Source organism: Saccopteryx bilineata, chromosome 3, assembly GCF_036850765.1.
Source record: "Saccopteryx bilineata isolate mSacBil1 chromosome 3, mSacBil1_pri_phased_curated, whole genome shotgun sequence".
NCBI lineage: Eukaryota > Metazoa > Chordata > Mammalia > Chiroptera > Emballonuridae > Saccopteryx > Saccopteryx bilineata.
This window is the reverse complement of record NC_089492.1, coordinates 294,829,821-294,972,411: the sequence shown is the minus strand read 5'-3', so window position 1 is coordinate 294,972,411 and position 142,591 is coordinate 294,829,821. Positions and strand designations below refer to the sequence as shown.

Sequence of the window (142,591 nt, the reverse complement as noted above, 5' to 3'; positions counted from 1 at the left end):
ATATTTAAAATAAAGAACAAGTAAATTTAAATCAACAAACTGACCAGTATTTCAATGGGAACTATGGGCCTGCTTTTGGCTAATGAGATGGTCATTGTCCGGTTCCATATTTGTCACTGCTAGCCGTAACAAGTGATATGACGCGCTTCGGGAGCTGTGATGCGTGCATCTTGCATCACCAGAAGTAGTACTGTACGTGAGCGACACCGCGCTTTGTGGCGCCACCACATATAGTACTCCAGGAGTACAGAATGCATCACTGACCACCAATGAAAGAGGTGCCCCTTCCGGAAGTGCAGCGGTGGGCGGGGGCGGATAAATGGCTTCAGGGGGCTGCATGCGCCCCGCAGGCTATAGTTTGGGGACCCCTGCTGTATGTGGTCAAAGGGTATATAACCAGCCTCTGAGATGTATTTGGCGTGCACGATTTGGATCTGCAATGCCCCGTGTTAGCCATATGTGGCCAGCATATTTAATAAATCTCCTCCTTTAATAAAACTCCTTAAAAATTCATCTGGACTTGGTGTCTCTACATAAACCCGCGGAAGTGAGGTACGGGTACCTTACAACATCTGTCCCTCTTTCTGACTTTCCCTCTGTCTCTGTCAAAAAGAAATGAAAACAAAGAAACAAATGTGTGTTGTTGAAGCCACTGGTCTGGTATTTGGAGATGGCAGAACCTCGCTCACGACTCTTCCATGCATCTCCCCCATACACCACCCACCCCCGCCTCCTTGCCGGAAGCCAAGTGAAATTTTCTCCATGTTGCCATATAACTGAAGAAGAGAATGGTTGCCGTGGATACAGCACAATGTGGTCAGGGTCCCAGAGACCCACGCATTGGCAAGCTGTAGAGTTTTTAAATGCTAGCCATCTGTGTTGCAAATTATTTCCTGGGACTGTATTTTTTTTTTCCACTACGATTTTTTTAGCTTTCTTCCCCTTCAATCATGTCCTCCATGAGGCTGTCCTCTGACCACCGTGCTCGAAGCAGGTCGGGTTTTTTTTTCAGACAGGTATTTAATTTTAAATTGTTTTGACATTGACGAGTGAATCCAGAAAAATCAGCTGCCCTATGATCTCAGAGGAGCCAGAGCATTCAAGTGCTTTTATTTATTTATTCACTTTATTTTCTTTTATTTTTATTAATTGAATTAGTTGGGACAATATTGGTTCACACAAGACAGGTATTTAATTTTCTTTCTTTCTTTCTTTTATATTTTTAGATTTTAATTATTCATTTTAGATAAGAGAGACAGAGAGAGAGAAAGAAAGAGAGAGAGAGAAGGGGGAGGAACAGGAAGCATCAACTCCCATAGGTGCCTTGACCAGGCAAGCCGGGGTTTCGAACCCGTGACCTCAGCGTTGTAGATTGATGCTTTATCCACTGCGCCACTGCAGGTAGGGCAAAGCAGATCTTTTTGTGTCATCTTTATTTCTGCTTCCTTTTACTGCCAAAAAAAAAAAGAAAAGTCTAATCTGAAACGCCATGGCTTTTCTACCCCAATAGGAAATGATCGATTTGAATTAATCAAATGTTTATTATATAAAATATCTCATTTTTTGTTGTTGTTATGTTTTGTTTCTCTTCTCATTTGAGATGATGGGCTTCAAGGGACAAATTATTTCAGGCACTGTTGTTACAAAAGAAAAATGCTGTCTACTCAATTAGGGCAAAAACGTTAAAATCTGAACAATGTCTTAAATGAAATCCACTATTATTATTATTATTATTGTTATTATTATTATTATTTTACAGGTATTATTTTGCACACGTTTTCTTTTTTTTTCATCCAGGATGTCACTCTATAATGTGGGGTGTTGTGCTTTGCCTGTGTGTCCCCAAAGCTCTGCAGTGTCCAATGCCTTAGTAGGAAGTCAACAGATACTTGTTGAAGAAAAATAGAATGAAGGAGTGAATTTTGCTTCTGAAAACTGGAGTCATAATATCTTTTATATTGTTTGGCTTGTTGTCTCTCCGTTCTTTTAAAGCTTAATTTATAATATGAACATGCCCCAGGCAGCTCACTGGGGGACCTTGTACGCAATAAACATTTGACCTCATTATGATTTTGTTGTTGTCGTTACTATTATTAAAGGCTGCCAGATTTAGCAAATAAAAATACAGAATGCTGGTTAAATTTTGATTTCAGCGAAACAACCAACAATGTTTTGTTTGCATTTTTCTTTCTAGTGCCAATGTGAATGCATATAGAACACAGAATTTCACTGGTATCAAAATTCATGTGAGAATTTTGTCAAAAGACCGGTCTCTGACATCACCAGGTGATGTTCTTTCCTTTATTTTAAAACAGTTCTTTTTGGATTTTCACATCTTTGTTTTCATTTAGTAGACAATGGTTTTCTTTTAGCACGGGAGCCCAAAGTAATTTGCATGCAAACAAAACCCAACCAAAGCAGCTGATTTAGCCTCTGCTTTTTCTGCTGCAGGCACAAAAACTTGTTTTAAATAGCTTTACACAACAATTTCAGAATGAAAGCTCACAGCGTAAGTATATCAAGCAATGATTTTTACAAAGTAATGACCTTGAAAAATGCATAACATGTTTTCAAAGAAGGTTTGACCTAAACAGCAACCCAATAATGAGAATGAGATAATTTTGTAATAAATTAATTTATAAATACCTGCTGGAAACCAAGGGTTCTTTTTTGAATCACAGTCACGTTTTCTAAGTATAAAGAAATTCCTTTCTCTTTCCCCAACCATGACAATTAATTCACAATGTAATGAGCCCATTAAAAACAAAATGAAACAAACCAAAGAATGCCTGCTCTGAATTAACTCTGAGTAATTGGGGGGGGGGGGCGGTAAGGGAATCTGAAAACTTGTGTTATATTTTCGCTTTTATATAATTTTTCACTATAGAGCAAACCTTATCGTATTCTGTATAGGCATTGAGCACAGTCATACAAGAAACCATCCCCACATTTTGGATAAACACAAAATGCGGATCATAGCATTTCCAAAACACAGAGACTCATGTTATATTTTACCAAAAATAGGAAATAGCCTCAGCAAAGCCAAAGAAGAGCTTTTTCAAGCCCCGAGCTATCCGAACAAAACCCTTTAGCCTCAGACTCACGAACGATGTGTGCTCATTTTACAAAGCATTCCCTGCAGAAGGCAAAAACGGTTTTAGTTTTGTTTTTTGCCTCAACGCAACACCCTATTTCCAAGTTTACATTTTCAAGCTGAAAGTTGACTAACTCCAACCACACATCTGGAAACAAAATCATGAGAATCGATGTCTTGCAGCTGGGAACACTTAGGAAAATATATTTGCTTGTGTTTAGTTGGAAGTGTTAAGATGAACAGGAACAGAAATGTGGGACGGGTCCAGACGTTGGTTACAGCCCCCAAGATGTGTCTTTTCTTTTCATCGTTATTCTCATTTTATTTTGTATAAATTGAATTTATTGGAGTGACGCTGGTTAACAAAATTATACCGGTTTCAGGTGCCCGATTCTACAACACGTCACTGTGCACTGTCCTCTGTGTTCAACCCCAAGTCAAGTCTCCATCACCATTTATTCCCCCAATCCCTTCCCTATGTTCTCTCCCTCTTTCTTTCTTTCTCTCAAGTCCCTTTTTGTCCTACTGAGGTCCTGGGGGAGGGGGGGTTTCTGCTTCTATGGGGCCTGAGGAAGGGGTGGGGAACCCTCTGGTACATCCTGAACAGGGAGATGGGCCCTCTGCTCACACCTGTCCTTCCCAGGTGAGTGTGCACTGGGGTGGGGGTGGGGAGGAAGTAGTGAAAGGGATAGCTCTGAGTCCCCTCTGACTCAGAATTTCCCCTCCTGTGAGCCTCAGAAATTCAGAGAGACCCCCCACCCCAGCCTGTCGAAGCCAGGACTCAGGGCTCTCAGGGCTTTCAGGGAAGCTCTCATTTCATTGATCCACTGATTCATTCATTCATTGGACTTATATTGACGGAGCTGGGTGGCCGTGGGGAGCACAGGGGGTGAACAATATGGGGGAACATCCCTAGCTTTTGTGGGGGTCTCAACTCCTGTCGAAGAGACAGCAAATCAGCAGAGAAACCAATAAGTAAACGACTCATTTCATTCACACACACACAAAAAAAATTTATTTTTCAATTAGAATTTACATTCAAGATGATTTTGTATTTGTTTCAAGAAGGATAGCATGGGAATGTAAAGAACAGTATAAACAAACAAAGAAAACTGAAATAAATTCATAGACACGACAGACAGACGCTGGCCATGTGGAAGGGAGGTTGCGGAGTGGGGGGTACAGAGGGGGTCGGGTGGAAAAGATGAATGGACCAAGAATTACAAATCAGCAGTTACAGATCAAATGCGGGGATGTCAAGTACAGCACAGGAAACAGAGTCAGTGACATTGTAATAACTATGGATGGTGCCACGAGGATGCTAAACTTACCAGGGGACCACTCTTTACTTTTTAATTATTTTTTATTTTTTATTTAATAAGAGAAGGGGAGACAAAGACAGACTCCCGCATGCACCCGACCAGGATCCACCTGGCATGCCTACCAGGGGTGATGCTCTGCCCATCTAGGGCGTCGCTCTGTTGCTCAGCAACTGAGTTCTTCCCAGAGCCTGAGGAGGAAACCATGGCACCGTCCTCAGCACCTAGGGCCAACTCGCTCCAATCAGCTATGGCTGCAGGAGGGGAAGAGATAGAGAGAGGAAGAAGAGAGGGAGGGGTGGAGAAGCAGATGGGCGCTTCTCCTGTGTGCCCTGGCTGGGAATCAAACACAGAACATCCACATGCAGGGCCGACACTCTACCACTGAGCCAATTGGCAAGGGTACCGTTCTATTCTCACTTCCCAGGGGTTAGAACGTTGACTGATGAAATTTTGAGAGAGACCAGGTGAGCCCCGAACAAGGGGCAGAGTGTGAGTTCTAACTATCTGCAGATACCCACACGCCCTTCCGCAGAAGGAAGCTCACAAAGGGGCCCATGGTGGAGGCGCGGCGGGCAGGCTCAGTCTGGGGTTCAAACCACCGTCCTGGCACAAGGGCTGGTTGCAGAAAAGGAATGGGTGGCTCCCAAGGTGTTTCCCATTCCGAGTGCCTCTGGACTGAGACAGTGACTTCAGATACAGGCCCAAGGTGTCCTCATGTCTCCTTGGCCCTGGGGAAGTTGTGGACTAAACTTAGGACTTGGATGGCTCCGGATCCAGCAGACTCAGTGCTGACTCGGGGCCAGGCAGCTGTCTGAGACCACAGGGAAGGGTTGGGGGGGTGCATGTTTCACACAGCTGTCAGGGGTGTTTCCTGGGACCCTGCATGGGAAGATGCTGGAGCGTGGAATCAGTGTGTCAAGAGCCTGAGATACCAGGTTGTATAGTTAAGTCTTCCCAGAGGGTAGATCTTAGGTAATCAGAGGGTGCTCTTGCTGTCTCCCCACAAATCAATAATCATCACAATAATAATGGGCGGGAAGGAAACGTAGGAAGGTACTAGATAAGTCTATGGCTTTGCTAGTGATGGTTTCACTTACACCCCCAAACTCACCAAGTCGTACACGTTAAGCACATCAAAATAGTGACATGTGACAGCTTGTCACATGTCAAAGCAAAGAAAGATGGGACACAGGTGACAGGTAGCAGTCCAACCTCCTGTCGCTTCTCCTCATCGGCCTCCTCCTCCAATCTGGCCTCACCCCTGGGAGCCTGTTTCCACCTCCAAAGCAGACAGATGCCAGGTGTCTCACCTGTCCGATTGTTGGAAAAGAAAATGGATTCTCTGTGTGTGTGTGAGGATGCTTGTCAGCGCCACAGACACACTTATTATTATAACATTGTGTCAGGACGTTCTTGGTACATCGTGTTTCCTTGAGCAGACACTCTCATGTTCTGAAGAGGGCCCCACACCTGGAGACAGTCCACACCCTTCCTCTCCTACCAGTCACCCTCCATTTTACTGCTGACCTCCCCCCCCATCTGCCCAAGTCCCACTGCAGCGAGGGGGTGGGGGGGGATTCAAACCTGACATTCTAAAGCATGGGACTCCTCCTCCTCCAGAGAGTCCTCCCAGCTGCCACCTGGCCCAAAGCAGGGGCCAGTGTCTCAGGTCACATGGATTCTGCTCTGTGCAGACTGAGGTGCTTTGTGATCAAATACCATTCTCTAAGACTTGAGGTCGCTGTGACCTAAGGATTTGGGTGTAAATGCTCCTCATTCTGGGCTTCCTCAGCATAATTCAGACCAGACCACCAGGTGCTGTCGTTGATGGTCTGCAGGAGCTCAAAGAGGACTGGTGAATTTTCAAGTACATCCTTTGGTAGAACTTAAATGACATACACTTAAAATTAAATGAATTCCATTATTAATGAAGTTTATGCTCAAATGTATCCTTTTTAAACTATTTCTGATCTCTCCTTTTTTTTAAAGGAAAATGTTTTATACCCCCAAAACTAAAAAAAAAACCTTCTTTTTTAAAGTTTGATTTCATGGATGTTTTACCTTGAAATACCTACAAATGATGAGAAGCAAGAAGCTTTGAGCCCCTGGCAAATTCTGTTGATTAGAGCGTTGTCCCGAAGCACAGAGGTTGCTGGTTCGCTCCCCAGTCAGAACACATGCAGGAACAGATTGATGTTCCTGTCTCTCTCTCTTGTTCTTTTCCTCCCTCTCTCCCAAATAAATAAAATAAACATTTTAAAAAAAGAAACATTGAATAATGAGTATTTTTTTTTGAGAAAGAGAAAGAGAAAGGGGGAGAGGGGGCAAGGAGAGAGAGAGAGAGAAAAGCTTCTAATTATTCCACTTAGTTGTGCGCCCATTGATTGCTCTCATATGTGCCCAGACCAAGACTTGAACCAGCAACCTTGGAGTCTTGCTAGCAGCCTTGGGATCAAGCCAGTAATTTTAGTGCTCTAAGATGATGCTCTAGCCTGACCAGGGGATGGCGCAGTGGATAGAGTGTCAGACTGGGATACAGAGGGCCCAGGTTCAAAGCCCCGAGGTCACCGGCTTGAGCGCAGGCTCATCTGGTTTGAGCAAGGCTCACCAGTTTGAGCCCAAGGTCTCTGGCTTGAGCAGGGGGTCACTGGGTCTGCTGTAGCCCCCAGTCAAGGCACATATGAGAAAACAATCAATGAACAACTAAGCAGCTGCAATGATAAAGCTCAATCAATATTTCTGATCAATCAGTGTTCTGAGAACATGAAATGCTGGTACTTACAAGATACGCAGAATTTCTACCCACGTCCACAGCGGGGGCCTGCCAGTGACTCATTTCCACATGCACAGCATACGCACATGAATCCATAATGAAAAAAGTCTCTCCATCCCTCTCCCCGCTTAGTCCTCCTCCCCAGGACTCCCACCTTCTCCTGAATGATGCAGAAGCTCGTGCTGTTACCATGGAAACCTGGAGACAGGGGCTAGAAATGGTACCAAGAGTCACAGAGAGAGGAATTTTCCAGGCTCTGCAGTCAGACTGTGGGTTCAAACAAACCTGGGACCTTCATCTACTTCTCAACTGACCTCAGGTCTGTCTCTCTCTCTCTCTCTCTCTCTCTCTCCATCTCTCTCTCTCTCTTCTGTCTAGCTTTCTGCCAAGCATGCATCTTAACTATCTATATGTATTTAACACATATCTACATCTTTCTATTCAACTTTATCAAAATAATCTCTCATCCAACTAATTTATCTATCTTGTGTTTATCAATATCTATGTATCATCTATTTAAGAATCACTTATCTTTCTCTATTATCTATCTGTCTATGTATGTATCTGCCTATCATCTGTCTATCATCTGTCTATTTATCTAACTATCTATCTATCTAATTATCCCCTCCCATATTTGTTAGGCAAAATGCCAACCCAGGATAATTCCAGCCTCCACGACCGAAGTTCCTCAATTATTTTTCCAATATTTTTTTTATTGTGCTAACATAAACAAAAAATAAAATTTACCCTCTTAGCCACTTAAAAATGTTTTTAGTTGTTGATTTTGGAGAGAGAATAAGGAGGGGAGAGATAGACAGAAACACTGAGCTGTTCTGTATGTGCTCTGACCCGGGATTGAATCTGCAACATTTGAGTATCAGAATGATGCTCTAACCAACCAGGCTATTGGGCCAGTGCTCCCCCTTAGCCAATTTTAAGTGTCTACTTCCGTGGTAATAAATACATTCACACATGGTTACACAACCATCACCAGCCTCATCTCCAGAACTTTTTCATCGTGTGAAACTGAAACTGTTCCCATTCAACAGGAACTCCCCCTCATCTAGCACCCACCATTGTACTCTGTTTCTCTGAATTTGGCTACTTTAGAGACCTCATATAAGTAGAATCATATAGTATGCCTTTTTTCTATGACTGGCTTATGTCACAGCATAAGGTCCTCAAGGTGTATCCATGTTGTATTATGTGTCAGAATTACCTTTTTTTGTGTTTGTGTGTGTGTGTGTGTAAGAGAGAGAGAGATTTAGAGAGAGCCAGAGAGGAAAGAAGAGATATGAGAAGTATCAACTCATAATAGTTGCTTGCATCACTTTAGTTGTTCATTGATTACTTTCTCATATGTGCCTTGACCTGGGGGTGGGGGGTCCTTCCTCTTCTCCCAGTCTCCTACTGAGGGTGAGACCCTGCTCTGCGCACAGAGGCAGGCTCCGATGTTGCCATGGAAACTGTGGCTGAAATGAGGGAGGAGAGAGGGCCCGGCACATAGTAGACCCTTCATATATGCTGATGTAATCACTGGACCTCAAAGAATGACCCCAAGAAATCTCAACCACTTGATATTATCAGAACTGAGAGAACGCACCCCAGTTTAAGGAGACAGAAATGTGTCAGGTCTTCTTCCTGAAACAGAAGTAAACCTCCTTTCTATTCATTAGAATTCAGTAGGTAGAAGTCCGATGACAGCTATCTCTTTTTTTTTTTGGACCAGGATTGTAAACAGGTGAGTTTCACAGGCACACACACCTCAGTGAATGGATATTCTTATTCTCACTTCCCTGCTGAGTAAACTCTGGCCCAGAGAGCTTTACGTAGACTGAGAGAGCCAGCCAGCCATGGGCAGGTGCTCAAAGGAGATTGTTCCAGGAAGAAGCACCAGCATGTGCAAAGGCCCCGGAGCAGGTCCATTTTGTTCTCTTCAGGGAGCAGGATCAGGAGTAGTAATAAAAGATGAGAGGGGTCCTGGCCGGTTGGCTAAGCGGTAGAGCTTCGGCCTAGCGTGCGGAGGACCAGGGTTCGATTCCCGGCCAGGGCACACAGGAGAAGCGCCCATCTGCTTCTCCACCCCTCCACCGCGCTTTCCTCTCTGTCTCTCTCTTCCCCTCCCGCAGCCAAGGCTCCATTGGAGCAAAGATGGCCCGGGCACTGGGGATGGCTCTGTGGCCTCTGCCTCAGGCGCTAGAGTGGCTCTGGTAGCAACATGGCGATGCCCAGGATGGGCAGAACATCACCCCCTGGTGGGCAGAGCATCGCCCCATGGTGGGCGTGCCCGGTGGATCCCGGTCGGGCGCATGCGGGAGTCTGTCTGTCTGTCTCTCCCTGTTTCCAGCTTCAGAAAAATGAAAAAAAATAATAATAAAAGATGAGAGGGAGTGTCCGCACACCTACAAAAAAATAAGATGCAAAGGGCAGAAGGGCAGGTCCCTCATGGCCAAGAGGCCAAAACTCACAGGTCCTGAGAAGGGGCCTCTATCACTTAGCATTTTCTCCAGTGACATGGCGCCACCTTCTGGACATGAGGAGAGCTTCTCACTGAGTCAGAGCTGCCCAAGCATTGGCCTCAGGCTCCCAGGTCTAGAACATCGGCTGTGTCAGGTGTGTGGTCAGGTTGCCACTCACAAGGGGGACTGTCCCCATGGACCCAGGGAGTGCCCAGGGTGGATGCCATGTGCATTTTGGGGACTGTCAGTTTGTCGCTTTGTACCTGCCTGCCTCAAATGGCTGCTCAGAAGAACCACCCGTCCGTCCAGACACCACGATGGACAGGACCCAAGAGTACGTGCAACCACACTGACCACTGGTGCTTAAAAGAAGGAGGTAGTGTCAAAACGGGCACTCCTATGTCCACAAAATGGGGTTTGTGGTTTCAAAGGGAACCGCTCTCTCCCCTGGTCAGAGGTCAATCCTCTGCCAGAGGCCTCCAAGCAGGGAGTTGAGTGCCTGGTGAGAGGCCCATTCAGGGGGGGCGGAGGCTCAGGACATTCCAGGGCCAAGGTCACATTCCACATCTGCTTCTCCTCAGACAACAGGAGATTGCAGCGAGAAGGGCCTCTGTCCAAATCCACATCCACCCTCCTCTCTGCTGTTCCCCCCGCCCCCCCCCCCCCCCCCCGTCCCAGCCTCCACCAACCCCTGCATGCACAAGGTGGGCCCCAGGACAAAGCACAACAACCCCCAGCTTTAAGCAGTTGAGCAAACCCCTGCTATTGGCATGGCATTTCCTTCAGCAAGCGGATCTGAAAGAAGGTATACCCCAGGGCATTGCAATGTGACAGGTGCTCCCAGGAGAGCCGAGGTTGTGTGTGGAGCCCAGGCACACGGGGTAGGAATCAGTCATGTCAGACCGCGAGAAGGAGAAGAAACAGCTGGCCCCAGGACATGTGGGGGGACACTGGCTGTCAGCAGCATCTAGGGGACCTCATCTGTCAAGTAGACAGCTGCGATGTAACGTGGGGAAATTTCAAGACAGACAGCACCGTGTTGCGGGCCATGTGCAGTTGTTCCCAAGATGCTGCTGAATTCCATGAAAACCCATTTACTGTATTTTTTACTCCATAAGTGCACTTCCCTCCCCACCAAAAAAAAAGTGGAGGGGAAAATGCCCGTGCGTCTTATGGAGCAAATATTCTTTTTTTTTTTCAGCTGCTGCGGGTTCCCAAACAACTAGAAGAGTTATTGGGACATTAAAGTCTCTTCTCATGTGTTAATAACGGTGCTCATGGTTGTTAACGCTGCTGTTGAGTTGACATGGTTGACATATTATTGTGGGATATTTTATTAAATATCTTAATGCACCATTTGGTTCAGAATATTTTTTTTCTTATTTTCCTCCTCATGGTCAGGGGCATCTTATGGAGCGAAAAATACAGTATTTCCTGGACCTCTGTTAGACTCTTAGATTCAGCAGTCTAGGGAAGATTCCGTGAGGGTGGCATGGGGCCGAGGTTTTTGTCTAACCAGTGGGCTGAGTCCCCAGATGCTAACTGCACCTCCTCAGGCACCACAGGCTTGTTTGTGTCTTCTATACAAATGTTCTTTTCCCCTCCGGACTGGAAAAAAAGCCTCCTGGGAGGTGTGGAATGGCAGCATCAGCGGTGGCAAAGAGGGTTCCGGTTTCTTCTACCGAGCACAGTCTAAGGGCCGCCAGAACCTCCACCTTTGGGCATCCCAGCCCTTCCCTTGAGTGCCAACGGGTGTGTGACTTGCTTCTCACGTGTTGAATAATGGCCAAAGTGACAAGATGTCACTCCCAAGATTATTTGACATCGTATTAGTGTATCTCACCAGCAGGTGTGCTCTAGGATCTTTTGTTTTGTTTTTGTTTTTATGACAGAGACAGAGAGAGGGACAGACAGATAGGAAGCGAGAGAGATGAGAAGCATCAATTCTTCGTTGTGGCACCTTAGCTGTTCATTGATTGCTTTCTCATCTGTGCCTTGACGGGGGGGGGGGGGGTGTTCCAGCAGACAAAGTAATCCCTTGCTCAAGCCAGCGACCTTGGGCTCAAGCTGGTGAGCCTTGCTCAAACCAGACGAGCCCGCGCTCAAGCCAGCGACCTTGGGGTCTCGAACCTGGGCCCTCCGCATCCCAGTCCAATGCTGTATCCACTGCGCCACCACCTGGTCAGGCCTATAGGGTCTTTGCTGGGTCACATACTCTGGCCATGTTGTGAGAGCTCAGATGGCGATGGACCGCAGCTGGCCTCTGTAAGGTGAGCATGGCAGCCAGCCACCAGCAAGCATGAAACTGAGCTGACGGCTCTCACAGCCACAGAAAAAGACAAATTCTGCGAGTAAGCAAGTGACCTTGGAGGTAGACCCTTTCTCGGTCCAGCCTCCGGTTGAGGACACAGCCCAGCGGCTGGCCTCCTGAACTGAGTGGATGAGACCCTGAGTAGAGAACGTGGCTCAGTCATGCCCGCACCCCTGGCCTGTGGGTGCGGCTACTGTTGGAAGCCCACTGAGTTTGTGGTTATGGTGACAACAGCAATTAAACACAGAAAGGTTCCCCGCAGGAAAACAAGGATGGGTGTTTTTTACAATCCGGGTTAAGAAGTCTCGTTTAAACAAGATCCATTGGACTGGAAATATCAGGGGCCACGCTTTGTAGTAAAATGTGTGACTGGCCCTGGTTGCGTAGCTCATTTGGTTAAAGCATTGCCCCCCAATACGCTAAGGTTGTGGGTTTGATCCCTCCCCTGGTCGGGGCACATACAATAGTCAATCAATTAGTGAAACAGCAAATTGATGTTTCTCTCTCTCTCCCTTTCTTATCCTTCCCCTCTCTCTCTCTAAAATCAATTTAAAAGGGGGAAAAAAAAACCTCCCTCATTGATTTATACCTTTTATTCATTTTGCAAGAAATCAGAGCAAGGAGCCTTTACGATGACTCATCACGTGCCTGGCACTGTCTTTAGCATCCGCAGACCCAACCGGTTTCCTTAGAAAATAAAAGGACCAATTTTTCAGCCTCTATTCTTTATTTTTATATAATGACAGCCAGTGTTGCCCATGGAAACAGGGATCAAGAGGGACTTGAACACCCACCCTGCAAGAAAGGGCAACTCTTGAATCCTGAGCCTATGGTGCCTTTTCTGAGACACCCACCTCCTTTGCCTGCTTTACCGTGTCCACATAGACTGAATTCCCAGTACGTGTTTGTCGTGAGGCTGGGAGGCGTGCTGTGTCACAGGCCGGACCGAGGTGCCCTGCTGCACACTCTTGGCTGGGGACAGTGTTCTGATGGCTTCGACTTGGGGGAAGGAAGGAACTTCAGCCTACAAAGCCCAGCCTTGCTTTGAACCTTTGCCTTTCACTGAAATCCATCAGACTGGGCTCTGTCTCCATGGCAACCCCCTCTCTCTCCCTCGACATCTTCCAGGTGGAACCCTGAAATGTGCCACCTCATCATCCACGTTGGCCAGGTAGGTCAGTGGGATGGAGCATCCTCCCGATACATCAAGGTGGCAGGTTTGATCCCCGATCAGGGCACATGCAAGAATCAATCAATGAATGTATAGACAAATAGAACAGCAAATCAATCTTTCTCTCTCTCTCCCTTTTTCTAAAAATTAATTAAAATATTATTTTAAAAATTAACTGCCAAACCCCAGCCTGTGGTGGAGCAGTGGATACAACGTCGACCTGGAACACCGAGGTCCCCAATTGGAGACCCTGGGCTTGCCCAGTCAAGGCACATATGGGAGTTAATGCTTCTTGCTTCCTCCCCTCTTACCCCAACTCTCTCTCCCTCTCTCTCTTTCTCTCTCTCTCTCTCTCTCAAATCAATAAGTAACTTTTTTTTTTTTTTTCTGGAGCCGGAAACGGGGAGGCAGTCAGACAGACTCCCGCATGCGCCCAACCAGGATCTACCCGGCATGCCCACCACGGGGCGATGCTCTGCCCATCTGTTGCATCCAGAGCCATTCTAGCGCCTGAGGCAGAGGCCACAGAGCCATCCTCAGCGCCCGGGCCAACTTTGCTCCAATGGAGCCTTGGCTGCGGGAGGGGAAGAGAGAGAGAGAGAGGAAGGAGAGGGGGAGGGGTGGAGAAGCAGATGGGCGCTTCTCCTGTGTGCCCTGGCCAAGAATCAAACCCAGGACTCCTGCATGCCAGGCCAATGCTCTATCACTGAGCCAACTGGCCAGGGCAATAACAATTTCTTTTAACTTGGCATAAAAAAATAAGCCCTGCCCTCAGCCAGCATGTTTAGTCGATATCAATAACGACGCTCACTTTGTCAATTATCGTTGTCTCACCACGATGCCGTACACCCCAAACGAATATAAAATAATGCTGAATTTTAGCAGTCATTGAAAAATAAAATTTTTTAAATGATACAAAAGAAAAATAAAACTGTTATTACATACCTACCTATATTTTGCTCCCTAATTGAACTTTGTTATTCTGTTTTCAGCACGCCAAGGTCTGTTAACAACAATAGCAAAAAAACCTAACCAAACAAAAAACATCAATAGTGTCATGAGATGACACAGAAAGGAACCATTTCTCTACCAGCTAATTTGCCTCTGGAAGGGGTCTCTCAGGAAATGAACAAATTTGAGGGACATGTCTCGAATTGGAATCTGACTTAATTTACTTACCTCTTGGCCAAAACATAGAGGTCTTTCTGTTGAAATAGTTCACTCCCCCTGCTTGCCTCTGCTCACTGCCGGAACTTTCTACAGCCCTCTGCATGACAGTTGGTGTTTGATCAGCCAATGCACAGACTCCAGGAACTCTCTCTGGTGCATCTGGGTGCAGAAAACTATAGGTTTTCTTCTCCACTTTGCTGAATCAATCTTACTTCTCGACTACCCTGTCTGTGTATTAAAATGGGTCTTCCTCTTCCCTGTCACCCCATATCTTGAACTCAAGGTCCGATGATGTTTGAGGCTACTTGACTCTCTTCCCAGATAGCAGCAGGATCAGCTTGGGGCTATGACACTTTAACATCCAGAAGGTGGCTGATAGCACCCTGATTCTGAACTGCTTTGAAAAATCAATAAAATATAGTCAGTACTACTGTAATAATGATGGATGGTATCAGGCGGGGACTGGACTTATCAGGATGATCGCTCTGTGAGCTATATAAATGTCTAATCACTCTGCTGTATACCTGAAACTAATAAAATATTGTATGTCAACCTTAACTGACAAAACTTAGAAATAAAAAACAAACCAAAAACAAGAAAATAGAAACATCTGGGTAGAGATATAAAGTGGGAAGACAAGAGGCTGGTAAAATTATACTTTAGACTTCATATATATATATGTATGTATATATATATGTATGTATGTATGTATATTTTTGTGTGTGTGAGAGGAGGGAGGCAGAGACATATTCCCGCATGCGCCCGACCGGAATCCACCCGGCATGCCCACCAGGGGGCGATGCTCTGCCCATCCAAGGCGTTGCTCCATAGCAACTGGAGCCATTCTTTAACGCCATGGAGGGCCTGGAGCCATCCTCAGCACCCAGGGCCAACTTTGCTCCAATGGAGCCTTGGCTGCAGGAAGGGAGGAGAAAAGAGAGGAAGGAGAGGGGGAAGGGTGGAGAAGCAGATGGGCGCTTCTCCTGTGTGCCCAGACGGGAATCGAACCTGGGATTTCCACACACTGGGCCGATACTCTACCACTTAGCCAACTGGCCAGGGCCATACTTCATACTTTTAACCTCAGTGAGGTTCATCTGTATGTTTACTTCATACCGTTTTATGCACTTTTCAGAATGTGTATTTTATTTTCCAATATAAAATGTCAAGAGCTGAGTTGGTTAGAGCATCATCCTGACATGCCAAGGTTGTGGGTTGCATACCCCTGTCAGGGCACATACAAGAATCAACCCAATTAATGCATAAATAAGTGGAACAACAAATCAATATTTCTCTCCCTCAAATTCATAAATTAAAAAATGCTTTAACATTAAAGGCAGAAAATAAATGAGAGTTTATTCAATATATTGAGAAGAAAACATGATTTTTGATAAAGCAGATGTTTAAAACTTCATAGGCTCGTTTGACCAGGAGGTAGCACAGTGATTAGAGCATCAGACTGGGACACAGAGGACCCAGGTTCGAGACCCCGAGGTCGCCGACTTGAGCAGGGACTCATCTGGTTTGAGCAAGGCTCACCTGCTTGAGCCCAAGGTCGCTGGCTTGAGCAGGGGGGTCACTCAGTCTGCTGTAGCCCCCCAGTCAAGGCACATATGAAAAAGCAATCAATGAACAACTAAGGTGCCACAACAAAGAATTGATGCTTCTCATTTTTCTTCCTTACTATCTGTCTATCTCTCTCTGTCTCTGTCACACACACAAAAAAAAAACTTCAGTTCTTCCCACCAACTTGTGCTGTGGAGGAAGCACATGTTGTCCTCCTAGTGGGTGCTGCTGCTTGGCAGTTCCAATCAGTCTCAGATGTTGACATTTAAGTGATAAATGTCATTTCTCAAAACCCAGCCCAAAAAGATATTTCTACAGAACTACTCAGAGCTCTTTTCATTTGCTAATGTCCAACTTGTTTGCATTATTCATATACTTTGGGAAGTGACTCACATTCCTCAATTGTGATTCTCTACAAGGTACAACTCTCCACTTTGAAGGTGCTACCAAACAGAAGCTCTTTATTTTTATTTTTAAGAAAAGGCAACTTGGCCTGACCTGTAGTGGCGCAGTGGATAAAGCGTCAACCTGGAAATGCTGAGGTCACCGGTTCGAAACCCTGGGTTTGCCTGGTCAAGGCACATATGGGAGTTGATGCTTCCAGCTCCTCCCCTCCTCCTCTCTCTCTGTCCTCTCTCTGTCTCTCTCTCTCTCTCTCTCTGTCTCTCCCTCTCCTCTCTAAAATGAATAAATAAATAAACTAAAAAAAAAAAGAAAAGGCAACTCTTCACTTTTCTTTCTTCTTCTTTTTAAAAAATTTATTGAATTGAAAAAGAGAGAGAAAGATGTCAATTTGTTGTTTCACTTATTTATGCACTCATTTGCTGATTCTTGTATATGCCCTGGCTGGAGATTGAACCCACAACCTTGGCATATCAGGAGGACACACTAACCAACTCAGCTTCCTGGCCAAGGCAGTGATCTCTATTCTCTCTCTCTCTCTCTCTCTCTCTCTCTCTCCATATATATATATATAAATGTTTATTGTATTAATTTTAGAGAGACCTAGAGGAAGGGAGAGAGGGAGAGGAGACAGATACACCAATCTATTTCTGTATGTGCCCTGACGGGGATCGAACTGGCAACCTCTGCACCTCAGAATGAAGCTCTAACCAACTAAGCTATTTGGCCAGGGCATGATCCCTATTTTCAATGGTCAAAAGGTGGAAGCAACCCAAGTGTCTGTCAAGAGATGATGAATAGGCCTGACCTGTGGCGGCGCAGTGGATGGAGCGTCAACCTGGAAATGCTGAGGTCACTGGTTCGAAACCCTGGGCTTGCCTGGTCAAGGCACATATGGGAGTTGATGCTTCCAGCTTCTCCCCTCCTTCTCTCTCTCTCTGTCTCTCTCTCCTCTCTCTCCCTCTCTGTCTCTCTCCTCTCTAAAAAATGAATAAATAAAATAAAAAATAAAAAAAAAGGAAAAGAAAAGAGATGATGAATAAACAAAGAGTGGCTCATCCATACAATGAAATATTATTCAGCCCTAAAAAGGAAGGAAGTTCTAACACATGGATGAACCTTCAGGACATTATCCTGAATGAAATAAAACAGACACAAAGAGTCAAATGATGTGCAGTTCCACTCATACGAGGTTCTTAGAGGAGTCAAATTCATAGGCAGAAAATAGAACAGTGGGTGTCACAGGCTGGGGGAGGTGGAGGGGAGTCAGTGTTTAATGAGAACAGTGTTAGTTCTACAAGATAAAAAGAGTTCTGGCCCTGGCCGGTTGGTTCAGCAGTAGAGCGTCGGCCTGGCATATGGAAGTCCCAGGTTCAATTCCCAGCCAGGGCACACAGAAGAGCTGCCTATCTGCTTCTCCACCCTTCCCCCTCTCCTTTCTCTCTACCTCTCTCTTCCTCTCCTGCAGCCAAGGCTCCATTGGAGCCAAGTTGTCCAGTGCGCTGAGGACGGCTCCATGGCCTCTGCCTCAGGCACTAGAATGGCTCCAGCGGCAACAGAACAATGCCCCAAATGGGCAGAGCATCGCCCCCTGGTGGGTATGCCAGGTGGATCCCAGTCAGGCGCATGCAGGAGTCTGTCTGCCTGCCTCCCCGCTTCTAACTTCGGAAAAATACAAAAAAAAAAAAAAAAAAAAAGTAGAGTTCTGGATATGGTGGTGGTGATGATTGTACAACATTATAAACGTACCTCATATTGCTGAAATGTACACTCAAAAATGGTTAAAATGGTAAATGTTATGTGATGTGTATTTACTGTAATTAAATTAAAAAGAGAAACTTGAATCGCCACAACAGATGGTGGGGAAGAGGGGATCCAAGTTTTAGTTTTACTGGCCATTAACGGAAAACATGAAGATGGGGTGGGGGGAAGAACAAGCATTACCCAAAATTTTAACAAATAATAAAATTACCACCCTGGCTGGGTAGCTAAGTTGGCTAAAATGTAGGACCTATAAGTCAAGGTTGCAGGTTTGATTCCCAGTCAGGGCACAGAGAAGAATCAAGCAACAAATACATAAAAAATAAGTGGAACAACAAATTGATCTTTTCTCTCTCTCTTTCTCTCCCCCTTCCTCTATCTATCTCTCTCTCTCAAAACAATAAATATTTTAAAACTCAAAAAAGAGAGAGAGAATAGGGCTCACTCACAGTTTGGTTTGGTTCCTGGGGCACAAAAAGTAAATAGCCCATATGAAGATCGGACTATGATTCCAGTGATCGAAAGAATGAAAGAAGGAATTTGTGAACAGAGGCGACAGTCACGCCTCAGACCCTTGCTCAGGCGCAAGCTGCAGATACAATGATTTTTTTTTTTAAGCCCGCAGGGACCAAACACACTCCGGTTTTATTTTTCTGCAGAAGTGTTCTCCCAAGACCCCATTGAGCAGAGGCCATTCATGAAGTCTCAAGTGCGCGCCTCTCTGCACCCCGCGACCCTTCACCTTTGGGGAGGGCGAACAGTGGGGGGGGGGGGAACAGCTCAGGTTGCCATGGCAACTTGTGCACTGAAGAAGGAACTGAAAAATTAAGTGGCAACGCCAGGCCGGGTCTCAAAGCCTCTAGATGAAAATGCAAGTATTCGTTGTAAAAAAAATAATAAAAATTTTTTAAAAAAATGAAAAGGCTTGTGGTTAGAAAATGAACACACACACACTCAGAAAATATACATCTGGGACAATTTCACACCAGGAAATTGTCAACCGGAGAGAGGACACGAGAGGGAGACTTGTTTTTCTGTGTCCATGTCTCTCCTGCGAACCAGCCAATGTATCCCATTTTCTAAAACCTAAAAATGACATGAGCAAGTGTATCCAGAAAATTTTCGCTACTGATAAATAAAAAATAAAAAATTCAGCGAGAGTCCTTGCTTTCAGCTCACACCAAAATCATTTCCGGATGAACTAACAAGTGATTATTAAAATAAACAAGGAGGATCTGCCCTGCGCTGGCACAGTGGATAAAGCATCCATCTGGAACGCTTAAGTCGCGGGATCGAAACCCGGGGCTGGGCTGGTCTGGTCAACGCACATATGGGAGTTGATACTTCTCTTTCTCCCTTTTCTTTCTCTCTCTCTCTCCTCTCTAAAAAGAAATGAATACATTTTTTAAAAAATGCCCAAGGTTCCCTCTCACTGTGAGCACACCTTTTGTGACCCCCTCCAGTGTACTGGGCTTATGATTATGATGAGGTCTCGCTCACGTGATAACAGTGCTGACTACCAGCAAGAAGAGGAGGGGTCTCAGTCAGGCATCTGCATCAAAATTCTGCCAATAACGAGTGTGTGTGTGTGTGTGTGTGTGTGTGCGCGCGCGCGCGCTCCCATTTTGAACAGGGTCCCAGCCTCAGCTAAGACCACTGTCTTTGCTAACACATCCACTGGTCAATCTCATGAAACCCTGAGCAGAAGTCCCAGTTCACCCCCTCCCTGAATTCCTAACCCAGGCAGCTGTGAGAACATGAATTTTATTGGTGCTGATTTGTCACAAAGCCACGGGAAGGGAATACGCCTTCTTAGGGTCATTCCACAAATACGTGTGGAACGCTGCCCCAGGCAGGGACCACAGCACCAGGGAAGGAAGTGGACGTGGAGGGGCCAGTGGGTATCCCAGCCTGCTCGCCCCCACCCCAGACCCTCACCAGGAAAGTGGCACTGTTTGAGCTAAAAGAAACCATTTGGGGCCCTGGCCGGTTGGCTCAGTGGTAGAGCGTCGGCCTGGCGTGCAGGAGTCCCGGGTTCACTTCCCGGCCAGGGCACACAGGAGAAGCGTCCATCTGCTTCTCCACCCCTCCCCCTCTCCTTCCTCTCTGTCTCTCTCTTCCTCTCCCGCAGCCGCAGCCTAGGCTCCACTGGAGCAAAGTTTGCCTGGGCGCTGAGGATGGCTCTGTGGCCTCTGCCTCAGGCGCTAGAGTGGCTCTGATTGCGGCAGAGCGACGCCCCAAGATGGGCAAAGCATCGCCCCCTGGTGGGCGTGCCGGGTGGATCCTGGTCGGGCGCATTCAGGAGTTTGTCTGACTGCCTCCGCGTTTCCAACTTCGGAAAAATACAGGAAAAAAAAAAAGAAAAGAAAAGAAACCATTTGGGGCCGTTGAAAATCAGATCTCCCAGCCTATACAGGCCTAGTCCACAGCCTCGCTGTGCTCCTCCCCGTTGGTGTCAGAACCTCTCTGATCTCAACCTATTCCATTGTGAAATCAGAATGCGCACAGCGCCTTCCCCTTGAGGTTCTTGGAATGAAATGTTGATCTATCCCCTCAAGTGCTTGACACAGGGGCCCTGCGTATGCAATAGCCGTGTTGCCTGAAGTCACCATATCCAATGTTTTATTCATGTGTATACAAATGTGTATTAATGGCATATATAAATATATTTTCAAAGGTCACACACAGAAAGTGAGACTCCCATATTCTTTTTTTTTCTACATTAAAAAACTTTATTGCCTGACCAGTGTTGGTGCAATGGAGGAAGCATCAACCTGGAACACTGAGGTTCCAGGTTTGAAACCCCGATGTCTCCGGCTTGAGAGCAGGCTCACCAGCTTGAGCATGGGATCATCTATATGATCCCAAGGTCATTAGTTTGAAGCCCAGGGTCACTGGCTTGAGCCCAAGGTCACTGGTTTGAGCAAGGGGTCACTAGCTCTGCTGTAGCCCCCCTCCGGTCAAGGCACATATTGATAGATAGGTGAATTCCAAACTGCTCTCTTGATGTTCCGCTTATCTGTCAGACCTCACCCTTACTGGACTAATGACTCTGAGACAGAGGAATTCCAAAAAAGCTGAGAAGCCGCCCCAAGGAGGGGCTCCGGACATACCAGGACTATTGATTCAACACCCACATGCTCAAAGCCCCTGAAGGAGAAGCATTCTGGACATACCAGGACTTTTGCCTCAGTATCCCCTCAGGCTCCTCCAAACACTACATAACTCTCCGCTAGTCTGTAACCCCGTGCACTTCTCCTGGAGGGGTGCCCCAGCAGGTCTTTCTCCTCTAATAAAGCCTGCACATCTGGTGATCGAGTGCCGTCTCATTCTTACATCTGGTGCTGAAACCCGGGACAGGGTACTAACTGCCTGGACGATCCCTCTTTGCCGTCCAAACTTACAACCAGGGAAGCAATGGGCAGCAGCAGCTCATCCCGGGCTTACTCCCTGATTCTGTTTGGACTTGTAATTGTGGGTTGATTGGCCGGCAGTCTAACCCTGTCCTGAACCCCTGCTGGACCAGAAAGGTAAGGAGTTTCTCCCTTCCCCTTCCCCGGTTGGCCTCTAAATTTCTCTCTAAAAATACCCCTTTCTGGTCGGACGGTTTTCTCTGATACGCCTCATGTTTTGAGGGGTGTAAAGCCAGCCGCCAGGGCCAGGGCCACCATCACAGCCGTCCGGCCTATGCAGGTTCGCATTGGATTCGGACAGTCGGTAAAGAAACAGTGGAGCCAAAAACTGATGGGCCATAGTCTTTAATTCTAGCTTGCACCCGGTGGGCAAGTAAAAATACACACTGGGCTCCAAAACCCAGTCACATTCAGTGCTCACAAAGCCACTGACTTATCCGAGTTTCCTAGAATCAAAGGTTTCTAGCTCACCAGACTTATTCACCTCTGTTCCCCATCTCCTTCCTTATCCCAGATACAAACTCTACACAAACTGGCATCTCACTCAGCATTCCGCCATCTTGGCTGCTTCTCCTGGCCTACTACACGTGGCCTCCTTCTGCTCTCTGCTCTGCTCTCTCCTCTAATGATAATCTCAGGAACCAAGAGAGGGCAAGCCCCCGTTTTGCCCCTATTTTATAGTGTAGAAATCCAAACCTTTAATCCAATATACAAAATAGGGAAGTCTCTAATACAAAGTCACTTTCTGAGACATGATTGGATTGTACCACCCCACATCAAAAAGGGTAGGAAAGGCTTAATCCCAAAACCAAGCCCCAGGCTACAAGGATTCTGCCTGCCTTTAGCCCACCCCCAACACACATTAATATCACCTGGGCAACGACCTCCTCGTGTCATCTTTAACAAAGTGAGCATAATACATTTTATCCACCCAACACATGGGCAGCACCATTTTTAACAAAGTAAGCATAATACATTTTATCTGCCCAACAAGGGGTTTGACTTTCAGTCTCAGTGGACTGCACGGAAGACTAGGCGCCTAGCCAAACCTCTCCACTCTCTCGGACTTCTCATCCTTGGAGCTCCCTGACAGGTGGTGACAACCTCTATCAGGGACGACTCCCCCACATGGAGATTCTCTCCTCTTGGGACAGTGACAAAAGGCGGGGACACCCCCTCTTGCTCACCTGTTTCCACTATGGGCTCTTCAGAGTCTAAGCCTTCCGACCAGACACCTCTAGGATGTCTCATAAAAATCCTCACCAGCCTGACCTGTGGTGGCGCAGTGGATAAAGCGTCGACCTGGAAATGCTGAGGTCGCCGGTTCGAAACCCTGGGCTTGCCTGGTCAAGGCACATATGGGAGTTGATGCTTCCAGCTCCTCCCCCATCTCTCTCTCTCTCTCTCTCTCTCTCTCTCTCTCTCTCTCTCTCTCTCCTCTCTAAAAAAATGAATAAATAAAAAAAAAATTAAAAAAAAAAAATCCTCACCAAACTCGGTCTCTCAGACCTCAAACTGAAGAAATTAATCTTCTTCTCTAACACGGCATGGCCTCAGTACAGACTAGACAATGACTCCCATTGGCCTGAAAACGGGACATTCAATTACAATATCCTAAGACATCTTAACAATTTCTGCCACCGGACGGGGAGGGCATCAGAAATTCCTTACGTGCAGGCTTTCTTCTCCTTTCTCTCCTGTCCTTAATTTCTGTACTTTCTGTTCTACACGATGGCCGATTTTTGCCAAAGAAACCTCACCTAAAACCTCTGCCCCTAATCTTTCCTTCTCCGTGGACTCTCAAACTCGCTTCTTCTCCTGCCTGACCCCTGGAGCACCCTCTCTCGGGACCCCTCTCTACTCCCTCAGCAAATCTTTTTTGCTGGAGTTTCTTCCCTCCAGAAAGCCTCACCCTTCACTAAATCCTGTTTTCTCATTCACCAGTCTCTCTTTCTCCTCCCCTGCTGGCCAGGGGCCTCTCCCTTCTCCACTGTGTTCTTCGTCCCCTCCCCCCTCCTCAGAAGCTGTGGCTCTGGCTGCGGTGCCTGTCTCATCTCTGACCTCTCTTCCCTCCTTACAAACTGCAGTTCTGTCTCCTCTCCGACCCCTCCTCCTTCCTTACAAACTGTGACTGTGCCTCTTTCCTCCTTGCCCTCTCCTCTCTCCTCAGAGCTCTAAATCCTTTTGACTCCTCTGACCATGTGGCGCCACACCAATACTTTAACCTCCTCTTCCTCCTCCTGCAGATTTTGACCCTCCTTCTTTCCATCCAGCTGCTCACACTGTCCATCCGTCTTTCTCTCTTCCTCCCCTCTTTGCTGGCAACTCCCTGCCATCTTGAAAAACTTAAAAAACAGAATTGTATATTTTAAGGCCAGAAGCCACGGCCAGGGGCACCATCAGAGCAGCTCAGCCCATGCAGGTTCGCATTGGATTCGGACAGTCGGTAAAGAAACAACAGAGCCACAAACTGGTGGGCCATAGTCTTTAATTCTAGCTTGCACCCGGCGGGCAAGTAAAAAACTACACACTGGGCTCCAAAACCCAATCACATTCAGTGCTCACAAAGCCACTGACTTATCCGAGTTTCCTAGAATCAAAGGTTTCTAGCTCACCAGCCTTATTCTCCTCAGTTCCCCATCTCCTTCCTTATCCCAGATACAAACTCTACACAAACTGGCATCTCACACAGCACTCCACCATCTTGGCTGCTTCTCCTGGCCTCCTCCACATGGCCTTTCTCTGCTCTCCTCTGCTCTCTCTTCTAATGATAATCTCAGGAACCAGGAGCGCAAGCTCCCGCTTTGTCCCCATTTTATAGTGTAGAAATCCAAACCCTTAATCCAATATACAAAATAGGGAAGTCTCTAATACAAAGTCACTTTCTGAGGCATGATTGGATTGTACCACCCCACATCAAAAAGGGTAGGAAAGGCTTAATCCCAAAACCAAGCCCCAGGCTACAAGGATTCTGCCTGCCTTTAGCCCACCCCAACACACATTAATATCACCTGGGCTATGGCCTCCTCGTGTTATCTTTAACAAAGTGAGCATAATACATTTTATCTGCCCAACAGAGCATAATACATTTTATCTGCCCAGCATATATTAAGCTATGTAAGTAATCTGTCTTGTCTCATTGTTTGTCAGAAAATATTTCTAGTGAATTGAAACAAGTAAAGCGCGCTCATTTAAATTCCTTTATTCATAATACGTGAAGTCTTTGTTTAATGTGTAACTGTGTCTGTTTCTAAGGCCTTAAACCAGTAATTACCCACCTGTTGGGCAGATAAAATGTATTATGCTCACTTTGTTAAAGATGGTGCCACTGCCTGACCTGTGGTGGCGCAGTGGATAAAGCGTCGACCTGGAATGCTGAGGTCGCCGGTTTGAAACCCTGGGCTTGCCTGGTCAAGGCACATGTGGGAGTTGATGCTTCCAGCTCCTCCCCCCTTCTCTCTCTCCCTCTCCCTCTCTCTCTCCTCTCTAAAATGAGTAAATTAAAAAAAAAAAAAAAAAAAGATGGTGCCACTGCCCACGTGGAGGCCGTTGCCCAGGTGATATTAATGTGTGTCTCTGTGGGCAGGCAGGATCATTGTAGCCTGGGGCTTGGTTTTGGGATTAAGCCTTTCCCACCCTTTTTGATGTGGGGTGGTACAATCCAGTCATGCCTCAGAGAAGTGACTTTGTATTAGAGACTTCCCTACTTTGTATATTGGATTAGAGGTTGTGAAGCTACGGTATAAAGTGGTGGCAGAACGGGACTTGGCTCTTGGTTCCTGAGATTATCATTAGAAGAGAGAGCAGAGGAGAGCAGAGAAAGGCCACGTGGAGGAGGCCAGGAGAAGCAGCCAAGATGGTGGAGTGCTGAATGAGATGCCAGTTTTGTGTAGTGTTTATATCTGGGATAAGGAAGGAGATGGGGAACTGAGGAGAATAAGGCTGGTGAGCTAGAAACCTTTGATTCTAGGAAACTCGGAGAGGTCAGTAGCTTTGTGAGCACTTGTAAAGCCAGGAGGCAGGGCCAGAGCCACTATCACAGCAGCCTTCTGGTCCATGCAGGTTCGCATTGGATTCGGACAGTCGGCAAAGAAACAGCGGAGCCAAAAACTGGTGGGCCATAGTCTTTAATTCTAGCTTGCACCCGGCGGGCAAGTAAAAATTCACACTGGGCTCCAAAACCCAGTCACATTCAGTGCTCACAAAGCTACTGACTTATCCGAGTTTCCTAGAATCAAAGGTTTCTAGCTCACCAGACTTATTCACCTCTGTTCCCCATCTCCTTCCTTATCCCAGATACAAACTCTACACAAACTGGCATCTCACTCAGCATTCCGCCATCTTGGCTGCTTCTCCTGGCCTCCTCCACGTGGCCTTTCTCTGCTCTCCTCTGCTCTCTCTTCTAATCTCAGGAACCAAGAGAACAAACTCTCGTTCCGCCCCCATTTTATATTGTAGCTTCACAACCTCTAATCCAATATACAAAGTAGGGAAGTCTCTAATACAAAGTCACTTCTCTGAGGCATGATTGGATTGTACCGCCCTACATCAAAAAGGGTGGGAAAGGCTTAATCCCAAAACCAAGCCCCAGGCTACAAGGATTTTCAACACACATTAATATCACCTGGGTGACGGCCTCCTTGTGTTATCTTTAACAAAGTGAGCATAATACACTTTATCCGCCCAACAGCACTGAATGTGATTGGGTTTTGGAGCCCAGTGTGTGTTTTTACTTGCCCGCCGGGTGCAAGCTAGAATTAAAGACTATGGCCCACCAGTTTGTGGCTCTGTTGTTTCTTTACCGACTGTCCGAATCCAATGCGAACCTGCATGGGCCGGGCTGTGGTGATAGTGGCCCTGGCCGTGGCTCCTGGCTCTACACCACCTCATAAACCAGGTTTACTCATCCTCATGGACTCTCCCTGCAATACCCCCATCTTTCCTGTTGAAAACCTTCAGGAGCTTATCACCTCATACAAGCTGATAGATACGTGAATTCCAAACTGCCCTCTTGATGTTCCGCTTATCTGTCAGACCTCGCCCTTACTGGACTAATGACCCTGAGACAGAGGAATTCCAAAAAAGCTGAGAAGCCGCCCCAAGGAGGAGCTACCAACATACCAGGACTATTGATCCAACACCCACATGCTCGAAGCCCCCCAAGGAGAAGCATTCCGGACATACCAGGACTTTTGCCTCAGTATCCCCTCAGGCTCTCCCAAACACTACATAACTCGCCCCTAGTCTGTAACTGGTGCTCTTCTCCCCCGGGAGAAGTGCCCGGCAGGGTTCTTTTCTTCCTTTCAATAAAGCCTGTGACTCTGGTCTTTCGGACTCCCATGGATTCCAACACAAGCCTTATACCTAATCAATGAGGCAGTAATTTCTCTCCATCCAGTAGTCCCTAATCTCTACAAATTACTGTCACACATTTTCTCAAACACCACTCACTTCATGGTCCTAGACCTCAAGAATGCCTTCTTTACCATTCCTATACACCCTGACTCTTACTTTCTGTTTGCCTTTACCCAGACACTAATGCAGCCCAGCAACTTACATGGACTATTTTACCCCAGGGGATCAGAAACAGCCCACACCTGTTTCGGCAGGCACTAGCTCAGGATTTAGCAGCATGCAATCTCAAAACTAGTACTCTCTTACAATATATAGATAACCTACTCCTCTGCAGCCCCTCCCTGCCTGCCTCAAGGAGACTCACCACCACCCTTCTTAACTTCCTCGCTATGAAGTATTATCCTGTCTTCTCTGCTAAGGCTCAACTTTATTCTCAGTCCCTAGTCTATCTAGGCATTACTTTAATCCCCACCACCTGAAGTCTCACTCTAGCTCAAACTCAGACCCTCCAGTCTCCAACCACCTACCACAACAGATCAAATCTTTTCTTTCCCCAGTCTAATTAGGCTTCTTTAAACACTGAATTCCCAATTTTGCTCTCTTAGTCAAGCTCCTCAGTGAGATCTTCTGAGCATGGCTTTTAAGGTTATAATGACCAAGGAAGTAACAGAAAAGGCAAATAAGGCCCAAAAGAAGTCAGGAAACACCAACTTTTGGCTCCAGCACCCTAAGGGATTTCACAGCATTCTATCAAGGCCCTGCTCCAGAGTGGAAAGAAAGGTCATTGAACTGAAGCCTGCCAGGCTTCCCGGCCCCACCGGTTGACACACCTGTGCTGTGGAAAGAGGGATATGAGAAGGTAAGCTGCCCCCTTGCTCCATGGAGGGAGGGTTTAGTCTCTTCTAGCCCTGCTCCAGCTACCTGTGACCTGACCTTGCCCAGCGTGCTGGGAATTGCCACTGAAGGTCCAAGGACATCGTTCATGAGCCTAAGGTATTTCTTCCAAGTAGCAGATAAGCTAATCTTATTTCTTGTAAACACAAGGGCCATCTACTATGCCTTGCTTGAATATTTAAGTTTTATTTATCCCTCAAAGATCTCTACTGTGGGTATTGACAGTCTGATTTTATTGCTTTATTTAATGTTTAGTATCTCCTTTGTTCCTCTTATCTCAATGCCCCATGCCTATTATAGGCTGGGACCTGCTGCTAATTACAGCTAGAAGCAGTGGTCACTAGGACTTAAACTCTAACTGCAAGTGTGGAAATGTAACACCCTTTCCCTAAGTACTTGCAGGTTTTATAGGTTACTCAGCAAATTCTTCAAAGACTGTCCAAGAGGCACTTCCAGCATTACATCACCCAAGGACTGACTTTCACGTGGACAGGTCCACACATCGTGATCCTGACAACTCCCACTGCTGCTAAAATAGAAAAACGGCATGCCTTACTCCAACCACAAACCTGAAGCTGGTTGGTCTACATATGGCAAATATATGAAAAAACTAAGGACTCTTTTAGTCAGGCTTTGGGAAAAGGGAAACTAGGATAAAAAGAAAGTCAACTTGATTGTCACTAGAGGTTAAAATTTTTTAAATCAAGAGTTCTGACTAGAAAGGAATTGTATGGTTTTGATAATAGAAGGTATAAGGTATGGAAATACTTTTGAAAGAAAAAGGAAAAGCAAGTTGTTATGAAGGCCAGTTATTTCTGGATAAGAAAGTGCATGAAAGTTGAAGGTTTATGTAAGTTGTAGAAGGTTTGTGCAGGTTGTAGGAGATTTGTACCGAGAAAAAAGAATTTGTACAGTCAGAAAACTGGTTTTCAAAGAATGTTTAATCAGTCACCCTAGCTACCAATCCTCTACCCTCCCCACTTATTAGGACGACTCTTTCCTCCACCCTGACCATCTGGAGCTCAGAAACAGAGAAACAAAACAAACCCCTTGTCCTTCTATTCTCTATTCACCTTTCAACCTACCTCACCAAATCAGGAACTTTCTACTTGTGTGGGACCAACACCTATCTGTGTCTCCATACTAATTAGACAAAAACCTGTATCCTAATCTATCTCACCCTAAATATCAACCTAATCCCACCCCATGAGCCTCTTCCATCAATGTAAGGACCAAACAAGCTATACAGGTAATTTCTCTTCTTATTGCTTTAGAAATCTCTACAAAAGTAGATCTAGGGACAAGGGGACTAGCCACACTGCCCTGTCTTATTCCTATTTGCGCTCTCTCTCTCTCTCTCTCTCTCTGAAGCCCAGCGAATTTGTAAACATGGAATCAGTGGTTTCACACAAACTGGGCATCTTACTAGTGCCTTTCATTGGTCCACACACTCTCCTATTGACTTTTCTAACTTTTTTTTTTTATAGCTTCAGATTCCTCTTTTTTAAAATTTTTCTTTTATTAATTTTTAGAGAGGAGAGAGAGTGAGAGAAAGAGAAGGGGGAGGGAGGAGCAGGAAGCATCAACTCCCATATGTGCTTTGACCAGGGAAGCCCAGGGTTTTGAACCGGCGACCTCAGCATTCCAGGTCGACGCTTTATCCACTGTGCCACCACAGGTCAGGCCTACTTTTCTAACTTTTAAACCCTGCCTCTTACATTTGTTTACTAGTTTCTTACAGAACTGCATGCATACCTTTGCCAATCAGACAACTGGAAAAATCTACCTAACCCTACACATCAACCCTGAAACCTGCCCTCATGAAACAGAAAAATCTGAAACCCTGTATCAGCAAACGTCCTAAATTCTATCTTTCAACCTCTACAGGTCCCCTAACCCTAAAGCTCTCCCTTATCCCTGAAGAACTAGGAGAATAAATAGCGACACCTCTTAACGCTTCTCAGTCTTTTTCCCATCACATAGTAAAAGGACAAGATTGCTGGGTCTTCTTGGCTGAAGAAGAGCCTACAAACAGGCATGAAACATTTCTTTTAGCTCAAGCTAACTACTCTCTCCAGGGCTGCCAGGAAAAAATATCTCTGACTTTACCATGGAAGAACTTTCACACACACACACCCTATACAACCCTCCTTATCTCTGCATTGCTAATCTCCAAATACTTGCCTCTTTCTTTATTAAGTTCATATAGGCCGGGATGAGAGAAATCTCTAGGATTACCTACAATCAAATGCTCCTACACTCATATTCCCCAGTACCCCAAGGAGAACTTCATGAGGGAAATATCAAATAGGTAGGGATGACAGCAGGAAGAAGCCGCCCCTCAGCCCGAGAAGTTCCCTCCTGAATGTTCTCCAAACTCCCCCTTCCTTTTCAACCACACATACGCAGTCCTTCTAAAAACTTACACCAACAGGTTCCCTGTCTCCTAAAATCTCCATATGTCCTCCCATTCAAGAGGAACCAGACCAGCACGTCTCATGAGGCTCATCCAGGAGACCATGGATCACCATGTCACTCTGTCCACTTGGCACTAGCAGCAAGCAACTAACAATTATTACCTCGCAAAATTTTTTTACTTCCTCACTCAGGTTTTCAGAGACATCGCCTGGTTCAGACCTCACAGCATGGAAATTGATGACCTTCTGAACTGGATGGAGGTCTTGGCTTGGCAAGGTTCCCTTCTAGAGTTCTCTCCAGAAGAAGCAATAATTTTCCAATTTTTTCTCCTCATTACCCCTTACCATATATTATAAAATTAATAACTGCCTTTCTTTTATATGTAACCACAGAGTTGAGTAATGATAGATACATGAATTCCAAACTGCCCTCTTGATGTTCCGCTTATCTGTCAGACCTCACCCTTACTGGACTAATGACCCTGAGACAGAGGAATTCCAAAAAAGCTGAGAAGCCACCCCAAGGAGGGGCTCCGGACATACCAGGACTATTGATCCAACACCCACATGCTCGAAGCCCCCCAAGGAGAAGCATTCCGGACATACCAGGACTTTTGCCTCAGTATCCCCTCAGGCTCTCCCAAACACTATATAACTCTCCGCTAGTCTGTAACCTAGTGCACTTCTCCTGGAGGAGTGCCCCAGCAGGTCTTTCTCCTCTAATAAAGCCTGCACATCTGGTGATCGAGTGCCGTCTCATTCTTACACATATAAGAAAACAATCAATGAACAACTAAGGTGCCGCAAAGAAGAACTGGTGCTTCTCATCTCTTTCCCTTTCTGTCTGTTTGTCCCTATCTGTCCCTCTCTCTATCTCTATCTCTGTCACACAACAACAAAAAGAAAATGACAGCTGAGCCACATTGTCGGTTTTAGGAAATCCTGGGTGTGTGTTGCAAAGCCACCACAGTGGGTGGAGTCTTTTGTTACAGGACACACTGAAGGAAGCAGGGGTGGGGGTGGGGGTCTGTGATAATGCAATCGACCTCCCCGACTTTGCATGGAGTGTGCAGTGTGCCTTTCAAATGAGAGGACAGGGTGCCTGGCAGCTGCTCCATCTCACGGAGCTCATGGTTGTAACCAGGGGACCCCCGACCTTCAGTGTGGCCTGTGGCCGCAGCTTCTGGGATCAGGGCGAGCGGTTGGTTGGTAGGTGTGTCCCCAGCACATGGCGGTCAGAAGCAGCTCGAGGTGCCTGAGGGGCCCGCACAACTGTTAAGAGTGAGGGGATTGCCTGACCAGGTGGTAGCGCAGTGGATGGAGCGTCGGACTGGGATGCAGAGGACCCGGATTCGAAACCCCAAGGTCGCCGGCTCCAGCAAGGGGTTACTCGGTCTGCTGAAGGCCCACGGTCAAGGCACATATGAGAAAGCAATCAATGAATAACTAAGGTGTTGCAACACGCAATGAAAAACTAATGATTGATGCTTCTCATCTCTCTCCATTCCTGTCTGTCTGTCCCTGTCTATCCCTCTCTCTGACTCACTCTCTGTCTCTGTAAAAAATAAATAAATAAAAAGAGTGAGGGGATTAAGCTCTAAAGAAAGCTGATATTGTGACACATGGCTCAGCTATGTCCGCCCCTGGGAAGCCTGAGCTCCAAGGTATGCCTCAGAGAGAGCTTGTCGGCTTGAAAAGATGCAGAACAAACAGCCCTGTTTTATGAGTTCTCACAGACTCGGTGCGGATGACATTGAAGGCACCCAGAGAAGCAGAACATGACAGGCAGGTGACACGCGGACTGAAGACACAGCAAAAAAAAAAAAAGGAAGTGATTTGGGAATTTCTGTGCAAAGATTCCCTTCTTTTTTAAAAATTTATTTCTTTATTCAGTTTAGAGAAGAGAGACAGAGAGAGAGAGAAGAGGGGCAAGAAGCAGGAAGCATCAACTCCCACACATGCCTTGATCAGGCAAGCCCAGGGTTTTGAACCGGCGACCTCAGCATTCCAGGTCGACGCTTGATCCACTGCGCAACCACAGGTCAGGCAGTTCTCTTCTGAAATGTTCTGCTTCTTGCTCAGTTCCAAAGCGCTTTGCAGCAAAAACGATAACAGGAAATGTGCTTCCCAAGGAAGGGCTCAGAGATGGCATCATGGGCTTTATCAACATTTCATTTTCTCCGCGTGAAACAAATAAGTGTTCACAGCTCTGTGTGTGGTGGCAATGCAGCAAGATGAAAAGAAAAGGTTATTATTATTATTATTATTATTATAATGATTTCAGAGGGAGGGAGAAAAGCATCGATGTGTTGTTCCACTTAGTTATGCATTCATTCATTGGTTGATTCTTGGAGGTGTCCTGACAGGGATTGAAATGAAAACCGTAGCTTTGCGCAGTGGCAGTATCGTAGCCAATGAGGTTTATCCGAGGCGCGATTATTGCTAACCGAAAACTTTTCCCAATACCCCGCCGTGACGACTTGAAATGAAAACCCTAATGTATCAGGATAATGCTCTAACTCACTGAGCTACCCGGCCAGGGCTTAAAATGAAAGAATATTAATGTTTAAAAGTAAAGATGTCCTCTTATTGACTTTTTTTTTCCAGAAGGCAGCAGGGTTAGAAACGGGAAAATCATGTGGTCATATAGGCAGTTTAGAAAGAGGGCTTCTGCTTTGAGTACAGGAAGCAATGGATGGGGGACAGTGTTGTGGAAATGTTTAACTATATATAGCCCGACCAGGTGGTGGTGCAGTGCATAGAGTGCAGACCTGGGACGCTCAGGACCCAGATTCAAAACCCTGAGGTCGCCAGCTTGAGCATGGACTCACCAGCTTGAGCGCAGAGTCACTGGCTTGAGCATGGGATCATAGGCATGATGCCATGGTTGCTGGCTTGAGGCCAAAGGTTTCTGGGTTGAAACCCAAAGTTGCTGGTTTGAGCCCAAAGTCTTTGGCTTGAGCAAGGGGTTCTTGGCTCAGCTGGAAGCCCCCAGTCAAGGCATGTATGAGAAGAAATCAATGAACAACTAAAGTGATGCAACTATGAGTTGATACTCCTCATCTCTCTCTCTTTCTGTCTGTCTAAATACACACACACACACACACACACACACACACATTGACAAAGAAGCAGAATGAAACCATTTCAATAATTATTAACTCCCAACACAGCATGTTGTAGACCCAGTCCCATCACAACACCGAGGTTATTTTAAATCAGATTTCAGACATGATAGCATTTCATCCATAAATATTTTAGTGCTTTTTTTAGCATACCACAATTTTATTTTAATTTTTTTTTTCTATTTGTTTTTTCATTTTATTTTATTGATTTTAGAGAGAGAGGAAAGGAGAACAAGAGAGAGAAACATCAATTTGTTGTTCCACTTATTTATGTATTCATTGGTTGATTCTTATTATTGTCCTGACCAGAAATCGAACCCAGGACTTCCACACGCCAGGCCGACATTCTACCACTGAGCCAACCAGCCAAGGCCTCCCCTAATTTTTGTGAGCAGTATATATATATAATCACATCGGTCTTTCTTCTACGCTCCCCCTTAAAGAAGAAACCCTTCATGGCTCCAGGCCACAATAGGAGTTTCTCACTTTTTTTTTTTTTTTTGTATTTTTCTGAAGCTGGAAACGGGGAGAGACAGTCAGGCAGACTCCCGCATGCGCCCCACCGGGATCCACCCGGCACGCCCACCAGGGGCAATGCTCTGCCCCTCCGGGGCGTTGCTCTGCCGCGACCAGAGCCACTCTAGCGCCTGGGGCAGAGGCCGAGGAGCCATCCCCAGCTGCCCGGCCATCTTTGCTCCAATGGAGCCTTGGCTGCGGGAGGGGAAGAGAGAGACAGAGAGGAAGGAGGGGGGGTGGAGAAGCAAATGGGCGCTTCTCCTATGTGCCCTGGCCGGGAATCGAACCCGGGTCCCCCGCACGCCAGGCCGTCGCTCTACTGCTGAGCCAACCAGCCAGGGCCGAGTTTCTCACATTTAAGCTTCCCTCCGGGGTCCACGACTACCTGGATGGTTGAGTCCCAGAACCTCTCCACATTTATTCTATGTAAGGCCAGTATCCACGGCCCATGCAGGTTCGCGTTGGATTCTGACAGATGGTAATGAAACAACAGAGCCAAGAACTGGTGGGCCATCATCTTTAATCACAGCGAGCAAGTAAAAACATACACTGGGCTCCAAAATCCACTCATTCAGTGCTCACAAAGCTACTGACTTTATCCGAGTTTGCTAGAATCAAAGGTTTCTAGCTCACTAGTCTTCTTCACCTCTGTTCCCCATCTCCTTCTCTCTGCACAAACTGGCTTCTCCTTCAGCATTCTGCCATCTTGGCTGCTTCTCCTCTCCTCCACGTGGCCTCTCTCTACTCTCTCCTCTAATGCTAATCTCAGGAACCGAGAGAGCAAGCTCCTGTTCTGCCCCCATTTTATAGTGTAGAAATCAAAACCTTTAATCCAATATACAAAATAGGAAAGTCTCTAATACAAAGTCACTTATCTGATGCATGATGGGATTGCACCACCCCACATCAAAAAGGGTGGGAAAGGCTTAGTCCTATAACCAAGCCCCAGGCTACAAGGATCCTGCCTGTCCACAGCCCGCGCCCAACACACATGTATATCACATGGGTGACGGCTTCCACGTGGGCAGCGCCATCTTTAACAAAGTGAGCATAATATTTATGTAATTTTAGAGCATCAGTCTGGCGTGCAGGAGTCCCAGGTTCGATTCCCGGCCAGGGCACACAGGAGAAGTGCCCATCTGCTTCTCCACCCCTCCCCCTCTCCTTCCTCTCTGTCTCTCTCTTCCCCTCCTGCAGCCAAGGCTCCATTGGAGCAAAGATGGCCCGGGAGCTGAGGATGGCTCTGTGGCCTCTGCCTCAGGCGCTAGAATGGCTTTGGATGCAACAGAGCGACGCCCCAGAGGGGCAGAGCATCGCCCCCTGGTGGGCATGCTGGGTGGATCCCGGTTGGGCGCATGTGGGAGTCTGTCTGACTGCCTCCCCATTTCTAGCTTCGGAAAAATGCAAAATAAATAAATAAATAAAAATAATATTTATATAATTTATCTGCCCAACACTCTATGACCTCTGTTAAGGTCTCAGAAGAAGCCAGTCTCTACCTACCCACCTACCCACCAGCCCCCCACTCAGAACAGCATTTCAACCTCCTTCCTTCGTCCCACAGATCCTACCACCCTTCCTCATCTCCAGTCAAACTCTGATGCTCTGTCCTTTAGGTCTCCTCTTAATTGTCACTATGGTAGGAGAGTGTCCCTGATTCATGTGCTGGACGGCTCCCCTTTTCTGTCTCCCTGACAATCCCACAGATTTGAACATGCAGCACACTTCACTTTACATTCTTTGATCTATTCTAAGATGTATCTCTTTTCCCCTACATTCTTGCAGTCACTGAAATCAGGCTGCTCTTAAATCAACAGCGGGTGGATGCCAGCCTTTTCACCTTCCTGGTGATCAACAAAGAAACTCTTATCAGCAAGAACATTCCAAGGGCTTGGAGGTTACTGCCAGGAGCCAGGGACAAAGGGACAAACCAGTCTGTTGGCAGAGTTAACCCTTTACTGCACAGCCTTGAGCAGGTGATGGAGTCTAAGGAACATTGCTTGGTGGACCAGGAGTCAGCATGGAGACCAGGCTGAGTAGCTCAGTTGGTTGTTGTAAGGTACCAAAAGGCTGAACATTGATATTGATATTCGGGGAGGAAAGGTCAGGCTTTCCTATCAGGCTTTCCTGTCCCATCCCTCCTTTAGGGAGAGGAGGGAGAAGAATGTAGAAGTTTCTGGCTTACAAGAACAACAGGTCATTCAGTTTTAAATCTAAAATAAATATTAACCTAGATCTATGTCTCTACATGAACTCCATGGTGGGCCAAATGCAGCCCCCTTTGGTTGGTTGCTTCGCTACCACCCACCAGGAAAGCTGGAATGCCCACTAGTGGGCGGGACGGACCAGGTTGACCAGCACTGCAAAAATGGGCGGGGTTTTTTGTTTGGTTTTTTTTTTGTATTTTTCTGAAGCTGGAAACGGGGAGAGACAGTCAGACAGACTCCCGCATGCGCCCCACCGGGATCCACCCGGCACGCCCACCAGGGGTGAAGCTCTGCCCACCAGGGGCGATGCTCTGCCCCTCCGGGCGTTGCTCTGCTGCGACCAGAGCCACTCTAGCGCCTGGGGCAGAGGCCAAGAAGCCATCCCCAGCACCCGGGCCATCTTTGCTCCAATGGAGCCTTGGCTGCGGGAGGGGAAGAGAGAGACAGAGAGGAAGGGGGTGTGTGGAGAAGCAAATGGGCGCTTCTCCTATATGCCCTGGCCGGTAATCGAACCCAGGTCCCCCGCACGCCTGGCCAACGCTCTGCCGCTGAGCCAACCGGCCAAGGCCAAAAATGGGCGGTTTTTATAAAAAGGCTCGCCATCACAGACCTAGAAACTTCTCTTTCAATAGGAGGCAGAATTTACATACTACCTTGCATTGATTGTAGTTCCTCCCCCTCCCTGGAATCTTTTTTTTTTAAATTTCTTATTTATTTATTCATTTATTTATTCATTTTAGAGAGGAGAGGGGGGGGAGAGAGAGAGAGAGAGAGAGAGAAAGAGAGAAGGGGGAGGAGCAGGAAGCATCAACTCCCATATGTGCCTTGACCAGGCAAGCCAGGGTTTTGAACCGGCAACCTCAGTGTTTCCAGGTTGACACTTTATCCACTGTGCCACCACAGGTCAGGCTGGAATTTTGAGGGTAAAATACCTCTAGGCTAGTGAGGGAATATGAACCCTGAAAGATTTGTAAACAACTTTGATTGTGTTACCTTGAAAATCTTTTTTTTTTTTTTTTTTAATTTTTATTTATTTATTCATTTTAGAGAGGAGAGAGAGAGGGAGAGAGAGAGAAAGAGAGAGAGAGAGAAGGGGGGAGGAGCTGGAAGCATCAACTCCCATATGTGCCTTGACCAGGCAAGCCCAGGGTTTCGAACCGGCGACCTGAGCATTCCAGGTCGATGCTTTATCCACTGCGCCACCACAGGTCAGGCTATAAGGGGTTTTTTTTGTGGGGTTTTTTTTTTTAATTACCTTGAAAATCTTAATGTTTCTGTGTATCCCCTAAACAAATGTTGCCAGCTCATACCATGATGTCATTCTCTCCCCTGCCCATGTGTGAGTAAGGGTATATAAACAGCCCCTGAACTATTTTGGGGACTGCACAACTTGGGCTTGCAGATGTCCCATGTCAGCCATATGCGGCCAGCATATTTAATAAAACTCTTCAAAATTTATCTGGATTGGGTGTCTCTACATGAACTCAATGGAATGAGGTACAGTGCCTTTCAGAATCTGGGGTGCAGTACTTTATAACAGGTTAAAGCCTCTTCCTCATACACCAAGGTTGCAGGTTCCATCCCCGGTCAGGGCACGTACAGGAAGCAACCAATAAATATATAAATAAGTGGAACAATCTGACCAGGCGATGGTGATGGCTCAGTGGATAGAGTGTTGGACTGGGACGCAGAGGACCCAGGTTCGAGACCCCGAGGTCGCTGGCTTGAGCGCAGGCTCCTCTAGTCTAAGCAAGGCTCACCAGCTTGAACCTAAGGTCACTGGCTTGAGCAAGGAGTCACTCGCTCTGCTGTAGCCCCCCCCCCCCCGTCAAGTCGCATATGAGAAAGCAATCAATGAGCAATTAAGGTGCTGCAACCAAGAATTGATGCTTCTCATCTCTCTCCCTTCCTGTCTGTCCCTATCTGTCCCTCTCTCTGTCTCTCTCTGTCTCTGTCACACACAAAAAATAAGAAGAAGAACCACAAATTGATATTTCTCTCATTCTCTCTCAAATTGATAAATTTAAAAATCTCTCAGTCATCTTGGAGCATATGTAGTGTTACTCTACTCAGGACATATGGATGCCAAAGTATTCAGAGATCATTGAACTCACCCCAGATGAATGTTTTTAAATAAATAAAATCCCCATGGGGAGATGAAGTACAGCCTAGGAAATACAGTCAGTAATATTCTAATAATTATGTAGGGTGCCAGGTGGGTATTGCAAATATCTGGGTGATCATTTTGTAAGTCATATAACTGTCTAATCACTATGCTGTGCACCTTGAAACAAACATAATAGTGAATGTCAACTGTAATTGAAAAAAATGTTTTAATTTAAAATATATATATATGAAGCCCTGGCCGGTTAGCTCAGCGGTAGAGCATCGGCCCAGCTTGTGGAAGTCCCGGTTTGATCCCTGGTCAGGGCACACAGGAGAAGCACCCATCTGCTTCTCTACCCTTCCCCCTCTCCTTTTTTTCTGTCTCTCTCTTCCCCCCCACCCCACAGCCAAGGCTCCATTGGAGCAAAGTTGGCCCCGGCGCTGAGGATGGCTCCATGGCCTCCACCTCAGGTGCTAGAATGGCTTCGGTTACAATGGAGCAATGCCCCATATGGGTAGAGCATCACCCCCTGGTGGGCATGAGAGGTGGATCCCGGTCGGGCGCATGCGGGAGTCTCTCTGCCTCCCCTTCTCTCACTAAAAAATAAATAAAAATAAAAATTTTAATTACATTTGTGGCTCATGTTGTATATTTATTTCTCACTGGTCTGGACTGTTATAATGAGTGTGTAGATCACGCTCTGCTATCAGGAACTGCCCTGTGCACTGTAGGGCAGTGGTTCCCAACCTTTTTTGGGCCACTGAACGATTTAATGTCAGAAAATATTTTCATTGACCAGCCTTTAGGGTGGGACGGATAAGTGTATCACGTGACAAAGACAAGCATCAAGAGTGAGTCTTAGATGGATGTAACAGAGGAAATCTGGTCATTTTTTAAAAAAATAAAACATCGTTCAGACTTAAATATAAATAAAACGAAAATAATGTAAGTTCTTTATTCTTTCTCTGCGGACCAGTACCAAATGGCCCACAGACCGATACCGGTCCGCGGCCCGGGGGTTGGGGACCATTGCTGTAGGGTATTGAACAGCATCCCTCGCCTCCCCCCACTGGATGCAAATTGTGACAATCCAAAATGTCTCCAGACATTAACACACTGTCCCTTGACGGGCAAAATCACCCGGGGCTGAGATTCTATATACATATACTTATAAAAAATACATACATCATATAGCTTCCAGAGGGCACAGCCTGGGCCCTTGTTATGTATGAGCTCTGTGTTAAAGAGATGACACCGATGTTCCCTTTTTGGAAATGCCCACGAATCAGCCTGTTTAGAAAATTTCACTTGGGCTGGGGACCCTGCGGGGGGGGGGGTGCTGAGGGACCCCCCCTTCTTCAGTCATACTGTACAGGACCAGCCAGGCATGGGGCTAAACTGCTGCACAGCCCAGCCGGTTCACTTGGCTTGATACTTTGATACTTTTCTGTTTGTGGTGAGGGTTCCAGGGGAGGAGGAGGGCCCCATGGGGGGGGGGGGAGCTCCTGCCATCGCCCTCCTTCCCAGTAATCCCCTCCCCCAAATAGCTACGGAGCCTTTATTGGGAGTCCAGGCTAAGAATTTGAACCCACACCTACCTACTCACCTACACACAGTCCTGGAAAATTCCAGGCTTTTTGCCGTCCCTTCCCTGCTCCTGTGGCAATCTCCTTTTCTCTGGCTGGCTGCGGTTTCCATAGAAACGGATATCACCCGCTGACAGCTCCTGAAGCTGAAAACCTCCCCCCAAGTCACCCGGTGGGGGTTGGAAGCGCAGCAGAGCCTGGGTGCCTGTTAGCATTGCGCTCACGGGCTTTTGTGCAATTAAAATGCACCCTGGGCACTAGGCAGAGGTGTTTGCAGAAAGGGGATCTGTGAGGGAGAGGGTCTCTGCTGCCTCTGTTAAAACTCCCCCAGATCACCCAAAAGAGCCAGTACCGTAAAACCCTAGCTGCTCTCCCTCTGATCCACTCAGTCATTAAACTATTGATTTATCCCAGAAATATATTTTATTAAATCGATGGTGAATGTAGATCGTTGTACTAATTATATACAGATTATCTACCTATTTTAAACTCCAGGCTGTGTCCCACGGACACCACAAGGATGAAGTAAGTGTCCCTTTTAAGGACGCTTCTTACATCTTAGAATGCAGTGGCACAAATCCTCGGAAAATAAATCTATAACAGGATGGCAGAAAGGGAAATGTTCCGGGAAGACAAAGCCACTGATACTGTTCTCCACTTTGATTTTTTTTTTTTCATTTTACTTTTTAAAATTTTCTGGTTTTTTTGTCTTTAAATCTTTTCCCTTTTTATCTTATTTTATATTTTTAAATTATTTTTATTTATTTATTCATTTTAGAGAAGAGAGAGAGAAGGGAGGAAGGAGCAGGAAGCATGAACTCCCATAATGTGCCTTGACCGGGCAAGCCCAGGGTTTTGAACCAGCGACCTCAGCATTCCAGGTGGACGCTTGATTCACTGCACCACCACAGGTCAGGCTTTTTTTCCCTTGTTAGTTTTTAAATTTTTATTTATTGATTTGAGAGAGACAGAGAGAGAGAAGGAGAAATATCAATGCGTTGTTCCACTGATTTATGCATTTATTGGTTGATTTTTGTATGTGCCCTGACTGGGGATCGAACCCAAAACCTTACTGTATCAAGGGGATGCTCTAACCAACTAAACTACCCAGTGAGGGTTTTGTTTTTTGGGGTTTTGTGGGGTTTTTTTTCCTTTTTAAATGGTAGTATACTTTAAATGGTCATTGCACTTTAATTCCGTGAATGTGACCATCTTCTTGAAATATTGTGCAGTGAAAATTCGACCTTCCTTGTCCCAAGCCACCCTCTTGGAGGTTACTCCTGTTACAAATAATTACTTCAATTCTAATTACAGTATATCTCATTGTCAGCTAGGAATTTGAACCCACACCTACCTACTCACCTACACACAGTCCTGGAAAATTCCAGGCTTTCCTTGTGCACCCTCCTTTTTTATACATGATAGTCATTTTTACACCTATTTTTTACAACTTTCTTTTAAAAAATGTTTCCATTGCCTGACCAAGCGGTGGCGCAGTGGATAGAGAGTTGGACTGGGATGCGGAGGACTTAGGTTCCAGACCCCGAGGTTGCCAGCTTGGGCGCGGGCTCATCTGGTTTGAGCAAAAGCTCACCAGCTTGGACCCACGGTCACTGGCTCGAGCAAGGGGTCACTCGGTCTGCCAAAGGCCCGCGGTCAAGGCACATATAAGAAAGCAATCAATGAACAACTAAGGTGTTGCAATGCGCAACGAAAAACTAATGATTGATGCTTCTCATCTCTCAGTTCCTGTCTGTCTGTCCCTATCTCTCTCTCTCTCTGACTCTCTCTCTCTCTGTCTCTGTAAAAGAAAAAAAAGAAGAAAAGAGAAAAAAAAAAAAACAATGTACTCCTAAAAAAAAAATCTCTTAAAAAAAAAAAAAATGTTTCCATTGATTTTAGAGAGGAAGAGAGAGAGAAGCATTAAGTCATTGTTCCACTTGGTTGTTCCCTTTAGTTATACACTCATTGATTGCTTCTCATACATGCCTTGACTGGGGATTGAACCCATGACCTCAGCATGCAGGGACGACACTCGATCCATGGAACTGCCCAACCAGGACCTCTACAACTTACTTTCTTTCTTTCTTTCTTTCTTTCTCTCTCTCTCTCTCTCTCTCTCTCTCTCTCCCCCCCCCCCCCTCTCTCTCTCTCTTTCTTTCTTTCTTTCTTTCTTTCTTTCTTGACAGAGACAGGGACAGACAAGAAAGGAGAGAAATGAGAGAAGCATTAATTCTTCATTGTGGCACATTAGTTGTTCATTGATTGCTTTCTCATATGTGCTTTGTCTAGGGGGCTACGGCAGAGTGAGTGACCCCTTGCTCAAGCCAGTGACCTTGGGTTCAAGTCGGCCACCTCAGGGATTCGAACCTGGGTCCTCTACATCCTAGTTTGATGCTCTAGCCACTGCACCACCACCTGGTCAGGCTTTACAACTTTCTATGTTCTGCTGAATGTGAAGATAGCGTTGCACGGTGGTTAAAAGTATAGCTTAGATCCAACTGTCTAAATTTGATTCTCAGCTTCTCCACTTATTACATTGGACTCTGCAATGAACATGGGGGTACAGATATCTTTTTGTTTTGGGTTTTTTTTGCAGATATATTTTTTTTAATTTGTGTTTTCATTTTCTTCAGATAAATACCCAGAAGCAAAAGAACTGGATTTTATGGCAGCTCTATTTTTTATTTTTTAGAGGAAATTTCATACTGTTTTCCACAGTGGCTACACGAATTTGCCATCTCACCAACACTGAGTGACAGTTCCCTTTTCCCCACATTCTTGCCAACGCTTGCTATTTGTTGATTTATTTTTATTTTTATTATTTTTTTTTTTACAGGGACAGAGAGAGAGTCAGAGAAAGGGATAGATAGGAACAGACAGACAGGAATGGAGAGAGACGAGAAGCATCAATCATCAGTTTTTCATTGTGACAGCTTAGTTGTTCATTGATTGCTTTCTCATATGTGCCTTGACCGGGGACCTTCAGCAGACCGAGCAACTCCTTGCTGGAGCCAGCGACCTTGGGTCCAAGCTGGTGAGCTTTTTGCTCAAGCCAGATGAGCCTGCGCTCAAGCTGGTGACCTCAGGGTCTCGAACCTGGGTCCTTCCGCATCCCAGTCCAATGCTCTATCCACTGTGCCACTGTCTTGTCAGGCTATTTGTTGATTTATTGATGATAGCTATTCTGACGAGTGTGAGGTGGCATCTCCTTGTGGTTTTTAAAAAGATTTTATTTACTGATTTTAGAGAGAGGAGAGAGAGAGAGAGAAAGGGGGTGAAGAGAGGGAAGCATCAACTTGTAGTAGTTGCTTTCTGTATGTGTCTTTATTATTATTATTACTAGAAAGCCCAGCAGTCATACAAAATGACCACTGTCCTAGATATTATAAATTGTAATTAAAATGATTTGTGCAAAGGTGTCTGCTAATTCAAACTGAATTACCCAGGGCAGGCAGCGAGGACGCCCCTTAGCTTACTGCCCCACGGGGTTTCCTCCTTCTACTTGCTTAATTGCTTAAAGTAGAGTGCAGTGAAGGAAACCACTGGCGGTACATTTCTTTTTTTTTTTTTTTTTTTTTGCATTTTTCTGAAGCTGGAAACAGGGAGAGACAGTCAGACAGACTCCCGCATGCGCCCGACCGGGATCCACCCGGCACGCCCACCAGGGGGCGACGCTCTGCCCACCAGGGGGCGATGCTCTGCCCATCCTGGGCGTCGCCATGTTGCGACCCTCCTGGGTGTCGCCATGTTGCGACCAGAGCCACTCTAGCGCCTGGGGCAGAGGCCACAGAGCCATCCCCAGCGCCCGGGCCATCTTTGCTCCAATGGAGCCTTGGCTGCGGGAGGGGAAGAGAGAGACAGAGAGGAAAGCGCGGCGGAGGGGTGGAGAAGCAAATGGGCGCTTCTCCTATGTGCCCTGGCCGGGAATCGAACCCGGGTCCTCCGCACGCTAGGCCGACGCTCTACCGCTGAGCCAACCGGCCAGGGCCTGGCGGTACATTTCTTAAGAGCCACGGCTAGCTCAATAAATAAAGATGATTTAAATAATAAAATGTTAATTCACATGTCAAAGATCTCTTTGTACACAACATTTCTTGTGTAGATCTTTCCATCATTTTTAAGCTCACCTTGCAGAGGACCATCAATTATTTTTAATTTTATGTCCGTTCTTTCACGAACTCTTGAACAGGCAACATAAAGTTGACCGTGTCCAAATGCAGGCTCAGGTAAAAAAATGCCAACACGCTTAAGCGTTTGGCCCTGAGGTTTATTGATGGTCATAGCAAAGGCAAGTTTTACAGGAAATTGTCTACGTCCCAATTGAAACGGCAACCCTGTTTGAGATGGAGCCAAATCAATTCTTGGAATGACATGTATTTCACCTTTAGAGGAGCCAGTCAAAGACTTAGCTATTATGACATTATTTTTCAATTGGAGAACCTCTAGTCTTGTACCATTGCAAAGACCCCTTCTGGTGTTAAGATTTCTTAACAGCATAATAATTGCTCCAATCTTTAACCTCAATTTATGAGGTGGCATGCCAGAAGGCGGGAGTATTTGAATGCCGTGGCAACTTCACCCCATTGGCTAGTACAGTTACGCAAGCAACCAATAAGCTATAGGTGACAAACAGACACTTAAGCTGCATATAATAAAGATTATTCAGTGAAAGGAGGGGAAGCAGAGAAAGACTCCTGCATGCATTCCAACTAGGATCTGGCAAGACCTCTAGGGGGCAGTGCTCTGCCCATCTGGGGTGTTGCTCTGTTGCTCAGCACCTGAGCTCTTCTTAGCACCTGAGGCAGAGGCCATGGAACCATCCTCAGCATCTGGAGCCAACTTGCTCCAAACAAGCCATGGTTGCAGGAGGGGAAGAGAGAGAGAAGGGGGAGGAGTGGAGAAACAGATGGGCACTTCTCCTGTGTGCCCTGACTGGGAATTGAACTTGGGACATCCACATTCCTGGCTGACACTTTACCACTGAGCCAACTGGCCAGGGCCTTGTACGTGCCTTGACCCAGCAAGCCTGGGGTTTCAAACTAGAGTCCTCAGCATTCCAGGTGGTAGCTTTTATCCACTGAGTTACCACAGGTCAGGCCTCATTGTGGTTTTAATTTGCATTTCCCTGATGATTAGTGATAGTATCTTTTCATAAGTATGTGCTTTTCGAATTTCAAATTTTCTTCCCTGTGAATAAAGTGCCATACTTTCTCAAATGGGAGATGCTGCCCACAGCAGAGGCATCATCATTATATATGTTGTTAATAACAATAACATATGGCCAATTAAACTATGACACGTCATTGATTGCAAGAGGCAACCCCATTCCTGAGAAGTCATAATGAGTGAAGGGGGAAAATGAATTCAATAGGAATAACTGAATAAAATGAGTTTAAAAAATGAACACATCTTAAAATTGCACTTGATCTTAGACAAAAGGCCAAGAAGCAATATCTTAAAATTGAAAACATACATTATATGTTCTAAAAAAAAAAAAATGCAATGCCCAAGGTACTCTTCCAAATGATGCCCACAGTGGGCTATTTACTATGTGAATGACACCAGAAACCTTCTTTTTTTTTTTTTTTTTTTTTTTTTTTTGTATTTTTCTGAAGCTGGAAACGGGGAGAGACAGTCAGATAGACTCCCGCATGCGCCCGACCAGGATCCACCCAGAACGCCCACCAGGGGCGATGCTCTGCCCACCAGGGGGCGATGCTCTGCCCCTCCGGGGCATAGCTCTGTTGCATCCAGAGCCACTCTAGCGCCTGGGGCAGAGGCCAAGGAGCCATCCCCAGCACCCGGGCCATCTTTGCTCCAATGGAGCCTCGGCTGCGGGAGGGGAAGATAGAGACAGAGAGGAAGGAGGGGGGATGGAGAAGCAAATGGGCGCTTCTCCTATGTGCCCTGGCTGGAAATCGAACCCGGGTCTCCTGCACGCTAGGCCGACACTCTACCGCTGAGCCGACCGGCCAGGGCCCAGAAACCTTCTCAACGCACAAAATCTACCCACTTGTGGGGATTGATTGCTCCAATGAGCTCTGTGGTGAACAAGTTGCCAACAAGATTGCTTTCTGGGTGCTGGGATGAAATCCTTGATGCCAAGGTAGCCACTGAGTTTCACTGTTGACTTTTTGTTCCACACATTCCATACCCAAGTCAAAGAGAAGGCCAACAGGCGCTGGCAGAGAAAACTTCTGGTCAACTCTACCAAGAAACCAAGACGCCCATCTCTGGAACCTCCACATTGATGTACCGCTGACAGCGTGCTTGTGGGGTAACTAGGACAAAGAGAAAGCTGCTGGATTGGTCGGGGTTCTCCTGGGGGGCGGGGAGAACCAGTCGGAAATCAACTTATTCTAAAGAATTGGTTGAGGCTCCACACAATGGAGGCTGAGAAATCCAGACCCTGGAGAGCCAATGATGTAAGCTCCAAGTCCAGGTTCCAAGGCAGGAGAAGACTGACGTCCCAGCTCAAAGATAAACAGGCAGAAAGAATGCTTTCTTAGCTGTGGAGTCTGTTTATACCTTCAACGGCTAAGGTAAGACCCACCCATATTATGGTTCTCAATCTGTTTAAGTGCCATCCACCTATCCAAATGTTATTCTGACCCAGAAACACTATCACAGATGCCTTAAAATCCATTTTATTATTATCATAGATATTATTTTGAGAAATTGGAATATAGGGTCGGTAAAAACAGTAATGAAGGAGGAGACTAAGGAGATATTCAAGGCCAGATGTAATATTTTGGGCAAATGATATAACCTTATATTTTTTATTTTTTATTATTAAGTGAGAGGCAGGGAGGCAGAGACAGACTCCCTCATGCGCCCTGACCGGCATCCACTTGGCAAACCCCCTAAGGGGTATGCTCTGTCCATCTAGAGCTGCTGCTCCGTTGCTCAGCAATGAGCTATTTTAGTGCCTGAGACAAGGCCACGAAGCTATCTTCAGTGTCCGGGCCAACTTGCTCAAATTGAGCCATGGCTATGGGAGGAAAAGAGAAAGAGTGGAAAGAGGGGGAAGAGGAGGTGGAGAAGCAGATGGTCACTTCTCCTCTGTGCCCTGACTAGGAATTGAACCCTGGAGTTCCACATACTGGGCCGATGCTCTACCACTGAGCCAACTGGCCAGGGTAACCTTTTATTTTATTGACAGCCCTGATCTGGTGGTTCAGTGGACAACGTGTCAACCCGATGTGTCAGAGCTCACAGGTTCGACCCCTGGGCAGGGCATGTATGAGAAGCAATCAATGAGTGCACAACTACAGTAAATGGAACAACTAAGTGAAACAATGAGTTAATGCTTCCCTCTCTCTCTCTCTCTTCCTCCCCTTCCTAACTCTCCTTTCTCTCTCTCTCTCTCTCTCCAATCAACGGGGAAAAAACTGACAAAAGAGTTTCAAGAATGTTGAAAAGAATTCTTACTTAACCATCACCCAGGTTCACCAGTTGTTAACCTGCTGCCACATTTGAACTCTCTCTCTCTCTCTCCCCTCTCTCTCATTCTTTCTCTCTCTTTAGTATACATTTTAGATACCATGCCCCTTTGCCCCTAAATATGGCAGCATCTATATGCTAAGAATAAGGACATTTTCTTTATAGTCACAGCAACTATTAGATTTAGGAAACTCCTAATAATACATGACAGTTCTCTAACATACAGCTCACATTCACATGTAATTGTTATTCCAACAATTTCCTTGATAGCATTTTTTTTTTTCTGGATCCTGGGTCAAGTCCAGGAGTATGCATTCTGTTTAGTTATCTTGTCTCCAGTCTTTCCGTCTGAACCATTTCCTCAGCCATTCTTCATCCTTTGTGTCATTGACATTTTTCAAAAATATGGAGCAAACATTCTGTAGCATGCCCCTTAGTTTGGGTCTGTCTGATAATAACTCGTAATGAGTTTAAGATTTGCATTTTGGTGCACAAGTGATTTTGTTTCCTTCTTAGAGCCTTCTATCAGGATGCTGATGGTGTCTGTTTGTCCTAATGCCGATAATATGCACTTTCTTTGTTTACAGTGGTGTCTGCCACTGTAATGGTATCATTTCCCCCTCGTAATTAACACTCTGTGGGAAACCCTTTGAGACTATCTAAATATCCTGTTTCTCCTCATATTTTTGCTGACCAGTTATCTATAGTGTCCTCTGAGGATTCTTGCCCAAAATAGTTACTACTGTGATGATTGCTAAATGATCTTTCTAATTCTATTATTCCTCATTCTATATTTATTTGTTGGCATACTTCTGTAAAGCTGTTTTTCTTTCTCCCATAGTTATTGATGTGGTGTTGCTTTACAGATTCTAACTTTAGTTTATGGGCTATAATGTCTAATTATCAGAGTTGACTTTTCTTTGGAATTGTTCCAGTTTTCATTGTGGGAACACTTTCAAGCTGACTTCTGTGTCTTTTTTACTTTTTCTTCTTCAAAAGGGATGTTAATACAGCTAAAGACACTTGAACCAAAATACGACATTATCCTTTACGTAGTACAATGGCCCAAAGATACTGAAAAGGAACATTTTTTTCTTTTTTCTTTGAATATTATTATTTTTTCTTTCTTTGAATATTATTTACTGCATCTGTCTAGCATCTTATTTAATCTTTCAAGAACATCAGTGGGGACCATGTTACACACCAGGCAAAACATTGGTCAGGGGTTTTAAAAAGAGGTGAGGAGGGCCTGGCCAGTTGGCTCAGCAGTAGAGCGTCGGCCTGGAATGTGGAAGTCCCAGGTTTGATTCCGGTCAGGGCACACAGGAGAAGTGCCCATCTGCTTCTCCACCCTTCCCCCTCTCCTTTCTCTCTCTCTCTCTCTCTCTCTCTCTCTCTTTTCCCCTCCAACAGCCAAAGCTTCATGGGAGCAAAGTTGGCCTGGGCGCTGAGGATGGCTCCATGGCCTCAGCCTCAGGCACTAGAATGGCTCAGGTTGCAATGGAGCAATGCCCCAGATGGTCAGAGCATCACCCCCCTGGTGGGCTTGCTGGGTGGGTCCTGGTCAGGCGCATGCAGGAGTCTGTCTCTTTGCTTCCCTGCGTCTCACTTCAGAAAAATAATAAATAAATAAATAAATAAATAAATAAATAAATAAAAAGAGGTGAAGATATGACCTTGTATGGACCTTTTGGAGAGAGCTGCAGACAGTGGGTGCAGAAAGTCAAATCCACAGACTTGGGGTGGGGGTTCAGAAGGAGGACCAAATCAGGATGGTTTAGGGCTTGAGTGACTTGGTCCATGGTGGTGATATTTATAAGAAGGCAAGATGGGAAGTTGGAGGTGGGATCCTGGGCGATTACCTTTGTCAACCAAGTGAATATAATAGTGTCTGGACCACAGTGAAGGCAGAAGGTAGGCATGTGGATAGATTGTTTTTAGTGGAAGGAGAAAAAATAATGTGGGTTGAGGTTGATAAAAGGAGGAAGATTAGAAATCCACTTCTGAACCTAGAGGATCTACATGTAAGTAATTAAAATTAATCAGACTCATTGACAAAATGTAAGGGTAAAGGGTTAAATGTGATATTTCGCAGGCATGTTTAGGGCCAACATCATCTTATTCCCAACCTCACAGGAAATGTTTACAATACTGTACTTCATTGCTGCTTTGGATGTTTGCTGTAATTGATTGCTAGTGTCTGAAATGTTCCCATCATAAAGAGACAATAAATGTATCTGTCCTTTTTTTCCTTTCTCATTCCTGATGAGTCAACTTGGTTATGATATGTTAGTTTTTTATATCATTGCTGGCTAGACTGTGGCAACATTTTGTTAGCATTTTTATTTATTTATTAAGAGAGAGGGCCAGGGACAGGGACAGGGAGGGAGAGAGGGAGAGCGAAAGAGAGAGAGAAAGAGAAGTATCAACTCATAACTGCTTTCACTTAGTTGTTTATTGATTGCTTTCTCATATGTGCCTTGACCTGGGGGCTACAGCAGAGCAAGTGACCCTTTGCTCAAGCCAGCGACCTTGGGCTTTTATGTTAGTGACCTTTGGGCTCAAGCTGGCAACTTTGAGATCCCACACTCAAGCTGAGGAGCTGGTGCTCTAGCTGATGACCTCAGAGTATCCAACTGGTGACCTCAATGTTCTGGGTAGACGCTCTATCCACTGTACCACCACTGGTCAGTTGGTTAGAGCATTCACTCAAAGTACAGAGGTTGCTGGTTCAATCCCCAGTTGGGGTACATACAGGAACAGATCAATGTTCCTCTCTGTCTCTCCTTACCTCTCTAAAGTCAAAAAATAAAAATAGGCCCTGGCTGGTTGGCTCAGCGGTAGAGCGTCGGCCTAGCGTGCGGAGGACCCGGGTTCGATTCCCAGCCAGGGCACACAGGAGAAGCGCCCATTTGCTTCTCCACCCCTCCGGCGCGCTTTCCTCTCTGTCTCTCTCTTCCCCTCCCGCAGCCAAGGCTCCATTGGAGCAAAGATGGCCCGGGCACTGGGGATGGCTCTGTGGCCTCTGCCTCAGGCGCTAGAGTGGCTCTGGTCGCAACATGGCGACGCCAGGATGGGCAGAGCATCGCCCCCTGGTGGGCAGAGCCTCGCCCCATTGTGGGCGTGCCGGGTGGATCCTGGTCGGGCGCATGCGGGAGTTTGTCTGACTGTCTCTCCCTGTTTCCAGCTTCAGAAAAATGAAAAATAAATAAATAAATAAATAAAATGAAAAAAAATTAATCCACATCTTTTTATCCTTTTAAAAAATATATATTGATATCATAGAGGGAGAAGGGAGAGAGAGAGAAACATCAATTTGTTGCTCCACTTATTCATGCTATCATTGGTTGATTCTTGTATGTGCCCTGACTGGGGATCGAACCCTGAATCTTAGCCTATTGGGGAAATGTTTCATCCCACTGTGTTATCTGGCTAGGGCCATTTTAATTTTATTTTACTTTACTTATTCAATAAAGACTTCTTTTATTGTGCAAGGAAGCACTGAAATCATGAAACATATAGGGTGTTAAGAACCTGTTGAGGCGTTTGCATGTTTCTGCCTTTTTTTTTTTTTTTTTTTTTTTTTTTGTCATTTATGGTTTTATTTATTTATTTATATCAGAGGCTTAGAAAATGGGGGAAAAGACGGACAGATAGTCAGAAACATCTCCTCTGCTTTTAATTGTCTGTAAAGTTGGGTTGTTTTTTTTAAAAGATTTTGTTTATTGATTTGAGAGAGAGAGGGAAAGGCCACAGAGAATGTGCAGGAAATATCAGCTCATAGTTGCTTCTCGTATGTGGCTTGACTGGGCAAACCTGGGTGGGGTTTTTTTTGTTTTGTTTTGTTCAATTTTTTTTTTGTTGTTGTTCAATTTTTTTAATGTTTATTTATTGATTTTAGCGAGCAACAACGGGAAAGAGGGGGAGAGACAGGAACATCGATCTGTTCCCATATGTGCCCTGACTGGGGATCAAACCGGCAACCTCTGTGCTTCTGAAGGATGCTCTAACCCAGTGGTCCCCAACCTTTTTTGGGCCACGGACCAGCTTAATATCAGAAAATATTTTCACGGACCAGCCTTTAGGGTGGGACCGATAAATGTATCACATGACGGAGACAAGCGTCAAGAGTGAGTCTTAGACGGATGTAACAGAGGGAATCTGGTCATTTTTTAAAAATAAAACATCATTCAGACTTAAATATAAGAAAATGGAAATAATATAAGTTATTTATTCTTTCTCTGCGGACTGGTACCAAATGGCCTACAGACCGGTACTGGTCTGCGGCCCAGGGTTTGGGGACCACTGCTCTAACCAACAGAGCTAATCTGGCGGGGGCCAGCCAGGGGTTTTGAACTGGTGGCCTCAGCATTCCAGGTCGATGCTTTATCACTGCGCCACCACAGGTCAGGAAGTGTCTATGAAGTTTATGAGGAAAAAGAAGTCTGCCTTCCTGGATACAAAATGCCTCCCATGAGCATGTTATTATTTTCTGCCTTGAGGGTGTGAGCCTGAGTGTCTGTGGATTTTTGTGGCAGTTCCCTGCATGGCCACATGATGGTGGCAGAAGCCAACTAATAAAAGGGTCTTTGCGGGGGCGATTCCCACTGACATTCGAATGGGTTGCCTTTCTAACCCTGGGTTCTTTCTTCCCTGTTCAATGGAGTCCCCACAAATGAGACATTCTTCTGATTCCTTCATCACCGCTTTCATCCTAATTAACTAGAATTCAAGTTTTATTTTGACTTTTTAATTGATTATATTGTTTTCATGACCTTGGATATATGTACACAGCCATGAAACCATCAGCACAATGAAGATAAGTAGACACATTCCTGGCATGATCACTCAGTTGGTTAGAGCATCATTCCAAAGAGCAGAGGTTCCTAGTTCGATCCCTGGTCAGGGCACATACAGGACAGATTGATATTCCTGTCTTTCTCTCTCTCCTTCTGTTCTTCTCTCTCTAAAATCAATTTTAAAATTTTTATAGGTTTTATTTCTTGCCTGATCTGTAGGGGTGGAGGGGGTAGAGCATCCACCAGAATGATGAGGTTGCTGCTTCGAACCCCCAAGCTTGCTTCCTAGTCAAGGCACAAGCAGCAGGTAACAAGCAATCAGTGAACAACTGAAGTGAAGCAACTATGAGATGCTACTTCTTTTTCTCTCTCCTCCCTAAAATCAATAAGTAAAATAAAATCTTAAAAAATATTTTTTAATCTTTTAAAAAGAAAGATTTTATGATTTAAAAAATCTTTTAAAAAGAAAGATTTTATTTATTGATTTTAGAGGAAAGAGAGAGAGAAGGGGGAGAGAATCAGATGGTTGTTTCTCACAGGTGCCCTGATTGGGGACCCACCCCGGGACATTCATATGCCAGACAGATGCTCTATCCACTGAACCAACCAACCAGGGCCTAATTTTTTTTTTAATTATACTTAACCTTAAATATTGAAAAGAAAATACACTGCCTGACAAGACGGTGGCATAATGGATAAAGCGTAGGCCTGGAATGCCAAGGACCCAGGGTTGAAACCCCAAGGTTGCCAGCTTGAATGTGGGCTCATCCAGCCTGAGCGTTGGATCATAGACATGACCCCATGGTTGCTGGCTTGAGCCCAAAGGTCGCTTGCTTGAAGTCCAAAGTCACTGGCTCGAGCAAGGGGTCACTTGGTCTGCTGTAGCCCCCACCACCAGTCAAGGCACATACAAGAAAGCAATCAATGAACAACTAAGGTGCCTCAACGAAGAAGTGATGCTTCCCATCTCTCTTCCTTCCTCTCTGTCTATCCCTATCTGTCCCTCTCTCTGTCTCTGTCACACACACAAAGAAAATCATAATATCACAGCGCTGGCAGGATTGCTCAGTTGGTTAGAGCATTGACCCAAACAGATCAAAGTTCCTATCTGTCTGTCTCTCTCTCTCTGCCTTTCTTTCTAAAATCAATAAACATTTTTTTAAAAACCACAATGTCACCTGACCTGTGGTGGCACAGTGGATAAAGCATCAACCTGGAATGCTGAGGTTGCCGGTTCAAAACCCTGGGCCTGCCTGGTCAAGGCATAGCAGGATGCTTCCTGCTCCCCCCCCCCTTTCTTTCTCTCTCTCTCTCTCTTCTCTAAAATGAATAAATAAAAAATTTAAAAAATAAAAAAAAATAAAAATTAAAAACCACAATATCAAAAAAATAAAATCGCGGCCTTGGCTGGTTGACTCAGTGGTGGAGTGTCGGCCTGGCGTGCAGAAGTCCTGGGTTCGATTCCCGGCCAGGGCACACAGGAGAAGCGCCCATCTACTTCTCCACCCCTCCCCCTCTCCTTCCTCTGTCTCTCTCTTCCCCTCCCGCAGCCAAGGCTCCATTGGAGCAAGGATGGCCCGGGTGCTGGGGATGGCTCCTTGGCCTCTGCCCCAGGCACTGGAGTGGCTCTGGTCGCAACACAGTGACCCCCCCCTGGAGGGGCAGAGCATCGCCCCCTGGTGGGCAGAGCTTCGCCCCTGGTGGGCGTGCCGGGTGGATCCCTGTCGGGCGCATGCGGGAGTCTGACTGTCTCTCCCCATTTCCAGCTTCAGAAAAATACAAAGAAAAAAATCGCAAAAAAGAAATCACAATATTCCACACATCCACTGATGATTTTCCCCCGAACCCATCAATAACACTACGATGACTTAAAAATGATATGAATAAGATGATTCTTTATCCTTTGTCTCTCGGTTCGTCTGGCTTTGTCTTCAGAGACATAAGACAGTTGCTCATGAGACTGGGGCCCCTTGTGCACAGTTTCTGTACCTCAGGAGAAAAGAAAGAAAACTCCCAGAAGGCCATTTATGTATACTCTCAACATAGAAGTCAACTCTTCCCCCCACCTTCCCACGGGGAACCTAGGGCACCTCCCGAGAAAGCCACGCAAGGATTCACTTCTCCATTCATCCTATTGTACAGTCCACTAAACTTTCATTCATTGTTTCCCATGTACCAGGCATGGGGGAAGACTTCAGCGAACAAAAAAAAATCACATTAAAACAAATTTTTTTTAAAATACTTTATTGATTGACGTTACAGAAAGAGGAAATGTGGGGGAGGGGGAGATAAGAATCAGCTAACTCTTACTTGCTTCACTCGAGTGGCCTTTACCGGGGCAAGCCCAGGGTTTCGAACTGGCGACCCTGTCAGAGTTCCAGGTTGACACTCTAACCACCACAGGTCAGGTAAAAAAATATTTACGTTCTCATCAGATCTCTGCATGCCAGCTGGAAAAGCATGCAAGGGAATTCCCTGGGGAGGACCCAGACTTGGGAAGAGTCTTCAGAGACTGGAACTGATCCCCTTGACTCCATGGAGCCTGACCAGGCATTTGAATGGATGGAATCTCTCACTTCCAAGGGGAAGTTGGAGTTGGCCCCACCACCCTGGGAAGACTGAGCACTTAGGAGGCTCTGCTTTGAGCCAGAGAGTTCAAAGGCCGATGACCTTGAACTCTCTGGTGTCAAGAGATTGTTTCTGGTCTTATTATTTTAAAAGCTCATCAGTTTCTAGTTTTTGTTTCTTTTTTTTAATTAAAAAAATTTTTATTTATTGATTTTGACAGAGAGAGGAAGGATAGGGAGGAACGAGAAGGATCAACTCATAGCTGCTTCACTTGAGCTCGTCATTTGCTTGTCGTATGTGCGTTGAAGGGTCAAACCTGGGGGGTTTCAAATCGGCAACCTCAGCGCTCCAGGTCAGCGCTCTAGCCACCACACCATAGGCCAGGCTAATCCGGTTCTTTTTTAACCTGGACCTGGACTCTAGATCTTCTATTCTGAAACCAAATCTAAAGGAGTAAAACAAAGAGAATTCATTATAACTGAGCCCTGGCCAGTTGGCTCAGGGGTAGACTGTTGGCCGGGCATGTGGAAGTCCCGGGTTTGATTCTCGACCAGGGCACACAGGAGAAGCGCCCATCTGCTTCTCCACCCTTCCCCCTCTCCTTCCTCTCTGTCTCTCTCTTCCCCTCCTGCAGCCAAGGCTCCTTTAGAGCAAAGTTGGCCTGGGTGCTGAGGACAGCTCCATGGCCTCTGCCTCAGGCACTAGAATGGCTTCAGTTGCAACGGTACAATGCCCCAGATGGCAGAGCATTGCCCCCTGGTGGGCGTGCCAGTGGATCCCGGTTGGGTGCATGTGGATTCTTTCTGCCTCCCCGCTTCTCAATTCAGAAAAATACAAAACAAAAAACCCCACAAAACACTGAGGTTTTGCAAGCCTCACTATTGCTTTTTTTCCCCTCCAGAAAGTCCAGGGGGAAAAGACGTGGTTCGTTTTAAGTCTAAATCCAAAATCATTGACATTCCATGTGACATCTGGGAAAGTCTCTCAGGTCTGAAGCTCACATTTCTAAACCTCTACACCTTGTCCCTTCATGACCCAGTGAGGGGTTTCACATCCTAAAAGTCCTCACGTGACCCTCATGACAAGTATTGGTGTACCCCTAAAGTGCCACACCTATATGTCAGCTCTTCTCTCTTCCTGGAATTTTTATTTTTCTGTCTTCCTATTGAAAACACCTATTTTTTCTAAGAAGACATTTTTTCATCCCATAAGACACAACTAATTGTGACCTCTTTCTTGCACCCATAAATGAACACATAGCTATGCATGTTAGATGGATATGTTATATATACTCATCCACAACAGAATTTTTTCAAGCTATAAGAGAAATTTTATTTAGAAAGTCACAGAGGTAGAAGGTGAGCAGTAGAAGAAATAGGCTCAGGAAACACGTTACAGAGGTAAAAGAAACCATATCATTTTTTAAAAAATGTTTTATCTATTGATTTTTAGAAAGAGAGAGAGAGAGAGAGAGAGAAACATCGATTTGTTGTTCCACTTATTTACACACTCATTGGTTGATTCTGGTAGGTGCCCTGACTGGGGATCGAACCTGCAACCTTGGTGTATTGGGTTGATGCTCTAACCAACTGAGTTACCTGGCCAGGACCATAATATAATTTTATAAACCCTTATATGTATATATCATGATTATGCAAACACACATACACACCCTCCACAGCACTGACAGAATTATATTGGGGTTTTTTAGATTTTATTTACTGATTTTTAGAAAGAGAGAAAGAGAAGAAGAGAGAGAAAGCGAGGGGAGAAGCAGGAAGCATCTACAAGTAGTAGGTGCTTCCCATATGTGCACTGACCAGGCAAGCCCAGGGATCTGAACAGGCAACATCAGCATTCCAGGTCGACGCTCTATCCACTGCGCCACCACAGGTCAGGCCAGATGTATATTCTATTTTAGGATTCAGCAGCAATGACTCTATAGGCAGGCCACTACATTTCTCTGAGATAAATGTTTTTTGTTGTTGTATCTTTCATTTTTTTAGATTTTTTTTAAGTGAGAAGAGTAGGAGAGATAGTGAGACTCCCACCTGCATCCTGACTGGGATCCACCCAGCAACCCTTGTCTTGGGCTGATGCTTGAATCGACCAAGCTATCCTCAGTGCCCAGGGCTGACCAATCGAGCCACTGGCTGCGAGAGGGGAAGAGAGAGAAGAGAGGAAGGGAGAGAGAAGCTGATGGTCATTTTTCTTGTGTGCCCTGACCAGGAATCAAACCCTGGGACGTCCATATGCCAGGCCATTGCTCTATCCACTGATCCAGGCCAAAGCTTATTGTTTTAACTTCATTTTTTTTTGAGAGAGAAAGAGAGAGGAAGGGAGAGAGATGAAAAGCATAAACTCATAGTTACAGTACTTTAGTTGTTCGCTGATTGCTTTCTCATATGTGCCTCGCTTGACCGGGGGCCTCCAGCCAAGCCAGTGACCCCTCGCTTAAGCTGGTAAGCCTTCATTCAAGGCAATGACCTAGAGGTTTTGAACCTGTGTCCTTAGTGTCCCAAGTCAACGTTCTATCTACTGTGCCACCACTTGGTTGGGCAAATTCACTTTAATTTTTAAAATCTATCTTGAATTGCATTGACATACAATATTCTATTAGTTTCAGATATATGACAAACACAGTGATTCAACATGTCTACACCTTATAAAGTGATCACCATATAAGTCTACTAACCATCTGTCCTCCTACATAGTTATTGTGATATTATCGACTTTACATTCCTTTGACCTTTTCTTTTGAGTGAGAGGAGGGGAGAGAGATAAACTTCTGCATGCCCCCCAGCCGGGATCCACTCAGCAACCCCTGTCTGGGGCTGATGCTTGAATCAACCAAGCTATCCTCAGCTCCTGAGGTTGACACTAGGACCAACTGAGCCACTGGCTGCGAGAGGAAGAGAGAGAGAGAGAAGGGGGAGGGGGAAGGGAAGAGAAGTAGATGGTGGCTTCTCCTGTGTGCCCTGACCAGGAATCGAATCCCGGAACATTCATATGCCAGGCCAATGCTCTATCCACTGAGCCAACCAGCCAGGGCCCCCATGACTTATCTTATAACTGAAGGTCTATACTTAATCCTCTTCCCCTTTGCACCCATCTTGTGCCCCCGGCATCCATGAGCTTGTTCTCAGTAGCTATGAATATTTTCTCTGTTTCGTTTTGTTTGCTCATTTGTTGTTTTCTAGATTTGAACTAAAGGTTCAATCTCTAAAGTAAACCCAGGAATAATTTTTTATTTTTTTTTATTTTTTATTTTTATTAATTTTTAGAGAGGAGAGTGAGAAAGAGAGAGAGAGAGAAAGGGGAGGGAAGAGCAGGAAGCATCAACTCCCATATGTGCCTTGACCAGGCAAGTCCAGGGTTTTGAACCGGTGACCTCAGCATTTCCAGGTCAATGCTTTATCCATTGCACCAGAATAATTTTTTTTAATTTATTTATTCATTTTAGAGAAGAGAGACAGAGAGAGAGATAGAGAGAGAGAGAAGGGGGAGGAGCAGGAAGCATCAACTCCCATATGTGCCTTGACAGGGCAAACCTAGGGTTTTGAACCAGTGACCTCAACATTCCAGGTTGATGCTTGATCCACTGTGCCACCACAGGTCAGGTATCCCAGGAATAATTTTAAAAAGCAGAAGGATGTCATAGAAAGACTTCAGCCATGTGAGTGACTCACATTCCATGCAAAGTAATGTCCCATCCTTCCTTCATTCATTCAACCCATTTTTAATGAGGGTCACTGTTCAGAGCACAAGGAATACAACAATGATTACGACAGAAAGGAATCGAAGGCGGCCTGACCAGGTGGTGGCGCAGTGGGGAGAGCGTCGGACTGGGACGCAGAGAACCCAGGTTCAAAACCCCGAGGTTGCCGGCTTGAGCATGGGGTTGCCGGCTTGAGCGTGGGGTCATAGACATGACTCCATAGTCACTAGCTTGAGCCCAAAGATCACTGGCTTGAAGCCCAAGGTCACTGGCTCTGCTGTAGCCCCAAGTCAAGGCACACATGAGAAAGGAATCAGTGAACAACTAAGGTGCCACAATGAAGAATTGATGCTTCTCATCTCTCTCCCTTCCTGTCTGTCTGTCCCTCTCTTTCTCTCTGTCACAAACAAACAAACAAACAAAAAAAAAACTGAAGGCAGTGAGAGCATGGGCTACATGGGTTCCTGGAGGTAGAACTTACCAGATGGAAAGGGTCACTCATGAAAGGCCCGGGGGATGGGAGAGTACCCAGCATGTTGATGAACTGCTCCAAGCCAGAGTGGCTCCCCTCCCCCAGACATCTCCATGCCTAGGAGATGAACCATCAGATGCCTTAGCACTTACTTGGACTCTTGACTCTGGAACCCCGATGTCCTTAGCAAGCTGCTCTCTGGACTCAATCCCAGGATAAGGGTTGTTCGCAAACGCCGTGTTGAGGGTGTGCAGCTGGGAGGAAGTATAGCTGGTCCGACAACGTCTACCTTCCTTACCTGGGGGAGGTGGAAGACCGCAGAGTTCAGTTCCCCTAGTCAAACAATTAACCAAACATGTCCCAGATCTCCACTCACCTGGCTGGGTAGCTACTTCATTAGAGTGTCACCCCAATGCCCAGGTTGGAGGCCCTGAGGTCATCGGCTTGAGCGCAGTCTCGTCAGGCTTGAGCGTGGGATCATAGACATGACCCCATGGTCGCTGGCTTAGGTAAGGAGTCACTCGCTCTGCTGTAGCACCCCCTCAGTCAAGTCACATATGAGAAAGCAACCAATGAACAACTAATGAGCTGCAACAAAGAGTTGATGCTTCTCATCTCTCTCCCTTACTATCTGTCCCTCTCTCTGACTCTCTCTCTGTCTCTGTCAAAAAATAAATAAAAATAAAGTCTAGTCTCCTTCTGTCACCATATATCTGACCCCCTTTACCCTCTGCACCCTGCCCCTCTGGGAAGCACTACACTCCTGTCTGTGTTTATGAGTCTGTTCTCTTCTTGCTTCCCGTTTTATATCCGACAAAGTTCATTCTTTGACTTGGTCCTTAAATGCATAATGACCACAGAATCGAGTTACTAGTTTAAAAGGCTGTTGTAGCAAATCATGTCAGGACCAGATTGAGAAGGGGTGCTAAATACCAAGGTTCTGGGTTCGATGCCCTGTCAAGGTGCACACAAAGAATCCACCACTGAATGCATAAATAAGTAGAACCACAAACACATCGATGTTTCTCTCTCTCTTTCTTTCTCTCTAACAATTTAGAAGGAAGGTCCATGGATCACGCAGAGAAGAATTTCCAGGAGCTATGTTGAACCGTTTGCCACTAGAAGACACTGACCAGGAGGTTCCAGACGAGAGAGAGAGCGAGAGAGAGCGAGAGAGAGCGAGAGAGAGAGAGAGACCATTCTGTCAGAGTAGCAGTTGGCTCCACACCCAGAGAGAGGTGCTTGGATACCCCGGGGCTCTGCTGGGGGAACAGGACTGCAGCAGGCTACTTACTTTGAGTCTTCTCTACAGGCTGATCTTTGTCTTGGCTTGCTTCTAAGTCCTCCTCATGCTCTGGTCTTTTCTGGACTTGGTGCCTTGCTCTTCGATTCTGAAACCAAATCTGAGTGAGGAAGAGAGAACTGAGTATGATTGTGCCAGACCAGCCCCATTGCCGCCTTGTCCCAGAGGCAGTCATTGTGCTGAGGCCTCGACGCTCAAGATTAGTGCTGATCTCTGTCCCTTCTGACTCAGTCTCAGGTCAGGGATTGGTTTTGAGGATCCTCACAATCTGGTCCTGACCTGATGGGTTCTAACAATCTTTTAAGCGAATCAGTAGATGCTGGGATTGTTATGCTTTTAAGAACCAACTCAAAGGATTGACTTGTTGGGTATGAAACAGGAAGCAACAAGCGAACAGACTCATAAACACAGACAGGAGTATAGTGCTTCCCAGAGGGGCAGGGTGCAGAGGATTCCTAAAGGGGGTCAGATATATGGTGACAGAAGAAGACTAGACTTTATTTTTATTTTATTTATTTTTGACAGAGACAGAGTCAGACAGAGGGACAGGCAGACGAGACGAGAAGCATCAACTCTTTGCTGCAGCTCCTTAGTTGTTCATTGATTGCTTTCTCATATGTGATTTGACCGCAGGGCTCCAGCAGAGCGAGTGACTCCTTGCTCAAGCCAGTGACCTTGGGCTTCAAGCCAGCAACCATGGGGTCATGTCTATGATCCCACACTCAAGCCATGACCTCGGGGCCTCAAACCCATGTCCTCCACATCCCAGTCCAACTGTCTATCTACCGTGCCACCACCTGGTCAGGCATAAGGAGACTAGACTTGGGTGATGAGTACACAACGCAATATACAGGTGATGAATTATACAACTATATCCTTGAAACATAATTTTATTAACCAATGTTACCCCAATAAACTTTTTTAAAAAAGAACTGAATCAAGCATTTTCCCTGCTCTGACAGTGTACCTACTCACTCTTTCCCACTCCTGTGACCTCTGTCATGCTCAGTGTCCACATTTATAAAGTGAGACCAGGAGCAATATCCTTATGAGTGTCCTCTGCATGTTGATCAAGACATTCCACACACAAGAGAACGACAACAGGCCCTGGGCGGTGAGCTTAATCAATTTGTTATCTCAAAACACCAAGGTTGCGGGTTCAATCCCCAGTCAGGGTACATAGAGAAAGTGGCCAATGAATGCACCACTGAAGTGGGGAACAGCAAATGAGTACTTCTCTTTCTGTCTCTCTGAACTCAAAAAAAGAAAGAAAAGATGTTCCATGCAAAGCCCTCAGCGCACTGGGGCTAATATGTGCTCAATTCACGGCTCTCCCCCCACCCCATGCTTTCTACTTCTTGTCTCGGAGATCCACAGTTTGTAACTTACCTGGATTCTGGACTCTTCGATGTTCATTTCTAAAGCAAGCTTTTGCTTGATGGCGTAACCTGGGTAAGGATTTTGGTCGAATGCTTGGATGAGGACTTTCAACTGATCTTCCGTGAATTTCGTGCGGCTGCGTCGACAGTGCATGGCTACGGAAAGATCAGGAGAGAAGAATCATTGAATGAGTCCATTCATACATTCCAACATCCCAGTTCAAGCTGATCGGTCTCTCACTTCCTCTTTTCAGGTGGAATTCAGTAGGACCTATTAGCAGGGGTCTCAGACTCACGGCCTGCAGGCCGCATGCAGCCCACCCACCAATTTTGTGCGGCCCACAGACTGGCCTGCAGATTAATCCACGAAGTTTGATTAGTCTGCGGGCCGCACAAAATTGGTGGGTGGGCCGCACGGCCGCGAGTTTGAGACCCGTGTAGTAGGGTCAAAACTCTCACAGGATTATAAAGCCCTTCCATGCCAAAGGGGATTCTTGAACTTCTCCAGCTGATCTGAATGCCTTGATTGGGCAGTTAAGTTCTTCTGCTTTCAAACACCATGAAAAATTAATGAGAGCCCTGGCCAGGTAGTTCAGTTGGTTAGAGCATCGTCCCGATACGCCAAGGTTGCAAGTTCCATCCCCAGTCGTCAGGGCACATATAAGAATAAACCAGTGAGCCTGACCAGGCAGTGGCACAGTGGATAGAGCATTGACCTGGGACACTGAGGACTCAGGTTCAAAACCCCAAGGTCCCTGCTTGAGTGCAGGCTCTCCAGCTTGAGTGTGGGGTCATAGACATGACTCCATGGTCACTGGTTTAGGCAAGCAGTCACTGGCTCAGACGGAACCCCCCCTCCCGTCAAGCCACGTATTAGAAAGCAATAAATGAAATCAGTGAACAACTAAAGAGCCACAACCACAAGTTGATGCTTCTCATCATTATCCCTTCTTGCCTGTCTGTCTCTCGCTTAAAAAAAAAAATTAACCAATGAAGAGAGACAGGAGATCAGAGAGACAAAAAACCATGTGGCCACAAAGACAGGGAAAGATGTCAAGAAGCTCTGCTGTTGTTTTTCAAGATGGAGGAAGGACCACAGCTGAGGCATGCTGGCAATCTCAGAAGCTAGAAAGGACAAGGAAGTACATTGTCCCCTAGAGCCTCCAGAAGCCACAGTCCTGGGGACCTATGACAGACTTCGGACCTCCAGCACGTTAAGATAACCAATTTGTGCTATGTTTAAGGGGGGAAAAAGTAAAAGGCCCTGGCCAGTTAGCTCAGTAAGTTAAGAGCATTGTCCCAAAAGGAAAAGGTTGTGGGTTCGATGCCCAGTCAGGGCACACACACGGGAAGCAACCAAAGAATGCAGGACTGAGTGGAACAACCAATGCTTCCCCTCCGCCTCCCCTCTCTCCTTTTCTCTCACAGTCTTTCTAAAAATCAGTGAAAACTGAGCCCTGGCCAGATAGCTCAGTTGGTTGGAGTGTCATCCCAGAGCACAGAGGTTGCTAGTTTGATTCTCCAGTCAGGGCACATACAGGAGCAGCTCAATGTTCCTGCCTTTCTCTCCCTGCCTCTCTCAAAATAAAATTTAAAAAAGAAAGTAAGAAAGAGAGAGAGAGAGAAAGAGGGAAAGGAATCAACCAATGAATTCATAAATAAGTGAAACAATTGATGTTTCTCTCCCCCTCCCTTCCTATCTCTAAAATCAATTTTTAAAAAAATCTTTTTTTAAATGATGCAAAGCCTGACCAGGTGGTGGCGCAGTAGATAGAGTGTAGGACTGGGAGGCAGAGGACCAAGTTCAAAACGCTGAGGTAGCTGGCTTAAGTACGGGCTCAGGAGCTTTAGTGTGAGATCCTAGACATGACCCCATGGTCGCTGGCTTGAGCCCAAAGGTCACTGGCTTGAAGTCCAAGGTCGCTGGCTTGAGCGAGGGGTCACTTGCTCTGCTGTAGCCCCCAAGGCACATATGAGAAAGCAATCAACGAACAACTGATGCTTCTTATCTCTCTCCCTTCCTATCTCTCTATCTGTCCTTCTCTCTGACTCTCTCTGTCTCTATCACACAAAAAAATAAAAACCCTAAACACTACGAAATAACTACTCTCCCCCCCCCCCCCGCCTCCAACAAAAACAAGTAAAACTTTCATCAGAAACTAAGAAATGATGATTTGGACAGAAGTTTCCAATGATCTGAGAGGTCAGGGTTGATACAGACAGTCAGGAGGACATTTAGAACACCCAGAATGGCAATGGTGGCATTAGACTGATGTAATGCTGGTGGCTGAGAGCAGGCAGGTCCACGGTGGATTTGGGCAGACAGTAGAGAAACTGCAGACGGAAAGCGTTGGGTCGTTCTGTTTAACAGTCTCCCAATGGCAGATGAGCCCACAGGCAAGGGAAAACCACTTCTCAGGCAAAGAAAACTGCAAAAATGGCCCCCCACAGGGGCGGGCAGGCAATCCACCATCCGCCATCCCCCAGAGCTCAAGCACCCATAGCTTGACATAAGCCAGACACACGTGTGAACCCACACACTCACGCACCCATCGGGCCAAGTGCTTGCAGCTGGTAAACTAGCCAGCAAACCTCACACAGCTGCCCCACAACGAATCAATGGTCAGATTTCCTGAAACAGAAGTGTAAGCCAACGGGAATTTTCAACCGGATTATGTTTGGTTAGGAGAGGGAAAAACACAAACAAAAAAACAGAAGCAAGAAGGAAATCTGGAAGCTCCTTTGACTCTAAAGGCATTCTGGTCTCAGACCTGTGTGGCGCCTCTTAGTTTCTTTCTTTGAGTTGTGTCCTCTCTCCCTCTCCTTTTCCCTATCTGTTCTCTCCTCTCCTCTTCCTTCCTGAAACGAGATTTTGGTGTGTTCACTTCTTGGCTGTCCTGATGCTCAAATGCGCCCAAGACAGCCGATATTCATCTGACCCCAGAGAAAATGGTTTCCCTAACCCCAGTACCGTCATTTAGAAGTTTAAGAAATGGAGCATCCACTGCTTCTAACAAGCCTGTAAAGTTATTTTTCTTTTCTTTCGGAAAGGGGGGAGGGGGGAGACGGGAAGAAAGAAGCAGGAAAGAGAGATAGGATCAACCTGTAGTTCCTTCACTTTAGTGGTTCATTGATTGCTTCTCATATGTGCCTTGATGGAAGGGGAAGGGTGTTCAAGCCAAGCCAGAGATCCCTTGCTGAAGCCAACCTTGTGCTCTTGTGCTCAAGCCAGCAACCTCCGGGTTTTGAACGACAGATCTCAGCATCCCGGGTTGGTGCTCTACCCACCGTGCCACCGCCTGGTCAGGGCAAACCCACAAGGTTTAGAGCCCAATTTCCTCCCCAAACTAACAGAACTGAGACCGCAGTGGAAAGTGTGAACTTACTGTTTGGAGAGTCCCCATCAGCCATGTTGGAAGAGAGAAGAGTCTCAACCTTCCACCAAAAGACAGCAGCTTGGTGGGGAGGTAGGTTTTATATGACTAGCCCCTCCCATTTATTTAGTACTTAGTGGTGATACAAATGGTACACCTTTACTAATTCCATCATTTCTTAGAAGAAAATGATAGAATCTAAGAAGGACTAGATAAGACTCCTTTTCTTTTTTTTTTTTTAAGCAAGAGAGAGACAGAGACAGAGCAGACAGGAAGGGAGAGAGAGAAGCATCAACTCCTAGTTGCACTGCTCTTAGTTGTTCATTGATTGCTTTCATATGTGCCTTGACCAGGGGGCTCCAGTTAAGCCAGTGACCCCTTGCTCAAGCCAGTGACCATGGGGTCATGTCTAAGGTCCCACGCTAAACCTGGTGAACCTGCGCTCAAGCTGGATGAGCCCGTGCTCAAGGCAGCAATGACGGGGTTTTGAACCTGGGTCCTTAGCATCCCAGGTCAATGCTCTATCCACTGCACCACCACCTGGCCAGGCTTTATTTTTCTACTAAAAGAAATGTATTTGGGGTTTTTTTGCTTGTTTATTTTTTTGGTTTTTATTGTTTTATTATTAATAAAAATTTAATTTGGACCATGTCAAATGAGAGACTTCAAGAATCTGTAATGGCTTTTCCTGTTCTAAAATCTTATACCAATATTACTTTATAATGTATACATTGTAGGACAACCCTATACATCTTTGCAAGTTCATGTGAAACTTTCATTTGTTGTTTTTCATGAATAAATTCACTATTCTATGTAGAAAAAAACTAACAGAGGGGAGATATATTACATATTATAGAATTGTATACCTGAAACCTGTATAATTTTTTTTTTTCTGAAGTTGGAAACAGGGAGGCAGTCAGACAGACTCCCGCATGCACCCGACTGGGATCCACCCGCATGCCCACCAGGGGGCAATGCTCTGCCCAGCTGGGGTGTCACTCTGTTGCAACCAGAGCCATTCTAGCACCTGAGGCAGAGGCCATGGAGCCATCCTCAGCGCCCGAGCCATCTTTGCTCCAATGGAGCCTTGGCTGCTGGAGGGGAAGAGAGAGACAGAGAGGAAGGAGAGGGGGAGGGGTGGAGGAGCAGAAGGATGCTTCTCCTGTGTGCCCTGGCCGGGAATCGAACCTGGGACTCCTGCACACCAGGCCAATGCTCTACCACTGAGCCAACCGGCCAGGGCCAGTAATGACAGATTTTTAAAAATTAAAATAAAAGGGTTCTTTATATTAATACCAGGTGAGACAAGCAAGACTGTCACCTCAGGAGCAGTATTTGAGGGGTGCAAAAAATTATGTGATCAAGATAAATAATAGTTGATGCAATACTTAAAAAAATTGATTGCAAAGAGTTCATGTTTACAAAATATAAAATAGTAAATAAAAACAGGACCCTCCCCTGCAAGGGCAAGAGTTAGACAAGTAAAGGGGCATGTGCAAGGAATGAAAAAATTCCTCTTCTTCTTGCAATTTCTTCTCTTTTTTTTTTTAATTTTTATTTTATTTATTCATTTTAGAGAGGAGAGAGAGAGGGAGAGAGAGAGACAGAGAGAGGGAGAGGAGAGAGAGACAGAGGGGAGGAGCTGGAAGCATCAACTCCCATATGTGCCTTGACCAGGCAAGCCCAGGGTTTCGAACCGGTGACCTCAGCATTTCCAGGTTGACGCTTTATCCACTGCGCCACCACAGGTCAGGCTCTTCTCTCTTTTTTTTAATAGAAATTTATATTCTCACAGTTCCTTTTATTTTTTGAGTCAGAGAGACGACTGGAGGAAAAGGGGCATGAGAGATGAGAAGCATCAACTAGGAGCTGCGGCACTTTAGTTGTTCATTGTTTGCTTCTCATGTGTGCCTTGACCTGGGGGCTCAAGCTGAGCCAGTGACCCCTTGCTCTAGCCAGCGACCTTGGAGCTCAAGCCAGAGACGCTGGGATCATTTTGATCATCACATGCTCAAGCTAATGACACTGCCCTCAAGCTGCATGAGCCCATATGCAAGCCGGTGACCTAGGGGTTTCAAATCTGGATCCTCAGGGTACCAGGTTGATGCTCTATCCCAGGGGTTGGGAAACTATGGCTTATGAGCCAGATGTGGCTCTTTTGATGGCTGCATCTGGCTCGCAGACAAATCTTTAATAAAAAAAAAAAAGTAACGTTAAAAATATAAAACATTCTCATGTATTATAATCCATTCATTTCCTACCACTCATTTCATGGTTGTAGATGGCTGGAGCCAATCACAGCTGTCCTCTGGGACAACACCAAATTTTTATTGGATAATGTGTAACATACACGGGTTGTTGTATGGCTCTCACAGAATTACATTTTAAAATGTATGGCATTCATGGCTCTCTCAACCTAAAAGGTTCCCGACCCCTGCTCTATCCACTGTGCAATCACCTGGCCAGGCTTTTGCAATTTCTCTTTAAGTTCACTGATCAGTCTTGAGAGAAGGTGACAAGTTCTTTTCATTGTTTTTGTTTGTTTGTTGTTTTTTGTAAGTTTGAGCGTAGAGGACAGTGACAGAGAGCAAGATCTCAAACACGGTTCTTTTTTTTTTTTTTTCCTGAAGTTGGAAACGGGGAGGCAGTCAGAAAGACTCCCGCATGCACCCAACTGGGATCCGCCCGGCACGCACACCAGGGGACGATACTCTGCCCATCTGGAGCGTCGCTCTGTTGTGACCAGAGCCATTCTAGCGCCTGAGGCAGAGGCCATGGTGCCATCCCCAGCGCCTGGGTCAACTTTGCTCCAATGGAGCCTTGGCTGCGGGAGGGGAAGAGAGAGACAGAGAGGAAGGAGAAGGGGAGGGGTGGAGAAGCAGATGGGTGCTTCTCCTGTGTGCTCTGGCCAGAAATCGAACCCGGGACTCCTGCATGCCAGGCCAATGCTCTACCACTGAGCCAACTGGCCAGGGCAACGGTTCATTGTTTATAGCAGCAACCCACAGCGCAGCTGTAAGCTTTAGTATTTTTGGTTGAAAAACGTCTATATTTATGAGGATTGATGAATTTATTGTTCACAGTATAGGAGTTATGGTTCAGATAAAAGCAAAGTACAACTTCCCCTTCTTCACTGCTCTGCCCCTAAAAGGGTAAAAAATCTATAGGTAGCCTGACCAGGTAGTGGCGCAGTGGATAGAGCGTTGGACTGAAACGCGGAGGACCCAGGTTCCAAACCCCAAGGTCGCCAGCTTGAGCGCGGGCTCATCTGGTTTGAACAAGGCTCAACCATCTTGAGCCCAAGGTCTCTGGTTTGAGCAAGGGGTCACTCGCTCTGCTGTAGCCCCCGGTCAAGGCAGATATGAGAAAGCAATCAATGAACAACTAAGGTGCCACAATGAAGAATTGATGCTTCTCATCTCTCTCCCTTCCTGTCTGTCACTATCTGTCCCTCTCTCTGTCACACACAAAAAATCTATAGGTAATTTCTTTAAAAATATAAAAGGTGATATCTTTTTAAAATTGAGATATAGTTGACATAGACTGACTAGAAAGGGACCAGGCCCAGAGCAGGTCTGCCCCAGGCTGGCCTGTGTCTGTGGGTTCTTGACTTCATGTAGGAACGATTTCACAACAGAAGTCCAGGTGATTTTGAGAGTACATGTGTTAAAGCTGGGAACAGGAAGCCCTTGCCAGGTTAAGTTCAGTTACTTAGAGCATCGTCCCAACATGACAAGGTTGCCAGTTCAATCCCTGTCAGGGCACGTACAAGACTCACCCAATGAATGCGTGAGGAAGTGGAACAACAGGTTGATGTTCCCTCTCCCTCCTTCTCGCTCTTTCTCTCTCTCTCTCTCTTTCTCTAAATCAAGCAATAAATAAAATTTAAAAATAAAAATGAATAAAAACAAAAAGCGGGGGACAGTGGAACAAGAGTGGGTTCAGCACAGAGGTAGCCACAGGAAGGATCCTGGGGGGGTGGCTCTGGCTCATGGAAGGTCAGAGACAGGGGCTCCCGGGGACAGATTCAGGGGTCAGCCATGGATGAGCTGCCGCGGCCCCCTGCTACCCTGGTGACAGGTCTCGAGGGGGCCCTGAGAGTTCAGGAGATGCTCGCCTGTAAGGGAAGAAGTGCGTAGCGGTGCTCCTGGGAAAGAGAAGATGCTTGAAAATATTTTTTAAATCACACAATTAATGTGTAATATCACGAAATTCTTCAGCAGGCTCTCCCTCGTGGGAGCACACACAAACCCTTCCCTTCCCCCTCTTCCGTAGGCGAGCATCTCCTAATCGCTAAGGGTCCCCCGAGACCTGTCACCAGGGGAGCATGGGGCAGCGGCAGCTCTTCCCGGGGCAACCCCTGAATCTGTCCCCAGGGGCCCTTTTCTCTGACCTTCCATGAGCCAGAGCTGCCCCCCTGGGATTCCTCCTGTGGCTGCCTCTGTGCTAAACCCACTCTTGTGTCACTGTCCCCTGCTTTAATAAATTCACTCACAGAAGTAAAATATATCTGTATAGTTCTAAGAACAATTATGTAAGAAATACAAATGTTGCCTGACCTGTGGTGGCGCAGTGGATAAAGCATCAACCTGGAAACGCTGAGGTTGCCGGTTCAAAACCCTGGGTTTGCCTGGTCAAGGCACATATGGGAGTTGATGCTTCCTGCTCCTCCCCCCTTCTCTCTCTCTCTCTCTCTCTCTCTCTCTCTCTCCTCTCTATAATGAATAAATAAAATCTTTAAAAAAAAATACAAATGTTATCTATTGATAGATTTGATTAACTATAGTTGATCAAATATCAAACATGTTCTGAAAAAGATTTTTAGCCAGGACAATGATACACTTGTCAGGACACCTGGGCTCTCTCTCTAAAGCACACCTGTGCCTTCCCATTTCCCTCAAAGTACCTTTGCTTTTTCCTTCTTCTCTGTTTATACATATTTATTAACATTTCTATTTTTTTTGTGTGTGACAGAGACAGAGAGAGGGACAGATAAGGACAGACAGACAGAAAGGGAGAGATGAGAAGCAACAATTCTTCGTTGCAGCATCTTAGTTGTTCATTGATTGCTTTCTCCTATGTGCCTTTACCAGGTTGGGGGAGGGGCTACAGCAGAGCGAGTGACCCCTTGCTCGTCAGCGACCTTGGGCTCAAGCCAGCAACTTTGGTCTTCAAGCCAGGGACTTTTAGGCTTCAAGCCAGTGACCTTTGGGCTCAAGCCAGCATGGGGTCATCAAGTCAATGACCCCATGTTCAAGCCGGCAACCCAGCACTCAAGCTGGTGAACCTGCTCTCAGGCCAGATGAGCTCACACTCAAGCCGGTGACCTTGGGGTTTTGAACAGCCAACCTCAGTGTTCCAGGTCGACGCTTGATCCACTGCGCCACCACAGGTCTTTTTTCTTCTGAAAGTAGTGAAGGTCTCTCTCCTACCACAGTGGATGGGACCCCCCCACACACACACCCATGTCACCTACTTCCTATCCGCCCTTCCACCTCTGAATTAACCCTGCCCTGCCTGAGGAAACAGTGAGGGTGTTCCCACTTCCTGAGGCAGCTGACATTCGAGGCAGTGCTGAGCCTCCCTGGGACCCACTCCTAACACCCCTCATGGTCTTAGACCTATAACTGACTCCAGTCCAGCAGGCTCCTAAAGCTGAGGTCCTAATATGACCACAAGGCTGTTCATTAAGCCACAAAAGAACCACTTGAGTTTTCTGGAGAACAGATACTTTAGGATGTGAGATGGTGGTGGAAGGAATATGAAGTTGGATCAGGCTGAATCTCTTCATCCAGGCTCATGAAGCAGAGACAAATTCTGCATCTAATGTTGCTGCTCAGGGAGTCAGAAAGGGCTCTAACAGTTTGGTTGGCTGAACCACGGATAAAAGATGGCGCACCGTGAGCAAATCAGAAATGCTAAACTTCCACGGTTTCTTATAGAGGAAGGGATTCAAAGACTTGGGGAGATTTGAGTGGAGAGGGTTTGTCAATTGAGACTGACTTAGTGCAGGGCTGGGCAGAAATGGTGAAGGGATTAAGAAACATAAAATTTGATAGAAACAGACAACAGTATGGTGATGACTAGAGGGAAAGGGGGTGGGGGACGTAGGAGAGGGTAAAGGGGGTTAATTGGTGATGGAAGGAGACTTGACTTGGGGTGGTGAATACACAGTACATTCTAGGTCTGATTCTGATGTATTATACAATCATACACCTGTAACTATATAATTTTATTAACCCTTGTCAGCACAATAAATTATTTTTTGTTACCCCAATAAATTAAATAATTTAAAAAAAGACCTACTCACCCACACTATGCAGCTCCATGAGACATGCCATTCATCAGTACTTTGAGACATAAATTTGTGAGGAAGCCCCAACATTCTTGAGAAGCTCCCTGATCCTTCTTCTCTGGAGGCCAGACCATACTGTGAGAAGTGGAAAACCTAAATGCAATGGGAGTAATTGGACCCCAGTGGGGGCAGGAGCCAAGGGCAGCACTCACCTGCCAAAGGCAAGGTGGGGGTGGGTACCATGAGGGGCAACAGTCAGAATATTCCCAGGCACACAGACCTACGGCATCGGCTGCTAACAATGGTGTTCCTAGAAGAGAAATCTATAGGACGCCTACTCAACTCTTACTTGATCCATATAACATAAAAGTCCTAGGTTAAGTGAATAAAATCGAACTCGAATCTTAAAAACAGACAGTCACAGCCTGTCAGTGAATTCCCAGACTTGGGCCATTTTACAGATTGAGAACCCCTTGAATGGAGGGGTGACTTAGGTCCCCTGGAGGAAGGACCATGGTGCACGACAGAAAATTCATACCGATATTCTCTCTCCCAGCCTTCCCCAAAGGGACCATTTACCAGGATAACTGTACATGGTGGGAAAAGATGAATTAGACATTTTAGAAACTACTGGACACTGACTCTGAACTGACAATAATTCCATGAAACCCAGAAGTCACTAGTCCACCAGTCAGAGGAGAATGAGGATGATAAAGCAAGTGTGAGTAAATGTTCATTGATAAACCTGTGTGAAGGTCCTGCAGCAGTTTCTTCATGGTATTCTTGAAACTTAGAAATGAGAACATTTCTCCACCTCATTGATTTTTCATTTAAGAAAGAAAGGGAGGGAAGGAGGGAGGGAGAGAGAAACATCAATTTGTTTTATTGTTCCACATATTTACTCACTCATTGATTGACTTTTTTAAAATGATTTTTATTTATTGATTTTAGCAAGAAAGGAAAGGGAGAGAGAGAGAGACAGACAGAGACAGAGACAGAGACAGGAACATCAAGCTGCTCCTGTCTGTGCCCTGACTCCTGATGGAACCCACAACCTTGGTGTATCAGATGACACTTCAAACAAGTAAGTTACCCAGCTGGGGTTTCTCCACTTTATTCTGATCTGACCCATAAAATGTTTCTTTTGAGTTCCTGTAATGGTTTCCTTACTGTGCTCTCTGCTTCCATCCACCCCACTAGAGTCTGTTCTTGCAAGAGACAGAGTAAACTTCTTTTTATTTTTTTTTTAGCAAGAAAAACAGAGAGAGAGACAGATAGGGACAGACAGACAGGAAGGGAGAGAGATGAGAAGCATCAATTCTTTGTTGTGGCACCTCAGTTGTTCATTGATTGCTTTCTCATATGTACCCTGTCTGGGGGGCTCCAGCAGAGTGAGCGACCCCTTGCTCAAGCCAGCAACCTAGAGGCCATATCTATGACCCACGGCTCAAGCCAGTGACCCTGTGCTCAAGCCGGCGACCTTGGGGTTTCAAACCTGGGTCCTTGGCCTCCCAGGCCCATGCTCTATCCACTGCGCGCCTTGTCAGGCTGGGTGAAATTCTTAAAATGTGTGGCTGGTGGTCTATACAATGACAGTGTGGGCCTCATAATCCTGCCTTTTGGTGGTGTTCTAGCCCTTGTATGTCCTCCTCTCTCCTTGACTGTGAGCCAGACCTGTACCTTACTTCTAAACATATAGGCTATCCCAGAGGTGATGGTATGTATGTGATCATGTGTACGCATGATTAAGTTACATGGAATGGCATGACCCATCTCGCAGATTGTCTCTCTTCCTTGCAGACTCGATGAGCAGGTAGTCATGTTGGTAGGCCCATGTAATAAGAAACTGTAGGCAGTCTCTAGGGCAGTGTTTCCCAACCTTTTTTGTGCCATGCCCCACCTTAACCTTTCTAAAATTTTTATGTCCCCCACTATGTAACATACATAATTTTTAACATTAAAAAATTGATTTGTTCACTTAATAAACATAAATGATAGGTTCTAGGAAGAAATCACTATGAAATTGTTAATAAAACACAGTAAGTAAAATTTCAAAACATATAATGAAAAACAGAAATTTAAATTCCAAATAATTTTAATACAGATTTTTCTATATTAATTTATTATTTTAATTTAGTGTGATCCTTGCGCTTGATGCTTGCTGCACAGAGATTTTATATTAGGTTCCAATTTGGTTAGCTTTAGTCTCAAGCCTCCACGTTGTGTTATATCCAGCCGATTTCTTTTTTTTACCAGTAAATCATTTACAGCACTAAATCCACATTCAGCTAAAAATGAAGATGGAAACGGTAGCAATAGTTTTCTTGCACATTTGGTTGAATTTGGGTATTTGATTTCTGTTTCCTCACAAAGCCATGCCATTGCTCCTTTGATATTAAATAAAGCTTTAACTGACTCATCATTTTGCAATTCTGCGAGTTCTTCTTGATACTGCATATTTGATATATCAGACAAATCCACTAACATTGGCTGCATCATCCATGTTGGGAAATCAATTTGTTTTAAATCAGAAAATCTTTCTTTTAAATCAGCCGATAGAATATTCAAATGATTGACAATAACAAGTAAAGCGGTATCAGTTACTTCACATTTTTGGAGCCAATGAAACTGTTTAAAGTTTTTGTTGCTAATATGTTTCTGACATAACTCAATATTGGTAATGAAACCAAATATCTTTGCTTTTGCATCGACAAGAGTTTTATTTGTTCCTTGAAGTTGCTTATTTAATGTATTTAGTTTTTCAAAGATATCAGCTAAATAACTCACAAATGCTTTACCATCTATTGTTAACAGATACTTCATTTCAGGTTTGTCGCTTAAAAAATCACTAAGAGTATCAAACAGTTCCATAAATCTTTTCAAACAGATTTCCTTTAGATAGCCATCTTACTTCAGTATGAAGTAAAAGTCTCACATGGTCTTCATTTTGTTCTTCACAAAATAGCTTGAAAAGACGCTCACATTTGGCACTAGCTTTAATAGCCCCGATGCAAGAAGTACTTAATAAAGAGTTTAATATTGATAAAAATAAAATCAAATACTTACCAATTATATCTATGCAATATATATGCATATTTATTAAATCAACGAGCTTTTACAACAGTTTTGACTGACACTTATTTCTAATTAACACCAACTGAATGATGTGAAACACTACAGAAGTTGCGATGGGCCAATTAGGTGAGAATAACTGCGTTGTTTAGTGAGTTTTTAAAACGTCCGGGATTCCCCGCGGCAGACGGCACGCTCCGCGGTGAACCCAGGACGAAGTTTACTTGACGACGCCAATCACCCAGTTGATATTTTGGTCTCGTCAAACGAAATTATACTTAATAATTATTTACCGCAATTATTTAAGAATTGCATTTTTTGTTAAATTTGGCACCGATATCTAGCATTGCATTTAAATGGCCCGGGGCGAAAGAATTAAAGTCGTGTCGAGTCCATTTTCAAATTGCCCCCCTTAACTATCGAATTGCCCCCCTGTGGGGCATGGGCCCCACGTTGGGAAACACTGCTCTAGGGTCTATGTGATTGTTAGTGACAGACATCAAGAAACAAGTCTTCAGTCCTACAAGCACTGGAAAATAAGCTCTAGCAATCACCTGAGTGAGGTCTGAAGTGTGTTGTTCCTCTCTTGGACCTTCAGTTCTCACTACCTTCAGCACAGCTTTGTAAAACATTGAAGCAGACAAATCATTTAACACTGGACTCCTGACTGAGTGTGTGAAAAAATAGGTGCGTGTAAGTTTAAGCCATTACTTTTAGGATATCTTCTGAGTTTGAACTCCTCTACACAAAACCCTGACTGCAGTGGTCTCTTCCTCTCAGAGTCAAAGCCAAAGTCCTTTCCGACTGGCCTGTACTTCTTTCTGCCTGGCTCCATGTGAGCTTCCCGTTTCATACACTGACTGGACACATACTTCCTTTTAAGTCTGTGCCAGGACATTTCTCCTCCCCTGCCATCTCCACATGTCCCCCAACCTCCTTATTGACTTCAGTTGTATGTCACCTTCTCCATAAGCTCTTCTCTGATCATCCTAATAAAAATGACAAAACAACACCCTAACTCACCTTACCGGCATCCATATTCACCTGACTCTCCTCTTCCCTCTCCTTTTCGTTGTCATAGCACTGATTACCTTCTGGTATATACTTGACTTTTATTTTTAATACTTTACTTCTTTATTATAACTATTATTTACTTCCTGCCTCCCTCTCTAAATATTTTCCCCCTCTAAATACTGCTCACACCCATAAGGGCATTTGTTTTATTTACTCCCATATCCAGTAATTTTAAAACAATGTCTAGCTCCAGCCCTGGCCAGTTGGCTCAGTGGTAGAACGTTGGCCTGGTGTGCGGGAGTCCCAGGTTTGATTCCCAGCCAGGGCACACAGGAGAAGCGCCCATCTGCTTCTCCACCCCTCCCCCTCTCCTTCCTCTCTGTCTCTCTCTTCCCCTCCCGCAGCCAAGGCTCCATTGGAGCAAAGTTGGCCCGGGTGCTGAGGATGGCTCTGTGGCCGCTGCCTCAGGCACTAGAATGGCTCTGGTTGCAGCAGAGTGACGCCCCAGATGGGCAGAGCATCACCCCCTGGTGGGCATGCTGGGTGGATCCCGGTTGGGCGCATGTGGGAGTCTGTCTGACTGCCTCCCCGTTTCCAACTTCAGAAAAATACAAAAAAACAAAACAAAACAAAACAAAAAAATGTCTAGTTCCATGCAGACACACTACGGACATTTCAGTATGATACAATGCAGCCCTGGATCACAAGCTAGAAAATTATGGGTATGTTTTAAGCAATACAATTGATTTTTTAAAATTAAAAGTTCTAGAATAGGAATTGCTTGTGTATATGGGACAAAAATAAAATATTATGGTAAGTCGTAGAAAGTTTTATTCCCACTTATTCCCTAATTGACAAGTAAGCAGTTGAAGGACTTTTCTTTAAGCAAAAACAAATGTACGTTAAAAATTACCCCTTTTATTAACCAAAAGGTAGGATAATGTGTTTAGCCTTGGATATTAGGGATTTTTACTTACCACTTTATGGTACAGGTATTTTCATACCAGTATAGGAGCCGTGTCCATGTTGTTCTTAAAAGCCATAGGTCCTTGCCTTGGCCAGATAGCTCAGCTGGTCAGAGTATTGCCTAGATATTCAAAAGTTGCAGGTTTGATCCCCGGTCAGGGCACTTACAGGAATAGATCAACGTTTCTTTCTCTCTCTTTCCTGCTTCCTCTCTCTAAATTCCATAAATAAACAATTTTTTAAAAAGCTATAGGTCCTTTAAGCTTCTGAAAAAGGAGTCTGCAGATACGAAATTATCTCGTTTCCCTGCAGTTACAAGGAAAGCAGATGCAGTTAGTCACCAAGCCTTGCAGAAGCAAATGTTTACAGAGGAGTTCTATAGTCTATGAACTGAAAAAATAACTCCTAACCTCTGAGAGATCTGTTGTTCTAATTGATTTTTCTACTTAATATGCATAGCTATCTAATGTTTTTATTTCCTCAAAGGTATAAAGCCCTCAGACATTTCTTTGTTAGCCACAAGTGCACCCATGTCATTATAATATGAGATTTTTTTTTTAGATTGATACCGTTTCCCCGAATAAGACCTAGTGCAATTTTTTTCAAGCTTAGAAATATAAGGCCTCCTCTGAAAATAAGACCTAGCACGTCTTTAAGAGCAAAAATTAATATAAGACACTGTCTTATTTTCAGAGAAACAGGGTAGATTGTTGTACATGGGAAGAGAGTCACAAGAAATTCTTGATGGAATTCAGATTTTGGCTGGTTATGCTGATGTTTATGATGACATGACTACATTACAGTAATAAATGTTGATTTTTTTTGTTCAACAATAAGTGTGGAGAGCCGTGGGGAACCGGGAAGCTGCAGGCATAGCGACCATGACGAAATTAGCACAGTGGCTTTGGGTACTGGCGCTCCTGGGCTCCGCCTGGGCGGTCCTGACCATGGGGGCCCTGGGCCTGGAGCTGCCTTCATCATGCCAGGAGGTCCTGTGGCCACTGCCCGCCTACTTGCTGGTGTCAGCCGGCTGCTATGCCCTGGGCACTGCGGGCTATCCTGTGGCCACTTTTCATGATTGCGAGGATGCCGCCCACGAGCTGCAGAGCCAGATCCAGGAAGCCAGAGCCGACTTATCCCGCAGGGGGATGCGCTTCTGACACCCTAACCTCATTTCCGCCCGAACAGCCCCCATTAAAGAGGAAGTTTACTTTCAAAAAAAAAAAAAAAAAACAACAACAACAACAAAAAAACCATAAGTGTGAATTCTTGTTCATGGAAAAATAAGACATCCCCTGAAAATAAGACCTAGAGTGTCTTTAGGAGCAAAAATTAATATAAGACACAGTCCTGCCTGACCAGGCGGTGGCGCAGTGGATAGAGCGTTGGACTGGGATGCCAAGGACCCAGGTTCGAGACCCCGAGGTTGCCAGTTTGAGTATGGGCTCATCTGGTTTGAGCAAAAGCTCACCAGCTTGGACCCAAGGTCGCTGGCTACAGCAAGGGGTTACTTGGTCTGCTGAAGGCTCACGGTCAAGGCACATATGAGATAGCAATCAATGAACAACTAAGGTGTCGCAACAAAAAACTAATGATTGATGCTTCTCATTTCTCTCCGTTCCTGTCTGTCTGTCTGTCCCTATCTATCCCTCTCTCAGACTCTCTCTCCGTCTCTGTAATAAAATAAAAAAAAGCATTCTTAAATTAAAAAAAAAAAAGACATGGTCCTATTTTCGGGGAAACATGGTAGATCCAAGAGGATCATACTACATTCAACATCTGTAACCTATATGTAATATCCTTCAGATGGGTCCATATCAGATTTGATCTGGTTAGACAAATGAATATCTTTTTTTTACTTTTTTTTTCTTTTGAGATGAAGTTTGGGTTAAGGATATGTTGTGGTAAGGCGCCAGAGAACTGTAAAACTTAGTATTGGCAACGTCATTTTTTTTAAGGGATGTTTATTTATTTATTTATTTTTCAAGGACAGAGAGAGAGTCAGAGAGAGGGATAGATATGGAGAGACAGACAGGAACGGAGATGAGAAGCATCAATCATCAGCTTTTGTTGCGACACTTTAGCTGTTCACTGATTGCTTTCTCATATGTGCCTTGACCACGGGCCTTCAGCAGACCGAGTAACACCTTGCTCGAGCCAGCGACCTTGGGTCCAAGCTGGTGAGCTTTTTGCTCAAGCTGGCAACCTTGGGGGTCTCGAACCTGGGTCCTCCGCATCCCAGCCCGACATTCTATCCACTGTGCCACTGCTTGGTCAGGCGGCAACGCCATTTTTAAATCAGGCTTTCTGTCCTGTCCTTTCTTTGGAAAATGGAGGGAGAAGGATATGAAAGTCTCCTGAATTACAAGGACAACTGGGTCATTTAACTTTAGTTCTCTGAAAGGATTAAGTTTATCTGAAGAACTTCCTTTCCCTTTCAATAAGAGACAAAATTTACATACCACCTACACTGATTTTAGCTCTCTTTCCCTTCCTGGAATCTTGAGATTAACGTGTACCTCTAGGCAAAGGAGGAGAAATAGACACTAAAGATTTGTCAATGTCTTTGATTGTATTACCTTGAAAGTTTTAATGTTTTTTAAATCCCCTAGAAAAATGTTATAATCTTGTTAATGATTATGTCATGCTGTCATGCTCCCCACAACCTGTATGTGCTCAAAGGGTATATAACCAGCCTCTGAGATGTATTTGGAGTACACGATTTGGGTCTGCAATGCCCTGTGCTAGTCATATGCGGCTGGCATATTTAATACATCTCCTCCTTTAATAAAACTCCTTCAAAATTCATCTGGACTTGGTGTCTCTACATAAACCCACGGAAGTGAGGTACGGTACTTTACAACATGTGTATGGGCGCCAAGTTGACAAGAGGTGGAGAATGATTGCTAGTTTTGTGGGTAAACTTGGCGAGGCTACACTGCAAAGTCATTGGATCACACAGGAACATGGGTGTTGCTTTGAAGGTACTTTTTAGGTGTGCTTATCATCTGTAATCAGTTGACTTTAAGCACATGATTTTTTTTTCTTTTTTGTTTTTTTAAATGTACTTATTCTAATAATCTTTTAAGCATACATGGCATTCAGTGTCTTCAGAGTTGTGTGCCTTTTTTTTTTTTCAGAGACAGAGAGAGAGTCATAGAGAGGGATAGATAGGGACAGAGAGAGATGAGAAGCATCAATTATTAGTTTTTCGTTGCACATTGCAACACCTTAGTTTAGTTGTTCATTGATTGCTTTCTCACATGTGCCTTGACCGCAGGCCTTCAGCAGACCTAGTAACCCCTTGCTCAAGCCAGCGACCTTGAGCTCAAGCTGGTGGGCTTTTGCTCAAACCAGATGAGCCCACACTCAAGCTGGCGACCACGGGGTCTCGAACCTGGGTCTTCTGCATCCCAGTCCGATGCTCTACCCACTACACTACCACCTGGTCAGGCTAAGAACATGATTTTATTATGATAACATACCTGGGCTTTATCCAATCTGTTGAAAAGTATATCCTTAGGAAGGGTTTCAGCCTCCAGGCCAAATTTCCAGCCTGCCCTCTACCCTAAGGAGTAGGATTTGCCAGGCCACCATCATAAGCCAATTACTTGGAATAAATCTCTCACATATATACTACACATCCATATACGTGTAAGTATACATTCCTATATATTTGTAAAGTGGATATCCTAGGACAGTGATGGGCAATCTTTTGAGCTTGGTGTGTCAAAATTCGCCAAAAAACCGAGCATAACTCGGGTAGTGTGTCACTTCAAGAAAAAAACCATAATTTCACTATATTTATAGTTTAAATAACAAAAATGTATAATTGTAATATATAACTGTATTTAATAAACCAAAAACTAATTATTTAACTTACCTGCTTAGTGACTTCTTTGTTCATCTGTCAGTCGGTTTCTTTTGTTGGTCTTGATATTATTTAACTTGTGTGGGGTGCCGTGAACTAAGATAAGTGGGGGGGAGGGGGAATTCTTTAACTAACCTGCCTATTAGTGATTTTTGTTGCTGAATTTCATTGGCTAAATCTTCAATTGAAGGTTAGTATTTTGTACACTTCAAGCCCAAGCAAGCACTACTAACTTCATCTGTCAATTTGTTTCTTTTGTTGGTTTTGATATTATTTAACGCTGAGAATAAGGTCTCACAAAAGTATGTAGAGGGAAAAATTGTGAGTAAAGCCATTGCTATATTTTTCAGGGTGCTAAAAGTGTCTGGTAATCGGTTCCAGGCACTCCAAATTTCCTGTTTGTAGTGGCACTCCTCTTGATTCTCCAAGCGGCACCTTTCCAGATTCTCAAGCTTTGACCTCAAGTTGACAAACACCTGAGCCCAGATGCTGTCTTGAAATTCAGCAAGTTGCACCTTATGTAAATTAAGATGGCTGCCGCATTTCTAATGGTGGGAAATGGCATCCATAGCACAGGCCCTCGCCTCTCCCAGCCGCCCCCTCACTTATCTCAGTAATGATGGTCAATTAGAAATCCACCACATCTAAGAACAGTAGGTTGATGATGGTTGCTGGTAATGGCGATCACAGGGCCACCAGAGATGCGTCCCCCCTCCGCTTTCCGATGCTCCCTGCTCTGCTGGCCCGAAGTGAGGTCAAAGATCCCCTGACCGCCTAACCAGAAGTCCCAGAACTAGACGCTCTGTGCCGGAGTTCTGTTGTTTTGGCCTACAGACCTCCAGCACACAGTGTCTACGCTACAGCAAGTGTTTATCCTCAGCTCCTGCACTTGGCTGTGCAGGAGCAGAGGATGAAATGTCCTTCTCGGCATGCGGCCCCATACTTCTCTGGTATGCAGCCATAGGCGGCCACTTGTCATCAAAAATGGCTGCACATGTCAGTGCTGACACGCATGTCATAGGTTCGCCATCCTGGTTCTAGGAGTTTATGCAAAACTGATCGATAATCTTCATTCCTTGACCTAATGACTATCCTGTCACCATACTTCTCTTACCTTCTTTTTCTTCCTCACATGTTAAAAAAGATAAAATCTCTTCAGGGCACTTTCTTCACTCCCGATACTATTTCTCAACCCATATGCATCTTCAAATCATGACAGATGCATTTTATTCTCCTCGCTCCACAGTTATTAAAAAACAAACAAACAAAAAGAATGACTGACCTTTTGTGGCACAGTGTGCAGAGCGTCCACCTGGAACGCTGAGGTAGCGAGTCCAAAACCCCGCCCTTCCATGGTCACGGCCCATACGAGCAGCAACTACAATACAATCCCATTCCCCTCTCTCTCAAAAATCAATAAATAAAATCTTCTAAAACATGTGTGGGGTTGAAGATTGGAGGGAAAACCCCACAACCCACCTATGGTGACTTCTACCATTGCTTAACATACTTCTTTCTGGGTGGACGTAGGAGTCCCACCCTAACATGAGTTTGTTGGTTTTCTCATCAGCCACTTAATGAAGTCGGGTGGGTCCAGGCTTCACGCTCTCTCCTCAGTCCGCTCCGCAGTCTACACTCATGTCCTTGATGGATAGATACACTTAGTATCATCCTTTGAAGAAAAAACAAAAACAAACACTAAAATAACTCCCCAATGGATAGATATCCAGGCTCCCAAATCTCGCCCAACAAGGTCCTACGTTGCCATGCCTACAGGATGGACAGTTGGTGGCTGCAGACGTTTCCATCTCTGACCATGCTAGAAACAAGGGTATCCTTGGATGCGCCTTCCAGCCCTCCTCCATTTGTCTATCCCCACCTCAGGCGATGACAGATCCATCCTCCGGGTGATCTGGACCCAACTGCGCGGCTTGGGAAGTTCCCACAAGAAGGAGGTTCTGGTCCAAACAAGTCCCGGGGGAGGTGGTCCGAGAGGGCGCAAGTTGCAGGAAACGGGACTTCTTTGTCTGTACAGAAAAGAATCTGGGAAGGCCAGTAACGGGCATGGGAAAGTCACTAGGCGAGTCGAGGGCCTGATTCGTTGCCTTTAGAGTTGCCCTGAAGTGAGCGAACATCTCTCCGCCTTCACAGCCTCGACTTTCCCCCACGATTTCTGGGGCTCGTGGGCCTTATACGTGCGGAAGGACTTCGAGGAAAACGCGCTCCTCCCGTCAAGAGCGGCTGGGGACTACATTACCCAGAAGGCTGAGCTTCGCACGTCTGAGCGCTGACCAATGATGGCCCCGGAACAGGGGGGTGCTTCCGGCTGTCCGGGGATATGGGCGGGACTTCCGGGTGGACCTCTGTGGATGCCATTTGCTTCTGCGGGTCGGTTCCCGGCTTCGCGCGCAGGTAGGCGCGCGGGAACCGGTACCGTTCCTCGGGCTGAGCGGGGCGGCCGAGAGGTCTCGCCTCCTCCGCCTCGGTGTCTGGGGCGTGGCTGCCCGTCACGGGCGTATCTACCCTGGTCGTCCCGCTGTTGTGTCCCCACCCCAGCCTGGCCTGCATCCCCGGGGTCGCACGATGGCGACGTCGCCGACCCGCCGCGCGCAGGTGAGAGGAGGGAGGTGTCGGGACTGAGTGGGGAGAACGCTGGACTCTCAACCCCACCGCATTGTGCAGTGAGCCGCCCGCTTCGTGTATGTGTGTGTGTCTGTAACAGAAAGAGAGAGGGACAGAAAGGAAGGGAGAGAGAATGAGAAGCATCAATTCTTCCTTGCGGCTCCTTAGTTGTTCATTGATTGCTTTCTCATATGTGCCTTGACCCGGGGGCTCCAGCAGAACGAGTGACTCCTTGCACAAGCCGGCAACCTCGGGGTCTCGAACTTGTGTCCTCCGGGTCCCAGTCCGACGCTCTATCCACATAGAAAAACATTGACTTGTTCTACTTATTCATGTATGTATTCAGTGGTTGATTCTTGTATGTGCCCTGACTGGGTATCAAACCCAAAACCTTTGCGTATCAGGACAGCACTCTATAACCAACCACCTATACAGCCTGGTCCGGTTCCACAGGTATATTATATTTGTTTTTAGGGGTGAAAGAAACGGACTTTACAGCAAAAAATAAATAAAATAAAGTGTAAATGTTTCGCGACCTCCTTGTATTCACTTAAATAATGGGAGAGGCTCAGGTGAATGTTAGATCCTACTCAAGTCAACTCTGCTAAAAACTTGCTTCTGGGCCCTGGCCGGTTTGCCCACTGGTAGAGCTTCAGCCCGCCGTGTGAATGTTCTGGGTTTCATTCCCCGTCAGGGCTCACGGAAAAAGCACCCATCTACTTCAACACCCTTCCCCTTATGGCGTCTCTCTCTCTCTCTCTCTCTCTCTCTGTATCTGTCTCACTTCCTCTCTTCCTCTCATTCTCTTCCTCTCTCCCGCAGCCATGGCTTGATTGGAGCGAGTTGGCTATGGGCGCGGAGGACGGCTCCATGGCCTCCGCCTCAGGTGCTAAGAAGAGCTTGGTTGCTTAGCAATGCCCCAGATTGGCAGAGCATCACCCCCCCTAGTGGGCTTGCTGGGTGGACCCTGGTTGGAGGCATGCGGGAGTCTGTCTCTGCCTCCCTGCTTCTCACTGAATTAAGAAAAAAAAAAAAAGTAAAAAAAAAAAAATCTTGTTTCTGGTAAGACGTTAGACACTGTGAATTGGCGGAATACACTCAGAGGTGATCAGATGTTGACCTCAGGGGCTGTGGTGGTAATAACGCCAAAGCACACCAAACATGGACTCATTTCTGTCACTGATGTTAGTGCTGAAGTGGAAACTGTTATTGATCCAGAACCCAAAGCTGAGAGACATGAAATGATGCCCCCCAGGTCACACAGCTGGCATATGTCAGTGTTCCAGAGTTTGGATGCAAACCACAGGAGACAGAAGTGGGGACTTGAGATTTTTGAACCAGAAAGTGGAGCCCTCAGCATGAAACAGGCAGTTAGTTGTAGGATTGGTGAGGCTCCGTTGCATCTGCTAATGCACCTGATAATTGGTATCATTACCATTATTTAAACATTCCTCTGACATCCTGGGTCCCTTACTGTCTTCATTTCACAATTCCCATGTCATGTCCATTGTCTTGTGTCCGTTTACAATGGCTCCTGCATAGGAAGCTTCTCTCCTATGCTGCTGTGTTATGTTCAAAGTGTTGCTGACCTCACTCTTTTTTTTATTTTTTTTATTTTGTATTTTTCTGAAATGAGAAGCGGTGAGACAGAGAGACTCCCACATGCGCCCAACCGGGATCCACCCTGCATGCCCACCAGGGGGTGATGCTCTGCCCATCTGGGGTATTGCTCCATTGCAACCTGAGCCATCCTAGCCCCTGAAGTGGACGTTATGGAGCCGTCCTCAATGCCAGGGTCAGCTTTGCTTCAATGGAGCCTTGGCTTTGGGAGGGGAAGAGAGAGAGAGAAAGAAAGGAGAGAGGGAGGGGTGGAGAAGCAGATGGGCGCTTCTCCTGTGTGCCCTGAATGGTAATTGAACCTGGGACTTCCACACACTGGGCCGACACTACTGTTGAGCCATCCGGCCAGGGCCTGACCTCACTCTTGAGCAGAGCACAGAGCTCGACCCTCAGGAGGTGCTTGGTGCTCTGGGCCTTGATGTCAGCACCTTTGCCATGACGGAGAGATGATCTCTGGTCCCATACAACATCTCCAAGGCCAACTCTCCCTGTCCCTTTTTCCTTCCAGGTGTCTGTGACCTTTGAGGATGTGGAGGTGACTTTCACCCAGGAGGAGTGGGCACAACTGGACCCAGCCCAGAGGACCCTGTACCAGGAGGTGATGTTGGACAACAGCAGGCTTCTGGTGTCTCTGGGTAAGTGCTCCCCACTGCACGGGGGACACCTACCTCATTTGTTCCACCTCCGATTCCAGACCTGGCTGGTTAAGAAGGTCTCACTTGGGACCCCCTCTTTTTTCCTCCCCACTGCCTCAGTCATTCTCTAGACCGCGGGCCGCATGCAGCCCGCCCAACAATTTTGTGCGGCCTGCAGACTAATCCACGAAGTTCAAAATATTTTGGATAAAATGAAGTAAGCCCATGGATTAGTCTGCGGGCCACACAAAATTGTTGGGCGGGCCGCGAGTTTGAGACCCCTGCCTAGACCCACTTCTTCTCTCCTCGTTTCGTGTCCCTTGGGCATGTGGCAGTTTTCCTCTGGCTCCTAGAAAATGGGGGTATTCTTTTTTTTACATTTTTTATTTATTTATTCATTTTTAGAGAGGACAGAGAGAGGGAGAGAGAGGAGAGAGAGACAGAGAGAGAGAGAAGGGGGGGAGGAGCTGGAAGCATCAACTCCCATATGTGCCTTGACCAGGCAAGCCCAGGGTTTCGAACCGGTGACCTCAGCATTTCCAGGTTGATGCTTTACCCACTGCACCACCACAAGTCAGGCCAAAAATGGGGGTATTCTTCAGAACCCAATGGCAAGATGTCTAATTGGGCCCTTGAGGGGCAGACGTAGGAACTGGGAACCACTGAGATTCTGCCCTGGCCCCTGGGTCTCTTGTCCTGGCTTCTCTGTCTCAGTTTGCTTATGTCATGCTGTTCAGAATGGCTTTTTCTTCTCAGTGAGTTTGTGACAGGACTGGCCCCCTCAGTTCCTGCTGTTGGTGGCCCCCAGATTGCATCCTTCTATTTTTTTTTTTTGCAAGTTTATATTGTTTCCCTTTCTTTGCTGCTGTGCTCTCTTGTGTGTCTGTGAGGCAACAATGGCCCCCTGAGCCCCTACTTCCCTGTACGTCTCACCCCGGGGCCCAGCACAGACTAGACTGACTTGTTTGAGTTTCTCTTTTTTCTTTCCTTTTATTTTAATTAGAAAGAGAATAATATTGACTTGTTGTTCCATATACTTATGCATTTAGTGGTTGATTCATGTACTTGCCCTGACCAGGGATTGAACCTGCAATCTTGACGTACTGGGACGACGCTCTAACCAACTGAGCTACTCAGCCAGGGCCTGTCAAAGGTTCTTATTTTGTATCCAGAGATGGATCTGACGGAGTGAGCCTGGTTGGCCCAAGTGTCCCTGACAGGCCAGTTGTCAGGGCCGTGAGTGATGGGATGTTCTCCCGGGAGAGGGTGAATTGTGAAGCCCCCAAGAGACCTGCTCTCATTGCTACCAGTGTTGTTCTAAACACAGGTCTTGGTTATGGACCTTTTTTATGGTCTTGTATCTTCATGAAGGCCTCTAATTTTCTAAGGGCCAGTGGTTCTTTGTTTTTTTCCTGGTGCTTCTTAACAGTTGACAGTGTTGTCCCCCAAGAGGAGGGGGACATTTGGTGATGTGTGTGGCCACTTTTGAGTGTCTCTGCTGCGCTGTGGGTGGTACTGGCATTTAGTGGGCAGAGTCCAGAAGTCCTGCTACAGCCTACGAGGGACAAGACAGTCATCCTCAACCAAGAATTAGCCTGACCAGGCAGTGGCGCAGTGGATAGAGCATCAGACTGGGACACGGGGGACCCAAGTTCAAAACCCGGAGGTCGCCAGCTTGACCATGGGCTCATCTAGTGTGAGTAAGGCTCACCAGCTTAAGTCCAAGCTCACTGGCTTGAGCAAGGGGTCGCTTGCTCTGCTGTAGCCCTCTGGTCAAGATACATATGATAAAGCAATCAATGAACAACTAAGGTGCCACAATGAAGAATTGATGCTTCTCATCTCTCTCCCTTCCTGTCTGTCTGTCCCTGTCTGTCCCCCTCTCTGTCTCTGTCCCAAAACGAAAAAAAACAAAGACACAATTAACCAGCCCACACATCAAGAGCACCAGGGTTGAGGAACACCAGTGTAGCTGGTTCTCTGCTTGAAGAAAATCTCTGGAGACCAGGGTGTGGAGGCTCACAGGCTTGGGGTCCGTGAGAGCCTCTCCTTTCAAGAAAGCGTAGTGTAGAGTCAGTCATTGTTCTTATGGTACATAGCAGGAGGCTTAGGGGACAGTTTCTCCTGTCAGAAACCCATGGACAGCCAGCCTAGGGCAATCCTTGGTTTCTCAGGGACTCTGGGAGGCCGAAGAGCTCGCCACTGCGTCTGTTGCGAAGGAGGCTCTGAGTGTACTTATGTCAGTGTATGTTTAGCCATATTTTGAACAGATTTCAGAGCCTTTAAATGGGAGGAGTCCAATTTAAAGGAGGCTGATTTGTAAGTTTCAGCATCTGTGAGATTTGGTTCAAGCTATAAATGAGAAATATATTGCCAAGACACCTAAGATAATGTTGAGTAGTACTGTTATCAAAACTAGACCCCAAAAGGACTAAAAGATGTTGGACTTAACAGTCTCCTTGGACAAGGCTGTCATCAGTTTTCTGTAACAGCTGTGCTCAGGAGGAAGATTGATGCAGCGAGGGTCGCGTCTCCTAGAATGGTGTGCGACGGTGGAGTGTCCCCAGGGGTCACCTGGAAAAGTATTGTTCTCTTCTGACCAGGAGTAGGACTGGCCTGAGATGCCGTTGAAATAGGCGCTGAATGGGAGGACATACGAGCCAAATCTGATTTTTCTTTTTATACTTTTATTTATTGATTTGAGAGACAGGAAAGGAGAGAGAGAGAAAAAAAAAACATCAATTTGTTGTTCCACTTCGTTGTTCCATTTAGTGCTGTGTCCATTGTTTGCTTCTCCTGCATGCCCTGACCAGGGCTCTAACTCCGTGACTTCAGCTTGCCTGGCCAATGCTCCATCCACTAAGCCACCCAGCCAGGGCGCTTTATTTTTGTTTGTTGATTGATTTTAGAGAGAAGAATCGATGTGTTGCTTTACTTATTTATGCATTCACCGGCTGATTCTTGTATCTGCCGTGACTGGGGATCAAGCCCACCCACAACCTTGCTTGGGGTGATGCTCTGACCAACTGAGCCACTTGGCCAGGCCTGTGTTCTTATATTTACCTTTCTTTTATTTTACACCCCCCCCACCCCATCCAGGGTTATTTTTGTTGTTGCAGTTTTTCAACCAATGACTAGTCTAGCACTAGTTTTATGGTTGCAAGACATAGCATTTGCTTGGTAGATTAGGTTTAAAGCCTGCCTGTTATTTTTATTTTTCTCTTGGGCTTTTAGCCCTGGTTATTAGTTAGTCCCCTGACTTTACACAGGGCAGGATGCCCAAGGGTCTGGGGCCTCTAGGCAACAGCCTGTCCTTGGGATTACATTGGTCGGCAGCATATATATGCAGTCCCTTCTTTTCCCCCTCCTTGCCTCCTTTTTTTTTTTTCCTTTCAAGCAAAATTCTTTTGAAAGACGGAGGAGGAGGGGAGGTCACCTCTTTGTCCCTGATCATTTTTGTTTCTTTTTTATTTGACTGTTGACCTGATAAGCTCCTGGTGGCCCCTGCTGTGAGTGGGGGTCTCCACTAGTTCACACAGTGCATGCTGTTTCCAGGGCATCGCCAGCATGGGGGGAGGGGGCTTCCAACCAGCACAGCTGCAGTAGCAGCCCCGGCAGCCTGGGGTCTGACTGTGCCCAGCTTTGGAGAGCAGACTGACAATCCTGATGTATCAGACACATCGGCTGGGGCTGGATGATCACAATTAAGGCATCTCTTTAGGTGTCTTTTTTTTTTTAAGATTTTTTTTTTTTTTTTTCAGAGAGGGAGAGAGTCAGAGAGAGGGATAGATAGGAACAGACAGACAGGAATGGAGAGAGATGAGAAGCATCAATCATCAGTTTTTTTGTTGCAACACCTTAGTTGTTCATTGATTGCTTTCTCATATGTGCCTTGACCGTGGGCCTTCAGCAGACCGAGTAACCCCTTGCTCAAGCCAGCAACCTTGGGTCCAAGCTGGTGAGCTTTTTTTTAAAGATTTTATTCACTGAGTTCAGAGAGAGGAGGGGGGGGGGAGATGGTAGAGGTATGGGAAACATCAGCTTGTAGTTTCAGAGAGAAGAGAGAGAGAGAGAGAGAGAGGGAGGGAGATGGTAGAGGTATGGGAAACATCAGCTTGTAGTTGCTTTTTCTATGTGTCTTGACTTGGAAAGCCCTGGGTTTCAAACCAGTGACCCCAGCATTCTAGGTCTCACTTTATCTGTTGCGCCACCACAAGCCAGGGAGAGATGTCCTCTGCAAGGACAGGCTAGTGCCGTCTATCAGTCTCCTGCAGGGTGGGAGAGAGGGTGACTGAGCTGAGTGGCCACCCCCTGACTGGTGGGTTAGATGATCCCATCTGCATCCCAGCAGTCTCCAGGGGGCCTCAGTCCGATGCTGTAGCCAGTTACCTCCTTTTCCTGGTTGCCCCTGGGTCACCAGCTCCGATATGTGGTGTGCTGATCGCAGAAAAACAGACTGCTGCGATCAGTCTCTTGCAGATAAGATGCCAATCAGGGAATTTGAGTCCTTGCAGATCTAGGTCATCGTAGGTCTAAACGACAAGGACCTGAGGCTCACTCCTTCAAAACTACGCTCAGGGTCTAAAAAGCGATTGAGATTAATGAAGACACAGACCCTCTGTGATACAATTGCATACTATTATTTCTGTTTTAAACGACATGATGCATTTACATTCTTTGGCACAGTCCTTGGGATGTGGTCGTGCTGTGTGGATGCTATGAAGCAGCTGGACTCAGGAACCGTAGCTCAGAGAAATCATAGGAAGTGACACTTGATCTGAGACCCAGAGAGTTATCACAAGAAGGAGCAAGTTGTGGGTGAGAACAGCCTTTTGAGTAGCAGGGCTGGCTGGTGCAAAGGCCCTCAGGTCATAGGGAGAAAGACTCCTGACAGACTCCCTCCCAGGAGCACACCAGTGCCTTCCCCTTTTCCGTCTTTCTCCCTTCCCCCTCTGCTTTTCCAACAGTGTGCAGCTCCTGAATTCTAAGGGTCCGCACAAGACTTGCACCCAGGGGAGCAGTGGGTGGTGGCAGCTGGTCCCAGACTAATGCTCAGAACCTGTCTCCAAGGCCCACTGTGAGCCCCACCTGGGCTCTCCTGTTGCTCACTCTATCCTAAGGCCTTCCCTCTCGCTGTCCCCAGCTTTAATGAACGTGCTCTGAGAGGGAGGAAAAGTAAAGACCCCTGACAGCCAAAGGAGGGTCTTGTGCACCTCTCCTCTGTGCCGGGTGCTTAGCGGACTTGAGTGCACATCTGCTTCGTGACGATGGATAGATCCAGGGCTGTGGTTCAGCATCTGCCAGCGCAGCCTCCTGTGGGCTGTGGTGCCTCAGTGACTTCTCTACAACACCCGTGTCCTCTCATTCTGCGGGAAACTGATGACCTCACCTGACAAGATGCTCAGAGGCGCGGTTGGCTCTGGCTTCGCGGGTGCCCAGCCAGTGTCTGTGTCTTCGCTTCCTCCGTGGTCCTTGGGCAGGTCACCCTCCAAGAAGGTCTACGACGCTGTAGGGCAAGCAGGGCGGCGAGTCTCCTCATTCAGCGGTCCTGGGGTAAATCCCCTCCCAGAAGGGCCGGTGCAGGCCACCCTCCCACTTCAGACTGTTAGCCACTTGCAAGCCGAGTTTTTCAATCCTCTGTCAATACCACATTATTTATTTATAGCAGATGACATCTCTAGTAGATTTTATTTTATATATTTTAATTTAATTTAATTTAATTTTTTTTAGTTTATTGATTTTAGTGAGAGAGGAAAGAGGAAAGAGAGAATGAGAGACAGGAACATTCGTCTGTCCATGTATGTGCCCTGACTGGGATCCATCCGGCAACCTCTGCACTTTCGGCCAATGCCCGAACTAACTGGGCCATCCGTGATGCCTATTTTATTTGTATTTAAGAAGATTTTCTGTGTGTGTGTGTGTGTGTGTGTGTGTGTGTGACAGAGACAGAAAGATAGAGAGGTGGGGGGACAGATAGGGAAGGACAGACAGGAAAGGAGACAGATGAGAAGCATCAGTTCAAGGTAGAAGGTCTGGCTGGTGCAAAGGCTCTGAGGTCATAAGGGGGAAAGATTCCTGGCAGACTTTTTCTTTGGGGCACACCAATGCCTTTCCCTTTTCTTTCTTCCTCCCTTCCTTTTCTGCTTTTCCAGCAGTGTGCAGCTCCAGCACCTTAGTTGTGGCACCTTAGTTGTTCATTGAATGCTTTCTCATATGTGCCGGGGGGGGGGGAGGGCTACAGCAGAGCTAGTGACCCCCGGCTCAAGCCAGTGACTTTAGGCTTAAGCCAGCGACCTTGGAGTTTCGAACCTGGGTCTTCCGAATCCCAGTGCGATGCTCTATCCACTGCGCTACCTTCTGGTCAGGCTAAGATGATTTTCTTTTACTTATATTGCTTTTATTTATTGGGAAAACATTGATTAGTAAAATCACAGTTGTCAAGTATACGATAGTATAATACCCCATCTGTGTACTATCTTGTTCACCACCCCAAATTGGGAGGTTTTTGAATCTCCCACGACCTAGGCCTCATCTGCAGAGATCTAGTTTTGTTTGCATGTGAAGCAGACATCCCTGGAGTTGTGGTGTGTGAGGGGTTGAGACCCACTCACTGGGATGAATTGGAAAACACCTTTTGGAAGGAGGCGTCATTTCCCCAGGTCACAGCAAAAGCTGGGCAGACTGAGGATTCCGTGCTTTGTCTCTATAGGCAGTGTCTTCGCCTGCAGTCTGGATCTCAGCAACAGTGTCTGTGTTCTCAGTTTCCAGGTCACGTGTCACTGTTTGTGTGGTTGAGAGCAGCTTCCATCTACGGTCTTGTCCACATCCTAAAGTCCCAGGGTAGACTGAGAGGCTTTATTTCCTTTCACAAAAACTCCTGTGTCCTCTCTCTTTCTCCATGAATAGGGTGTCCTGTGCCAAGACCTGAGCTGATCGACCAGCTGGAGCCCGGGCCGGAGCCGTGCGTGGTGAAGGAAGACCTCTCCCAAAGCCTCTGTCCAGGTAGGAGCCACGATGTGGGCACTGGAGGACCCTGCAGCCCTGAGACTCTCAGGAGACCACTGGTCATGGATCCCTGGGGAAGCTATTTTTTTTTCCTTTTTTTCTTTTTTTCTTGTGAGAGAGAGAGAGAAAGACAGAGAGATGAGAAGCATCAGCTCCTAGTTGCATCAGTTTAGTTGTTCACTGATTGCTTCTCATACATGTCTTGACAAGGGGCCTGAGGAGGTGTATAGGAGGCTCCAGCCGAGCTAGTGACCCCTTGCTCAAGCCAGCGACCTTGGGCCTCAGGCCAGCGACCATGGGGTCATGTCTATGATCCCATGCTCAAGCCATGGATCCTGTGCCCAAGCAGGTGAGCCCATGCTCAACCCGGTGACCTCGGAGTTTCAAACCTGGGACCTCAGCATACCTACCAAGTTGACATTATCCGCTGCGCCTTTCCTGTCAGGCTCTTGCCGTTTTTTTTTTTCTTTAGGTTTTTGATCATTTTTGAGAGAAGTCAATAAGTTCTTTTCATTGTTTTTGCTTTTTCAGTTATTTTAAGAGTTTGTGGCCTGACCTGTGGTGGCACAGTGGATAAAGTGTCGACCTGGAAATGCTGAGGTCGCCGGTTCGAAACCCTGGGCTTACCTGGTCAAGGCACATATGGGAGTTGATGCTTCCAGCTCCTCCCCCCTTCTTTCTCTCTGTCTGTCTCTCTCTCTCCTCTCTAAAAATGAATAAATAAAATATAAAAAAAAAAAAAAGAGTTTGAGCACTGAGTAAGTTGTCAAACATGATCCGTTATTTATAGCTGTAACCCACAGCACAGCAGTATAAAATGTCAAATTTTGTGTTTTTGGTTGAAAATGTCCATGTTTATGAGGATTGATACATTTTTTTACTGTTCACAGTACAAGAGTTATAGTTTAGATAAAAGCAAAGTAGAACTTCCCCTTCTTCACTGTTCTGCCCCCAAGAGGGTTAAAAATCCATAGGTAATTTTTTTTAAATACAAAAGGTGGTATCTTTTTAAAATTGAGATATAATTGACATAGATCATGAGACTGACTAGAAGGGACCGGGCCCAGAGCAGAACAATTAGGTCTGCCCCAGGCCAGCCTGTATGTGTGAGTTCTTGACTTCACGCAGGAAAGATTTCACAACATGTGTCTTGGTGATTTTATTTAACCCTAACCCTAAGAAGAGTGAAAGATAAAAATAAAAAAGTACATTTATTAAAGCTGGGAACAGTAGCCCGTGCCAGGTAGTTCAGTTGATTAGAGCATCAAACCAAAGTGCCAAGGTTACTGGTTCAATCCCTGTCAGGGCACATACAGGAATCTCCCAATGAATGTGTGAAGAAGTGTAACAACAGGTTGGTGTTCTCTCTCTCTCTCTAAATAAATCAATAAATAAAATTAAGAAAATAAAAAGTGGGGGACAGTGACACAAGAGTGGGTTTAGCACAGAGGCAGCCACAGGAGGGATCCCAGGGGGGCAGCTCTGGCTCATGGAAGGTCAGAGAAAAGGGCCCCTGGGGACAGATTCAGGGGTTACCCCGGGAAGAGCTGCCGCTGCCCCATGCTCCCTTGGTGGCAGGTCTCGGGGGACCCTTAGGGATTAGGAGATGCTCGCCTACAGAAGAGGGGGAAGGGAAGGGTTTGCGTGTGCTCCCACGAGGGAGAGCCTGCTGAAGAATTTCATGTTATTACACATTAGTTGTGTGATTTAAAAAATATTTTCAAGCGTCTTCTCTTTCCCAGGAGCACCGCTACGCACTTCTTCCCTTACAGGCGAGCATCTCCTGAACTCTCAGGGCCCCCACGAGACCTGTCACCAGGGGAGCATGGGGCCACGGCAGCTCATCCATGTCTGACCCCTGAATCTGTCCCCGGGGGCCCTATTCTCTGACCTTTCATGAGCCAGAGCCACCCCCCTCCTGGAATCCTTCCTGTGACTACCTCTGTGCTGAACCCACTCTTGTTCCACTGTTCCCCGCTTTAATAAATGCACTCACAGAAGTAAAATATATCTATATAAATTTTGAGAACAATTAGGTAAGAAATACAAATGTTATCTATTGATAGATTTGACTTTTAACTAGAGTCAATCAAATACCAGACATGTTCTGAAAAAGATTTTTAGCCAGGATAGTGACACACTTGTGAGGACTCCCGGCCGCTCGAGCACACCTGTGCCTTCCCCCATTTCCCTCAAAGCACCTTTGCCTTGTCCTTCTTCTCTGCTGTTTGTATTTATTAATATTTATATTTTTGATACAACTTTTTAAGTCCCAACCCTTTGGGTGTTCAATAGAATTTGTATGGCTTCATGACTAAATTAAATATAGTTTTTTTTGTTTTGTTTTGTTTTTATTTTTATTTTTTATTTATTTTTTTTTTTGTATTTTTCTGAAGCTGGAAATGGGGAGAGACAGTCAGACAGACTCCCGCATGCGCCCGACTGGGATCCACCCGGCACGCCCACCAGGGGCGACGCTCTGCCCCTCCGGGGCATTGCTCTGCCTGACCAGAGCCACTCTAGCGCCTGGGGCAGGGGCCAAGGAGCCATCCCCAGCGCCCGGGCCATCGTTGCTCCAATGGAGCCTCGCTGCAGGAGGGGAAGAGAGAGACAGAGAGGAAGGAGGGGGAGGTGGGGAAGCAAATGGGTGCTTCTCCTATGTGCCCTGGCCGGTAATCGAACCCGGGTACCCCGCACGCCAGGCTGACGCTCTACCGCTGAGCCAACCGACCAGGGCCCTTAAATATAGTTTTTATATGTATATATTTGTTTCAATTAAGTACTGTGTCTTAAAGTACATTGAGTAAACATATGCTAACATTTTCTACAATTTTTAGATTTTACTGATTTTTTTTTGTTTGGGTTTTTTTTTTTTGTATTTTTTTGTGTGTTTTTTTCTGAAGTTGGAAACAGGGAGGCAGACAGACTCCACATATGCCCGACCGGGATCCACCTGGCATGCCCACCAGGGGGCGATGCTCTGTTGCATCCAGAGCCATTCCAGCACCTGAGGCAGAGGCCACAGAGCCATCCTCAGCGCCCGGGCCAACCCTGCTCCACTGGAGCCTTGGCTGCAGGAGGGGAAGAGAGAGGGGAGGAGAAGGGGAGGGGTGGAGAAGCAGATGGGCGCCTGTCCTGTGTGCCCTGCCTGGAATCGAACCCGGGACTCCTGCACGCCAGGCTGACGCTCTACCACTGAGCAAACCAGCCAGGGCCAGATTTTATTGATTTTTTTAGAGATAAAGAAAGAGTGACATCGATTAGTTATCCCATTTATTTATGCATTCATTGCTTTACCCTTATATGCGTCCCAATTGGGGACCAAACCCATAACATGGGAGCCCCAGGATGAGGCTCCAGCCAGCTGAGCTTCCAGCTAGGGTTACGCTAAGAATTTTTAAATATATATGACATCTAAAAAGCCAACGTTCAGAGGAAGGCGAGAGTGACAGGAATGGTAAGGACAGGGCCCGATACTGGGACCTGGCATTGTGCGAACCCGCACCCCACCCTGCTTCCCTTGGAGAAGCACTGAGCAGGGACCGGGGCGACATCAGGCTGAGAAAGATCGGGCAGTCCCAAACATCTGCCAGGCCACTGCCTCACCATGTCACAGAATTGTGCCTACCTCCTGCTGATCACCTTATGCTGCTGAACCTTCAGGACGAAAGCTTCACCTGGGGGTGTGACAGGCTCACCGACGCTAAGAAATCAGCCTGGCCTGACCAGGCGGTGGCGCAGTGGATAGAGTCAGACTGGGATGCAGAGAACCCAGGTTCGAGACCCTGAGGTTGCCAGCTTGAGTGCGGGCTCATCTGGTTTGAGCAAAGCTCACCGGCTTGGACCCAAGGTCACTGGCTCGAGCAAGGTGTTACTCCATCTGCTGTAGGCCCGCGGTCAAGGCACATATGAGAAAGCAATCAATGAACAACTAAGGTGTTGCAACGAAAAACTAATGATTGATGCTTCTCATCCCTCTCTGTTGCTGTCTATCTGTCCCTATTTATCCCTCTCTCTATCTGTCTCTGTTAAAAAAAAAAAAAAAAGGCCTGACCTGTGGTGGCGCAGTGGATAAAGCATCGACCTGGAAATGCTGAGGTCGCCGGTTTGAAACCCTGGGCTTGCTTGGTCAAGGCATATATGGGAGTTGATGCTTCCAGCTCCTCCCCCCCTTCTCTCTTGCTGTCTGTCTTCTCTCTCTCTCTCTCTCTCTCTCTCTCTCTCTCCCTCTCCTCTCTAAAATGAATAAATTAAAAAAGAGAGAGAGAGAGAGAAATCAGCCTGATGACCAAGAACTCCAGCCCCAAGAAGTAGATCTGTTTCTACCCTGGTGTCCCAGCCCTGGCTGGGTCGCTCAGTCTGTTGGAGCATCAGCCCAAAGCGCAGAGGTTGCCGGTTAGATCCCTGCTCACGGCACTTACAGGAACAGATCTATGTTCCTGGGGAGGCAGCGTTAGGTCCAGCACACCCTACCCCACCCCCATATCATGTGAGGGTCCCCTCTGTATCTGATCTCCCCGGACTTCTCAGATGAATGAAGACTGAGCCATTCTCAGCTTCTCAGGTGGATGAAGACTGAGCCATTCTCAGGGAAGTAACTCTCCTTTCCCTTGTGTTGGCCACAGTTCTTGGGACAGTGTGTGATTTCTCAGTGACTTCCTGTAGTGTTGGTTCTTCCTTCAAGGTTGGGAGGCGATCACCACTATCCCAGGAATTCTTATAAAGTTTTATTATTTAAGCTAAAAAGAAAAACAATAAACTAACTAGTGCAATGTTCAGGAAAAGAAAAAAATAAGTGTACCAATGGATCAAAATTATAAAGAGCAGTTATAAGGCTGACTAGAAAAACAATATTTTAGCAACTGAAATGATCACCTATCCAACACTGACATTGTTATCAAATTCAGAATTAACTAATAATTCTCTTTCTTGCCCTAGCTGGGTAGCTAATTAGTTAGAGCATTGTGCTGCTATGCCAAGGTTGTGGGTTCCATCTCTGGTCAGGGCACATACAGGAGTAAACCAATGAATGCATAAATAAGTGGAACAACAAATTCATGTTTCTTGTTCTCTGTATCCCTACTTCTCTCTCTAAACTCAATCAGTAATTTTTTTTTTTCTTTTTTTTTTTCTTTTTTTTTTTCTATTTTTCTGAAGCTGGAAACGGGGAGAGACAGTCAGACAGACTCCCGCATGCGCCCTACCGGGATCCACCTGGCACGCGATGCTCTGCCGCGACCAGAGCCACTCTAGCGCCTGGGGCAGAGGCCAAGGAGCCATCCCCAGCGCCCGGGCCATCCCTGCTCCAATGGAGCCTTGGCTGCGGGAGGGGAAGAGAGAGACAGAGAGGAAGGAGGGGGGGTGGAGAAGCAAATGGGCGCTTCTCCTATGTGCCCTGGCCGGGAATCGAACCCGGGTCCCCCGCACGCCAGGCCGACGCTCTACTGCTGAGCCAACCAGCCAGGGCCAGTCAATCAGTAATTTAAACATTTTTTAAAGAACTTTATTTATTGATTTTTTTTAATTCATTTTTTTTAGAGAGGAGAGGGAGAGACAGAGAGAGAGAGAGAGAGAGAGAGGAGAGACAGAGAGAGAGAGAGAAGGGGGGAGGAGCTGGAAGCATCAACTCCCATATGTGCCTTGACCAGGCAAGCCCAGGGTTTCGAACCGGCGACCTCAGCATTTCCAGGTCGACGCTTTATCCACTGCGCCACCACAAGTCAGGCTAAAGAACTTTATTTAAAAGAAAAATATTTTACTTAGCCTTGTCCAGATGGCTTGGTTGGTTAGAGCATTTGTCCCGAAACACAATTATTGCTGGTTTGATCCATAATCAGGGCACATACTGGCACAGCTCCGTGTTGTGTCTTTTTCTCCCTTCCTCTCTCACTAAAATCAATAAAAAATATATATATATTAATAAATAAATATTTTATTTATTGATTTTGTAGAGAGAGGAGAGAGGGGTGTGGGAAAGAGAAGTATCAACTCATAGTTGCTTCACTTTAGTTGTTCATTGATTGCTTGTCATATGTGCCTTGACCTGGCAAGCCCAGGGTTTTGAACCGACGACCTCAGTGTTCCAGGTCAGTGCTCTGTCCACTGCGCCACCACAGGTCAGGCCAATAAGAATCTTCTTGTCATGTGAGGCAAATAATAAAGAAAGGGAAATACTGGAATATCAGAAATCAGTGAACTTGAAAATAATTTTATTTATTTTATTTATTGATTTTTTAAAACATTTTTTATTGATCTTTTTTTAGAGAGAGGAGAGAAGAGAGAGGGAAAGACGGGTGGAGAAGCAAGAAGCATCAACTTATAGTAGGTGCTTCCTGTATGTACCTTGACCAGGCAAGCCCTGGGTTTAGAAAGTAATTTTATAAACCTCTACTATAGCTTTGAATTCCCAAGAAAATAGAAAATATTTCAATACATAGGAATCTGATGCAGGACGAGATGCAGATTTTAGAGAATTTACTTTCTATGAGGGCCAACAATTTTTAATTATTTTTAATTATTATTATTATTTTTTTTTACAGAGACAGAGAGAGAGAGTGAGGGATAGACAGGGACAGACAGACAGGAACGGAGAAATGAGAAGCATCAATTATTAGTTTTTCGTTGCGCATTGCAACACCTTAGTTGTTCATTGATTGCTTTCTCATATGTGCCTTGACCATAGGCCTTCAGCAGACCAAGTAGCCCCTTGCTTGAGCCAGTGACCTTGGGTCCAAGCTGGTGAATTTTTGCTCAAACCAGATGAGCCCACACTCAAGCTGGTGACCTCGGGGTCTCGAACCTGGGTCTTCCGCATCCCAGTCTGACGCTCTATCCACTGCGCCACTGCCTAGTCAGGCGAGGGCCAACAATTTTAAAAAGATTGGTGTTTTAAAAAATACTGTAAGTAGGAGCTGCTTCATCTTGACTAGCTCATTTTTTCCAAAGAAATCTCATTTTAATTTTGTTTTCCTTCACGATTTTTAGAAATTTCTGAGTTTATTGTTGGATCTACATATTATATGCAAATAGATGCTACATTTTTTCTTTTTTTTTTCCTGAAGCTGGAAACGGGGAGAGACAGTCAGACAGACTCCCACATGCGCCTGACAGGGATCCACCCGGCACGCCCACCAGGGGGCGATGCTCTGCCCCTCCTGTGCATCGCTCTGTTGCGACCAGAGCCACTCTAGCGCCTGGGGCAGAGGCCAGGGAGCCATCCCCAGCGCCCGGGCCATCTTTGCTCCTATGGAGCCTCAGCTGCAGGAGGGGAAGAGAGAGACAGAGAGGAAGGAGAGGGGGAGGGGTGGAGAAGCAGATGGGCGCTTCTCCTGTGTGCCCTGGCCAGGAATCGAACCCGGGACTTCCACACGCCATGCCCACACTCTACCACTGAGCCAACCGGCCAGGGCCTAGATGCTACATTTTTTAAAGCACGTTAAACTTTTTTTTTTTTTTCCTTTTGTATTTTTCTGAAGCTGGAAACGGGGAGAGACAGTCAGACTCCCGCATGCGCCCGACGGGGATCCACCCAGCACGCCCACCAGAGGGCGACGCTCTGCCCACCAGGGGGTGAGCTCTGCCCCTCCGGGGCATCGCTCTGTTGCTACCACAGCCACTCTAGCGCCTGGGGCAGAGGCCAAGGAGCCATCCCCAGTGCCCGGACCATCCTTGCTCCAATGGAGCTTCGCTGCGGGAAGGGAAGAGAGAGACAGAGAGGAAGGAGAGGGGGAGGGGTGGAGAGGCAGATGGGCGCCTCTCCTGTGTGCCCTGGCCAGGAATCGAACCAGGACTTCTGCACACCAGGCCGACACTCTACCACTGAGCCAACCAGCCAGGGCCTAGATGCTACATTTTTTAAAGCACGTTAAACTTTTAATTACCTAATAATATGAGTGCAATTTATTTTTTAAAGTTTACGTACTTAAAACAGAGGTTGAGCCCTGGCTGGTTGGCTCAGCAGTGGAGCGTCGACCTGGTGTGCAGGAGTCCCGGGTTTGATTCCCACACAGGAGAAGCGCCCATCTGCTTCTCCACCCCTCCCCCTCTCCTTCCTCTCTGTCTCTCTCTTCCCCTCCCGCAGCCAAAGCTGCACTGGAGCAGAGTTGGCCCGGGCACTAAGGATGGCTCTGTGGCCTCTGCCTCAGGCGCTAGAATGGCTGTGATTGCAGCAGAGCAACACCCCAAGTTGGGCAGAGCATCGCCCCTTGGTGGGCATGCAGGGTGGATCCCGGTCGGGTACATGCGGGAGTCTGTCTGACTGCCTCCCCGTTTCCAACTTTGGAAAAATATAAATAAATAAATAAATAAATAAATAAATAAATAAATAAATAAAACAGAGGTTGATAAATTTACCATTATAGTTGAAGATTATAATATCATATTATCAAAAATTTATTTTGAAAATTTTTCCCAGATGTTTTGAAATGGAAGATAAGAGCACGTGATTAACAAATTTGATCTGATAAATTCAACAACTAGTAAACAAACATTCTTTTCAAGCCCAAATGTAATATTTTTGAAAATTGACCCATTGAGGTCACTGGTTTGAAACCCTGGGATAGCTGGGTCAAGGCACAGATGGGAGTTGATGCTTCCTGCTCTTCCCCCCTCCCCCCCTCCATTCTGGAATGAATAAATAAAATCTTAAAAAAAAAAAATAGACCCATTGTTGGCCAAAAGAAAAGCACATCTTTACTGTTATAAAGTGTTGGAATCTTTTGGGACATTTTTTTAAACTGATCATAATATAATTATTACAATCAATAGCAGAAAAGAATTGTTTAGGCCCTGGCCAGTTGGCTCAGTGGTAGAGTGTCGCCCCACTGTGTGGATGCCTCGGATTTGATTCATAGTCGGGACACACAGGAGAAGCGACTCTCTGCTTCCACCCCTCCCCCTCACCTCTACCTCTCTCTCTCTCTCTTTCTCTTCTCCTCCTTCAGCCATGGTTCCATTGGTTTGAGTGCATTGGCCTGGGCGCTAAGGATGGCTCCATGGAGCCTCTGCCTCAAGCACTAAAAATAGCTCGGTTGGGAGCATGGCCCTAGATGGGCAGAGCATTGGCCACAGACAAGTGTTGCCTGGTAGATCCTGGTCAGGGCGCATGTGGGAGTCTCTCTATCTCCCTTCCTCTCACTTGGTAAAAGAAGAAGAAAAAGAAGAGACAAAAATAGAATTGTTTAAAATATGTGTGTGTGCTTTTGCCCTAACCGGATGACTCAGTGGATAAAGTGTTGTCCCAGCGCACCAAGTTTACACTTTCGGTCCCCAATTTGGCCTGTACAAGAAGCAATCGGCCTGACCTACAGTGGCACAGTGGATAAAGCGTCGACCTGGAATGCTGAGGTCGCTGGTTCAAAGCCCTGGGCTTGCCTGGTCAAGGCACATACAGGAGTTGGTGCTTCCTGCTCCTCCCCCTCTTCTCTCTCTCTAAAAATGAATAAATAAAATCTAAATATATATATATATTTTAAAAAAAGAAGCAATCAATGTGTATATAAGTAAATGGATCAACGATGTGTCTCTCAAATCAATCAATTTAAAATATTTTAAAAATAATAAAGTATATGTGTGGAAATTTAAAAACATTTTTGAGTTATTCTTGGAATAAAAATATAAAAACTACTTAGAACTGCGTGATAATGAAAATTTTAAGTATCAAAAGTAGTAGGATACAGTTGATGATTCTGGAAAAGATGAAATAATTTATAGTAGTCTCATGTTCCCACCAAGAACAACTAGAAAAGTCAGACGAAAATTATATTTTTAAAGATATCAGAGGGGGGAAATATCTGAGAAGTACAGAAGCAGTGAGGACCAAGAAGCTACAACTCTGGATTTGAGGAAACTTCTAAGAGATGAGCTGAAACTCTGCAGACAATTTTCAGTAGGATTATACCAGTTCTGGGAGTTAGTCCAAGGTTGGGAAACTGGGTTTGAAGGAGGAAAAAATTCTGCGTTGGTCCTTACAGTGTATCATTTCTAGTGCTTAGAGAAACACGCAAAATGTTTGATGACTGTGTAAGTTAGAGTGACACTTTGTCATTTTTTAAATTTTCTTTTTCTACTGAATTTGTTGTGATGATGTTGGTTAACAAAATTATATAAGTTTTAGATGTATGATACAATACATTTATATGTTATATTTGTATATTCTTCACCTCAAATTACTACACTTTTTTTTTTTTCTGAAGTGAGAAGTGGGGAGGCAGACAGACTCCCGCATGCGCCCATCTCGGATCCACCCGGCATGCCCACCAGGGGGCAATGCTCTGCCCATCTGAGGTACTGCTCTGTTGCTCAGCAACTGAGCTCTTCCTGAGGCAGAGGCCATGAAGCCATCCTCAGCACCCAGGCCAACTTTGCTCTGATGGAGCCTTGGCTGCAGGAGGGGAAGAGAGAGACAGAGAAAGGAGGCGGGGGTAGAGAAGCAGATGGGCACTTCTGTGTGCCCTGGTTGGGAATCGAATCGGGGACTTCCACATGCCGGGCTGATGCTCTACCACTGAGCCAACTGGCCAGGGCCCAAATTACTACGTTTTTAAAAGTTACTTTTTATTTTACTGTTTTATTTTTAAAGATTTTATTTATTGATTTTTACACAGAAGGGTTTGGATGGGGTTGGGGAGCAGGAAGTATCAGCTCAGAGTTGCTTCACTTTAATTGTTCATTGATTGCTTGTAGTATGTGCCTTGACAGGGCAAGCCCAGGGTTTTGAACTGGTGACCTCAGCATTCCAGGTTGACGCTCTATCCACTGTGCTGCCACAGGCCAGGCATTACTATACCATTTTTTTTTTAACAGAGACAGACAGAAAGAAAGAAAGGCAGGAAGGGAGAGAGATGAGAAGCATCACCTCATAGTTGTATCACTCTTGTTGTTTACTGATTGCTTCTCATATTTGCCATGATGGGTTAGGGAGGCCCACTTGAGCCAGTGACCCCTTGCTCAAGTCAGCAACCTTGGGCTGAATTCAAGCCAGCGACCTTTAGGATCATGTGGATCCCACACTCATGCCAGTGACCCCCACGCTCAATTTGGCAAGCCTGCCCTCAAGACAGCGACCTTGGGGTTTCGAACCTGGGACCTCAGCATCTCAAGTCAATGCTCTGCCCACTGCACCACCACCACTCAGGCATTACTATGCTATTTTAAGTAAAGTATTTGAGCATCCTTGGATTTTGGTATCTGGAGGAAGTCCTGGAACCAGTATCCCAAAGATAAGGAATAATGACTATATTTATTGAGTCTTATCAGATGATAAGTCTTTGCTTACCTCTGCATATTTTCTTAAATTTTAACTCTGACTATATATATTAAGGATGAGTTTTTTTTTAAAGATTTTATTTATTGATATTTAGAGAAGAGAGAGAAAAAGGAAGGGGGAAGAATGGGAAGTATCCACTCAGTAGTTGCTTCTCATATGTGCCTTGACCGAGTAACCCTGGGGTTTTTGAACCGGTGACCATAACATTCCAGGTTGATACTGTATCCACTGCACCATCACAGGTCAGGTCTCTTTTCTTAACAAGAGAGACAGACACAGGAAAGGAAAGAGATGAGAAGCATCAAGTCGTAGATGCGGTGCCTCAGTTGTTCATTGATTGCTTCTCATACATGCCTTGACCAGGGGGCTACAGCCAAGCCAATGACCCCTAGGTTACTCCAGCAACCTTGGACTTCAGGCCTATGATCTTTGGGCTCATGCCAGCAACTATGGGATCATGTCAATGATCCCATGCTCAAGCCGGTGACCCTTCATTCAAGCTAGTGAGCCTGTGCTCAAGTCGAATGAGCCTGCATTGAAGCCGGCGACCTTGGGATTTCAACCTGGGTTCTTAGCATACTAGGTCAATGCTCTATCCACTGTGCCACCAGTAGTCAGGCTATTTTGAATTTCTCTATAAACAGTTCACACCATAGACTATCAATACTCTCCTCACTATTGGAAATAGAGCCATTAATAACTTTAAATCTAATCAGATTACAGAGCTTATTCCAGAAAACCTAGAACAAATTAGTAAAATTCATCCTTGCCTGATTGGTGGTGGCACAGTGGATAGAACATCAGCCTGGGAACCGGAAGCCCCAGGTTGAAAGCCAAGGTTGCCAGCTTCTGTGTGGGCCCATTCAGCTTGAGCATGGGGTGGCCGACTTGAGCAAGGGATCATCAACATGATCCCATGTCACTGGCTTGAGCCCGAGGTGGTTGGCATGAAGTAATGGATCACCAGCATGGCTGGAGTCACCCCTCCCGCTGTCAAAGCACATAAAAGAAGCAAACAGTGAACAACTATCGTGCTGCAACCACAAGTTGATGCTTCTCATCTCTATCCCTTCTTGTTTCTGTCTCTTTCTGTCTCTCTTTCACTTAAAAAAAAAAGATACTCAAAATATCTCCATTGGCTTTTAAAATTTTTTATTTACTGATTTGAGAGAAACATTGAATTCTTCCAGTTATCTGTGCATTCACTGGTTGATTTTTGTATATGTTCTTTCTGGAGATTAAACCCACAATCGTGGTGTATCGGATGATGCTCTAACCAAGTGAGTTACGTGGCCAGGGCTGTGTATGATATGTTCAAACAAAAATACAGTGGTTTTGGTCGGTAGCTCACACTGCTGGACAAAGTGGTGAAGAAAGGGTGAGAGCAGGGATTCCAATTCCCAGCTCACACACCCAATAAATGACCTAAGAGTTCCTGTGTGTGCCCTGAAGGAGACCCTTATCTCCTGTAAACAGAAGGCTGAAATTGTTGAAAATCAATCCTGGGATTGACTGAATGACAACAGGAATGAACTCCCAACCTCACAGGATATCAAACTATTAAAGTGAGGGCGGTCATTAGGAAAGAACGGGATCCAGGAAACTGGCATAGAGGGATGTGGGAAGACCTTGATAAAAATGGCGGCACGGAGATCCTGTATTCTGATGAGTGTTTTTTCTGACAGTGGGAAGATCTCTCCATCCACAGTGGAAGGGACCTCCCCACACCATGTTACCCACTTCCTATCCACCCTTCCACCTCCAAGAGAATTAACCCTGCCCTTCCTGAGGAAACAATGAGGGTGTTCCCACTCCCTCAGGTAGCTGACATTCGAGGCAGTGCTGAACCTCCCTGGGACCCACTCCCAACACCCCTCATGGTCTTAGACCTATAACTGACTCTAGTCCAGCAGGCTCCTAAAGCTGAGGTCCTAATATGACCACAAGGCTGTTCATTAAGCCACAAAAGAACCACTTGAGTTTTCCGGAGAACAGAATGTGAGATGGATTAGGATGTGAGATGGTGGTGGAAGGAATATGAAATTGGATCAGACTGAATCTCTTCATCCAGGCTCATGAAGCAAAGACAAATTCTGCATCTAATGTTGCTGCTCAGGGAGTCAGAAAGGGCTCTAACAGTTTGGTTGGCTGAACCACGGATAAAAGATGGCGCACCGTGAGCAAATCAGAAATGCTAAACTTCCATGGTTTCGTGTAGAGGAAGGGATTCAAATACTTGGGGAGATTTGAGTGTTGGAGAGGATTTGTCATTTAAGACCGACTCAGTACGGTGCTGGGCGGAAATGGTGAAGGGATTAAGAAGAATAAAATTTGATAGAAACAGACAACAGTATGATGATGACTAGAAGGAAAGGGGGTGGGGGAGGTAGGAGAGGGTAAAGGGGGTTAATTGGTGATGGAAGGAGACTTGACTTGGGACGGTGAACACAATACATTTTATATATGATGTATTATAGAACTGTACACCTGAACTTATTTAATTTTATTGACTGGCATCACCCCAATAAATTACATTTTCGTCTCCCCAATAAATTAAGTGAAAATTTAAAACAGATCGACTCACCTACACTAGGTGGTCCATAAGACATGCCATTCATCAGTACAACAATACCTCGGTTTTTGTCAATAATTTGTCCGAAAACAATTGATGAAATCTGAAACCAACGAAAACCGAGGCAATTATTTCCATATGAATCCATGTAAATCTAATTAATTTGTTCAAGACACTCCAAAATACATACCAAAAACATTTTATAGAGAATAAATGTAGTGTTTAATACTTAAACCAATAAGAAGTTAATATAAAATGAATATAAAAGAGTAATGTAAAGAATAAATGGAGGGCCTCCCAGTGCTTACCGCAGGCTGTGTTATTACACTGACTGTACAGAAAGAGGAGGCAGAATAAACCCACCCATCTACACCTCAGCCCTGGCCCTTTGCCTGGTCTGTATTGTGAATGGGGGGACATGGGGTTCGGGGGGGGAAAAAAGAATAAATGGAAACTTTTTTTGGTCCCATGAGGGAGCTAAAAGGAACAGGTTAACTTATTAGCAAGCAAAACACTTAACAGAGACAATGAGATTTGAGCACATGTGATTTTATCTTATGTGCGTTATGTACATTTTGAAACTGAAAAACACAAACACATTACACCGAATACCGTATACACAGTCATCACTTACATATAATCATAGTATTAGCACTTGCAATCAATTAAAAACACTGGAAAGCAATGGAATTGTTTGGCTAGATGCGTGGGGTGATGCCCACACACCGAGAAACTGCCACACTGAGCAGGAGAAATCGGCCCCGGGGTCGCCCATTGTTTTTGCAAAATTAGCGAGGTCACGTGGGCACATCTATGAAATCTGAGGCAACTGATGGAAACCAAGATAAACTTCTCGCAGAAAAATATCAATGAAAACCAAAACCAATGATAACCGAAATCAATGAAAACCAAGGTATTGCTGTACTTTGAGACATAAATTTGTGAGGAAGCCCCAACATCCTTGAGAAGCTCCCTGATCCTTCTTCTCTGAAGGCCAGACCATACTGTGAGAAGTGGAAAACCTAAATGCAATGGGTATAATTGGACCCCAGTGGGGGCAGGAGCCAAGGGCAGCACTCACCTGCCAAAGGCAAGGTGGGGGTGGGTACCATGAGGGGCAACAGTCAGAATATTCCCAGGCACACAGACCTACGGCATCGGCTGCTAACAATGGAGCAGAAGAGAAATCTATAGGATGCCTACTCAACTCTTACTTGATCCACATAACATAAAAGTCCTAGGTTAAGTGAATAAAATCAAACTCGAATCTTAAAAACAGACAGTCACAGCCTGTCAGTGAATTCCCAGACTTGGGCCATTTTACAGATTGAGAACCCCTTGAATGGAGGGGTGACTTAGGTCCCCTGGAGGAAGGACCATGGTGCACGACAGAAAATTCATACCGATATTCTCTCTCCCAGCCTTCCCCAAAGGGACCATTTACCAGGATAACTGTACATGGTGGGAAAAGATGAATTAGACATTTTAGAAACTACTGGACACTGACTCTGAACTGACAATAATTCCATGAAACCCAGAAGTCATTAGTCCACCAGTCAGAGGAGAATGAGGATGTGAGTAAATGTTCATTGATAAACCTGTGTGAAGGTCCTGCAGCAGTTTCTTCGTGGTATTCTTGAAACTTAGAAATGAGAACGTTTCTCTACCTTGTTGATTTTTTATTTGAGAGAATGGGAAAGAGGGAGGGAGGGTGGGAGAGAGAGAGAAACATCAATTTGTTGTTCCATTTATTCATTGGTTGATCTTTATATGTGCCCTCACCGGCCATTGAACACATGACGTTTGCATATTGGATGGCACTCCAGACAAGTAAGGTAAGCAGCCAGGGTTTCTCCACCGTATCTGATCTGACCCATGAAATCTTCTGAGTTCCAATAATAACTTCCTGTGTTCTCTGCTTCCATCCTCATCTCAACTAGAGTCTGTTCTTCCAAGAGTCTGGGTGAACTTCTGAAAACGTGTGGCTGGTGGTCTCTAGGGTGACCAGTGTGCGCCTCATAATCCTGCCTTTTGGTGTTCTAGCCCTTATATGTCCTCCTCTCTCCTTGACTGTGAGCAGGACCTGTACCTTACTTTGAAACATACGAAGTATGCCAGAGGTGATGGTATGTATGTCATAATCTGTACACATGGTTATGTTACATGGGATGGCATGACCCATCTCTCAGATTGTCTATTCCTTGCAGACTCAATGAGCAGGTGGTCATTTTAGTAGGCCCATATAATAAGAAATTATAGGCAGTTTCTAGGGTCTGTGTGATCTTTAGTGACAGACATCAAGAAACAAGTCTTCAAGGCCCTGCCCAGTTGATTTAGTGGTAGAGCCTCAGCCCTGCGTGTGGAAGTCCTGGATTTGATTCCAGGTCAGAGCACACAAGAGAAGCAACCATCTGCATCTCCACCTTTCCTCTTTCTCTCTCTCTCTCTCTCTTTCTCTCTCTCTTCTTCCCTCTCCCACAGCCATGGCTCATTCGAGCAAGTTGGCCCCAGGCACTGAGGATGGCACTATGGCCTTGCCTCAGGTGCTGAAATAGCTCTGTTGCCAAGCAATGGCCCAAAATGAGTGGAGCATCACTCCATATGGGCTTGCTGGGTGGATCTCAGTCAGGCACATGCAGGCGTCTTTATTTCTGCCTCACACTTAATAAAAAAGAAAGAAAGAAACAAGTCTTCAGTCCTACAAACACTGGAAAATAAACTAGCAATCACCTGAGTGAGTTATGAAGTGTGTTGTTCCTCTGTTGGACCTTCAATTCTTACTAATTTCACAGCTTTGTAAAATGTTGAAGCAGACAAATCACTTAACACTGAACTGACCGACTGAGAGTGTGAAATAATAGGTGCATGTTGGTTTGAGCCATTACATTTAGGATACCTTCTTAGGATGGACTCTTCTACGCAAAACCCTGACTGCAGTGGTCTCTTCCTCTCAGAGTCAAAGCCAAAGTCCTTACAGGCGTGTTCTTTCTGTTTGACTCCACGTGAGCTTCCCATTTCATACACTGACTGGACACACACTTACTTTTAAGTCTGTGCCAGGACATTTCCCCTCCCCTGCCATCTCCACATATTCCCCTACCACCTCCTTGTTGACTTCAGTTGTATTTCACCTTCTCCGTGAGCTCTTCTCTGATCATCCTAATAAAAATGACAAAACAACACCTTAACCTTACCGGCATCCATATTCACCTGACTCTCCTCTTCCCTCTCCTTTTTGTTGTCTTAGCACTGATTAACTTTTCATACATACTTTACTTTTTTTTTTCTTTAGTGAGAAGCAGAGGCAGAGACACAGACTCCCACGTGCCCCTGACCGGGATCCACCTGGCATGCCCAGCAGGGGGAGTTGCTCTGCCCATCTGGGGCCTTGCTCCATTGCAACCAGAGCCATTCTAATGCCTGAGGCAAAGGCCATAGAGCCGTCCTCTGCACCCGGGCCAACTTTGATCCAGTGGAGCCTTAGCTGCAGGAGGGGAAGAGAGAGAGAGAAAGGAGAGGAGGAAGTGTGGAGAAGCAGATGGGCGCTTCTGTGTGCCCTGGCCAAGGGTCGAACCCGGGACTTTCACACACCAGGCTGACGCTCTACTGCTGAGCCAACTGGCCAGAACTTTCTTCTTTTTTTTTTTTTAAATGTATTGATTTTAGCAAGAGGGTAAGGAGGAAGAGAGGAAAGGACGGGAACATTGAGCTGCTCCTGCATGTGCCCCGACTGGGGACTGAACCAGGAAGCTCTGCACCTCAGGACCACACCCCAAACAACCAAGCCATTTGGCCAGAGAATACACTTCTTTTTTTTTTTTTCTTTTCTTTTTCCATTTTTCTGAAGCTGGAAACAGGGAGAGACAGTCAGACAGACTCCCTCATGCGCCTGACCGGGATCCACCCAGCACGCCCACCATGGGGCGAAGCTCTGCCCACCAGGGGGCGATGCTCTGCCCATCCTGGGCGTCACCATGTTGCGACCAGAGCCACTCTAGCGCCTGAGGCAGAGGTCACAGAGCCATCCCCAGTGCCCGGGCCATCTTTGCTTCAATGGAGCCTTGGCTGCAGGAGGGGAAGAGAGAGACAGAGAGGAAAGCGCGGCGGAGGGGTGGAGAAGCAAATGGGCGCTTCTCCTGTGTGCCCTGGCCGGGAATCGAACCCGGGTCCTCCGCACGCTAGGCCGACGCTCTACCGCTGAGCCAACCGGCCAGGGCTACACTTGACTTCTTTATTGTAACTATTGTTTACTTTCTGTCTCTCTAAATATTTTCCTCCTGTTAATACTGCTCATTAGGGTAAGGGTTTTTGTTTTATTTTCTCCTGTATCCAAAAACTTATTTTTATTTTCATTTATTTATTTTAGTGAGAGAGTAAGGAAAGGAGAGATAGAGACAGGAACATCAGCCTGACCGGGCGGTGGTGCAGTGGATAGAGCGTCAGACTGGGATGCGGAAGACCCAGGTTTGAGACCCCGAGGTCACCAGCTTGAGCCCAAGGTCGCTGGCTCCAGCAAGGGGTTACTCAGTCTGCTGAAGGCCCACGGTCAAGGCATGTATGAGAAAACAATCAATGAACAATTAAGGTGTTGCAATGCGCAATGAAAAACTAATGATTGATGCTTCTCATCTCTCTGTCTCTGTCTATCCCTCTCTCTGACTCTCTGTCTCTGTAAAAAAAAAAAAAAAAAAGACAGGAACATCAATCTGTACCTGTATGTGCCCAGACCGGGGATTGACTTGCAATCTGTATGCTTTGGACAGTGCTGTAACCAACATAGCTTTCTGGCCAAACCTGTATCTAAAATTTTTAAAACAGTGTCTAGCACAAAGACATACTAAAGACATTTTAGTATGATATAAAGCCTTGGATCACAATCTAGAAAATTATGTGTATATTTAAAGCAATGCTATTGATTTTTAAGATATTTTATTGATTTTTTTTATAGAGAGGAGATGTGGAGAAGAGAGAAAAGGGTGGGGAAGAGTGATAAGCAGTAACTCCCATATGTACCTTGATTGGGCAGGCCTTTGGGTCTCGAACCAGTGACCTCAGCATTCCAGGTGGATGCTTTATCCATGGCGCCACCACCGATCAGGCTACAATGCAACTGATTTTTGAAATTTTTTATATAGGAACTGCACGTGTATGGTATTAAAAGAAAATATTGTGAAAAAGTAGCGAGTGGCCTCTTCATTCCTACTTATTCCCTGACTCACAAGTAAATTGTGGAGTGATTTTTCTTTTGGAAAAACAAATGTATGTTAAAATTTTCTTATTTTATCCTGTCCAATGCTGGCACAGTGGATAGAGTCTCATCCTGGGATATCGAGGTCTCATGTTCAAAACTCAAGGTTGCCTGACCTGTGGTGGCGCAGTGGATAAAGCGTCGACCTGGAAATGCTGAGGTCGCCGGTTCAAAACCCTGGGCTTGCCTGGTCAAGGCAAATATGGGAGTTGATGCTTCCAGCTCCTCCCCCCTTCTCTCTCTCTCTGTCTCTCCTTTCTCTCTTTCTCTCTGTCTCGCCCTCTCCTCTCTAAAATGAATAAATTTAAAAAAAAAAAAAACAACTCAAGGTCACCTGCTTTAGTGTGGGATCACTGGCTTGAGTGTGGGATCATTGACATGATCCCATGGTTTCTGGCTTGACCTCAGGTCACTGGCTTGACCTCACGTCACTGACCCCATCCAGGCACATATAAGAAGCAATCAGTGTACAACTATAGTGGAGTTGATGCTTCTTATTTCTCTCCCTTCCTATCTCTGTCTCAAAAAAAAACATTTTCCCTTCTTTTATTTGCCAAAAGGTAGCATAATGTGTTTAATCTTGTATTTTAGGTATTTTTACTTAACACTATATGGTATAGATATTTTCATACCAGTTGGTAAGAAGTATCTAAACTTCTGAAAAAGGAGTCTGCAGATAAGAAATTATTTCCTGTTTCCCTGCAGTTACAAGGAAAGCAGATTTAGTTATTCCTCAAACCTTGCAGAAACAAATTCTTATAGAAAAGTTATATAGACTATGAACTGGGGGAAAAGAAAGGAAATTTAAAAAACTAACCTGGGCTCTGGCCGGTTGGCTCAGTGGTAGAGCGTCGGCCTGACGTGCAGGAGTCCCAGGTTTGATTCCCGGCCAGGGCACACAGGAGAAGCACCCATCTGCTTCTCTACCCCTCCCCCTCTCCTTCCTCTCTGTCTCTCTCTTCCCCTCCCACAGCTAAGGCTCCATTGGAGCAAAGTTGGCCTGGGCGCTGAGGATGGCTCTGTGGCCTCTGCCTCAGGCGCTAGAATGGCTCTGGTTGCAACACAGCATCGCCCCAGATGGGCAGAGCATCACCCCCTGGTGGGCATGCCGGGTGGATCCTGGTTGGGCGCATGCGGGAGTCTGTCTGACTGCCTCCTCGTTTCCAACTTAAGAAAAATACAAAAAAAAAAAAAACTAACCTCTGAAAGTTTTGTTGTTCTCATTTATTTTTCTACTTAATATGCATGGAGACCTAATAATATTTCTTTTTCTTTCCTCAAAGATATAAAACCCTCATTAAATTTCTTTATTAGCCACAAGTGCATCCATGCTGTTACAATATGAGATTTTAATATTCGACTGATAGATCCAAGACGATCATACTACGTTCATCATATGTAACTCACCACATGTAATATCCATCAGATGGATCAGTGCCAGATTTGATCTTGTTAGACAATAGTACATCTTTTTATACAATGTGGATTTTTTGGTGTTTTTTTTTAGATGAGGTATGGGTTAAATTTCTGTCTATTTGCATCAAGTTAACAAGCAGTGGAGAATTGATTGCTAATTTTGTGAGTAAGCTTGGCGAGGCTACACTACAAAGTCATTGGATCAAACAGTAACATGGGTGTTGCTTTGAAGGTATTTTGTAGATGTGTTTATCATCTGAAATCAGTTAACTTTAAACAAGTGGGCTTTATCCAAGCAGTTGAAGAGCCTTAAAAAGAAAAGTAAGTATCCCCTTAGGAAAAAATTCAGCCTCCAGACTGCAGAATTAGCTCTGGCTGAAGAGTTTTCAGACTGCCCTCTACTGTGTGGGTGTGGATTTGCCAGGCCACCATCGTAAGCCATTTACCTGGAATAAAACTCTGACATAGCCTGACCTGTGGTGGCGCAATGAATCAAGTGTCGATTTGGAACACTGAGGTCACCGGTTCAAAACCCTGGGCTTGCCCGGTCAAGGCACATATGGGAGTTGTTGCTTCCTCCTCCTCTCTTTCTCTCTCTGTCTCCTCTAAAAAATGATTAAATAAAAAATAAAAATAATTTAAAACTCTGACATATATACTACCCATACATATATGTTTAAGTATACATGCCTAAATATATGCATACATACACATACACAGATAAATATATTTTTAAATATATATTCTAGTACTTGCAGAACTGATCAATACTCTTCATTTCTTGACCTAATTAACATTATGTCACTATACTTATCTTTTTTTATTCTCACATATTTAAAAAATAAAATCTCTTAAGGCATTTTCTATACTCCCTGATGCCATTTCTCAATTCGTATGCATCTTCAAATCATGAGAACTGCATTTTAATTCTCTTCGTTCCACAGTTATTTTTATTATTATTTTTTTTTTAGTGAGAGGGAGGAAGATGAGAACCATCAACTTATAGTTCTGGCACTTTTTTTTTTTTTTTTTTTACAGAGACAGAGTGAGTCAGCGAGAGGGATAGACAGGGACAGGCAGGAACGGAGAGAGATGAGAAGCATCAATCATCAGTTTTTCATTGCGTGTTGCAACACCTTAGTTGTTCATTGATTGCTTTCTCATATGTGCCTTGACCGTGGGCCTTCAGCAAACCGAGTAACCCCTTGCTGGAGCCAGCGACCTTGGGTTCAAGCTGGTGGGATTTTGCTCAAACCAGATGAGACCACGCTCAAGCTGGCGACCTCAGGGTCTCAAACCTGGGTCCTCTGCATCCCAGTCCGACGCTCTATCCACTGCGCCACTGCCTGGTCAGGCTTGCTTTTTTTTTTTTTTTGTATTTTTTTGAAGTTGGAAACGGGGAGGCAGTTAGACTCCTGCATGCGCCTGACTGGGATCCACCTGGCATGCCCACCAGGGGGCGATGCTCTGCCCATATGGGGCGTCGCTCTGTTGCAACCAGAGCCATTCTAGCGCCTGAGGCAGCGGCCACAGAGCCATCCTCAGCGCCTGGGCCAACTTTGCTCCAATGGAGCCTTGGCTCTGGGAGGGAAAGAGAGACACAGAGAGGAAGGAGAGGGGAGGGATGGAGAAGCAGGTGGGCGCTTCTCCTGTGTGCCCTGGCCAGGAATCAAACCCGGGACTCCTGCACGCCAGGCCGATGCTCTACCACTGAGCCAACTGGCCAGGGCCTAATTGCTTCTTATACGTGCCTTGACTGGGAGCTCAAGCCAATCTTTGGGCTTAAGGCAGCAACCCTGGGATAATTTCAGTGGCCCCATGTTACAGCTCTCAACCCCGCACTGAAACAGGTGAGCCCACACTCAAGCTGGCAATTTTGGGGTTTTGAACCTGAGACCTCAGTAGCCCAGGTCAATCGTCTATCCACTGCGCTACCACCCGTCAGGCTTTGCTCCTCTGCTTTTTTATTTATTTTTAGTTTTTTAAAGATTTTACTTATTGACTTGAGAGAAAGAGAAATTAGAGTGAGGAGTAGGACACATCAACTTGTAGGAATTGCTTCTCGGATGTGCCTTGACCAGGCAAGTCCCAAGTTTTGAACCAGCAACCTCAGCATTCTAGGTCAACACTTTATCCACTGCACCACCACAGATCAGGCATTCCACAGTTATTAAAAAGAAAAAGAAAAACACAGTCCACCATTGTTTACTTCTAAAACTGCTTTATATACACCTTTGGGTGGATGCTGGGACCCCTAATATGCGTTTGCTGGGTTTTGTCATCAACCGCTTGGTGCAATTGTGTTGGTCCAGGGTTCATACTATGTCCTGTCTCCTCCCGTCTACACTCATTTTCTTGATGGACTCATCTAGTATCAAGACTTGGAAAAAAAAAACCAAAACTGTCAGATAACCACCAAATTTACATATCCAGGCTTCTACTCTATCCCAACATTGTCATAGGTTGACATGTCTACATGACTGACGTCTTGTGGATTCATATATTTAAATTTGGCCATATTGGAAATGGGAGTCCCGAATTTTCCTCCAGGCCTCCTCCACTTGGCTTTCCCCAACTCAAGCGATTACAGATCCGTTCGCGTGATTTGGGCCCAAACGTGTGGCTCAGAACATCATACATTAGAAGGAGATACTAGTCAAAACACCTCCCAGGCAGAAGCGCTAGGGAGTGCTCAATGTTGAGGCGGGACTTCCGTCGTCAGCCTCAGGAAGTATCCCCCGCCCCGGAAAGGCTTAGAGTTCTTTTGTCTCTCCAGAAGAGAATGTTGGAAGTAGTAATGGGAATGGAAAAATCACCAGGCGAGCCGAGGACCAGGCCCTTAAATGAGCGAAAATCTCAACCTCAGAGACTCTATTTCCCGTCAATTTATGGGGCTCGTGGGCATTTTGCTCAGAGACTGATCTCGCTAAGGCACTTCTCCCATCGTCAGTTATGGGGCTGTTAGGGATTATGTTACCAGAAGGCTGAGTTTCCTACGTCTGAAACGCAGGCACTGGCCAATGAGGGCCCAGCACAGAGGTGTTTCCGGCGGCATGTGTACGTGGGCGGGATTTCCGGGTTGCTCTCCGCGACGCCATTTGTCTGCAGTTTGGTCGATGGGCCAGGCCCGGCGGACGTGGTGCCGTATTTTCAGGCCTGTCGTCAGCGCTCCTTCCCGAAAGGTGAAGCCTCGTCTCCGCCTCTGTGTCCGGTGTGCGAGTCCCCGTAACGGGCTTTTCCTGGTGCCCCGCCGGGTCGCGCCCGCCCTTCATCCCTGCGGTCGCACGATGGCGATGTCGCCTACCCGCCACACGCAGGTGAGTGGACGGGGACGTTGGAACTGACTGTCGAGGAGACCGGACAGCCGCCGCCTTTGCGTTTGCAGGTGTCGTGTGTTCCCGCTTCGTTTGTCCCCAGTCGTGGATGGCGCCGGGCCTCTGACAGGTGGTCGGTGAGGGGCTGAGAGACGGGGACCTTCTCCACGTGGTGCAGGGACCCGCCCTCTTTGTGTGTCTGTGACAGTCAGAGAGAAGGACAGACAGGAAGGGAGAGAGATGAGAAGCATCAGTTCGTTGTGGTTCCTTAGTTGTTCATTGATTGCTTTCTCATATGTGCCTTGACCCGGGGACTTCAGCAGTCCGAGTGACCCCTTGCTCAAGCCAGCGATCTTTGGGGTCAAATCGGCGAACTCGGGGTTTCTAACCTGGGTCCTCCGCGTCCCAGTCCGACATTCTGTCCACTGCGCCACCGCCCGGTCAGGCTCGCCTGTCCTCTCCTAACAGGTGACTGTGGGTATTGGGGCCTGAGGAGAGAGGAGCATTTATTTCCAGGCGTAAGTGCACCGACAGAGGCGAGGTCAGTAGGTTTGAGGAGGCCCAGCGAGGGGTCTCCCCGGTTCCCACAGCTGCTGAGATACATCTCAGACCGTGACAGTGCGTGGTCTTTAGCAGAGTGTCACCCATCCTTGCCCACGACAAGCCCTGATCAGTCCAAGGCTTCTCACAGTCGTAGCCTGTGTTATCCTTACTTCCTCATTTATGCTCCTTGGTCCCGAAGTATCCCGTTCTCTGGGGTAAGTGATATCAGGATTTCTGCAGGAAGAGGTTAATGATTCGTTGTGGAATGTGCCTGGGAGTTGGGAGACCAAGGGGTGTGGGAAGCCAGTTCAGGCCTAGACGTTACTTAGGTAGGTGCCACCCTTTCTGTGAAGTTGGTGCTTCTCCATCTGTGCTCATTTATATGTAAAATCGTTTTTGCCAGATCAGACGGTGTTGCTGCAAACCAGAGCAGCCAGTAATTCCAGGTCCTGAGGGAGAAAGGTGCGGAATTAAGAAAATATAGAGGCCTGACCTGTGGTGGTGCAGTGGATAAAGCGTCAACCTGGAAACGCTGAGGTTGCCGGTTCAAAACCCTGGGCTTGCCTGGTCAAGGCACATATGGGAGTTGATGCTTCCTGCTCCTCCTCCCCTCCCCTCTCTATAATGAATAAATAAAATCTTTAATAAAAATAAAAAATAAATTAAAAAGAAAAGAAAATACCGAGAAAAGAGGATGAGATTGAGAGGCCTCTTTAATGCTGATGGCAATATCAGAGAGAGCGAGCCCCCATCTTTGCTTTATTATATAGCATAGAAAATTAAAGCCTTTAATCTTCTTTCTTTTTTTTTTTTTTCCTGAAGCTGGAAACGGGGAGAGACAGTCAGACAGACTCCCACACACACCTGACCGGGATCCACCCGGCATGCCCACCAGGGGCGACACTCTGCCCACCAGGGGGCGATGCTCTGCCCCTCTGGGGCGTCACTCCGATGCGACCAGAGCTACTCCAGCGCCTGGGGCAGAGGCCAAGGAGCCATCCCCAGTGCCCGGGCCATCCTTGCTCCAATGGAGCCTTGGCTGCGGGAGGGGAAGAGAGAGACAGAGAGGAAGGAGGGGGAGGGGGTGGAGAAGCAAATGGGCGCCTCTCCTATTTGCCCTGGCCGGGAATCGAACCCGGGTCCCCCGCACGCCAGGCCGACGCTCCACCGCTGAGCCAACCGGCCAGGGCCAAGCCTTTAATCTAATATACAAATAAGAAAGTCTCTGATACAAAGCTACTCATCTGAGGCATAAATTGGTTTCCTCATAGGAGTGCACCACCCCACATCATGCAACAGTCAAGGGTTTGGAGAAAAGGTTAGTGTTGAGAAGATTTTAGGATTAAAAGGGTACAATGACCACCGCGCCAACCCACAGTCCGTCTCCCACACAGTGGCACAGTGGATAGAGCATCAACCTGGGACGCTGAAGACCCAGTTTAAAACCAGGAGGTCGCTGGCTTGAGTACAGACTCACCAGCTTATGGGCTGCAGGATCGCTGGCCTGAGCATGGGACCATAGACATGACTTCATGGTCTCTTGCTTGAGCCAAGAGGTTGCTGGCTTGAGCCCAAGGTCGCCAGCTTGAGCAAGGGATCACTGGCTCAGCTGGAGCATCCCCCCATCTCTTTCCCTTCCTGTTTGTCTGTCCCTGTCTCTCTCTGTGAAAATAAAATTAAAATTAAAGAAAATTAAGTAAAAATCTTTATTGACTTTTAGAGAAAGAGCACTGACTTCTTGTTACACTTATTTATGCATTCATTGGTTGATTCTTGAATGTGCCCTGACTGAGAATCAAACCCACAACCTTGGCGTATCAGACAATATTCTGACCACCTGAACTGCCTGGCCAGGGCCCACAGTTATATTTTTAGAGGTGAAAGAAATGGACTTTGTAGCAAAACAACTGGTCTAAGTGCTTCATGATCTCCTTACTATGTATTCACTTAGATAATGGAAGAGGCTCAGGTTAATGTTAGATCCTATGTAAGTATCCTATGCTAAAAACTTGCTTCTGGGCCCTGGCCGGCTGGCTCAGTGGTACAGCGTCAGCCCAGTGTGTGGATGTCCTGGATTCGATTGTTGATCAGGGCACACAGGAGAAGCGCCCATCTGCTTCTCCCCCTCTCCTTTCTCTCTGCCTCTCTCTTCTCCTCTTGCAGTCATGGCTTGATTGGATGGAGTTGGCCCCAGGAACTGAGGATGGCTCCTTGGCCTCCACCTCAGGTGCTAAGAAGAGCTCAGTTGCTCAGCAATGCCCTTTATGGGCAGAGTGTCACCCCTAGTGGGCATGCCTGGTGGCCCCCAGTTGGGGGCATGCAAGAGTCTGTCTCTGCCTCCCCTCCTCTCACTGAATTAAAAAAAAAAAAGAAGTGTAAAAAAATTTTGTTTCTGGTTAGTAAGGCGTTAGACTCTGTGAATTGGTGGAATGTGCTCAGAGGTGATGAGATGTTGACATCAGGGGCTGTGATGGTAATAACTCCAAAGCGAACCGAACATGCAATAATTGCTGTCACTGATGTTAGTGCTGATGTGGAAACTGTTACTGATCTAAAACCCAAAGCTCAGAGACATGAAATGATGCCCCCCAGGTTACACAGCTGGCATGTGTCGGGTTTCAGAGTTTGGATGCAAACCACAGGAGACAGAAGTGGGGACTTGAGATTCTTGAACCAGAAAGTGGAGCCCTCAGCATGGGGCAGGCAGTTGTAGGATCAGTTAGGCTATTGTGCATCTGCTGATACACCTGATAATTGGTATCATTACCATTATTATTTATTTATTCATTTATTTTTATGGCATTATGGCAGACACAGTCAGAGAGAGGGACAGACAGGAAGGGAGAGAGTTGAGAAACATCAATTCTTCGTTCCAGTTCCTTAGTTGTTCAGTGATTGATTTCTCATATGTGTCTTGGCCAGGGGGCTACAGCAGACCGAGTGACCCCTTGCTCGAGCCAGCGACCTTGGGCTCGAGTGGTGAGCCTTGCTCAAACCTGATGAGCCTGTTCTCAAGCTGGCAACCTCGGGGTCTTGAACCTGGGTCCTCCACGTCCCAGTTCGATGCTCTATCCACTGCGCCACCACCTGGTTAGGCTCATTACCATTATTTAAATGTTTCTCTCACTTCTTGGATCCCTCATTTTTAGAGAAGAGAGAGAAGGGGGGAGGAGCAGGAAGCATCAGCTCCCATATGTGCCTTGACCCGGTAAGCCCAGGGTTTCAAACCGGTGACCGCAGCATTCCAGGTCGACACTATCCACTGCACCACCACAGGTCAGATTCTGACCTTGCTCTTGAGCCTAGCACAGAGCTCGGCCCTCAGGAGATGCTTGGTGCTCTGGGCCTTGATATCTGCACCTTTGCCCTGATACACAGCTGATCTCTGATCCCATCCCACGGCTAGAAGGCCAACTCTACATATCTATTTGACTTTCCAGATGTCTGTGACCTTCGATGACGTGGCTGTGATTTTCACCCATGAGGAGTGGGCACAACTGGGTCCGGCCCAGAGGACCCTGTACCAGGAGGTGATGCTGGAAAACTGCAGGCTCCTGGTGTCTCTGGGTAAGTGCTCCCCATTGCACGGGGGACACCTGCCACTTTATTCCACCTCTGGCTCTAGACCAGCCTGGTTAAGAAAGTCTCACTCGGGACCCTCTCTTTTCTCCTGTCCACTGCCTCAGTCATTGTGTTTTTATTTTTATGTTTTTGGTTTTTGGTGGTTTTTATTTGTATTTTTCTGAAGTGAGAAGCAGGGAGGTAGAAAGACAGACTCCTGCATGTGCCCGACCAGGATCCACCCAGCATGCCCACCAGGAGGCGATGCTCTGCCTATCTGGGGAGTTGCTTGTTGCAGCCAGAGCCATTCTAGAGCCTGAGGCGGAGGCCATGGAGATATCCTCAGTGCCCAGGGCCAACTTTGCTCCAATGGAGCCTTGGCTGCGGGAGGGGAAAAGAGAGGGAGAAAGGAGAGGGGGAAACGTAGAGAAGCAGATGGGCGCTTCTTCTGTGTGCCCTAGCTAGGAATCGAACCCGGGACTTCCACACTCCAGGCCGATGCTCTACTGCTGAGCCAACCGGCCAGGGCACTGCCTCAGTTGTTTTCTAAACTCACTTCTTATCTCGTCTCCATGTGTCCCTTGGGCAAGACGCAGTTTTCCTCTGCCTCTAGAAATTGGTGAAAGGAAATGGGAGTGTTCTATAGAACTCAAAGGCAGGATATAGGAACTGGGAACCACCAGGATTCTGTCCTGGTTCCTGGGTCTTTTGTTCTGTCTTATCTGTCTCAGTCTATTCATGTCATGCTATTCAAGGTGGCCTTTTCTCCTCAGTGCTCTCTGTGACCCCCGGATTCCTTGTCTCTGTTTTTTCACATGTTTATATTATATGTCTTTCTTTCTTTGCTGCTGGGCTGTCTTGTGTGTCCTTGAGACAGCAGTGGCCCCCTGAGCCCCTACTTCCCTGTATATCTCTCCCCAGCGCCCAGCACAGACTGGCCTCTGTCTGAGGGTTTTGTTTTTGTTTGTTTGTTTTTTTAATTAGAGAAACATTGATTTGTTGTTTTATTTACTTAAATGCATTTATTAGTTGATTCACAAATGTGTCATAACTAGTGATTGAACCTGCAATTTGATCTATTGGGATGATTCTCTAAGCAACTAAGCTTCTCATCCAGGGCCTGTCTGAGGTTCTTATTTCAAATCCAGAGATGGATCTGAGTGAGCCTGGTTGGCCCAAGTGTCCCTGACAGGCCAGTTGTCAGAGCCATGATTGATGGGATGTTCTCCCTGGAGAGGGTGAATTGCGAAGGCCGCCAGGAGGCCTCTGCTCTTATTGCTTTCAAGTGTTGTTCTAAACACAGGTCTTGGTTATGGACCTTTTTTATGGTCTTGTATCTTCATGAAGGCCTCTAATATCCTAAGGTTCAGTGCTGCTTTCGTTGTTTCCTGATGCTTAACAGTTGACAGTGTTGTCCCCCAGGAGACATTTGGTGATGTGTGTGGCCACATTTGAGTGTCTCTGCTGGGCTGTGGGTGGTACTGGCATCTAGTGGGCAGAGTCCAGAGGTCCTACTACAGCCTATGAGGGACAAGACAGTCATTCTCAACCAAGAAATACTCAGCCCACACATCAGGAATGCCAGAGTTGACTCCAGCATAGCTGTTTCTCTGCTTGAAGATAATCACGGTGGACCTTTCAAGTCAAGGGAACAGAGAGCTGAAAATTCAGGGCTTAGGGCCAAGCATGCGGGGTTTATAGTACTGGAATTATGATTTGTGTTCATGAGAAGTAAAGCGAAATTAGGAAGTTGGGTGGGTAGAATAAGTGGTCTCTTGTTGGGCACTCCATACAGCCTTCCATACAGCCACCCTGCTCAGCACGGCCCCACCTCCTCGGTGCTGTGTCCTGACCCGCAGCTCACAAAGGTTCTCTCCCATTCCACTCACTTTCTCATCACTCTCTTCATCACCTCCTAACCTGTGCATCTCACCTCAGAATGACCTTGCTCCTCTGAGGAACTGAGCAATGTCTGGAGATGTTTCTGAGTTTTTGTTTAAGATCTTTATTGCTTTTAGAGAGACAGGGAGTAAGATCATAGTTGCTTCACTTGAGTTGTTCATTGATTTCTTCTCACATGTGCCTTGACCAGGCAAGCCCAGGTTTTGAACTGGTAACCTCAGGGTTCCAGGCCGATGCTTGCTCTGCTGTGCCCCCACAGGTTAGGCATGTTTCTGGTTTTACAGCTAGGCTTTGGATACCACTGACACATGATAGGTGAAGCCCAGGAATGCCACCATCCATATTAAAATGCTCAAAACCCCTGGCCTAGCTCCGTAGTAGAGTGTCGGCCCAGCATGTGGAACTCCCAGGTTCAATTTCCAGTCAGGGCACACAGGAGAAGCGCCCGTCTGCTTCTCCCCCCCTCCCCCCCTCCTCCCCTCCTCTTCTCAGGCTCTTGCTTAGGTTCTCCTGTTGCTCCCTCTATCCTAAGGCCTTCCCTTTCTCACTGTCCCCAGCTTTAATGAACGTGCTCTGAGAGGGAGGAAAAGTAAAGACCCCTGACAGCCAAAGGAGGGTCTTGTGCACCTCTCCTCTGTGCCAGGTGCTTAGCGGACTTGAGTGCACATCTGCTTCGTGACAATGAGTGGGTCCCGGGCTGTGGTTCAGCATCTGCCAGCACAGCCTCCTGTGGGCTGTGGGCTGTGGGCTGTGGGCTGTGGGCTGTGGTGCCTCAGTGACTTCTCTACAACACCCATGTCCTCTCCCTCTGCGGGAAACTGATGACCTCACCTGACAAGTAGTTCTGAGGCGCTGTTGGCTCTGGCTTCACGGGTGCCTAGCCAGTTCTGTGTCTTTGCTTCCTCCATGGTCCTGGGGCAGGTCACCCTCCAGAAGGCCCCAGACGCTATGGAGCAAGCAGGGCGGCGGGTCCCCTCATTCAGCAGTCCTGGGGTAAATCCTCATCCCAGAAGGGCCGGTGCAGGCCACCCTCCCACTTCAGACTGTTAGCTACTTGCAAGCCAGGTTTTTCAATCCTCTGTCAATACCAGATTATCTGGGGAGGTATTTATTTACTTATGGCAGATGACGTCTCTAGTGGTTTTTATTTTATTTATTTGGGCTTTAATTTTTTAAAACATTTATTTTAGTAAGGGGAGGTTGACAGGAGAGAGAGAGAGACGGACAGTGAGACAGGACATTGATCTGCTCTTGTAAATGCCCTGAATGGGGCAAACTGACATCCTCTCTGCTTCAGGCCCATGTTCTGAGCAACCGAGCTAGCCCACCATGGCTATTTTATTTATATTTAGGGACATTTTCTTTTCTTTTTTTAAATTGAGGTACCGTTGGTTATTTTTATTTATTTTTCTTTTTAAGCGAGAGGAGGAACAATAGAATTCTGTGTGTGCCCTGACTGGGAGATCCGGCAGCCCTTGTCTGGAGCCAATGCTTGAAAATTCACCTTGCCATCCTCAGCGTCTGAGGCCAGTGCTTGATCCAACCAAGCCATCCTCAAACCAATGGAGCCACTGGCTGTGAGAGGAGGAGAGAGAGAGACAAAGGGGGAGAGTGAGGGGAAGGAAAGCAGATGGTCGCTTCTCATGTGTGCTGACCAGGTATCCAACCTGGGATGTCTGCATGCTGGGAATTCTATACAGCCAGCGTTTCTGCGTAGGGTCCGGATCTCAGCGGCAGTGTTTGTGTCCTGGCGTTCCAGGTCACATGTCACTGTTCGTTTGTGTGGTTGAGAACAGCTTCGTTCTGAGGTCTTGTCCACGTCCTGAAGTCCCAGGGTACACTGTGGGGTTTTACTTTATTTCACAAAAATTCCTGTGTCATCTTTCTTTATGAACAGGGTGTCCTGTTCCCAGACCTAAGCTGATCGACCAGCTAGAGCCCGGGCCAGAGCCGTGCATGGTGAAGGAAGACCTCTCCCAGAGCCCCTGTCCAGGTAGGAGCCATGATGTGGGCACTGGAGGACCCTGCAGCCTTGAGACCCTCAGGAGACCACTGGTCATGGATCACTAGGGTAGCTTTCTCTTGTCTGTCTGATGGTTTGGAAGCCACTGAGCCCTTTGGCCTATGGGCCCTGTGACCTGTTGGAGGACATAGGTGTATGAGGTAAGATCTGTCTCAGGCTGAAAGCCTGGTGTGCCAAGTACCAGCTCTGGCTGTAGCAAAGTTACACGGCCTTGCTGTGTCTTTATTTTTTTTTTAATTTATTTATTTTTTACAGGGACAGAGAGATGGATAGATAGGGACAGATAGACAGGAAATAGAGAGATGAGAAGCATCAATCATCAGTTTTTCATTGCGATACCTTAGCTATTCATTGATTGCTTTCTCATATGTGCCTTGACCGCGGGCCTTCAGCAGACCAAGTAACCCCTTGCTTAAGCCAGCGACCTTGGGTCCAAGCTAGTGAGCTTTGCTCAAACCCGATGAGCCCGCGCTCAAGCTGGCGACCTTGGGGTCTCGAACCTGGGTCCTCTGCATCCCAGTCTGACGCTCTATGCACTGTGCCACACCTGGTCAGGCTTACTGTGTCTTTGTGTAAGTTAAAACTGGCTTCTGGAAGCCCTGGGTGGTTGGCTCAGTGGTAGAGCGTCGACTCTGCATGTGGAAGTCCAGGGTTCGATTCCTGGTCAGGGCACACAGGATAAGCATCCATTTGCTTCTCCACCCTTCCCCCTCTCCTCTCTTTCTCTCTCTCTCTTCCCCTCCTGCAGCCAAGGCTCCATTGGAACAAAGTTGTCCCAGGCGCTGAGGACGGCTCCAAGGCGCCCGCCTCAGGCGCTAGAATGGCTCCGGTTGCAATAGAGCAGCACCTCAGATAGGCAGAGCATCGCCCCCTAGTGGGCATGACGGGTGGATCCTGGTCAGGCACATGCAGGAGTCTGTCTGACTGCCTCCCTCCTAACTTCAGAAAATACAAAAAAAAAACCCACTTAGCACAGTGTTCGAGCCGTAGTAAAGGGCTCATGGGAAACAGGTTGTTGGTAGTATTGACATCCTAGTGACAATGAGCAGTATGTCTCACATTTCCCGCTGGGGAAAAGGGCGTTTCCTTCTCTCCGGTCCCTCTATCCAGCTGACTGCCTGCCGCACTGTCCCCTTCTCCATCTGCCTGGCCTCTGAGTGTCCGTCAGGAGCACAGTCACCCCCTAGTTTTTGCACCTCCTGTTGGGTAAAACCTTGAGATGGAATTGACCTTTTCTGTTCCACGTGAGCCACATAGGGCTCTGGGGCATCACGTGTGGAGTTGTTGCCACTGCAGTCATTTCTGTCCCCTTCTTGGTCCCGTGGGCTGCTCAGCCCGCCTGTGTCTTTCCATGGCCCATGGGCAGTCCATTGGAGTTTGCTCTCAGCCTTCCGTCCACATCTCCACTCCCAACGTCACCGAGCTCAGCAAGGGACCCGTGACCTTGCTCACTCCTCCCAACTCCCAAGATTCAGCAAGTGGGGCTGCCATTGAAGCAAGTTAGGACTGTTGTGGCCTCAGAATGGCACACTTGCAGCACCATCCAGCCCGACACCCAGCCACCCCCAGTCCTGTCCATGTTCTGTCACATATGTCTCCTGAATCCATTAAGCCAGCACCACTGTCAGATTTGTCCCCACACGCTCAGTTCGGGCTCTCATCATCTTTGCGCTGGGGCGGTGCTCATAGTCCCCTACCATCTCTACGTCTGCTTGTGCCTCTGGTCAGCTCTGTATTTGCATGAGCTGTCCCCGGTGCTCTGACCTCATTCCAGACAGTGACCAATTCTCCAGCCACTGGTGTCTCAGCAGATGGCCACTTGTATGTCAACTGGGTCCCCTCCCACACTCGGGTGGGCTTTCCCGTCCACAGCCTCTCCTTTTGCCTGGTGGCAGAGGTCTTGCCGGACCACAGCCAGGTTCCCAGACAGAGCCTGGATCACACCTTTGCAGGGAAGTTCTTCCTTTGCTTACTGTATTCTTCACTTACATGTTTCTGTAACTTCATCCTTTCTCTACTCAACATAAAAATATGCTCAATGTCCTTATAGTTGAAGTGAATAAATTAAAAATGCTTTTGCTTTACTTCTTATTCATTTATTCTCTGGAGCATTTCATCTTTTTTTAAAATCTTTTTTTTCTCACAAATAGTGCTGCCAAGAACATTCGTGTTTATAGGTCACCTTGCCCTGGTTGGGGGGTGTCTGTGATGTTTGTCGGTATGGGATGTTTGGATCAGAAGCCATGCAGGTTTCAAGTTGACATCATAATGGCCATTGTTTTCTAAGAGTTTGTACCAATTTCCACTTCTTCCAAGAAGCAGTGGATCATGTTCTGTCTGGTATTTGATATTCTAAGGCACCTCCATTTCTGCTTATCAACTGGACACACAGTTGTGCCTCATTATTTTTAGCACCTTATCTTATGGTTGTCGGTCATTCTGCGTTTTTATCTCTCAAATGTCATTTTCATGATAAATGCCTGTTTTTCTATTAACTTGTTTCTTTTTTGATTGGTAAAGATTCTTTGTACGTTATGGGTACTTTTTTTTTTTTTTTCTTTTCATTTTTCCAAAGCTGGAAACGGGGAGGCAGTCAGACTCCCGCATGCACACAACCAGGATCCACCTGGCATGCCCACCAGGGGGCAATGCTCTGCCCCTCTGGGGCGTCGCTCTGTTGCATCCAGAGCTATTCTAGCACCTGAGGCAGAGGCCACAGAGCCATCCTCAGTGCCCGGGCCATCTCTGCTCCAATGGAGCCTTGGCTGCGGGAGGGGAAGAGAGAGACAGAGAGGAAGGAGAGGGGGAGGGGTGGAGAAGCAGATGGGCACTTCTCCTGTGTGCCCTGGCCGGGAATCGAACCCAGGACTCCTGCACACCAGGCTGACGCTCTACCGCTGAGCCAACCGGCCAGGGCTATGGGTACTTTTATCAGTTATAAATGCTACAGAAATCGTTTTCTGTATTTTAATTGTTTTTTCGTTTTGTTTTTTTCACTCTTATTAAAGTATACTATGTTGAATAGAGGATCTTTTTAGTAGTCTAATGACATTGCTTATATGGTTAATGATTTTTTTGTCTTGCATAAAAATATGCTTTACCCTCAATATCAAAAGATATCCTTATTTTAAAAGTTTTAAAACTTGGCACTTGATGTTTAACTCTGATCTGAAGTAGCAGTTGAGCAGTGTGAGATAGGGATGTGGTTTTGCTATTCCTGCTGCCACCAATTTTTCCAGCTCTGTTCACTGTATATTCTCTGCTTTTACCACTGGGCTGCTCTGCCCCCTGCCATGTAAGCCCCGTGTATGTGTATTCCCTGAGCTGTCGTCTCCTCTTTTCCAGTGCCTGTTTGTCTCTTCTCGGTGCCCATACTCTGTGTCTCAAAACCTATAACCCCCTAATATTATCTGATTAGGTGGGTATCCTTATTCACATTTCTGCTCTTTCATGCAAATCTACAATCAGACCGTCAAGTTCCGTGGTAACCGATTGGCACCTTACAGGGAATTGTTTTGAATTTATATATTCACTTGGGTAGAGTTGAGGTTTTTTGTGTCTTTTTATTTGTTTTGTTTTGTGTTTTGTATTTTTCTGAAGTGAAAAACAGGAAAGCAGAAAGACACTCCCGCATGTGCCTGTGATCCACCAGGCATGCCCACCAGGGGGCGATGGTCTGCCCATCTGGGGTGTTTCTCCGTTGCAACCAGAGCCATTCTAGCGCCTGAGGCGGAGGCCATGGAGCCATACTCATCACTTGGGCCAACTTTGTTCCATTGGAGCCTTGGCTGTGGGAGGGGAAGAGAGAAATAAAGAGAAGGGAGAGGGGGAAGGGTGGAGAAGTAGATGGATGCTTATCCTGTGTGCCCTGGCCAGGAATCGAATCCAGGACTTCCACACGCTAGGCTGACGCTCTACCACTGAGCCAACCAGCCAGAACTTATTTTGTTTCTTCTGTGTTGACATTACTAAAATGTTTTGTGTGTGTGTGTGTGTGTGTTTTGTATTTTTCTGAAGTTGGAAACGGGGAGGCAGTCAGACAGACTCCCGCATGCGCCTGACCGGGATCCACCCGGCATGCCCACCAGAGGGCAATTCTCTGCCTATCTGGGGCGTTGCTCTGTTGCAACCAGGGACATTCTAGCACCTGAGGCAGAGGCCATGGAGCCATCCTCAGCGCCTGGGCCAACCTTGCTCCAGTGGAGCCTTGGCTGCGGGAGGGGAAGAGAGAGACAGAGAGGAAGGAGAGGGGCAGGGGTGGAGAAGCAGATGGTCGCCTCTCCTGTGTACCCTGGCTGGGAATTGAACCCGGGACTCCTGCATGCCAGGCTGATGCTCTACCACTGAGCCAACCGGCCAGGGCCACTAACATGTTTTTGTGTATTGGATCTTTTAGGTGACAAATTAAAACTCAAGACCATAGGAGCTACCACTTGTGAGCCGACCCTGTCTGAGAGATTCTCGTTCCAAGAACAACTAACACAAAAAGTTCTAAGGGATTCCCAAGTGGACCAAACCAAGGCTCAGGATTGGTCATCAGAAGTGCCCATGCAGGAAGGACACTTAAGAAGAGGGATAGATGCCCTGTGTAAAAAGATCCCTGAACATTGCGGCTTTGGGACAGCTGATGGAATATGTTTGAGGATGGTGCAGAAGCCAGTCTCTCTGGGAGGGACTGTTGTTGATCATGACTCATGTGAATTAGGTAAAGATCCCATGATTCAGGAAGAGGAAAATACCTTTAAATGCAACGAATGTGGGAAAGTGTTTAACAAGAAACACCTTCTTGCTGGACATGAAAAGATTCACTCTGGAGTAAAGCCTTATGAATGCACAGTCTGTGGGAAGACATTTATTAAGAGCACCCACCTCCTTCAGCACCACATGATCCACACAGGGGAGAGGCCCTACGAGTGCATGGAGTGTGGCAAGGCCTTCAACCGCAAGTCCTACCTTACACAACACCAGCGGATTCACAGTGGAGAGAAGCCTTATAAGTGCAACGAATGTGGAAAGGCCTTCACCCACCGTTCCAATTTTGTCTTACATAAGAGGAGACATACTGGAGAAAAATCCTTTGTCTGCAAAGAATGTGGGCAAGTTTTTCGACACAGGCCTGGGTATCTTCGACATCACATCATCCACAGCGGCGAGAATCCCTATGAGTGCTTCGAGTGTGGTAAGGTCTTCAAACACAAGTCGTACCTCATGTGGCACCAACAGACTCACACCGGGGAGAAGCCCTATGAGTGCACCGAGTGTGGGAAAGCCTTCTGCGAGAGCGCTGCCCTCATTCACCACTACGTCATCCACACGGGAGAAAAGCCCTTTGAGTGTCTCGAGTGTGGGAAGGCCTTCAACCACAGGTCCTACCTCAAGAGGCACCAGCGGATCCACACCGGGGAGAAGCCTTTTGTATGCAATGAATGTGGTAGGGCCTTTACCCACTGCTCCACCTTTATCTTGCATAAGAGGGCCCACACTGGAGAGAAACCTTTTGAGTGTAAAGAATGTGGGAAGGCCTTTAGCACCAGGAAAGACCTCATTCGACACTTCAGCATCCACACTGGAGAGAAGCCCTATGAGTGCAGTGAGTGTGGGAAGGCCTTCAACCGCAGGTCGGGCCTCACCCGGCACCAGAGGATTCACAGTGGAGAGAAGCCCTATGAGTGCATGGAATGTGGGAAAACTTTCTGCTGGAGCACTAACCTCATTCGACATGCCATCATCCACACTGGAGAGAAGCCTTATAAGTGCAGTGAGTGTGGGAAGGCCTTCAGTCGTAGCTCATCCCTGAGTCAACATCAGAGGATGCATTCTGGCAGAAACCCTGTCAGTGTCACTGAAGTGGATAGACCCTTCACAAGTGGGCAAACTGCTGTCACTCTTCGAGAACTCCTGCTGGGGAAAGACTATCTGAATGTCAACACTGAAGGAAATCTTTTGCCCGAGAGAACGTCTACCACAGCATCTAGTTGTATGTACCAAAGGGAAACCCCACAAGAACCATCACTGTGAGAAAGCCTATCATTGCACATCAACAGTTTTTACATGAAGATGCATTGTAGAATTGATCCTAGCTAGAGCCTTATTCTGCGTCTGGGAATTCATCTATGAGGGAATGACCAGCCTTCTGTGCACCAAGGAAAACCTTCGTTGCCATCTTTTTAGTTTACATTGCTGCATATCTCAGGAATTTTTTTAAAAGGAGGAAACTTAGAAGAGTAAATGCAATGAGAGTTCACTGTTAAGCCTACAGCACTTTGTTATGGATGACCTAGTTTGCTAGGGCAAGGGTAATGTTATTTCTGGGACAAAGGGCCTTGATCCTTTATGTATTTTGTATACATTCATTGTTGTCTGATGTCAGTATAGTTAGACAGTTTAGGGTGAGTAATTAAGAAGATAAGGATACACACATGAATGGGTATATTTCATTGTACCAGGTGAGACTATTCAGGCTTTGCTTGGATTTTAAAAAACAAACCATTCTTTATGTGGTTTTTCTTTTTTTTTTTTTTTTTTTTTACAGAGGCAGAGATAGACAGGGACAGACAGACAGGAACGGAGAGAGATGAGAAGCATCAATCATCAGTTTCTTGTTGCGCGTTGCGACTTCTTAGTTGTTCATTGATTGCTTTCTCACATGTGTCTTGACCGCGGGCCTTCAGCAGACCGAGTAACCCCTTGCTGGAGCCGGCGACCTTGGGTCTAAGCTGGTGAGCTCTTTGCTCAAGCCAGATGAGCCCGTGCTCAAGCTGGCGACCTCAGGGTCTCGAACCTGGGTCCTTCCGCATCCCAGTCCGACACTCTATCCACTGCGCCACCACCTGGTCAGGCTCTTTATGTGGTTTTAACTTTTTTTTTTTTTTGTATTTTTTCTGAAGCTGGAAACGGGGAGGCAGTCAGACAGACTCCCGCATGCACCCGACCGGGATCCACCTGGCATGCCCACCAGGGGGCGATGCTCTGCCCATCCGGGGCATCAGTCTGTCGCGACCAGAGCCACTCTAGCACCTGGGGCAGAGGCCAAAGAGCCATCCCCAGCGCCCGGGCCATATTTTGCTCCAATGGAGCCTTGGCTGCGGGAGGGGAAGAGAGAGACAGAGAGGAAGGAGAAGGGGAGGGGTGGAGAAGCAGATGGGCGCCTCTCCTGTGTGCCCTGGCTGGGAATCAAACCTGGGACTTCTGCACGCCAGGCTGACGCTCTACCACTGAGCCAACCGGCCAGGGCACTTTATGTGGTTTTAAAACCTAGTGCTGTTTCTTGTCTTATTTCTGTAGCTAGATAGTATATCTTAAAATTAAGTACAGCTGGGTGGATCCCGGTCGGGCACATGCAGGAATCTGTCTGACTGTCTCTCCCTGTTTCCAGCTTCAGAAAAATGGAAGAAAAAAAAATTAAGTACAGTGATTCCACTCTCATTATTTGAAGCTGACTTGGCTTTCCTAGTTCTTTGAACTTTTCATGTAAATGTTTTTATTTCTTTTTTAAAAAATAAATTTTAAATATTTCTATTACAAAGAAAATTTTGTTCTCCTTTTGATAGCAATTGATTTACACTGCAGGTCAGTTTAAGAATCCGCATCATAATGAAATTATTAAATGAAAAATAAAAGAATCCGCATCATGAACAAGTACATGATATGACTACCTTTATTTAAGTAATTATTGATTCATTTTGTTAACATTTTATAATTTTCAAAGAGATTCTGAAATTTTTTGTTAGGATTAAGTTTCAATTTTTATTCATTTTAGGAAGGGGAAGAGAGAAAGATCAATTTGTTCCACTAATTTATGCATTCATTGGTTGCTCCTTGTATGAGCCCTGATCAGGGATCAAATTCACAGTCTCGGCATGTCAGGGCAATACTCTAACCAACTGAGCTACTCAGCCAGACCCTGGCATTGAATTGGGGGGGGGGGGGGACACATTGATTTTTAAATTTTAATATTCCACATGAATTTGGTAGTACACAGAAATGTAATTGTTTTTTGGGTGTTTTGGTATCGTTTGGTAGCCTTGCTGAACTCACTTCTTATGAGCCATTTCTTTGGGTAGAATGTTTGGTATTTTCTACCTGAAAATGTAGCTGTAAATAGTTTTATTTCTTCTCTCCTAATTTATATACCTATCATTTCATTTTCTTGTCTTATTGCATTAGCTCTGACTTCCAGTATGATGTTGAATAGGAGTAATATAGTAAGAAAGGACATTCTTAACTATATCCTGATACTAGAAAGGAACATTTAGTCTTTCATCATAAAATATGGTAATAGTTGTATATTGTTTTCATAGTTTTCTTACAAGCTTAGGAAGTTCCCTTCTTAATTTGCTGAGATTTTTTTGGTTATGAATAAGCATTGGATTTTGTAAAGTGTTTTCTCTTTGTCAGTTGATATGGTCATCTGATTTTCTCTTTTGCCTGTTGATATTGTAGTATTACATTAAGTTTGGAATATCAAACCTGCTTTGCATTCTTGCAATAAACCCCACTTGTTTGTGAGGTATCATTTTTATTTTATTTATTTTTTTTTTTTTTTTCATTTTTCTGAAGCTGGAAACAGGGAGAGACAGTCAGACAGACTCCCGCATGCGCCCAACCGGGATCCACCCGGCACGCCCACCAGGGGCGACGCTCTGCCCACCAGGGGGCGATGCTCTGCCCATCCTGGGCGTCGCCATGTTGCGACCAGAGCCACTCTAGCGCCTGAGGTAGAGGCCACAGAGCCATCCCCAGCGCCCGGGCCGTCTTTGCTCCAATGGAGCCTTGGCTGCGGGAGGGGAAGAGAGAGACAGAGAGGAAAGCACGGCGGAGGGGTGGAGAAGCAAATGGGCGCTTCTCCTGTGTGCCCTGGCCGGGAATCGAACCCGGGTCCTCCGCACACTAGGCCGACGCTCTACCGCTGAGCCAACCAGCCAGGGCGAGGTATCATTTTTTAATATACCATATTAAAGCCTTCCATTTTATTATATTTTGTTGAAGTTTTCTTCTAGTTTCTTGAGCGATGATGTACAGTTCCCATTTTTTGTATTTTAAAGAACTCATTGTATGGTTTTGGTAAGTATTGAACTATTCAGAATATATGTCACATTGGATTAATTGGGTAGTTTGTCCTACACAAGGAATTATATTTCATCTAAATTTTGTTTTCTTTGTAGTTCTGATTTGAAGTAATATTATTTTTTTTATCGTTTTATTGATTGTTGAGAGAGAGGATGGAAGACAGGAACACTGATCTGTTCCTATAGGTGCCCTGACCTGGGATTGAACGAGCAACCTCCGCACTTAGGCATGCTGCTCTAACCAACTAAGCTATCCAGCCAGGTGTCTTCTTTTTTTTTTCTTTTTTTTCTTTTTGTAATTTAGTGAGAAGAGGCAAGGTAGAGAGACAGACTCCTACATGTGCTCTGACCAGGATACACCTGGCATGCCCACTAGGGGGCGGTGCTTCATGGCTCAGCAACCAAGCTCTTAGCACCTAAGGTGGAGGCTATGGAGTCATCCTCATTGCCCAGGAACAACTCGCTCCAATGGAACCATGGCTGTGGGAGGAGAATACAGAGAAGTGAGAGGTGGAAGGGTGGTGAAGCAGATGGGCACTTCTCCTGTGTTCCCTGACTGAGAATGAAACATGAGACATCCACACACCAGCCAACACTCTACCATTGAGCCAACTGGCCAGGGCCCGGGACTCTTCTGTTATCCGCCCCCCATGAGAAAGTTTCTTTTAAAAACACTTTTGTTCAAGAAGTCTGACCAGCAAGAGTGTCAGCGCCAAGTACACGGAGGGACTCATCTTTTGATGGCAGCAAGATCTGTACTTACATCCCATTTTATTCCTGTTTTTGGAGATGTGTCTACCTTAGACATCATTGGTCATTTTGAAAAACCAGCACTGTATATCTTTTTTTTTCTTATCTATTTTTAATTTCACTAATTTCTCTTCTGTTTATTACATGCTTCATTCTACTTTGCTTTGGTTCTATTTTGCTCTTCGTATTTTTTAATTTTTTTTTTAAATATTTTATTTATTGATTTTTTTTTTTTAGAGAGAGAGGAGTGAGAGAGAGAGACAGAGAGAGAGAGAGAAGGGTGAGGAGCAGGAAGCATCAACTCCCATATGTGCCTTGACCAGGCAAGCCCAAGGTTTCGAACCGGCGACCTCAGTGTTCCAGGTCGACGCTTTATCCCACTGCGCCACCACAGGTCAGGCTTAATTTTGATTTTTGAGGTTGGTATTGAGATTATATTGATTTGAAAGATTTTTCTTTCCTAATGTAAACACAAGGTATGCTTGTTCCTTGAACAATTTTGGGGTTCGGGAGACCAACCCCACCCCCACCCCTCACAGACACAGTTGAAAATTAGCGTATAACTAGTAGTCAGCCATCCAAATACACAAATTCTCAACTGCAGATTGAAAAAATGCTGAGGGCCTGACCTGTGGTGGCGCAGTGGATAAAGCGTTTACCTGGAAATGCTGAGGTTGCCGGTTCGAAAGGACCTGGGCTTGCCTGGTCAAGGCACATATGGGAGTTGATGCTTCCAGCTCCTCCCTCCTTCTCTCTCTCTGTCTCTCTCCCTCTCTCTCTCCTCTCTAAAAATGAATAAATTAAAATAAATAAATAAAAATTTAAAAAAAAAAAATGCTGAGGGCCCAGGTTCGAAACCACAAGGTCACCGGTTTGAGCCCAGAGATCATTGGCTTGAAGCCCAGGGTCACTGTCTTGAGCAAGGGGTCACCGGCTTGGCTGGAGCCCCTGAGTGAAAGTTATAAGAAGCAATCAATGAATAACTAAGATGCCATAACTAAAAGTTGGTGCTTCTTGTCTTCCTGCCTCTCTCTCTTTTGCTCTCGCTAAAATTAAAATCACTCTTTTCTGGCTAGCTGTTTCAAGGTCTCAGTGGTCTTCATTGATACAGTAAAAACAAAAATAGCCTGACCAGGCAGTGGTGCAGTGGATAGAGCGTCGGACTGGGATGCTGAGGACCCAGGTTCGAGACCCCTGAGGTTGCCAGCTTGAGCGTGGGCTCATCTGGTTTGAGCAAAAGCTCACCAGCTTGGACCCAAGGTTGCTGGCTCGAGCAAGAGGTTACTTGGTCTGCTGAAAGTATGTGGTCAAGTCACACATGAGAAAGCAATCAATGAACAACTAAGACGTTCCAGTGTGCAACGAAAAACTAATGATTGATGCTTCTCATCTCTCCGCTCCTGTCTGTCCCTGTCTATCCCTCACTCTGACTCTGTCTCTCAAAAATAAAAAATTTAAAAACCCAAAAATAGTTTTTGCTTTTATTATTTTAATGTGTAGCATTTGTGTATCAGAGGCCCCTTCACTTAACACTTTTCTGCATAGTCTTCACTGCTGGACACTTGGCTTAGGCCCGTGATGGCGAACCTATGACACGTGTCAGCACTGACACGCGTAGCCATTTATTTATTTGTTTTTTTTAAGCATAGCCATTTTCGATGACAACACGGCCGCATACCAGAGAAGTATGGGGCCACATGCCGAAGGACGTTTCATCCTTGGCTCGTGCACGGCCAGGTGCAGTAGCTGAGGATAAAACATTTGTTGTAGTATAGATACTTCGTGCTAGAGGTCTGTAGGCCAAAAGAACAGAACTCTGGCACAGAGCTTCTAGTTCTGGGACTTCCAGTTAGGCTGTTAGGAGATCTTTGACCTCACTTCCCACCAGCGGAGCAGGGAGCAGCAGAATTCTATGGGGGGGGGGGGGGAGATGCATCTTTGGGGACCCTGTGATCGCCATTACCAGCAACCATCATTCAATCTACTGTTCTGAGATGTGGATTTCTAATTGACCATCATTACTGAGATAAGTGAGGGGGAGACAGAGGGCCTGTGCTATGGGTGCCGGTTCTCGCCATTAGAAATAGCGGCAGCCATCTTAATTTACATAAGATGCAACTTGCAGAATTTCAAGACAGCATCTGGGCTCAGGTGTTTGTCGACTTAAGGTCAAAGCTTGAGAATCTGGAAAGGTGCCGCTTGGAGAATCAAGAGTGCCACTACGAACAGGAGATTTGGAGTGCCTGGAACTGATTAGCAGACACTTAGCACCCTGAAAAATATAGCAATGGCTTTACTCCAATTTTTCCCTCTACGTACTTTTGTGAGACCTTATTCTCAGCATTAAATAATATAAAAACCAACAAAAGAGTCCTGACCTGTGGTGGTGCAGTGGATAAAGCGTTGACTTGGAAATGCTGAGGTCACAGGTTCAAAACCGTGGGCTTGCCTGGGCAAGGTACATATGGGAATTGATGCTTCCAGCTCTCCCCCCCCCCCTTTTTTTTTTTTTTTATATTTCTGAAGCTGGAAACGGGGAGAGACAGTCAGACAGACTCCCGCATGCGCCCGACCGGGATCCACCCGGCACGCCCACCATGGGGCGATGCTCTGCCCATCCTGGGCGTCGCCATGTTGCGACCAGAGCCACTCTAGCGCCTGGGGCGGAGGCCACAGAGCCATCCCCAGCGCCCGGGCCATCTTTGCTCCAATGGAGCCTTGGCTGCGGGAGGGGAAGAGAGAGACAGAGAGGAAGGCGCGGCGGAGGGGTGGAGAAGCAAATGGGCACTTCTCCTGTGTGCCCTGGCCGGGAATCGAACCCGGGTCCTCCGCACGCTAGGCCGACGCTCTACCGCTGAGCCAACCGGCCAGGGCCTCCCCCCCCCCTTCTCTCTCTCTGTCTCTCCCTCTCCTCTCTAAAATGAATAAATTTAAAAAAAATTTTTTAAAAACCAACAAAAGAAACAGATTGATGGATGAAGTTAGTAGTGGGCTTGAAGTGTACAAAATACCAACTTTCAATTGAAGGTCTAGCCAATGAACTTTAAGAAAAAAGTCACTAATATGCCTGACCTGTGGTGGTGCAGTGGATAAAGCGTCGACCTGGAAATGCTGAGGTCGCCGGTTCGAAACCCTGGGCTTGCCTGGTCAAGGCACATATGGGAGTTGATGCTTCCAGCTCCTCCACCCCTTTCTCTCTGTCTTTCCTCTCTCTCTCTCTCTCTCTCTCTCTGTCTCTCCCTCTCCTCTCTAAAATGAATAAGTAAAATTTTTTTTTTTAAAGTCACTAATAGGCAGGTTAGTTAAAGAATTCCCCCTCCCCCTCACTTATCTTAGTTCAGGGAACCCCACACAAGTTAAATAATATCAAGACCAACAAAAGAAATCGACTGACAGATGAACAAAAAAGTCACTTAAGCAGGTAAGTTAAAGAATTGGTTTTTGGTTTATTAAATACAGTTATAATTATACATTTTTGTTATTTAAATTATAAATACCGCAAAATTATGGGGTATTTTCTAGAAGTGACACACCACCCGAGTTATGCTCGGTGTTTTGGTGAATTTTGACACACCAAGCTCAAAAGATTGCCCATCGCCTGACCTGTGGTGGCGCAGTGGATAAAGCGTCGATCTGGAAATGCTGAGGTTGCCGATTCGAAACCCTGGGCTTGCCTGGTCAAGGCACATATGGGAGTAGATGCTTCTAGCTCCTCCCCCCTGTCTCTCTCTCCTCTCTCTCTCTCTGACTCTCTCTCTCCTCTCTAAAAGGAATAATAGCCTGACCTGTGGTGGCGCAGTGGATAAAGCGTCGACCTGGAAATGCTGAGGTCGCCGGTTCAAAACCCTGGGCTTGCCTGGTCAAGGCACATATGGGAGTTGATGCTTCCAGCTCCTCTCTCTGTCTCTCTCTCTCCCTCTCTCTCTCTTCTCTAAAAAAAAATAAATAAATAAAATAAAATAAAATGAATAATAAAAAAAAATTTTTTTTAATTAAAAAAAAAAAAAGATTGCCCATCACTGGCCTAGGCTCTGTTACAAGAAAACAATCATATTTGAGTCCCTCCATGTAGTAAAACATTTCTGTAACATACACCCTAGAATCATCAGGAATATATGTATCACATTTGAAGTGTGAGGTATTCATTGACTTAAAGAAACAACCAGCCCTGGCCAGTTGGCTCAGTGGTAGAGCATCGGCCTGGCGTGCAGAAGTCCCGGGTTCGATTCCCGGCCAGGGCACACAGGAGAAGCGCCCATCTGCTTCTCCACCCCTCCCCCTCTCCTTCCTCTCTGTCTCTCTTCCCCTCCCGCAGCCGAGGCTCCATTGGAGCAAAGATGGCCCGGGCGCTGGGGATGGCTCCTTGGCCTCTGCCCCAGGCGCTAGAGTGGCTCTGGTTGCAACATAGCGACCCCCCGGAGGGGCAGCAGAGCATCGCCCCTAGTGGGCGTGCCAGGTGGATCCCAGTAGGGCGCATGCGGGAGTCTGTCTGACTGTCTCTCCCCGTTTCCAGCTTCAGAAAAATACAAACAAAAACAAAAAAAATATGGATATGAACAGGGTGGCTTTATAGACTGGTTGTTTCTTTTCTTTTTTTTTTTTTTTTTTGTACCCGGGACTTCTGCACGCCAGGCCGATGCTCTACCACTGAGCCAACCGGCCAGGACTATATCCATATTTTTGTATGTTTGATTACTCATTGTGTTCTTGGTCACCTGTCATTTATACTTGATAAACCACCTCTCCTGTCACTGCATTGGTTTAGGTCATCATTCTACACATCCTCATATGTCAGGAAAGCAGAACTTCCCAACATCTTACTCCTCTCTTACCCCTCTTATACTCTAGTTTCCTCACAGCACCCAGATTGACTTTTTTAAAAAGTTTTTATTTATTGATTTTTAGAGAGAAGAGAGAGAGGGAGAAGTGAGAGTAGTTGCTTCTCCTATGTGCCTTGACCAAGCAAGCCCCGGCCCTTGAACCAGCGACCTCAGAGTTCTAGCTCGTGACTTTACCCCACTGCACCACCACATGTCAGGACAGATTGACTCTTTTAAAAAAATATTTTAGCCTGACCAGGTGGTGGTGCAGTGGATAGAGCGTCGGACTGGGATGCGGAAGGACCCAGGTTCGAGACTCCGCGGTCGCCAGCTTGAGCGCGGGCTCATCTGGCTTGAGCAAAGCTCACCAGCTTGGACCCAAGGTCGCTGGCTCCAGCAAGGGGTTACTCGGTCTGCTGAAGGCCCACGGTCAAGGCATATATGAGAAAGCAATCAATGAACAACTAAGAAGTCGCAACGCGCAACGAAAAACTAATGATTGATGCTTCTCATCTCTCTCTCCGTTCCTGTCTGTCTGTCCCTGTCTATCTCTGCCTCTGTTAAAAAATAAATAAATAAATAAATTAAAAAAAAAAAAAAAAAAAAAATTTTATTTATTGATTTTACAAAGAGGAAAGAGATGGGAGGAGGTGAAGCAAGAAGTATCAACTCATAGTTGCTTCACTTTAGTTCATTGAAAAGCATCAACCTGGAACACTGAGGTTGCCGGTTCGAAACCCTGGGCTTTCCTGGTGAAGGGACATAAGGGAATTCATTAATTGTTTGACCTGGCAAACCCAGAGTTTCAAACCAGAGACCTCTGCATTCCAAGTTCAGGCTTTATCCACTCTGCCACCACATATCAGGCCACAGTAACTAAAGAATCCATGCACAAATCGGAGCAGATGACTCTTACACACAAAACTCTATGATGATTCCCTATTTCCCAGTGCACTAACTCTACATTTTTTATTTTCTGTATTTTTGTTTGGCATTTGGAGTCTGGCTGACTGGAGAGAGACTATGCCTCCCAGGGCTAATCAGTTCTTTTCTTTTGTTTCTTTTTATTTATGTATTTATTTATTTTTTAAATTTTTCTGCAGTGAGAAGCTGGGAGATAGGGACAGACTTCCACATATGCCCAACCAGGATCCATCTGGCATGCCCACCAGGGAGTGATGCTCAGCCCATCTGGGGCATCCCTCCATTGCAACCTGAGCCATTCTAGCACCTGAGGTGGAGGCCATGGAGCCATCCTCAGTTCACAGGCCAACTTTGCTCCAATGGAGCCTTGGCTGCAGGAGGAGAAGAGAGAGAGAGAGAGAAAGGAGAGGGGGAAGGGTGGAGAAGCAGATGGACACATCTCCTGTGTGCCCTGACTGGGAATCAAACCTAGGAGTTCCACACACCGGGCCAAAACTCTACCACTAAGCCAAACAGTGGGCCTCTTTATTTTTTTAAGTGAGAACAGGGGAGACAGACAGACTCCTGCAGGTACTCTGACCAAGATCCACCAGGCTACCCCCTTCTGGGGCTGATGCTTGAATTAGCCAAGGTATTTTTAGCACCTGAGGCCACTGCTTCAACTAATCAAGTTACCCTCAACACCCAGGGCCAACTGCTACCAATCAATCCACCAACTGTGGGATGGAAAGGGGAGGAGAGGCAGATGGTTGCTTATCTTGTGTGCACTGACTGGGAATAGTACCCACGATGTCCATATGCTGTGCAGATGCTCTATCCACTGTGCTATTAAATAATAGCACTGAGCCTTTTAAATTTTTAGCTATTGATTTCAGTGAGAGAGGAAGGAGAGAGAGGAATTAACAGGAACATTGATCTGTTCCTGTGTGCCCTGACTGGGAATTGAATCAGCAACCTCTGCTCTTCAGGATGATACTTTATCCAGCCAGGGCCTAGCCCAGGCGTGGCCAACAGTTTTTGCCCCCAGGCCAGATTAGGAAGAAAACTTTTCACAGGCCGGACGAAATATTAAAATTAAAAAATGTTAAAAAAAATAATAAAAAAATAAAATAAAAAATAAAATGTTAAATACAAAAATTATTCATTTACGTAAACAAAATTTTATTATGTAACTTGTTTATGAATAAATGTGAGTGGAAAAAATTTTAATATACAATATTTAATTAAAAAAATTTAATAAAAATATAATTACATGCCATAGAAATATCCAAACTCGCAGTCAATCAAAACCATATTTAATTATTATGAGCTTGAAGGGGTTATATCGCAAACAAAAGAATTATTTCGTTTTACAAACAGCCTGGACATGTTTTCAGTTATCAACTGCAGCTAATGTCTATGCTACAAAGCCACTTGATTCAGCACACTTGACCACAAAAATAACGAATTGTTTGACCTTGGGTGCGCACTGGCAAACTCCACCTAAAAGAATGTGGGTTTCACATCGCCGCTAAACGTCAAACAGTTCATACCAAGTACAGATGAGTACAAAAGTTTTAAATCTTTATAATGGAATTTTTTTTTTTTTTTTTCATTTTTCTGAAGCTGGAAACAGGGAGAGACAGTCAGACAGACTCCCGCATGCGCCCGACCGGGATCCACCCGGCACGCCCACCAGGGGCGGTGCTCTGCCCCCCAGGGGGCGATGCTCTGCCCATCCTGGGCATCGCCATATTGCGACCAGAGCCACTCTAGCGCCTGAGGCAGAGGCCACAGAGCCATGCCCAGCGCCCGGGCCATCTTTGCTCCAATGGAGCCTTGGCTGCGGGAGGGGAAGAGAGAGACAGAGAGGAAAGCGCGGCGGAGGGGTGGAGAAGCAAATGGGCGCTTCTCCTATGTGCCCTGGCCGGGAATCGAACCCGGGTCCTCCGCACGCTAGGCCGACGCTCTACCGCTGAGCCATCCGGCCAGGGCAATATAATGGAATTTTTTTAAAAAATAAAGAAGTATCATGAATCCATTCGACCAATTATTGGATGTTAACCCTAGATTAGTCGCCCGCGGAATTCTTTTCTGCATATCACTATCTTAAATATCTCAATTTCCAATAATCCAAGACCGCTTCTGAGTAGCTGAGATTTTATTTTTTTTACAGAGACAGAGAGTCAGAAAGAGGAATAGATAGGGACAGACAGACAGGAACGGAGAGAGATGAGAACCAGCAATCATCTGTTTTTTTGTTGCGACACAGTTGTTCATTGACTGCTTTTTCATATGTGCCTTGACCGTGGGCCTTCAGCAAACTGAGTAACCAGCAACTTTGGGTCCAAGCTGGTGAGCTGTGCTCACACCAGATGAGCCCACGCTCAAGCTGGCGACCTCAGGGTCTCGAACCTGGGTCCTTCCGCATCCCAGTCCGACGCACTATCCACTGCACCACCACCTGGTCAGGCAGTAGCTGAGATTTTTAAAGTAGCAGAAAATATTAAAAATTTAATCGCAGGCCGTGGCTGGCCGTATGTTGGCCTTACCAGACCTAGCCAGTTCTTCAAGACATCAAACAACATTCCCAGGACTTCGCCCTTCATATGCAAACTAACCACCTGTCTCTGGCTCTTGGGCTCCAGAAGACGATACTCCTCTGCCCATAGGCGGATTAAGGTTGGTTGAGGCCCCTGTTACAGAAGAAAATAGTGAGCCCCTTAAAAAAAAAAGGGAAAATAAAAATACATGTTAACCATATTTTTAAATAAATAAAAAATATTATGTACTCTTAATGTTAAAATTACACATATGAAACCAAACTTGGTATCATCAGAAAAATGTAATGTTGGGGTATTGCGGGGACCCTTCAAAAGTTGGTGCCTGGGGCACGCACCCGGTGCTTTAAATCCACCTTTGCGGCCTGATCTGTGGTGGTGCAGTGGATAAAGCGTTGACCTGGAAATGCTGAGGTCGCCGGTTCGAAACCTTGGGCTTGCCTGGTCAAGGCACAAATGGAGTTGATGCTTCCAGCTCCCCCCCCCCCCGTCTCTCTTTCCTCTCTGTCTCTCTCTCTGTCTCTCTGTCTCTCTCTCTCCTCTAAAATGAATAAATAAAAATTAAAAAAAAAAAGAAGCAAACATTAAAAAAAAAAATCCACCTTTGCCTCTGCCTCTGCCCTAAAAAAATGCAGGGTCATCCCTGGCTGGATAGCTCAGTTGGTCAGAGCATCATCCTGAAGTAAGGAGGTTGTGGGTTGATCCCCCATCAGGGCACATACAAGAACAGGTCAGTGTTCTTGTCTCTACCTCTCTCCCTCCAATGTTTTTCAAACCAGTCAATCCTAAACTGTTTACCTGCCCTGCCTTCTGTCTTGCAAAAAATAAAAATAAAA

At 46.2% G+C, this 142,591-nt stretch overlaps 4 protein-coding genes, 2 non-coding genes and 1 pseudogene across 13 annotated transcripts; 5 read left to right on the top strand and 2 right to left on the bottom strand.

Moving 5' to 3' along the window:
• Positions 1–32,493: 32,493 nt before the first annotated feature.
• Positions 32,494–32,675, top strand: LOC136332591 (U4 spliceosomal RNA; annotated as a pseudogene).
• A 21,990-nt stretch (positions 32,676–54,665) lies between these two features.
• DUXA (double homeobox A) lies at positions 54,666–82,139 on the bottom strand. The gene is made up of 5 exons (XM_066265221.1): positions 81,209–82,139; positions 61,345–61,490; positions 59,947–60,055; positions 58,805–58,950; positions 54,666–54,907 (listed from the first exon to the last, which is right to left on the bottom strand). The coding sequence occupies exons 1-5, from the start codon at positions 81,291–81,293 to the stop codon at positions 54,848–54,850; spliced, it is 546 nt and encodes a 181-aa protein (XP_066121318.1). The 5' UTR covers positions 81,294–82,139; the 3' UTR covers positions 54,666–54,847.
• Positions 76,918–77,272, top strand: LOC136329250 (dolichol-phosphate mannosyltransferase subunit 3-like). The gene has a single exon (XM_066265219.1). It carries the CDS (start codon positions 76,937–76,939, stop codon positions 77,213–77,215), a length of 279 nt encoding a protein of 92 aa, XP_066121316.1. The 5' UTR covers positions 76,918–76,936; the 3' UTR covers positions 77,216–77,272.
• Positions 82,140–82,297: 158 nt separating the features above from the next.
• Positions 82,298–102,326, top strand: LOC136331834 (zinc finger protein 805-like). Of its 6 annotated transcripts, none has more exons than XM_066270887.1 (4): positions 82,298–82,539; positions 84,677–84,803; positions 91,710–91,805; positions 102,002–102,326. In XM_066270887.1, the coding sequence occupies exons 1-4, from the start codon at positions 82,510–82,512 to the stop codon at positions 102,127–102,129; spliced, it is 381 nt and encodes a 126-aa protein (XP_066126984.1). In that variant the 5' UTR covers positions 82,298–82,509; the 3' UTR covers positions 102,130–102,326. The 6 variants fall into 6 exon arrangements, with proteins under 6 accessions (XP_066126984.1, XP_066126986.1, XP_066126988.1 ...); XM_066270889.1 differs by lacking the exon at positions 102,002–102,326 and adding an exon at positions 101,031–101,325; XM_066270891.1 differs by lacking the exon at positions 102,002–102,326 and adding an exon at positions 100,751–101,001.
• A 3,611-nt stretch (positions 102,327–105,937) lies between these two features.
• Positions 105,938–106,068, top strand: LOC136332401 (small nucleolar RNA SNORA51). Its single transcript, XR_010730669.1, has one exon. It is a non-coding gene; the product is annotated as a small nucleolar RNA SNORA51 (small nucleolar RNA).
• Positions 106,069–115,366: 9,298 nt separating this feature from the next.
• On the top strand, positions 115,367–133,001 carry LOC136331823 (zinc finger protein 264). Of its 3 annotated transcripts, none has more exons than XM_066270859.1 (5): positions 115,367–115,627; positions 119,608–119,734; positions 123,528–123,623; positions 128,050–132,162; positions 132,585–133,001. In XM_066270859.1, exons 1-4 carry the CDS (start codon positions 115,427–115,429, stop codon positions 129,669–129,671), a joined length of 2,046 nt encoding a protein of 681 aa, XP_066126956.1. In that variant the 5' UTR covers positions 115,367–115,426; the 3' UTR covers positions 129,672–132,162; positions 132,585–133,001. The 3 variants fall into 3 exon arrangements, with proteins under 3 accessions (XP_066126956.1, XP_066126958.1, XP_066126959.1); XM_066270861.1 differs by having other exon boundaries at positions 115,401–115,492; XM_066270862.1 differs by lacking the exons at positions 115,367–115,627; positions 119,608–119,734; positions 123,528–123,623 and adding an exon at positions 123,678–123,793.
• On the bottom strand, positions 132,506–132,581 carry TRNAT-AGU (transfer RNA threonine (anticodon AGU)). The gene has a single exon. It is a non-coding gene; the product is annotated as a tRNA-Thr (tRNA).
• Positions 133,002–142,591: the final 9,590 nt, after the last annotated feature.

Coding starts and splice junctions, on each gene's coding strand:
- LOC136329250 (XM_066265219.1), top strand. CDS start 76,937: ATGACGAAATTAGCACAGTGGCTTTGGGTACTGGCGCTCCTGGGCTCC.
- DUXA (XM_066265221.1), bottom strand. CDS start 81,293: ATGGGCCGTGACCATGGAAGGGCGGGGTTTTGGACTCGCTACCTCAGC. Junction 58,951..59,946: donor GCCTGTAGAGAAGACTCAAA/GTAAGTAGCCTG, acceptor CACCTCCCCCAG/GTAAGGAAGGTAGACGTTGT. Junction 54,908..58,804: donor TTCCAGAGTCAAGAGTCCAA/GTAAGTGCTAAG, acceptor TTACTCCTTTAG/ATTTGGTTTCAGAATAGAAG.
- LOC136331834 (XM_066270887.1), top strand. CDS start 82,510: ATGGCGACGTCGCCGACCCGCCGCGCGCAG. Junction 82,540..84,676: donor CGCCGACCCGCCGCGCGCAG/GTGAGAGGAGGG, acceptor TTTTCCTTCCAG/GTGTCTGTGACCTTTGAGGA. Junction 91,806..102,001: donor CTCCCAAAGCCTCTGTCCAG/GTAGGAGCCACG, acceptor TTTTTTCTGAAG/TGAGAAGTGGGGAGGCAGAC.
- LOC136331823 (XM_066270859.1), top strand. CDS start 115,427: ATGGGCCAGGCCCGGCGGACGTGGTGCCGTATTTTCAGGCCTGTCGTC. Junction 115,628..119,607: donor CGCCTACCCGCCACACGCAG/GTGAGTGGACGG, acceptor TTGACTTTCCAG/ATGTCTGTGACCTTCGATGA. Junction 119,735..123,527: donor CAGGCTCCTGGTGTCTCTGG/GTAAGTGCTCCC, acceptor CTTTATGAACAG/GGTGTCCTGTTCCCAGACCT.